This window comes from Semicossyphus pulcher, unplaced genomic scaffold, assembly GCF_022749685.1.
Source record: "Semicossyphus pulcher isolate SPU_LCO1_2020_fin unplaced genomic scaffold, fSemPul1.0.p SCAF_12, whole genome shotgun sequence".
Taxonomy (NCBI): Eukaryota; Metazoa; Chordata; class Actinopteri; order Labriformes; family Labridae; genus Semicossyphus; species Semicossyphus pulcher.
Genome location: NW_027211626.1, coordinates 24,453,396 through 24,567,362, shown reverse-complemented (window position 1 = coordinate 24,567,362; position 113,967 = coordinate 24,453,396). Strand labels below are relative to the sequence as shown.

The window sequence follows — 113,967 nt, the reverse complement described above, 5'->3', positions numbered from 1 at the left end:
GGTGGCATGAGGTTTCAAGTACTGATGGATCGCAGACTCCTGTCAGAGGGGAGTGTCTTAAACACTTTTGTCTTGGATGTGAGGGGCCACAATGTCTCCTGCAAGGATCAGGATCCTTGAGGGATTGCGGCCGATACCTTTCTTGGTGGAGCAAATTATACATCGCAGACAGCTCTTGTTCTTTGCAGTGGCACCAGTGAACCAAATAATACTGGAGAAGAACAGGATGGACTCATTGATGGCAGCGTGTGAGTGAAGCAACAGCGTCCTTGGTTGATTAAACTTCCTCAGCTCCTGTAGGAATTACATCATCTGTTATACCTATTTTGCAGTCTTGAGGCTGGAATCGCTCTGTAATCCGCAACCATCTCCACTGTCCTCAGAGCATTAAGCTCCAAGTTTTTCTAATGGCACCAGCTAACTAAATGGTCAATCTCCCACCTCCAGGTGGATTCCTCTCCACCAGAGATGAGCCCTATGATGTGTCGTCCCAAAACATCAGGAGCTTGAAATAGCTTTGATGACTGGAGGTGAAGTTGAAGGTATACACAAAGAGCAGCAGAGGGGAAAGGGGGCCGCCTGGGAGGAAATCTGATGCTACAAAGTTCACTCCTCCAGATTTTGTCCTGCACATCTGAGTTCTGAGGTTGTGCACCTTCTTCATTTAAACATGCAGGGGTTCAGTCTCTCCTTAAAAAACCTTTTTGAGCAAAGTGAAACATTCAAAGATTTTCAATCTGGTTTAGGGAGCACCATATCACAAACTTGATAATATGAAGAGTTCACAATGATTTGTAACTAGCAGCAGACAACAGGGTCTGTGCAATCTTAGATCTTTGCTTTGCATTTAAGACAGTCGATCATAAGCTGCAATCAATGCTACATCTCTATTTAAAATTAATACTATTAAACTACTAATAAATTACTCAAGCATTACGATTGTGCTTATAGAAACACACATAAAGAAAGTCACATTTTCACTTGAATAAACATTGTCAGCAGGGAGCTCATGAATCTTTTGCAGTGAGTCAAAGGACTCACACCTGAACAGGATCCCATATATACAGCTCTGGAAATAATTAAGAGACCATTCCAAATATTACTTAAATCAGCATGTCTCTCTCCATGTCATAACCAGCCCAATGCAGATGTGAACCACTGAAAACCTCCTGAATGTGATCAAGAGGACGATGGATGTTCACACAAGCCATCGGACAAGAGAAAAACATTTTTGCAGTGGTCTCTTATATTTTTGCGGACCTGTATATAAACTGTGTGTCGTCTCCGATCCAGCCAGAATCCTCCCAGTTCCTGCTCTTCATTAAACAGCTCCTCCCTGCAGCCCTGCTCTTCACAACAAGCCCCCTTCACTTAAGCAGTTCCTCAGGGCTCTCACACTAAAATGCCACATATCTCACCATAGTGTCTGTTTGACTATGTACAGAGGATTAAAGACGGGATGTCCAAGAACTTTTCAATGTGAGAACTGGGTCGATCATTTGACCTCCTTGACTGGACATTCTAAATTAAGCTAAATTTGTGACTGGCTAATAATTTAAAAGAATTTCATAATCAAGCATTAATTGTTTATTTAAAAATCTGTTTTCCACTGAAAGGCTACCCGGCATGAGAGGGACAGAATATGTCTCATCTGTGCATTTTTATATAAAGAATAAACATCCTCTACCAACCAGTTTGGGCTACTTCATTTGGACAGTTAATTGTGTTTATTGTTATTTGCATGTTTATTTAAGAAAAATAACAACTACAACACAAGAATGGTAAACAAAATCTTCCTAACAGCAGTATATACATACTTACAAGCAAGTCTAAGAACCATGACAAAGTCTGTGCTTTCAACTTCAGAATCAGCTTCATCAATACAACCAAGTTTTAACACAGCCATTTCACTGAGAGCGCTGCATCAACAATTCAAGCCTTGATAGGCTTGTGCTGATTTCCATGAAGACTTTCGTGGTCTGAGCATGCTCAGTCATTATTTTACTCCATGTCAGGGGAGTCCAGTTCATTGAGAAACCTCTGACACTTGGCCATGAGGACTTTGATGGCCTCTGTAACCAGGACCTCTGGAGACAGGATGCCGGTAGATTCCACAGTAACTGTTCAGAAAGAAGAAAGAAGTATTTCTTAAGTAATACAATCTGCTGTAGGGACATGCATTTAAAAAGTTCCTATTTCACCACAAGAAATTTTAAAATCGAACATTACTAAAAGTCGCGAGAAAATAATAAATATTGATTTATTCTCATCTTGTTTGAGCAAGTTAATTTAGCAAATGTAGAAAAAAAACAAGTCATTGTGCTTTTAGGAACATCCACTGTTCTTCTGCAAAGCTATTTAAAAAAAAACTTAGTTTGCACTGACAAATACATGAACAACAACATTAACATACAGATAAAATGGTCCCGGATTCTCCCAAGCTTCACCAAATTCTTCAGGTCGTCATGCCGGAGGACTTCCCTGCTGCATGTGTCCAGGCGGCTGTTCACTACTTTGGCAACCTTTTCTCCTGGAGGGAGACAACATAAGAAGACAAATTGCATTAACTGAATTGTGGGACTCACTTTGGAAATCTATGTCACATAAAATGGTGAACCCAGTGAGAATTTATGATTGTTTTGACCAAGTCATCAAACCCTTTCTTTATATACTGGGCACTCTGTGATATTAATTATTTCCCTAGAATATAAGAGATAGAAGTGGAAATGTGCTGCATGCTTGCAGAGTACTGTCCTCAGACTAACAGTGGATATATGTAGTTGTTTCATCATGCTCTGTACAGAGTTCAGATTCAGAAAACGTAAGATAACGTAACTCTCACCATTAACATCTTCCAGGTCTATAACTCCTCGTGAGAAGCAGCGCTTCAAGCGCTCTGCCTTTTCTCCCTCCACTTGCTCCAGCAGGGTGATCTCCGGGAGTAGGCGATAGCTGGCTGTGGCCACTGGAGAGAACTTTGCATGGTCCTTCCCTGAACAGAGAACACATTTCAGTAACATGCAGCAGAAAATACATATATAGAGTGTACTAGAAAATATTTGGCTGTCTGAACCTTTTTAAAGGCCAAGAACATTTTCATAGAAATTTGAAAAAGCATAAAAATCTCCCCAGTTAATTTCCAATATCTGCGTCCTCTGCACTGACCTGGTGGAGCTGTGGTCCAGACAATCAGAAGCTCTTACCTATTCCTTTGACACAGTGCATAATAACATCAAGCTCCTGTCCTGGTCGCAGCTGAGCTATCAGTATGTCATCATGTACTGGCCCGATGCTGGAGTCTGCAAACACATCTGCCTGGTTCCCAAGAGGAACCCACTTTATGTCCCTGGAATAAACTGAGAGAAGAAAGCATGGGACATGAAATTACTGTTGTATCTGATACATGGATATTGGTGCCTTGTAAATTTCCCTTCCCCTCTAATTGATTTCAACTAACCCATTGTATTTTGTATCCCGCAGTCACAGATGCTGTTTTAAGTCTGTATCAAACTTTACCACTTTACCTTTGTTCAAATGTCATCATCTGATCAATCAAATTATATTTGTATAGTGCCAAATCATAACCAAAGTTATCTCGAGACACTTTACAAAAAGAGCAGGTCTAGACCGTACTCTTTGATATTTAGAGAGAGGCCCAACATGAATGACCATGAGTAGCACTTAGCAACATTCGGCACATTGGCGAGGAAAACATACCCATGTGGTTCAGATACAGCTCTCGTGGGTCAGAGGAGTCTTTGCTGGCTCTGGGGTTCCTGCTGCATTTAATCTTCAGCTGCAGTTGAATTGTGTCTATTTCTGAACCTTCCTCCTCTGCAGTTTCTTCACCTGGAATAAACAACATTCAACAAACCTGTAAAACTCTAATGTGTTCACAGGTGGGTCCATCTTACTAATGCCCTTGCACTATGAAGCCAGAATTGAAACGAATGTTTTTAAGATATAATTGATTTAAACATACCCACAAATCTGTCATATATGGTGTGGAGCTTTAATTGTAAACATTACTGAGCTTCTTCCAGCTTCATATAAGAAAAAAAAAAAAGAGTACCCGCAACTTAATGACTTAATGACAGTAACTCAGCAGTAAATAAAAATATAAGATGGGGTGTCTATTAGAGTGTAATGACTGACTTTGCTTACCCTCTTTCCTATGAAAAAAAATAGGAAAAGCTTAATTATATTTTAAAACTATTTAAACCAATCAGGGTGTTTTCAAATTCAATAAATATAACTAAAATGCTTCTAAAATTGTCTACCAAAGCTGGAAATGACACATTGCAGCAGAGTAAAATGAGAGCCCTGTGGTCTCATGTTATCAGTGTGAGTGGTTAAATGTGGTTTACCAGTGTTTCTGTACTCAAACAGACGAGGGTCAGCTTTGATGGGGATGAGGCCTAATCTGTGGGCGAGGACTTCATCCTGGACGATGGATGTGTTGTTGTAGATAAACACCTTCTCTATTGCCATAGTAGGTACCTGCAAACAAAGATAGTGTAAAGCAACACAATAGGATTTTTAAGGAAAAAACTCTTTGCTCTTAAAAACTGCACAGATGCACAAAATTTTCAATTTCATCACATTAGCTGTCACATGTACATAAGTCAAGTGGATTGAAATAAGGCAAAAAAGTTGTATGGATATGAGGCACTAATGATGATAAAACATGGTTGTATGGACACCTCACCTCTGCTAGTAAGATCCTCCTGAAGGCGTTGGCGATGGCTGCATCGATCCCCACCATGTCAAACTCCATACTGCTCTGATCCAGTTGCACTACGTCAATTCTGAAGTTCTGCAAACAGAGATCTTCACTCAAGAGAAGCCTAATCATGATTCAGTTTGGGTGATCATTGGCTCGAAACTAAATTTGACTTTAAAAGTAAAAATAAAAGTAATAAATCAATGCATTTTCATATGACATGCTAAATAACGTTTCAGGTAAAACCATTTTCGTAACTCATAGATTTGTATAAATATTTTTTTTAAATATATTTTATGATATATAGCTATTTTTTACTATATACACAAATGTGTATGTTAAATTGCATCACCAAATCAAATTTAAACTGCCTAAACAGACACTTCAGGTCTAAAATGGAAATAAATACCTTTTGAAATTTCTGCATGTCCCAGGCGTCATCATAACCGGGGTAGTTCCCAGGATAATCTGATGTATGGACCTTAAAACAACACATTATCAATTAATAAAAAAGCAGTTACTTGTCTTAAAACATTCTGACTTTTTTAAGGTTTACTTTGATGTATTTACATACTTGTATTATATCTGACATACCGCAAAGTCTGTAGTGGTGTTTTTTTATTTTTATATGGTATAAAATTATACCATTCGCACTGATGTGACCCCTCACCACTGTGTTCAAGATGCACTTGTCAACTGAAACTTGTACTTAATGCAAGCAAAACAAAACTTTGGTTGTTGTTGTTGTTGTTGTTGTTTTTTTTACAGTTTTATTTTCTATTGACAGAATAAGAGAGTATACATGGCTTGTATATGGCTTGATGAATCAAACATTTGAAGACCAGCGTGAAAATGACATCAACACGAGATCATTGTATTTTTGTGCAGAAACCGTTCCAGCTTTCTGTTGAACGGTAGAATAAGTCAAGTTGAAGCAGTGATTCTATCAGTTCTACATAATATCGCTATTATGTACAGACATGCTGCTTCCTTTGGTAATTTATGGTGTTTTGGGGCAATATCACCAATCATAAGTTTCCGAGTGTATTAGAATGACACTAACAGGCCTAATGTTTCTATATTGATGTGATAGTTACTCCTTGATCATTAATTCTGTTAGGATAAGAGATGCCAAACACAGGTACAGCAGCAGCAACTGTTCAGCTCTCTACACGCGAGGTGACAGTCACATCTTGGTGAGTCTAGCAACCCAGAAAGTCGTAGCAAACGGATCGCGTGTCAAAAATAAACTGCTGTAAAAGGACTTACATTCTTTATACCAAACTCTCCAAGTATTACTCGATTTCGAATTTCTTCCACGTTCTTCATGGTCGCCGCCATTTTGGATTGTGGTCTGCTTTGCTTTGCCCAAACTTCCGCTCCAGTTTTCTTCTTCGTCTAATTTGGTTGGCGGTTGGCTAACCAGCTTTCACATGCATTGCCGCCACCAACCTGACTGGACAGTAATTGGCTGACAAAACAAAAATAAAAAAAATCTTTCTATAAACCCTTTTTGTATACTTTAAGTAGATAACACTGTGTTTCCATAACGCATCTCCAGAGGTTCCCTAGTCATATAATATCTTTATCTTATATCATATGGCCTCTACATCCCAGCAGCATACGCCAAACAGATTCAGTATGACCACAGGGAGCGTATCTACCAGTTCAGTGTTAACCTATTAACCTGTTACACTCTGTGATGTCCTCCTGCGTGTTTCCCAGTAGGCCTATCCATACCATACCTGTTGCATTTGTCTCTTTATGATTGTTTTATCCTCAGCTTTACTCAGAAGAGTTTGCATTTAAAATGTTTGGCCAGTATATCAACATCTTCCTCCTACATGGGCAAAGGACCCAAACAAAGCCAACTGCCAGACCCTTGTTTGTATTGTTTTTAATAGTTTGTATTATAACATAGGCTATGTTTTTTAGATCCTACTATCCTGGGACCACAGATGTAAATTAGTTAGCTATATCGCTAACTCTATCCCAACAGATATGTTGTGCATGGCTGTCAAATAAACTAATAAACTTAACTAAATTTACTGTGCAGAATGTAGGCTATAACAAATGGTGAAAAAACATCTTGTCTGCATGATTTCAGTGATCTGAGTGCTGCTCAACCCTCAATTCTGAGCATCTCCTCCTGCAGATTAAGCTAGTATGGCATTTTCACTCATTTTAACTTGCATGGCAGCTGCTGAAGATGTTTTATATGTTCCACTGCATATTTTTATTCTGCATGTACTTTCCCTTTAATACATAAATATGCCTCCTCTAGGTCAGCTTTTTATTAAATGACAATCTGAAAATGTAAATCACTCTGCCCTGTTCATGTTTTACGGCTATATAATTTTAAGGATATGACCTTTTACAAAAACATATCACTGGCCTTGTTGCTACAGGTATCTTAAAAACCCATTTATTTGCCTACTGGTCCAACATCTCAGGTGGAAGCTTGTATTTTATTTTGTAAATAACTTGATTGTATTTACTGGGTTTAGACTGTTCATGCAGCATAACTATAAGGTAATAATTGCTGTGTTTGCCACAGTTGAATACTCTTTAACTAGATGTACAGTATATTATGAGGCAGTTAACTTAGATGATAGGATTGTGAATGGCTTCCAATTCCAACTTTTGTCATCAACTCTTCATGTGAAATGATTTGAAGCTTTTGTACAATCTGAGCAACAGGCAAACACAGAGCCCAATGTGGGCACATTTGTCTTGAATACACACCATCTTAACAACAAAACAAGACTTTAAAACAAACCCTCAATTGACATTCAACATTTATTCCTGCCTGGAACCTGAAACATGATTATAGAGGGCCTATACTCAAACTAAATGATTACCTTGACATTCTCCAACATGTGGACACACGGTGTAACATAACAGAAGAACTCATGAAGTTATTAACCAAAGTATGATTTCCAACTAAATTAAAACACATTATATAACAGAATCTGTTTACCATAAAACTGTGATGTTAAGTGATCATTAGAGAATACATATTCACTGTCAGATAAGGATGTCAATACTAGTTTCCTTTATTAAAGTCCTGTAAACGGACATCTAATCTTCCTATTCTCTGTGTTAGTCATAGATGACTCTTATTGATCCCACAGCAGTTTTCTCTTTGTCTCTGATCAGGGTCTTTATTTCCTTTTGTGTAAATAAGTTGCAATATATCATTTTATATGAATTTTATATTCCAGGTTTGTATATGTTTGGCACTTTGAATAGCAGGTATACTGATGTGCCAATAAATTAGGTGGTTGATCTGTGTCTACATTAGAAATGTTTTATGTTTTCATTTAAGCATGCAATAACACTATTTTGGGGTGCACTCATATGTCCCTATAGCATAAATGACTCTTTAGTCTTTACAGTGCCCCCTAGAGGCTGCAAGTGTCACACCTCAAGGTAGCAGGTCTGATACTGTGGGTCATGATGTAGCCAGTCTTTGCCACAGGCCTTTAAGAATAGGGGTTATGTTTTTTGCTGAGGGTGGCAGTAGAGGGAAGACAATGAGGTCATTAAAGTAAAGCAGAGTTGAGCAAAGTGATGCTGTCATGATCTACCAATAGCAGCAACAGGTATCACTCAACACTGGTCCCACTTGCTAAACTTCCAGCAGGGTATAGTGTTCGTCACATCATTGACTCCCTTCAGGAACTGCTTGTCTCATGAGACAACCTACCAGTTTTACACTCTGCCTGTTAATAAAAAATGGCAGATTTCACTGGAACACAAATGCTCTTCTTACTTGGCACCCAGCAATAGTAAACCAAAGTCAGCAGTGATATATCAGTGAGCATCTAATTATTCAAACATTAGTGGCAAACAATCAGCTGCTTTTTTGGTGGGGTTCAAATAGAAACAGTGTGTCCATGGCAATGTCTGTATCAGTTAGAGTTTAAAGTGATGGCCTATACAGTTATAGTCACAACGTAAGTGGGCCACTAAAATCATCACAAAATATCCTGTTAATCAATGTATCCACAGCAAAGGTTATCATAACCTGCACAGTTCTAACAGATGCATCACACAACAGACCATCATCAGTTTGCATGTGAAAGAAAATCTTCATAAGACATTTTAATATTAACGTTACAGACTGAGAGAAAAGCTATCTCATACATTTGATAATCTCTTACTGTCTTAATCTTCTTCATTCCTGTTTAAACAAGTACAGCTTTTGCCACCTGGCCAACCTAATTAAAAAATATAGTTAAGTTAGGCAAGTCATTTTGCCAGTAGGGAAATCTGTTCTCTATATTTTACAGCAGTATCAGGAGCAATGTGTGGCCACTGTGCAGTGCCCTGTCTGCAGACTAACATACATGTTTTCTATGTATCTGTTCTCCCCATTTAATAAAGACGTCCTATGATTGAAGAGTAGATTATTCAAGTGTACCGTCAACTTTAAAATTGGATTCCCTGAGTGGAGGTGGAAAATAAAAATCAAAAATCAAAAAATCAATTTTCAATGTCTTTATGTAATGGACTGTAGGCAGAAGGAATGTATGGATCTTTAAAATCAATTAAAATAATGAATCTCGTGCATTATTTATATCTGTATAGTTTATCATCAGACTGTGCAAAGAGTCAAACTCACTTATAACAGCCACCTATGAGGTTTTAAAAAATGCTTATATATATATATATTATATAATATATTTTGGTGAACTGACCCTTTTTGCCTTTGCTGTGAAGAATACTGCTACACAGACACTGTGCACCCAATACAATCACTATCTTTAAAGACGGTGATCCTCAGAATGTTCAACCATATCTCTGTTGTACTGAATCTTTAAATGTCATTGGAAAGTTCAATGAAAAAATTACCTTTATAATTTTTATTATGCATGTTGCAAATATAACAGTGACAGGTGGAGAGAGAGAGACATGGAGTGGAAGGATGACACACAGCAAAGGGCCAGGATAAAGATTCGGCCTTTATGTTTAACCAGGTGCTACTGATGTACCACTGCTGAAGAACTCGAGCAAGTTTACATAAATCCCACCACAGCCAGTATAAACTGCCGAATCCCATAAATAACTGAAGGCTAGAAATAAACAAACAAAAAAAATCATGCAGCAAGAGATATTTTGGGGTGCATGATTAGGCTAGTGGAAGTTTGCCATATATGTAACACTTGGTTTCTTTTATCATACAAGGAGATCTGTTTATTCACAATCTATCTTTTTACAATTGATCTGAATAGTACTGTTGCCAATTTACTGTACATTTGTTTATGAACAACTAAATTAGTTTATTAGGATCCAGGCTTCATAGAGCGGTAAGAGTCATGAAATGTTCTAATGTTGTTTGTATTGGTTGAAAGAGAACAAATCCAGAAAACAAAATCAAGTTATTAGTGATAAATAAAACAACATACAAGATGAATAAACAGGGAGTACTTTAATTAATTTGTCCATCAATTTTTCAGTTAAAGATCATCTTGTTTTTATAGTCTGAACTTTCCAAACATACAATATGTACAGCTTTATTTTAAAGGACAGGATCAATCTCTCCCCGCTGTCTTTAAAAGCAGGTAACTTTAATCACTTTGTCCTGCTTATATTTTTCTTACATAGTTATTATGATGGATTGATTGATTATTGTAGAGAAGAGTTGAATTGCCTCTATGGAAAGTTTTCTGGGCTGTAGTCTGGGATTAAAAGGAATAAGCTGCTTTAACATGATAAGAGATGTACTCTTCACTCACTGAGAGGTATAGCGCAGAGCATGGCGACACCTACAGAGGCCATGCACAGCACCGGGATACAGCATACGATAGCGGGAGGGAGCAAATTTCCTTGTTTCTAGACAAAAACATCAGCTTCAACATTATTGTTGTTTTTTAGAGTTCAGGGAACACAGAGTTTAGTTTCTCTGCCATCCTGCCCTGCTTGCCTGTGACGCATCTGGTTACTGTATACACAGCTGTTATCTCATTGGTTGGCCTTGAACGGTCAATGGCAGTTGAGGTCAAAGTTAAAATAATTTAGCTTTGAGTGCAGCACTCACTAGCATTACTCCTCATAGTGAAACAACAGCAAGTCAGAGTGGTTTCACATCTGATCATGTATGAGCAGCCTCGGGGTTGGGTAACCCGGTTCACAGCGGTTCCCTCTGCAAGAGGTCCACTGACATTTGCCAGTGCATGTCACTCAAGACCCCAAACACCCAGATTAGCCACAGTCAGCCGAGAGGAGGGACAGAAAGACCACATGGTGCCGGGGGGAGGACGAGGAGAAGCAAGGGGGTGTTAAAATGAGATGGTTAGGGTTAAAGGCAGCCACTGGCCATGGTTTAGGGTTCACGTTAGGGGAGTAAGGGTTAGGTTGAGATTTCTCTTTATCTAATTACATTTTATTCCCCTCGCCACACATTCATTGGAAGCTTTACAACAGTAGCACTGCAGACTATTGTTGTATCAGATTGCTTTATACTGTACAGGTGCTGTTTATGAGAACACACATGTATGTAGTGGACCCCTGAAAACACTGGCAGTGCACTGCTGCAGAGAACATGTGTCCAATAGTAAAATATTCAACCATTGACGACATATGATGACATAATGGATTCACAATGAGTTCCCATTCCAGCACCTTTTCATCTGACTTTCTCTTGAATCATCATTCGATTCTGGTCTGCAGGTGAGGGTTAGGGTTTGCATTATTCTATCTTCTGTTGACATTCTGATAGGATGAGTGATATTTGAGGCTAAGAGCAGCCATTCTGGCTGCTTAACACAGTGTTCAGGTTCTGTCCATCAGTCAGCTGGTCAGCTAGTCGACAGCTGTAGTGGTGCGAACGCAACAGGCCGGGGTTCGAAAGGAGCCCATCATCCTGCTCCTCTTCCTCTGACATCTGTTGTTCCCGCTCTGCCGAGAGGTGTTGGTGTCCTGGCGTGACAGCTTGGCCGCATGATTAGCTGTCTCCTTGATCTGCAGCTCCAGGTGTTTCTGGATGGCCAGGCCCAGCTCCTCAGGGTCCACAGAGGCCCCATACACCTCCCACGTCATCCCTTCTGCATCCCACTTCACCTCCTTCACTGGGGACTTGGGGGCACCACCTGCTTTCTTGTCTCCATTGCTGTCAGGGTTCGGAGTTTGGCTGCAAGACGTCTCACTCCTGCTTTCTTCTGCCAGACAGATCTCGGGAAACACATGAGGTGTGACGGTTTGTCCTGTTTGCACCCCAACATCCCTCAGCTCTTTGTGGGCTGTCATAGTCCCCATGTCCCGGGTGGTGGTTCTGAAAAGGCCGATTGAACCACTGCAGCACTCCTCTAAACCAAAGGTTTTTAGGGATTGTGGTCCAGCCCCAGGAGGTAGAGTGCTCGCCCAAGAGCAGTTGAGGTTGCAGCACCGCAGTAGGTGTTTGGCATCCAGGCCCGTCTCACTGACAGAGGAGATGAGACGAGGCAGGTTGAGATGGTTTATGGCTGAAGGAGGTTCCACTGCATGCTGGATGTCACAGATTGGCTCTGCGTGCGTCAGGCGTGGCAGCAACTGGGAGGGGGCTGGGATGGGTTGGGGGTGGCAGTAGGCAGCAAATGTGTCCTCATAATTGGCATGATTAATATAAGAGCCGCAGCAGTGTGCCTTGTCACATTTAGTGGGAAGCTGGCCTTTTTCTTTAACACCCTCCAGTTTGGCTGCTGTTTGTGGGGATGAGATACAGAGGCACTTGCTCTGCGGGTGATGGACAGGTCCTTCTCCACTGGTAACCCCACGGGAAAAAGTGGTGATAATGTTGCACTGCTGCAGTTCCATGGGCTGCTTGCATGATAACATGCAGCGAACATCTGCCTCCTGGATGCTGTTACCTCTCGCGTGGTAAGCAAGTCCACAAGCCTCATTGTCTGGAGCTGAGGGGTGCACTCCCTGTGTAATAGGCAAAGTGTCAGAGTGACTCCTGTAGACAGGCAGGGAGGCTGGCTTTATATTCTGCACTGTCCTGCCAGCCTGAGGGGTGTCATTGATTGCATTCACGACTATGTTGTGGTGATGTGAGGCTGTATGGGTCTTAGCCACACTACAATGGCGACTTGAAGCCCCTGAGGGCACACAGTGTTCAGATGGGCTTTGGTCCTGCTCGCTGAGTTCTCTGCTGACCTTCAGACCGCTGCGTTTGGTTTCCCTGTGTGGAGGTCCTGCTGATTTTTCTTCACAGATCATACTGATGGCCTCTTTTGGCCCCTCCTGGCAGGTGTTACTTGGTTCTCCAGCTATTCTGGAGGGTGCCTGCAAAGAGCTCTTGGAGGGGTCAAAGAGTGGCTGAGGAGACAACGTAGAATCCAAAGAAACTTCTCCCCCGAGAGGGAGCAGCTCCAACACGGGTCGCCCGGCCTCTGCCATGGAAGACCTAGAAGTGGAAGTAAAACACAGAATGTGGATGTCTCACACGTGACCAGCTCGTACACTATAATGGCGAACCTGCCCTTTCACGTCTGTTGATATTATGTTGACATCAATAGAACATATTTTCATATACCCAGCATCACAGGTTTGGTCTGTTGTACTTCTGACCACACCTCAGATTGATGTAGCACAGGACTGTATAATAGTGCAGCAGCACATCACTGTTGAACCTGGTGTGGAAAAGGCTTTTTAACACCACTAGTTGGCAGGGCACGACAGATTATTAGACTGGGTGAAGGTAATCTTTAAATCATGTCACTAAACACAAAACTACCTGCAGGTTAAAGCAGGTACCCGGATTCTTTACCTTAATGACTGGTCCTTGGTGACTGAAGAGGACTTTAGCCAATGAGTAATTAACAGTTCAGTCCCCAGGTTTCACAAATTAAAATCAGGGTTGTCATCAATTGAAGTTAGTTGTATCTGCTTGTTAACTTAGTGATGCTTCCTCAATGTTTTTTTCAATCAGCTTTTAATGTGCCTATATTAGTTTGTGAGAGTTGTTAAGAGTCTGCTCTACACTGAGAGCATCCCCTGTGTTCTCTGGTCAACTGATAACGGCGCAGGGTAAGGATTATGAAGTCATTGTTTATAAAAAATAAAGAAAATGTGGGTTTTGAAATCCTATGCTATGGACTGGGCTTTCCAAAATATGTTTTAATTTGGGTGTTTTTTTTTATCAGTTATCTCCAACTCTGTGTATAAAGCAAATTTAAGTTATGGTGAGGATTCTCTGTCTTTTAGCAGAAGTGTAACATGCATGTATAAAACCTGCAGCCCTCATCAGGGTCACTTCTGTGACACATTACGGTATAAAAATAAACAGATTAAACTGATTCAACCAACTCAGATTCAGTTTTCACTAGTCGGTATATAAATCAATCTTAGCTTGATTGATGCTGATTTCTGTAACAATTTATATCCATCTTAAACCTTCCTTAACAGAAATGTTACAACAACAGTGTGGGGTTTTATGGGGCCTGCCATTGCTGCAACTATTTCTTGACAGAAAAGAACCGTAGAAGAACCTTAGAGCAGCATCAATGGCTTTGGTGTGGTTTGCTTGTTATAGATAGTGAGCAGGTTTTAGTCTCTGTGCAGGCACAATACAAAACATCCAACCTCTATGTGATGATACAGCTTCAGGAAGCTCTACCACCTGTTCATCAATAAATAGTTCCAGCTTGTATCAATTTTTATTTCTATTCAGTTCTATTTGAATACAGATCGCACTAAGGAATAGAAGGTGTTAATCCGTGAGCTTTAGAGAGTATGTATACTTCTGAACAGAGCAAGGCTAACTGTTTCCCCCTGCTTCCAGTCTTGATGCTAAGCTAGGCTAACCAGGCCCTGATTTCAGCTCTGCACTTCACACACAGCGTGAGATTGATATTGCTCTCCTCATCTCACCCTCTGAAGAAGACAAATAGGTGTACTTCAAAGAAATTCAATTGGTTATTTTAAAAATAGTTGCAGGGTGTTTGTGATTATGTGACTTGATCCACATAATGTCATTAAAATGTGTTCGGTTATAAAGTTTCATGAAGCGAGGTGCAGAATCCAGAAGGCAACAAGTCGGTGCCGGCTCACAGTGTCGAGTCTGAAGGTTTATGTTCCTGCATTTAGTGTCTCACATGTAAGAAGCTGACCCATCATAATATAGACATATATTTTGAAAATATGTGTATTTGTCAGATTGACTTTGGAACCTGATGAACATTTTTTGAAATACTAATTTTGATTAATCAATTTCTGGCACACGTCGATAACTGGCGTGGGAAATTTTCAGCTACTGACTCGTTCATGGAAAGAACGCGTGTCTACGGATGCTAAAATTACCAGAAGAGGTGGGTGATCCCTGTTCAACCAGAACCACAGACTTCCACATCACAGCCTTCTGCTCATCACTGTCCTCAGATTCACACCCATCAACACAAAACAGACACACGTACAGCATGCTTGCCAGTTGAGTGTATTACCCAGGAGAACATAAGTTTAAAACATCAGCTTACCTTTCACAGTGAAATACTTGATGCTGAGGGTTTCTCCCCCTCTGTTTCCTCTCCCTTTAAATGTGTCGGATGATGGGTGCAGTTCCTTATTTCATCCTCTCCGTCCTCCTCCTCCTCCTCACATCCACAGGTGACCTCTCTCTCTATCTTTAACTCCACTCCATCCAGCTGCTTGTTCTCCTCCACAGCCTCCTCTCGTCTCCCTCCTTTGTCTCAGCAGCCCTCCGCTGTGCACAAGATGGAGGAGACCTTGAGATAATCCTCTCCTACATCTGATTACAAATGTGAGGATGCAATCTTCAAATCCCGGCTCTATAAGAGAGAGTCGAGCCGGTTAGTGGTTGGCTTATCCAGCTGTAGAGTGAGACGGATGGAGGGGGTTGGGGAATGATAATGAGGCGAGATAGTCAGGCAGTCAGCGTCATTGTCCCTCCACCTGTGGAGAGGGGAGGAGGGCAGATGCATCAATGAACGTGTGGACAAGAGAGAAAATAAAGAAATCAGCCCGCTCTCTCTCTTTCTTTGTCTCCGTTCTCCACGCCTTCTTTTTATCTTCACTCACGCACACAGTCCTCTCTGCTCTGAACTCAGTTAATGCTTCAGCTTCTCCCTCTCTGCGGTGTCTCACTCAACCTTCCTGCAACCCTCCCACCAACACCAACCCACTCTCCATCACTATCCCTGTTGCTATGGAAACTGCAATACTCAATGGACCTGGGTTTTTTTTATTTTTAGGTGGCAATGAAAAAACAGACAGTCAAAACAAATCAGCTGGGAACCCTTCATGTTTGCGCTTGACTCAGCCGCCGCCAAATCGTTGCTTATCATTCCCGTATATGTCAGAAAAAATGGAGGACACATCGACCATGATGATGACGTGTGAACAGACGCCCGGCACAAAAGAAGTGACTGAACATGAGCGTAGTTTCTTTGATGTCACCGTGGGTGTGTGATAGGGCGTTATGAAGCCTGTAGTTTGGGTTTACCAGCAGCAGAAAAACAATTCTTTGGTCAAATGTGAGTTTTTACTTTGATTGGCTGGCACACCTGTCAAATGTGGAAATATGAACCAAAAATGTTTTTAAGCTCTGTGGCTCAGTCAGACTTTAATTCACTTCCCATTTGTTTCTATGTGCTGCAGGACCAAACACATTTGCCTTTAGTTGCATTGATCAATCGATAAATTGATTGATTGTTTTATGGGCTATTACTTGTCTGCTTTGAGAGCATGGACAGTGACAGAGGTTGATAACCATTAAATATTTGGTAAACTTTATCATATCAAAGTTATGAACTGCTGTTGTTAACATGCTAGCCATGCTAGCTTCCTGAGTCAATGATTGCATTCCTTCTCCAACTGTTTCATGTCCCTTCTGCTTTTGGGAGGAGGGGTAGAAAACAGACACAGACACAGGTACATTTCTGCAGTTTATAAAGTTATGAAGTTCCTCTCATCAGCCTCTTCCCCTTAGACACATTTGCAAAACAGTAGGATTGCAGGGGGGAAGTGGGTGGTTCATTTCCACCAGTAAATATTTAGATCCTTTTAGACAGGACACTCAGGTTTTATTTTTTTCCCACAATATCTTTACACAACTTTACACCTACTCACTAACATATATACTTATTAACATATTATACATGCACCTACACAAGCCTGTGTACAGTATATATCACACATTTATGTTCCAGAAAATATGAAACATAAAGAAAATCCAAATCTTTAGGACAACAACCGAATGTATTATGAAAACATCCATAATCTATACACGTGAGTTGACAGATTTAAATTCATTCATTGTAAAGGGCAGTTTATACATGTTTATATATACATGTGCTTCCATCATAGGTGATTGTACTTAATAGATAACTTATAAAGGCTTCCCAAATGCTATAAAAGAGAGACGGATTAGATCGACTTTTTTCTGAAGGCAGAGTCCTGTATGATTCAGAAATCTATCTAGGCCTACCAAAAATCTGCATTGTGACATTTTTCAGTTTCTTCTTTGCCTACCAAAAAGTAGCACAGGCAGCAGACCGTGGTAAGACTGGAAGTACAAAAGAAGGGTGTAGTTTCCTAATAAGGTCAAATTGAGACTGTTCACTCCTTATTTCCTTTCAGTTATTTTCTCGTTGTCAGTGCAGGTCTTTCAAAATGTATCAAGGAAACATTTTCCCTGCATCAAAATAAAGTCCTTTCAGGAGACTTACCTGCTGTCACTTTCTGTCTCCTAATTATTCTCTTTATAATCAGGGCTTCTGAGTAGAGTTCAGAGAGAGTTTCCTTTGAGACATCATTTCAGTAAGTAACAGCAGCTGTTGGCTCAGGCTCAACTTACATCAGGTATATTGTTTGAGCCTTGTTCAAGAGAAACACATTTTTTTTTTATGCTATTCCTGTAAACAAACAACAGAGTGCTTTGTGCAATGGTTTTGTACATTATGTGTTGTGTTTTCACAGTTTACCTTGCAAGTGTTGAGATGCAGACTTTATTACATTCATGCAAGTTCACATTTGAAACATTATTCTACCATGCAGGCACATATAATGACAATAAAAAGAGGCAGAAAACACAATTTTCTTTCTAAAATTTGGCAACCAAAAATACAAAACAAATACAGTTCCCAGAAAGCACACTGTAATAAACTCAACACTTGCTTCATGTTAGACGATAGAATAGAGGGGTCATTGGCCAAAATGGATCCAGAAAAACCTGATGGTTCAGCTCTGTTAACAAGGTTTTATATCTTCCAAACAGTGCAGGTGGGTACTTCACTTCTGTGCTGACTGACGTACCTCAACATTGTAGAGAATGATCTAAAACCTGCAGAATCTCTTCACATGCCACAGGATCCCAGCTTCAGTTTGGGCACTTTCAGGTTGTTTAGGTTGAATGAAGAGAAAGAGAGTAATAAGAGCATGATGTTCATTTTGAACTTACTGGTTGTTCTGTTCATGGTGCTTCTATTGGAGGAGACCAGTCTTCAGCTGAGGAAAAGCCTCTTTACAAGCTGGGTGACACTGGAGCTTGCTTTTTCAATTCTGACCTGCTGTTCAGTCGTCTCCCGTGATGTCAGACTGATGTGGTGATATCCCCCAAGTCAAGGCGAGCCAATCCCCATGATGTCCCATTTTAAAATGCCTAACTTCACAGCAGAATGTAAAAATGTTTACAGCCTGGTACAAAATACAGAATGTATATATAACTCACCCATTTAAATAACATTAAGGCTTTAAGTTTTGCATAATTAAGGGCAAGACTGCTTTAAGTGACGGATGGGTGCCTCTAGCTGTCTGCAAACTGTCACATCATCTATTCCAGTCACTGAACATGTCTGTGTTTGTGGTGTTGGTGCCTTGTGTAGAGTCTTTCATTGAAACATCACACTAATAATTTAGCTTCTGTGCAGTTTTTTGTACTCACAGGCCATCCAAGAAGTCTGTGCTCCAACCTTCGCTAAGTGGAAATCTAGAATCATGTTATTTACATGTTAGCAATAATTAGCAGGTACTAGCGTTTATTCAGTGTTTATCATACATTGCTGTATTAGTGGAGACCCATTTAAAGGATTGCTGTTGGCTTTTCAAGCACAGAAGACAGCGGGCTGCAGTGGTGAGAGGACCAGTTATTTTATATCACCTGACTCGTGTTGTGCTGCAGTCAGCTATCACCACAAAGAGAATCTATTTTATGTGGGAAACAGTGCAGTTAACTAGCTATTTTGCCAGGTAACAAATTAGCCTTTAGCACAGATTTTATATATATTTATATTTTATTATAAAATAGATTTATTTTAAAAGCTTTGCTAACTTTACGTTTGCCAATCTCTCGACCCTCTCCAGGACAACGGCAGTTGAAGTGCTGGGTGACATCACAGCGGCTGTGTCCACTTGTTAGCTTATTTTTCTTTGGCCATTACTTGCATGCTTACATGCTCATTACACAAAGCAGCAAAGTGATGATGTCATTGTTTCCAAAATGCCCCGTTGTTCCGACATGTGAACAGAAACTGATGTTTTAAATAATCTGCACCTCAGAGATCAAAAATCTTCAGTTCAGTTTTTAAAACTACAGGTCGATACAGTAAGGCCTTGAAAGTAGGCTGTGTTTTCTATCAGCTCCTCACACTTGGATTGTGAATCAACTTTTAAAAAAATATATTTTTGTCTTCATTGTAAAGTAACAGTTGAATACCGGTAGGAAAGGTGGGGAAGAGAGAAAGTGCTGCATGTTGCACAGGGCCCACGCTGGAATCCAACCAAGGCTGTCGGTTCTTTAGCTTTTTTTCCATCCTCTGTTTTCTAACTCTCAACAAAACAGGATATATATTAGTATACCATTACATTAAGCTTCCCCACATGCCAATGCACATATGCTTCCAAAAGAAGGTGGGGGGAGGTACTGTGCCAGTGGGAGTCCTAGGCCTTGTTTATTAGACCAAACCACAGCATCATGTTTGCTTCTTATCTCTGCTTTGGGATGTTCAAGAATAAATTAAAGCGTTTCATTTGTTTAATCTTGTTGTTTCCAGTGTAACTATACAGGCTTAATGCAGAAGATATGAAAAGAGCAAGGTGAGTGTTCCTATCTGTGAAGGAAAGTTTGAGGATTATCCAAGCTGGCCTGATTTCCAAATAGACAAATGAAGCTCTGTTCATAGTCCAAACAGTGTGTGGTTTCTATTACATGAATGTTTCACTAGAAACCTGCCAGCAAAGGACAGGGGTGACGCAGCACTAAACACATGCAGCCTCGCAGCAATATTGTGTCACCCAGTCAGTGAGCCAGTCCCGGGTGAGCAGAGCAACAGCATGTCAGCCCTCTGCAGGCCACCATAGTCCTGCTGCTGCTGCAAGGCTGCACCAGCAAAGCAGAACCCTCCATCCGTCCCTGTGTCCTGCTGCTGCTTCACCCTCCAGTCCAAATTCATTCTTACTAAACAGTTAACAGCTAACTTTGGGGAAAAAGGGGGTGATGTAATCCCAATAAAGCAAAATGATATCAGGGTTGGGAAAATTTGGGGAATGGAGGGTTGTTATCCTTACAACAAACATAAACCTGCCACCAATCGCAGGCCACAGATTTCAGACCTCTGAACAACCGGCCACATTTCAGATTTGTTCAGCTATTTAGATGAAAAAAAAATGGCAGTTCAGTTTGATTACCAGGCTACATGTTTCCCTACACAGATGTAGATTTACTACCTGGAAAAACAACAGGATTGTTGGCGACTGTTTTAAGACAGATTTTTGTATGGTGAATCGCCAGCATTTGTTTAGGACACATACTGTGTATACAATATAACTTTATCTCTTGGGATGCAACTTATACAGTATTTACAATGGTTTAGGCGGCCAAACATTAGGAAGACCAGAATTTCTATCATTAAATTGCTCATTAGAAAGATTAAATTTAGGATTATTGATGCATAGAATAATTCTATCTTGATCTTAAACTAATCTTAAACTTGTTGTCTAAGGTTTTTCACACACAACTGCTACAGGCCCTCCGGAAGACAGCACCCAATGAAGGAATACACACTTATTATAACGTTGTAGACTTTCCTTTGCAGAAAGTGCTCAAAATAAACGTAGAGGACTTCAATGGTTCGTCTGCACACATTCATGTTAAATGGTAAATGGACTGTAGCGCTTTTCTAGTCCACTCAAAGCTGCTTTTACACTACATGTCACGTTCACCCATTCTAAGAGCCAATCTCCAATCAGATCTCTGCCCATTCATACCGGGAGCAATTTGGGGTTCAGTGTCTTGCCCAAGGACACTTGGACATGTGTCACCTTCCGACCAGTGGAGATTTAGAGCTCTGTGGTACTGCAAGTAGATGTTTGTTTGTGTAGGGATATAAAGAATTCCTCTTATTGTATCTGTGAGAGTATGTTATTTGTGTGTGCGTGTGTGTGGGGTGGGGGAGGCCGACAGCTGTGCACAGATTAAGGCTAAGATTTTCCGGGAGCAGCTCTGTGTGTATTTATGTTCTGTGCTTGCAATTCCTGTGTCCAAAGTATCAAAACTGAGTTTTGTGTGTTTGTAGTTCATGTTTGTTGTTTTAATCCTGAAACTGTTTCTTTCTTGTGTCCAAATCTCCCTGTGATCCCTACTGCCTGTGTCCCTGATTCCAATGTCAGTATGGAGGCTATAACCTACAACAAGCTGATGCACCAACCACTCCACCCCAGAATATGTCAAGATAGGGACACCATCCACAGGAACATCGACTGGGAACAGAACAAATCACAACTGTTGATCGAATATTGGTTAGTTTATGTACAGTATCTGTATTCTGCTAAAAACAAAGATGGCTGCCACTGATGGGGAAGGTTCTGACTCTGCTATCACTTCAGTATTCACTGAAGGTATTTCACTTAAAGTCCAAATAGCATGAGTTTGTGTTTTTGTATTGAGTCAAATTAGAAGCCATAGATGGAAACAGCTTCTTATAACAACCGACCATCGTGTCACTTGATGTTGCTTTGATTGATTATAGGAAAAACATCCATTGCAATTGAGAAGAATTAATGGAAAAGGTAAATGAAGACGCAGAACTGTTAACCTTTGGAAAGCAGAGGCCACAAGATGGGGCAAACATTTGGTCAGTTAAACTGGTATCAACAGCCTGAGGTGTACAACTGTTTGAGGAGAATAAAAAGTTAAAGCCGACTGTTGAAGATTCAAAAAATATTATGCTTTTCGCATATCCAGCAAATCAAAGTGTGGTTTTAAGTTTTTTTTTTCAAAAAACATTCTTACAATCCTTCTCAAGAAGTTATAGTGATGCAAACACCCCCTTACCTCTACTTTATACCTGACTGGAGTACAGGTTTTGGTTACTTTCCACACCTCTGCTTAGCAAAGCAGTGTTTAACCTCACTCCAGCTGCCAACGATTCAAAACAAAGTTACTACAAACAAGATTTCCTGGAAGCAACAAACAAGTCAGGCTTGTACCATAACCTAGGCAAAGAATTACCTAAAAAAAAGTCAACGTAGTGGAGTTGATCTCCAGCAGCCAAGGTAAATAACACCACTGTGCTACAACAAAGACAAAGGCAAAAAGGCGCTCTTGAACCTTTGGACAAATATGATCACCTCTGGATCATTCAAGAAAACAATGGTGTGAGGATACACTCCTTGTCCTTCTTGTCTCTCCGGACTTCCACATGCGCTTGGTGGGGATGCTATCATAGAGGTGGTCAGGCAGGGGGTCAATTTTGAAAAAAGAAGAAGAAGACATACCGATTCCCGAGGGGAAAATCTTTTCACTCAGTTTTTTACAAACATGCTACACATAGAAAAGCCCAAAACACAGACATGCACCCTGAGCAATGGATTTCAGTGCCTTGCTCAAGGACAGATCAACGGAGCCCAGGTAAGGAACTGGCACCGCTCCAGCTACCAGCCCCAATTCCATGCTTGGTCCGCAGCAGGACTAGAACACACCACCCTCCGGTTTCCAAGCCATGTTCCTACAGACTAAGCTACCTAGTCTCTTTCCTCTGGGCTGGAGGGTGACAGGTAATTCTTTTGTGCATTACAGAGAGGAAGACCACACAATGCAATGCTAGTGGTGGCGCGTGTGTGTTTTGTGTCAAATGACACCTTTACAGCACCGGATGTTGTCATGAACAGGCAGATCTGTGGGAGGGAAAAAGGCACAGTAATGCAACGAGACACAATGACGATTATGTATACTGAGCTTACCCTTGGGCAGCAGATGGTCTAGATTTCACCATTTTGCATTGTATAAGTTGTTAAAGTTGGAGGCTACTTGGGATGGAGTTTGTTTGCTTGGCAGTTGAGTTCAAACATCCTTCGAGGCTGCTTCTCAAGTCTCTTTAATTGCATCCATGCATCCCACACTTGTGTCTTAGTCCCTCCCACCAGAGATGCATGAAGAGACGCGAGGTTCAATTTAATAGAAATTAATGTTTTTGCTACTTTGATTTTAAGACAATTAACTTTTTTTTACTTTGATGGTCACTCAGAAAACCGATCAAATCTGCAGTTACTCACTCACCTGTGTTTATTTTATGCCCAATATTTCGTTCAAAATACGATCACAGGTTGTAAGATACCGACTCCAAATACCGACATTGTTTATAGTCGGTTTCAAGGCACCGTGTGAAGTCTGTTTTAAGGTCCGCTTCTTCCTTTCTCCGGTATGAATCTCCATTGATGTTGTGAAGTTTCACATCAGTGCGATCAGCTGCAGCGTCCACTCAGTAACTGATATCTAATCAGGGGGCGTGTCAGCCAGTTAGACTTCCGTGGAGGCTGCTCTCATGTAACCTTGCTAATCATTCCTCTGAATTCCCTCCTCGCTCCTCCTTGCAGTGATAAGAGCTTTGAGTCCTCAGTATGGCGGGTCCTAAACTATTTCCCGTTCGAGCGAGGAAATATCAAATAAGAGACCTGAGATCCTGCCCAGTATCATGTCCCCAGCCTTTCAGATGCAGGTCATGTGCCTTGCTTTGCTTGACAAAGACCAGTTTGACAAAGTATCCTTAACTATTGATAACTATGTGATTTCTCAAGTTTGGGACTTCAAGGGCTTCTCATGACAAAGTTGTAAACAGACTCAGCCCTTAATGCTGGTCTGATCTCATCCTGTGCACTAAGCTCATTGATACAGAGCTGAGCTCCCCCTGAGGTCAGAAAGTAGTCAGACTGAAACGCCTTTTCCTATTGTGCCCACTCTTTCTGGAATAATATCAATGCAGACCTCCAGCAATCTGACTTTGTCAAAGATGTGTGCTTTTCTCTTTCTTCTCTTTTCACTCAGGCTTCACCATCCTGGCTGTCAGTTCCTCTTTAAGACAATGATCTTGATCCTGCAGGACATTCAGCCTCTCCTCTTTTTCCCCACTCTCCTGTAAATGCATGTTATTATGACATCTGTGGTATAGAAATATGGTGAAGTCAGGTAAGAAAAGATTCATCAGCCTTTATTTCCAACCTCTCTATGTGTTTATTAGAGATGATACAGTGTTGGCCTTTTGACATTTATACAAAACAAACAGAAAACAAGACAGCAGCTTCTGATCGCCTCCTCGACGTCCATTGACATATACGGGTTCCTGTCCTCGTAAGGAGACAAGAGTATGAGCATGTGTTGGGTGTAGTGACGGACAGGTGACTGGCTCTTTTCCTCCCTGTGGTGGTCATCCCCCTCTCACAGTCTAACACAACCCAGGTTAAGCTTTTAATAGATCTGGTCCAGGACTGTCCCATATGATAACATCAAATCAGGTTGACTCATTCATTCATCAATGTAATTGTGCAAACACTTTCAGATTGATGAAACTTATAAAAGCTAATATAATACGTTATAATACTACTGCCTGTTCTTGTCCCAGTACACATCCTAATCATGTTTAGTCCTGTTGCTGAGGAAACATCGATCGTTTCTTAAAGGGTTTTCAGGGTGTCAAGACTTTGTCAAGTCTGAGAAACGGTTTGATGATATCATCAGGGTTATCTTAGTTTGGAGACTGTAAACAGAAAGCAACCGTCATTAGCTTGAGACTGGAAAGATATGGTTACTTAACAGGCAGGAAGGGAATGTGAGGATATCTCCATTTTTCTTTTAGGGTTAAACTGAAGTCCTGATTCATTCAAATACAGCATTTGACATTTGTCTCAAGGCAAATCATTTGTAAATTAGCAGAGAGACATTTTTATTTATAAAAATGGTTCTCATCACCAAAAACACTCCAAGTCTCTTGGAAAATTCCACCACAGTATTTTGGTTACAGTGTTGTGTATGTTATCTCCTCTCCTGGTCTGCGTATTCACACTGCTGAGTGACTAAAAACCCAGTCCTTTGTTTAACAGTATGCCGTGTAGTTTACTCCATCAGAGAAGACATGGATGGTATAATTAAAACAAACTTTGTTATGTACTTTAAAAGCAAATATATAAGCAATGTAAAATATAAAGTTAAGTACAGTGAAATTCAGTCTGTCATCATTCAGAAACCATCTTTACCTCAGTGAAGCTGCTCGCTGACAGGACGTTAGTTCTGGGCCAGGCCTGGACCACACCTGGGCTTTAGTCATTTACCACATGGTATTTACATTGACCTGTCACCATATTAGCTAGATCCATTTTAGACTGTCTAACTCTGCAGCAAACGGACTGTAAATCTGTGAGGATAAAAGAGAAGCAGCTCCCAGACTGTTGGCTGGACCTTCAGCTGCAGGTGTGTGTAACAGAGGATTCTGGACTGTCTGTCTGCCCTGTCTGCTTCAGTCTGCTGGCCATTTTATTTCCCACCTGCCCCTCAAACCTAATATATACACCATTGTTTTTCAAAATGGACTCCTTTACAATCATTCTTGTAGAGAGGTGAGATGTGTGTATCTGTGTGTGTGCACGTTAGTCCTCCGCTTACACACTGCACATCGGCACAGTCTCATCCTGTGAGTTTCTCTCCTCGCGTTTATACCTCAGACCTGCTGGTCACCCAGTCCTCTGGATCCACAGCAAACTGATGTGAACGTCGTCAGCCCTCCTGTCCAACACACGACGCCTGTGGCTGAGGGCCTACCAGTGCATGGGGAGTATATGTCCTCCATCAGTTACCAACACATAAAGAAAGATGTCATGTCTTCATTGGCCATGAAACAGGAGCGAATGTTCCATCAGCGTGTGCTGCTGTTGATTCCAGATCAGGTAGTTCAGTATAATCCAGAGCCAAGTGTTGGCTCATCCACAGACTTCAGCCCCCACTTCTCTGTGGTATGTCAGTATATCTGTGTTCGTGTGTGTGTGTGTGTGCGTGTGTGAGTAGGTGGCCTCAGCTCCAGCTCGTGCTTTGGAGTTCTTGGCGGAGCCAGGACGGCAGCGGTTGGCCCAACCGATTCAGCAAACGCAGAAGCTCCATGTTGCTCTCACGGTAGTAATCTGCCAGAAAGGCACGGGACTGCATGCAGGTGCACACACACACACACACACACACACACACACACACACACACACACACACACACAAACAAAGGAAATGGACAAGGTCAGAACAGTTTACTCATTGGCTAACTGGCTTTTATAGAACAACTCAGTGTGATTCAATATTTTTCTTCTCCATAAAACTCCATAAAAACCATGAAAGTGTTAGTTCTATACAGTCTGTCAGGTATTATCGAGGTCCTGGTCTGTTAATCATAATGTCTAGAACCAGATACAATCTGACAGGACCTGTGACCAGCGCTGATTATTAGAGAAGAGCTTTAGCAGTGTGTGTGTAACCTGTGCGATCATTTTGCTGACTCATGCCGGCCTTACACCAAACATATCTAAGTTAACGGTGGAACATAATCATGACAGTTTTGCTGGAGTTTCCGTAATTGTTTGCCATAAGGAGGTCATAGAACTAAGTCAAGGCCCAACTGTAAAGTCCAAATGAAGTCTTTTAAAGGGATAGTGTGGTTTGTTTGAAGTGGGGTTGTAAGAGACACTAATCAATAGTATGTGTACTACATACAGTGGATTCCGGTCAGCACGGCCCTGTGTTTAGAACCTGGTTGTCCCCATAAAGCAGTACCAAATAAAGATGCTTTCTCACTGAAAAGTGAAACGCGGTGAATTATTCAAATATAGCGTACAATTGAAACCACTATTGATTTTTGGGTGGGACGTCGTTATAAGTGGATAAATTACTTGTGGAATTGACCCTATCTGCAGCGGCATATAGCCTAGCTTCATTAAGAAAGCCTCTTTATTTGGTACTACTTTGTGGGGACAGCCGGTTTGTAAACACGGGGCCGTGCTGACCGGCAACCACTGTCTGTAGTACACTTACAATTGATAAGTATCTCATACAACCCCACTTGAAACAAACTCAACTATCCCTCTGAAGTATTGATTTTCAAAGTCATATAGTGGATCAGATTACAAGAGCAATGATAAAGTGGGGAAAAAAAGAAAATGAATAATCTGTTCACACGTCCTGTCTGTCCCTCCGGTTAGTGTATTAGGTGTGACTGTGTGTTTCCATTTGACTTAATAAAGAAAGGCGGCAGCTAATATCACAACAACTAAACAAGTGGCGATAGAATAAGATCAAATAAAAATCTGATACATGTGATACATTACTCAACATTAAATACAGTAAGGTGGGATAGAATGGTTTTATCTGACAGGACGTTTTAGCAGAAGAACAGCATTTCTAGCTGCAATATTAATTATGGTTTTATCTGCTCTTTCTTATGGACCAGATTCGTCCCGGGTATCCTCTCAGACGTGCACTGGCTTGGGGAATATCCCTGGAAAAATCTGTCCAGGTATTTATACTTTAAATTTGTTCTGTGATCTGGATGGAACCAGTGATTTTAGAGCTCTGTTAGGGTTTGGGTCCATCATTTCGGTCCCATGAAGCTCTCTAGTGTGAAAAATGGTGATTAAAATGTGAGGTGCAGATTTACCTCGGAACTCATCTCGGGGTACTTTCTCCCTTTACTCTTCCCCAGACATTTGGCTCGCCCTCCTTCCACTCGCTGACACCAGAAACCTTTGCTGTCATCGTACCTGCAGAGACATAGTTTATTATTTTCACAATATAATAACAAACCTTTTTATTTGTGTTACATGGTTAATTGTTCTGTTAAAGCTAGAGTGGGAATCTGTGGAAAAGGCCCCTTTCCCACAGGTCAAAAAACCTGCTAACACCCGGCTTTTCTGCTTAGTGGGAAAGGTTACAATCGGCATTCAGACTCGGGTCACATGACTCTGCAGTAGACCCGGGTAATTATCGCCTCGGCTCCAATCGGCATTGATGGGAACCTTAAACCCGTGTTGACACGCTAATCTCCGCCCCCTTTCCGGTGCTATGCTATGCTCCGTCGGTAACTTCTGCGACTCCTCGTCATCTCAGCTACAAATTCCGCCCGTCTCCGTCCAAGCAGCGCTCGAACTTCATTCCAAATTTGTCAGCGCCGAGTTTGATAAATAGACTGAATGAGTAATAAATACAATAAAGACCGAACCACGGTAACATCTTCACTGTTTACTAAATCGGTCTCCAGTGCATGCGACGGTGATGCAGCAGAAAAGAGACTGAAATGAGTATACTCCACTGGCAATGGGAAAAGAGACATCAATAAGCAGGTCTTCCCGGGTCTTGAAAACCCGCATCAACGCTCTAATGTCAGTGAGAAAGGGGTATAAGCTCGTGTGAAAATGTCCAAATGAAATGACTGAACAGTTTTTTTCCGTCGTTTGACAGACACAGGCACTGGAATTTCCGATTTTTTTAACATTTCATGGATTGATTGCCGTCAGGATATGAGAATTGTTTTTTTTGTTTTTTTTTACAAGGGTTAATACAAAAAATGCATCTGCAAAAATGCAAAAAAAAAAGCAAAATAAAGTGTGTGTATGTGTATGTGTATGTGTGTGTGTATGTGTGTGTGTGTATGCGTGTGTGTGTGTATGTGTATGTGTATGTGTATGTGTATGTGTATGTGTATGTGTGTGTGTGTGTGTGTGTGTGTGTGTGTGTGTGTGTGTGTGTGTGTGTGTGCGCGTGTGTGTGCGTGTGTGTGCGTGTGTGTGTGTGTGTTACAAACATTAGAGCCTGGGTGTAGTTGAAGATGGGAGTGACCCCGAGAAATCTCTGGATTCCCTCCATCACCAGTGCTGGGTTGGACCGCAGCAGGGCCCCATCCACGATGTGCAACTACAACACACAGACAGAGTCAGGGTCATCCACTAATTCTATCTGGACAATATCTGATGATGTGTGTGAGCTGGAAGAAACTACCACTGCTTCCATGCAATTAGGCTTACATGGAGGCAGGATGATAGGTTTTAGAACTACACGCTATAACAGTTTGAACCAAACTAGTACAAACACCCCGGGAACATATGGGATGTATCCGGAACAGCTGACCAGTGGAATCGTATTCCTATTGAAACAACAGCCAAAGATGAAGATAAAGATGATGAAAGGACATAAATAATATTCAACTATGTTTCTAATGAGTTGAGACGGTGAGCCTGTTATAGACATTGAATTCTCTCTTAACTGGTATAAGACGCGTTACTATGCTAGATGGTTTATAAAGCACCAAAAGCCACCAGGCTCCTCAGCCAAGTAGTCTAACCCCAGTCTATACTAGCCTGTTATACCATTGGCTGTACAGTAGGGGGCAAAAGAGTCAAGTACATGTAAGACGTCAAAGCAACGGTATTATCCATCTGTATGTAACTTATGACTAGGGATTTGCTTTTCATCTAGTTACCTTGAGTAATTGTGAGCCTGCTTATTTTAGCTGCTTAAAAATGAAGACATAGTCAATGAGACCTTTGGGTTAATAATGCAACTGATTTAATTCAAGATTTTTAGTTTCTTCCGGGTCATCTGGCACCTCAGAGGGACAGTCACTTAGAACGTGTCAATGTTAAATGACTTGTTTTAATGAACATTAAATGTTGTGGCTTGTTCAAATCTCAGAAGTTGCTGCTGTTGTTGTTATAGTGTGATGTTCCCTTTAGTCCATGTTTAATGTTGTGATGATGTAGTACATTGTAGCTTTATAAACAGCTATTACTGTGAGGACAATCACAACTGTTACATCTTATAAAGAACACATCACAACAAATATCAGGACCAGGTCCTTCCCAGGAAGCTGGTTAGAGGAAAAGGTTCTAATTGGACCGTTGGACAGTCATGTAAAAAAAATACCTGGAGGGAGACCAGCCGTTAAATATGACAATGAAGTAAACTGGACCATACAGCGCTTTTCTAGTCTTTACAACCACTCGTATGTGGCATGTGTGTTTGCAGATGAGGTGTGTGTTACCTGGCTGGGCTGGTACTGTTGCAGCCAGTGCTCTAGGTGAGTGGCATAGGCCCCGGGATTAAGGCAGCGTCGCTGAAGTACCAGCAGGTCCCTGGGTGCTGAGGAGCCTGCTGTCACCACTGCATGGAAGGTGTTGTTAAGGGCTGCAGGGTCCTGGTGGGCCCTCTGGTGCTGTAGTCATGAACAACACACATCAACACATTACCAATCAAGATGAACAGATAAGAGTGATTCAACTGCTCCTAGAACCTGTACAGAGCAAGCCTGTATCCACACAACTACATTTCCTCCATTATGGATGACATGTGGAGCCCATATCTTGTTACCCTTTTCAGCTACAAGGTACAGCTGATCTTGTCGTCTATGGTAGCTTACGTTCTGCATATATAAACTGCTTGCTTGGATGGATAAAGTTCTCCTTAAAATATTAGTTTTATAATGAAAACTCAGTATCATGGACATTGCCTGACACAGCGCTGGATCTGTGTATTGTTGAAGCCTTTATGCGGATGATCCTTGCTCTCACCTGGTACCAGGAGTAAGCCCTGTCGGATGGGTTGATGAGCACTGCCAGGATTTTGGCTCTTGGAAGCAGGGCAGAAGCTCTTTTTGGAGCTACGTCTGTGTCAAAGTAATTGGCACTCTTTTCAAACATGAAATCTGTGCTGACATTAGAAGGGAATGGGAAGAAGTCCATGTACCTGAGGAGAACAGAAATTGAACAAAGTACTTATTAGCTAGTGGTACATTTATTTGTGTTTACTGCATTTCCATTGAATCACTGTAATGTGTAAAACAGATCTCCTGATGTAATGAAAACTAGGTATTAATATTAAACAAATATTGTTTGCAAAAGTATAAACAACCTGGAGTCTTATATCAGAGACTCCTTTGGCCCTAGTTTACAGCCCATTCTTCTTTCCTTTAACTGCTCAGAATCTGCGAGCAAACAGCAGTGTGAAAGATGTCTGGATAGGATTAAGCTCTCTTAACTGGTCAATCCAGGTCTTTAAGACGGTTGTTTGACGCTTTGGCTTCAAAACAACAGTATTAGCAGTGTTAGGGTTGCTGTTTTTTAAGTTAATCAATTATCCGTTTAGTCTTTAGTGGGTATATTTGTCCTGGCAGCCGTTGTAGGCTCAGTGTCCCAGAAACAAACCTGCATGTGACTACCAGGAGATATACTTCCACTTCAGCTCTGCATGGTCCGTTTTATTTGATGGATTTTGTCTTCTGACTTTTAAAACGAAGACGTGTTAGACAGTGCCGATATGGAGAGGAGCAATGATTAGAGATTTACAAATCTGAACCAATCCTTTAAGTCCCTGCAAGCACAGGTTCACTAAAATAAGACATCTATAGTAGAAGAAACAAAGTAAGTCCTGATGTGTTCAGGCTGTAACTCAGTATTGATGACTTTCTCAAAGCAGTGCACGGAATACGGTTTTCCTTTCATTACCAGTCAATCCCGTTGTCATAATTTGCTCCACTGAAGAACTGGATCTCCTCGAACGTGGTGGGGCTTGGGAAGGAGCTGGTGATTGCTGGGTGGAGGCTCAGGAATGAATGAAGAGCTGTAGTGCCTTTAAGAAAAGACAGGACGTTAATAACAACAAAGAGGGACATATATGGAAAAAGATTTTAATAAAGTCGAGACAGATGTGTGTTACCTGTTTTCTGTGGTCCAATGACGAGGAATTTGGGAAGTCGGTCACAAGTCTTTTCTTTTGACCAGATATCTTTGTGTCTCTTGTCGTGACAAGGGTTCTAAAGAAAAAGTTATATCAGATAATTAAGTGCTGCAATCTTAGCTTTTTACTACTCTTGCCTCCCGTTGCACAAGATTGCCTCACCTTTCAGTATTTACATTTTCCTAACTCAGATAGTTAGATGAAGGTATTTGATATGTTTTGTTTGTTCTCTTTTACCTGAACGCTTCATGTTTCCAATGATCATGACGACAATTCCACCTTTTGTGTGATCAAAAAATGTATTTGTCTGCAAACACAATTTGTTAATAATATATTGTCATTATTATTATTATAATCGGGAGACCAATCAGTCCAGGGCTGTGCGAAGCTCAACCCCGGCACACGCACATGGAGCCATTACGCATGATGGGGAGTATTACATTGAGGATCTGCTGTTGTATGCTCGTTTAAAAAATGAAGCTCTGTTATAGATAGTTAAACTAGTAAAGACCTGTCGAGTCCGGCCTTTACAATAAACTGTTAAAAGAGCTGCCCCCTCCTCTCCCTGCTCATCATTGATCTGCGCATGGAGCTGAGCTCCGTCAGTGTGCGCTCAGCTGAGAGCGCAGCACCGTGCAGCAGAGAGAGGAGCTGCAGACAGCTTCTCTCCACTTATCAGACACAAAACAAGAGCAAACTGCTGCTGATGATGATGATGATGCAAAATTTATGGAGCTATCAGCGGCCACTATTCATGCTTAATGAATTTCCCCCTAAACGTCCAACTGTTATCAGCAGGTCATCTCTGAACAAGTCTATATAAGAAGTCTAGAAGCTTAAATGGCTGAACGGTCAATGTGATTTCTGTATATATTGAGGGCCCCCAGTGGTGAGCAGATTTGAAATCCTGGATGTTAAATGCCATTTTCAGTCCTAGTGATATTCGTTCTAAAAGTGTACTGCAGTAGCATGTCACATGACACAGTTAAGCCCAGTTTCAGTAAAATACTTTAAATGCAGTTTCAAGAACAAAACTTTCTATTCAAACCTGAACATGCTTGACTTGAAAGATAACATATACAGATTTTTCTGATCTACTCTGTATTGAGTGTTAGTCAGAGTTATTATGTATCACATTTGGGGGTGCTTTAACTCCTACTGTAGCTCCTTCTCTGCTCTTACTGAACTTTTACATGTGTGACTATCCTCTCTGCCTCTTTAAGAGTTTTACGTTGTTTTGGTTTCATTATCTCAAGCCGAACATCAGGTATTGTGTCGTGCTATTCTACGCTGTTTTACCTGAAAGCTCCTGATTCTATGATTACAGGCCTGCCTTCTTAGCTGTTGTTACCAATCATTTCGTTTCTGATCCCAGCTTAACTTATACACAAGGTGAGAAAGAGGCTCTTTTTGCTGTGGTCTAACCAGAAATTATTTGTATGTTATTTAAAAAAGTAATCACTGTACTGACCTGCCAAAGTGGGTCTCTCTCCTCAGGAAAGATCTGGAAATATTTTTCAGCGAGCCGGACGGGGGGCAACGTCTGCAGCCTGAGGTTGGTCCAACACTGAACAAACTTCACCAAAGACTCAAAGGTGTACAGACCCAGCCGGTCGTTGCCGTAGTTCGACAGGTGGGTCATAAAGATGCTGATCTGGATTAAGAGGACACAAGTTAGCAGGTGAGTTTGAGAGCACCCGGGAGTTGCTGTCAGAGCAGAAACTTAGCAGAATAATGCTCACAATTAAATTCAATCAGTAAAAGGTTGATATTAGTACAAGACAAAACAAAATGCTTTACAATTACTTAATTGTGATTTTATGTGGGTCTGTGTGTGTTTGCTGGAGGTGTATTCGAGTCTTCCGAGTCCAGTCTGAAGTCTTTTTTGGACCGAAAATTCAAGTCAAAAAGCATTTTTTGCCTCTATTGAGAATAGTGTCAATAACAGTCGCATGCCAAATACTTACTAACAAAAACAGGGCATTTAACAACAGTTGCATGTAATAAACCACAGCATCTTTATGTACCATATAGTTCAATGAGAACACTTAAAACACATTTGAGTGTTTCTATACATCACTAATCCTGGTTTTCATATAGGGAATCAGATAGTGTAGTGAGTACGGGATCAGACATGAAGCAAGAGTTAAGTTAAAAATAAGCATTGCTAGAAGTGAAGCTAAACTGGCAGCTGATGTCAGTATAACTCTAAAGTTTTAAATCAAACTTTATTATAACAACTGAACCGATGACGCAAACGCATGGCTTAAAGTAAAGTACTTAAAGTCAGAAGGATTAATAAGACAGAAAGTAAAACCTGCCACTGATGTTGAGTCAGAGTTTTCACCATTTTATTGTGCACACCTTCAACTGAAAGTGTGCATTAGGTTGTGGGGATGTTGCAAGTCAAGTCACAGGTGCTCCGTTTTTTCAACTCGAGCCCAAGTCTCAAGTCTACAAGTGTGTGTATGTGCGATGGTTTTCATACAGGGTTTAGGAGTACAGTGAGGAAGAGTTCTCCTCCTCTGATGCTCTTGTCCAGCTCCTTTGATCCTCCTGGGTATTCATTGTAGAAGATTGTATGTGTGAACAGGCCACAAGTCTGCCTGGGCAACACCTAAAACACACAAGGAGAGCATTAGTTGTTTACGGTATATTGGTGATTATGTGACTGTTTTTGGTCTCTGATTTTGTGGAGATTTTAACTAATGTTTGACCATAAAAGTTTGTCCACACAACAACTTTTTCATCGACCTGTAAAGACATAAAGCTATATGAAGGCTGTTTGCTCTGGGTGCTGATCCCAAATGCCCCTTTGCCCTAATAATACACTGGAGCTGCACAGTGTTTGCTCTTCTGGATGTATTTTAGTGATATTTTGCAGGTGATGCAAGGGTTGATGTTCTGCTGAAGTTCACCTTTTGTCCCTTGGACACAAAGTAGGACAGTACACAGTCAACAAATTCTTTTCATTTTCTATGGAGAGCAGAAGATCAAGCTACGTGTTGATGACAGACTTTTTATTGTATCACCCAACCTCAACTTGATGCAAATGACATTTTCATGAGCAATGCACAAGACTTATGAAGTCTGATCAAAGTGTCATACTGCTGAAATGTGAATCAACATTCTGACTTTTCTGTAAATCACTGATCAAGGGCTCCGGTCTGACCTGGATCCCGTTGTGGATGAAGCCTCGACGATATCGAGCCGGCCTCAGATGTGGGTATTCCTCAGTGCTGGTCACCTTGATGTCCCACACAGATTTCCAGGCCTCATAGAGCTGGCTGTGAACTGGGTAAACGCCAGAGTGGTGTGGTGCCACTGCATAGCCCATATCTGTCGGAATGCCATGCTCCTGGAGGGAGGCAGGAGTGGGGACGTAGCAGGGAGGCCAGGCAAGAAGGTAAGACAAAGTTATGGTCAGGAGAGAGAAGAGCAGAGAGGCAAGAAAGCAGATACAACCCCCCTTGGCTGTTTACTGCTGGGACAGATTTCTAAGTACTTTCACTTCTACATTTTCTGTTATTATAAAAATACAGTTCTGTTACACAAGAAAAAAGGTAAACTCCTTCAGTTAACCATGTTGCCACTACATTCTCCTTTCACTATCCATGCAGCCATGCATAAGTCAAGTAGATACACAGTATAACAGGGATCGTGTCTGCAGTGTATTAGTGCTGCTTACCTGAGCAAATATCTTGTTAAGCCTCATCTGCTCAGCTAAAACACTGACGTTGTGAAAGAGGTGAGGCTGCATGTGGCTCCACATGTGAGGGAACCACCAGAAGTCCATCCTGTGTTGAAGCAGCATGTCATCTCCCCGATCCTCCTCATCAGTACCTGAAAACACGCACACGCACGCAGGCACAAAGCAGTTATTGCTGAGTATGACGATACTTTACACGGTCTTGGACATTGTACATTTAAGTTACACCAATTTCCTCTTTCATTGCACAACATCCACATTTGGCATGCAGAAACTAACAGGCAGAACTTTGGGGGCCATTTTGCTTAGCATTCTCTGGCCTCATGTTTCTTGAAAATGAAATGACGCCAAGAATCTCCACTTTGCTCATGATGAAGATTTATAATTGCTAAAAAGATGGTCCTGGACCTCAATATTCCTTGCCCTACTCCTTGCAGGATATGGGCTCTGTCTTAATCCTGGTGCAAAATGGCATTAGACCCAGGATTGTGCACAGTTAAGTTAGCAAAAGGGGGTCGTGCACGCCCTTAAGGCACTTGTGCCATGAACTATACATTAAAAGAACCCAGAGTATACAGATCCTGAACCTGAAGGACTTTTAAGACCTTAATGAAGCATGTAAGGCATTGAAGCCATTCAGCTGTTAACCACTGTGAATATTAAGCATTAAGCACTTATTATATATTATTACATTTATGATTAGTATGTTGGTTTGCAATCGTTTTTTTAATGAGATTGTTTGGTCTGGTAAATATTAGTATTTTACATTTAATTATAAGAAAATATATATAAAACTGCAACCCATCAAAATCAATGCTTTTAGAAAGCGGTGACCGAAAGACTATGGACGCGTGATTATGATTTAACATTCATGAGCTCATTTTTAAACGTTCAAATATATAGCACAGATCAACATCATTATTATGTTGTTTCAAACTGAAATAAGTCACAGTGAAGTCAGATGTGTCGTACCTGTGTGATAAAACTTTCCAGAAAATCCTAAGTTGAAGGTGAAATTAGGGACCAGCGCTCGCAGCTTGGTTTGGGTATTGAGCAGCGCCTGTGAAAGGATGAGAAAGAGACCGATGTCAGTCTTCAAAGACATTTTATGTCGTTGTTATTCAAAATGATTAAACATTGTTGGTAACCTTAATGATCCAACAAGACCAAAGTTAAATGTCATGTGCCACACATTTCATCGTGCTGAATGAAAATAAACCAACACACTGGCACTTTAAAGCAACAGTTTTGATGCTAGTACCTTTCTGTTTGTGTAATCTGTAGAGACATGATTTAATTTGGTCAAGCTTTCTGATGTATGCATCACATCTGTGGTGTCAGACCTACAGCAATTAACAAGAGGACTATATACCATGAGTCATGAGTCACATGAGCATACACATATACTTTAGCAGTGGTGTATACCAATGCGTATCAGTATCTTAGAATTAGAGCCCAACCAATATATAATTCGGACTGTATCATCAGGATGAAATGAGCCTATCACAGATACATCGGTGTCTGTCGGTCAACGTCTGTTTTCATTATGCGCTAATATGAAAACAAACTTACAGAACAAATGTAGGAAACAATGTCTGAGATGATGAACAGACCAATGTCCACACTAGCAGTGATTGACAATGTATAATATTGTGACATGTTCTTTAAGATTTTCATGTAAATAAATGTCTGTTAAGTCTCTACCTATCGCCGAATGAGCTAACACAATATTGATTAAGCCTATGGCCCACTGATGAAAGCCTTTGCATTTGCAGTATATAGTATTATTATGGGCTGGGTGTCTGTGGCGACATTTGTGGAAAAAAATCACAAGTGGCGCCCAGTTAGTGACGCGTTTCCCATCAGCCAGCAGTGGTTGTTCTGCCAGAGAGGGTAGGCGAAGCTAAGCGGCTGCTTTTCAGGTTTCTGTAAATGCTGCGAGTAAACAGTAATCTACTATGGCTGAACAAACAAAGAAAAGATGGATGACTACAGATACAACTTCAACAATAAGTGTAATTCCAAAGAAAGCAATACAGGTAAATATTTCCCCCCAAAAATGTGTATTAGTCTTGTGTTTTACGCACGGTAATTATCAACACAATGAGACAGGCAACTGAAGTAAAAGATGTCTGACATTCTGTGGTCTCACCAACCTCCACGTCTGACACCTTCATACGGGTTCCCTCCTTGCCAACAAAGATATCATCCACGTCCACAAGGATGTGGCGGTCCAAGGACAAACACAGTCTCTTCCCTGTCAGGTAGGCAATGGCGTCGACAAATACCAGCTTGTGAAGCCAATAGTTGAGATTGTTTCCAAAGAGAACTCTTTGAATGCCGTCGTGGAGTCCCAAGTCCTGGACCACTGTGGCATGCAGGGCCCGCAGCGAGCCGGGTCCAAAATGTGCCAGTGCCTCAGAGGACTTGGTGCTGGCCAAAAGCACTGGTTCATAGGTAGAGTGGTTGGACTGGAAAACGGTCCAGTCATCCCCTGGTAAAGAGCCCTGCTCCACCTGGTTGGGCTTTGTGATGTACAGTAGGGGAGCATTGGGGTTGATATGGTAATCCCTGAGTCCCAGGTGTGAGTGTAGAAAGAGGGGGAAACCTTTGAGCTGTGCGCTGAGGAGAGAGTTTTCATTAGCTTTAAAGAATCCGATGACACCTACTCCATACTCGGCACAGTACTTGTCCAGCAAGTCGCGGTTCCATGCATCCAGATTGACATATTTTAATACATTTTCATAGATGATCAGTGTGTAGCGTCCCCGGTTATGCTCTGTCAATGTTGGCATGTCACCTTTGCCAGGAGCAATCTCTGTCCGGTAGCGGAAGCGGCTAGATTCTAATATGGCTACAATCTCCTGGCCCAGCTGGGAGTAGATGCTCTCTACAAACACCAGAACTACGGGCTGTGTCCTGGAATTATCCATCGCCTTCACCTGTCGTAGTCGTCCCTGGCGTGGAGGAAGGAAAAGTGGAGCCCTCTGGACACCCGGCCCTCCTCCATCAGCCCCTGTACTCGCTCCCAGTGATATCCCCCCTCCTCCACCGCAGTCACTGAAGGGTAAAGGAGGGGCCTCCTTGATTTTGGGGCTATTGGAGACGTAGTAAGCTAGGAAGGCCATGGACAGCAAGCAGAAGATGATAAGAGCCAGGATGAGGCGGTGAAGCTCCAGCTGGCGGACACCTCTCATTAGCTTCCACACACCCAAGCCTGCACCTACCATGGTGTTGGGGAGGAGCGGCAGGACTGGGCAGGAAGCAGCAGCGGTGAACGGGAAAGGAAGGCAGAGAGGTGGAGAAGGGGTGACAGGAGGAGGGAGTGGAGGCGGAAGATTGAGCAGTAGATACTGGCACTGAGCTGTGCTGAGGAATAGCCATTTACACTAGGTCACCATGGCCAGCATCATCCATTACCTGCTCTCAACGTAAAGCTCTGCAGCGTGACACACACGCTCAGATGATGGAATGGAAGGAGGAAAAGAGGGAGGGATGGATATTTATAAACAAACTGTTAAATATCAAGTGATTGAAGAGGACAGAATGGAATAAAATCTAAAACCAGCACAGATTATCTCTACGTGAGGACCAGTAGGGTCCTGAAAATCAGGTCCAGAGTTCAGCCGGACGTGCTGCTTGGTTAGTTTTCTCCTTCAGGCTGCTCTGCAGGTGTCTCTACTTGTGGATGTGTCCATTATTTGATGGTTGTGTCGTCGGTCAACAGTGGAAGTGTCTGTTCTGGTGGCCTGTGCGTCGGGGCTGAACCCCCTCAGGCCACCTAGTCTTGACATCCCAGATAAAGACACCTAGAGGAAGACAGACAAATAGAAGGGGGAAAGAAAAACATAAAAAGTGTGTAGCTGTTCTGTACTTTTTTGAGTGTGAGAGGTACTGTCTGAATTGAACATATTAAAGTTATTTAACACCAAAAAGTCAAAGGAGAAAAAAAGGCTTCTCCTTCTGGGAAAACAACTTATAGTAGAATTGGAATTATTAAACTACATATTGCAGAAATCATAGTGGAAAATATGGATACAATTACTGAATTTGTAAAAAAAATAATGGGGAAAAAAAAGGAATCAACAGATTTCATAGAGCCCTACTTCTTCTGCTGTTGAAAAAGGTCCGTAAGTTTCATCTGGAATACCGTGCAGATGTGAAAACCTTCTGATCCAAATGTGGAAGACCCCTGCAGCAGAGTGACAGAGAGCACAAACAGGAGGGAGGAGGAGAAAGAGAGGAAAGAAACATGTTGGTAAAACTGTATAGAAATGAGGTAACACAGGTCCCCAGCCAGACTTCAACATATAACAAGGCAAGTCATGGTCTGAATCCTTAACCTGAGGCAACAAGACAGCGTTTCTGGGATAATAGTACTACAACATGTCTATTACCACAAGAACTGTTACCTTGTTACAATGTTACAATATCATTTGGCAGACATGTTTTTCAAACGCAACGTACGTCTGAGAGCTAATGCAACACAAGCAAGAATCTCGACAGGAGGGAACCAAGTGCCAACAACAGCTTCAAGTTTAACCTACAGTCATTGGTTCAAGCCTCAAGTTATTGGTTTCCTTTTTTCAACATACCTGATGCTAGTACAGCCAGACCTTTACCATAGTATGGCTGTCAGCTTCCATATCAAGAAATATAAAATTAAAAATCTGATTAAGACATATTAGTTGTATTATTTATATTTGCATAAAAACATTAAATTAAAAACATAGCCCAGAACACAGTTACAGCAATGTAGTCAATCAATCAATCAAATGTATTTGTATAGCGCCAAATCATAACCAGAGTTATCTCGAGACACTTTACAGAAAGAGCAGGTCTAGACCGACTCTTTGTTATGTTATTTAAAGAGAGGCCCAACATGAATCACCAGGAGTAGCACTTAGCAACATTCGGCACATTGGCAGAAAAACTTCCTTTTAACAGGCAGAAACCTCGAGCAGAACCAGACTCATGTTGAACAGCCATCTGCCTCGACTGGATGGGCCGAACATGGGATAGAAGGAGATGCAGGATAGAGACAGGCAAAGAGAGCAACAACAACATATGTCCTTGTTACAACAACAACTATAGATAAAACATACTTATGGTTATAATGCCAATAATAGTGGTAGCAATAGTAGTAGCAAATACAAATAATAAATGTCCTGTAATGTAATGGACAGGACATTTTACACTTGTGCTCTGTGGTTGGCAATCTTTGGATAAAAAAAAGGTTTCTTCATGGCAACAAACCTCAAACAAATAACCTTGACACTTTTGACTTATGGATGAATACGTTCACGTCATCGATACAACAGTAAGCTTTTATCAACCAATAATTTGGCTGGAGTCAGTAGAGACACTGATAGATAAAGATGAGGGAATTGCATTGTGGGATGTTATGCGAGGATGGTTTGTGAAGTGTGATAGGCAAAGGGGTGTGTGGGGTGTGTATAAGCAACATGTCAGCACCTGGTTCTTCACAACTGACCGTAGGGCTGTGACTGTCTAAAAACATATTTAAAGCTGAAGGGCTGCTTTGCTGTAACTCCATGCTGAGTTCACCCTGTGTCAATTGTCTTTCTCTGAATGCGGGAAACAATAATTATTCCCTTTTTTTCTGCAGTTTGTTTGATTTGAATTCTGTCATCAACTTTTGATGGCAAAAACCCAAAGAGCCACTGTTCAATACATTTATGAGAAACTACATGAGATTAACAAGTAGACCATTAGTTCCCTCAAAGACAGTTTACTGCCAGGCAGTAATAGACTGTTGTGTGATACGGTTCTCTCGCAACAGCATCTTAACACTACCAAGAGAGTACCAAGTACAAGTAGTACATTTTAATACACAGTCTGCCACTTCTGGTTTGAGTCTTACAAGCGCTGCATAATGAAATGCCAGACAGATGCAGACAGAAGGGTTGGATGTGTGGAAGACGAGGGAAGGAATAGATAATACATGGAGTCCAGGACGCTGGAGGAGCAGTGTGGAGAGAGCGGGGTCATAATGAACTTCTGCAGTTTAATGGACTGCTGAGTAGAGCTGAGCACTCCTAGGGGAATCAGAGAGAGCAGCTTGCAGGAGAACTATTAAAATCTAGTGTTTTACTGCAACCTGGCAAATTGTTTTGTGGGAACCATGAATCTCTGTGCTCAGGTGTCTTTCCCAGGTCAACACATCTCAGCCTGTTGTCAACAGACAAACAGAGGAGAAGGAGAACACCAGCACCTTTATTGCTTTTGTCTCAAGCCGCTTTCCCACGGGGTCAAAAAACCCACTAACACCTGCTAACACCCCGTGTTTTTTGCTTAGTGGGAAAGGCGACAATCGGCATTCAGACCCGGGTATTTATGGTCTCTGCTCCGATTGGCATTGATGAGAGCACAAAACCCGTGTGGACACGCTAATCTCCGCCCCCTTTCCGGCGCGATGCTATGCTCCGTCGGTAAGTTCTGCGCCTCCTCGTCATCTCAGCTTCAAATTCCACCCGTCTCTGTCCGAGCAGCGCTCGAACATCGTTCCACATCTGAATGAGTAATAGATACAATAAAGACCTAACAACTGTAACATCTTCACTGTTTGCTAACCCCGTCTCCGGCGTCAGACGGTGACGCAGCAGAAAAGAGACCAGCAGGGGTATACTCCACTGGCAATGGGAAAAGAGACAATCTGCATTTATAAGTGGGTCTTCTTGGGTCTGAAAAATCTGCATCAATGCACTAAATTTAGATGGGAAAGGGGTACTTTTGTAGTTGTGAACAACATAGTGTACAAGTAGGCAGGTATATAGGCTGATACTACCTGTGCTAAAGGCTTATGAGAATCAATTACATTCATTAGTCAAATTTACAAATGATATAATTTATAAAAATGAGTATAACCATATAAGCCTAAAAAAATCAGTACTTTTATGGAAAAGAAAAGAAGAAGGAAATTCCTGTCAACTGTCTTCATTTTTTTTTTACAACTAACTTTATATGCTTTGTTCGCTGTTTCTTAAAAATGTATGGTGAAGTAATTGTACCATATTTCAGCTGTAGTAAATGGTGCTCAAAGCGCTTTTACACAACATATCACATTCACCCTCACACACTGATTCACACACTGATTCACACACTGATGGCAAAGGCTGCTACGTAAAGTGCCAATCTCCAATCAGGATCTAATCATTCAGTTCAGAGTCTTGCCCAAGGACACATCGACATGTGGACTGTTACAGTCAGGGATCGACTGCCCAACCTTCCAATTGAGAGATGACACAGACTTTAAAATCCTATATTTGCAGTGGGGAGCCACTGCTGCACAAACTTTTGTTACGTGTAGAAGGGGAATGACTAATATATTTATATTGCTATAAATCAATTAATGTGTCAATCAAAAGCTGCTTCGTATAAAGGGGTTACGTAAGGTGAGTGTTATGTGATGTGTTATTGGAGTCTCAAGAGTGATGCTCCTTTTTAAGTGGTTTTATCTTCTGGACTCTTTCTGGAGATTTTACTGTCAGCTAAAATGGATGTATCTAAATATAGTCTGTGGGTGGATGCGTCGTCACAGCGAATACTCAGCCACCATGTGTGTAAAATCACTGCTGGATTTTCTTATCAGGGACATGTAAATGATTCAGGAAACAAAGTTTGCATTCAGTCTGGTGTTTAGACCTGCCACTGTAGCAGCAGGTTGTCTATGGTATGGTAGAAGAAGTGGATGAAGCAAAGGGGAAGCATAAAAAGGGAAGCATATGGGGTTTTATTGGCATGTCAGACACGGCTGAACTGTCAGTGCTGATGCTTTCAGTTCACTTTTTGTGACTTTAAGCATGTTTTAGATCTGTCAACAGTTAAGTCTATTCATTACGGGGGGTTGTAATTCCCCTTTCTTCCCGCTTTAACGGCAACAACTGAAATATGCAGTGATTGACCGGACAGCAGGTCAAGCTTGCGTGCTCTATGCAGGCCACGTTCTGTACACTGCATGGCTGATTGTGTCTTGGTGATTCCAGGGGTTACAACTTTCCAGTGAATCTGTAATACATTTCAGATCAATGATTTAAATCGCAACGGCAGAGGGATCCATGCCAATGACTGTGAGCCCTCAGCAATGGATGATGGCATTGTCAGTTAGCCAGAGTGCTTGTGGTGAGGGACACTGCACTGTATAAAAAACGAGTTGCCCATGCGTACCCTCTCTTCTGTTCCCCCATCCCTCTACTCAATTTGACGTCTCCATTTGAGCAAAGAGAATCAATTATGCAGTTCATCAGCCTGCAGAGAAACACATCCTCCCAGCTGCTCTCCTCCAGCTCAACACTGATTACCACTCATCTAAACACTGCATGCTTATCATTAGCAAACCACTTCACTTCAGCCTGAGTGACAGTGACGGCTACATGGGGCTTATAATAACTATTTGCTCCTCAGTCGCACTTTGAAGTTAAGGGATTCTTGATGAGCATTGGTCTGTGTAGTTCTAGTGCAAGTGCTCGTACGTAGCAGGTCCCTTATTTGTGGGGATGTGATGATGAAATTCTTACATCCCTGATTCCAATTGAGTCCACACTTCAATTACATTAAGTAGTCGAACTGGAAACAATCCAATGTATGCTTTACAATGCAATGCAGCTCTGCAATGCAATAAGAATTTATTTTCTCCATAGTATTTATCTGTCCTTTTAAAAGTATCCTGCAGTGTTTGTTTGAGGTACATGAATGATCAGCGATGTTAAGAGTTTATTTTCGCCGTCTCTACATCTTACATAAATAAATCAATCTTATATGCATGAGTGTTGTTGCTCTCAGTTCTACACCCCTGTCTCTCTCTCCACAGAAACACCATGTACAATAGATGACAGCAATTACAAGTGAGCCTTCACGGTGAGCTGAAATAACTGAGTGCAGATCAATTCTGATGAATAGCAAACAAACTCGTACAGCGTCTTTTTTTTTCTCCTCCGACAGAGCATTGTTCGGCCCCCTGCACTGTAGGAGAGGAGAGTTGACAACTTTATCCCATATATAGCCAGGTAGCCTATAGATGCTTAAGTTACTAGAATTAAACAAACACAGTACAAAGTTGAAGTTTCACAACACGGTGCCGAGTCCAAATTCAGAAACACAATCCCACAAAATCCCAAACTGAAAGCTCAGCCTCTTGTAAAAACAAATATGAATCACTTGTCATTTAAAGGTGGGAAATAATGTCTTTCAATTAGGTATAGTTCAAGTACTGCATTTCTGAATGTTGTATTATTTCCACGTAGAAAAAAAAAGGTTAGATGGTTAAACTTATCTTAGGACAAAAAAACCCGAAACAGTCAAAAAAAAAATGTATTCTTTAAAAAGAGACCTACACCATCACCTGACAGCTGAGGCTTCTCTGCAATGTGGGAATAGCCTGTCTGTCTGGCTTGGCTTAAGAGGACAGCGCTGTCTAACACTCATTTTATTTTCTCAAACTTTTACCTAGGCTAATTCAATGAATGATGATTTGACTAAGCAAAGCTGAAAAGGAAACCATCTTTATATGTGAAACATGGTCGCTAGCTAGCTTTTGCAGCTAGAAATGAATGCTCACTGTGCAGATGTGACGCTATGCGATCACACTGAATCAAGCCTCCCGGCTCAAACGAAACCTCTGATTAAGTTTTGTAAATGAATCATACAGATCATACAGATCATACTCGGGACGTCACAATGAGGAAAAGTTCCCCTGGGTAAACAAACCATAGTGACAACAACAGTGTTTCCCATAACACACAACATTTTAGAAGAACAAATATTGTCTGATAACGCTCAGAGCGCTTTCAATGATCGTCATTACCATTGTCTTGTTTAAATGACTCCTTACATGGTTCTATGTCAACTTCCTAAATCTCGTCACGTGCTAAGTGAAGATCAGACTCCTGCTAATCTGTGCTGCCATATAATTGTAGTTTCCGGGTCTGAAAAATATTGATAATATTTTTTATTTTTTTTAATCCAATGACATCAGTGCAGGTGGTGTGCAAGTAATGTGTGATTAGTGTGTGTGTAATCTGTGTTTGTGCTTACACTAGTCACACTCACTACCATGGAAAGCCGCGATCAAACTGAAGGCAACAGAAACATTAATGTTTATCTTACTTAACAAGTATTTACACTCCGTCAGTTTTGGAATGTTTGCAGTACAGTAGTCACACAAATAAAGAGGTCTCCTTTCAGAAAGGTCTCTCAGATGTTGCAGAGGAAAGTGTGTCACTATTTGTGACGTGGGACGTGATCAGCAACACTGAGAGAAATAAATCCCACAACCACCGACACTGTGGAGGTGTCCTTTTGGCTTTTACAGCCTGATCGGATTTTTAAACCAAGAGCAATCTAAAATAACAGCAGACAAATATTTAATACATCATCAGTTCATCATTTTTAAGTTAAATGCAGTTTTAGCTCTAAACACAAACCAGTATCAGTTCCATGATTTTTTAAACAATCATCATTAAAAGAAAGGACCCCTATAAACATAGGTATTTAAGTGTAACACCTTCCAAAAGCTAGTCCCTGTCCCTGAGCAGAGGGTGGAGTTAGCAGGGCCCGAAGCTTCCTGCACAAACTATTCATTACAGCCTACCTGTCGTGTCTTAACATGTTCTAACACCGCTTCCCACTTCAGCCTCTAGGTACTAACTTTCCACAGACACACCTGATGATGGCCTGAAACCACTGCGTTTCCAGAAACACACACAGCCTTAATGTTACTGCTGATGAACTACAGTGTTCACACTTTGTTATATTTAGCTGTCATAAAGTTGTGTCTTACGGGGCGTTGGCTTAGCTCAGTTGGTAGAGCAGGCGTCCCACATACAGAGGTTACAGTCCTCATCACACTGATCATTTGGTGCATGTCGTCCCCCACTCTCTCCTCACAACATTTCTTCATCTATCTTCAGCTGTCCTATCAATTAAAGGCAAAAAGCCCAAAAAATTATCTTTAAAAAAAAAGGAAATAAAGTTGTGTCTTACCACACCTACACTTAAAGCCATCATGTACTAATTGGACTACAGCAAAAGGAGCCCTGGCTGAATGGTGCACATTATTTCATATTAGCTCAGTGCTCTAGCATAGCTGCAAAGCTACGGCTATTTCTAGGCCATGTTTTCTTTTTTTATTAAGTCACTAAGAGTAAGATTGACAACTTGAAAAGTAAGTAACTAAAGATGTTTTTTTTCTTTTGAATATTAATAGCAACATGTGAACAAATAATTTGACAATCAATGAACACAAGAGACTATCTGTAGTTTCAGGGTCAAAACAAAAGTTATATGTTGTGCGCCAAAAATGAAAAATGTCTACATATGCAAACTTTGCAAAACCAAAGACAGGAAAAGATTTACAAATGATTAAACAACATTCAAAAGTAAGATCAAAAAATGCATCTGTTATAAGCTGATGAACTCCACTGCTGACAGGGCAGAAGCCTGGGATGTTCTCTCTCACTCAGCCACCACTGACCAACAAACCACAGCTGGGAAGACAGTTGTTCTTTCCTCAGGGGACAACTTCATTCCTGTATAAACTCGATCAGCAGAAAAACGCAACAAAATTCAGACCATGTGGATACCAGAGCTACCCCCCGATAATGGACAAAACTTTCGTCGATGAAAAGAGTCAGCCAAGCTTTCATTGGTGGTCGGGGAGTCGCAGAAAAAAATACAACAACCTCAAACTCCATCCAGGAGCTGCACCTTGTCTGTGTCTAGCATTATAGTGTTACCAACCAAGCCTCTCCTTCTAAGGAACATGGCCTTCTGCGCAATGTGTCCATGTGACTCTGTGTGGCATGCATTTGTTATGGGAAAAGTCTCTCCGGCTATGAGTTACAGAAAACTACGTCATATATCACAAACACATTTGCAACACGGTTTGGAGGACTGCTCCTTGCTGTTTTTTCGGACACATTCATAATCATTCATTTTAATGCTTTTTCAGTCCCGAAACTTGATAGTGATTTTCTGATCCCCCCAAAGATAAAAACATTAAGATTAAAAACATGACACACCTATTTGACTAATGGCTTGAAATGAGTTATTTAAAACCTCTCAGAGACAGATCACTTCTAACCAACATTTCTCCTTATAGTGTAACCAGGGCAGGTAGTGTTGACCGTGTTACAGACATGGTCATGTACATCCTCATTAGGCCTGTTGTGTTTGGTTACTTGTCCAGGTGCTCATGTTTGCACAGGCGTGCTCATGTGTGTCCAGTCCCTATTGCACTGTTATCATTCAAGACTAACGAATCAGCTATGACTGTTAGACAGCGCTGTCCTCTACAGCCATACAGCAAATGTACAGAACATAGCAATCTATAACTCCAACAGCTTATTTTGTATTAATAATGTGGCTCAGTTAAGGTGGTCTTTACTATATTTGCACTAGAGCTCAAGCCTTGTTGAACTTTATAAGTAAAATAACTTTTAAGTGTGCAATGCAGTGTTTTCACAGACCCACTCTCTATTGAATACGATCATGCCAGACAAGACAAAAGGGTAATAATCAGTGGATGGTTCGACTTCATTCTCTATGCTGTTTGATTTTTCATTGTTGTCTCTCTTTGTAGTCGAACAACGTCCATGTTTGTATAGCTGGCAGGTTTCAGCCCACTTATGCATGAGGCTGTTCAAATTCCACAAAATTAAATAGAGTTACCAGAGAAATCAAGCAGCGCCACTTACCACAGGGCAGCGTTTTAATAGCCTTCCCCCTCACACACAAACATCATCTTCCTGTGAAATCCACCCCAGGGCCTTCCTCTTAATTATCAAGTGTTATCTCAAACATCAGTGATATGCTTTCAGGACAGAAGTGGGCCTGGGCCTACAGCTCGGCACTAATTGGGTCTCCTCTCAAGAACTGAATAAAACAAGTCAATCATCAGAGGGGAATGTCACAAAGACAAATCAGCTTTTATAGCTACCGCTTTCTCAATGTGCCACTTCTGAGCTCGCTAATCATTCAGATTGCACAAGGAAACCAATTATGAGAAAGAAAAATGGTGTTTAATGACACATTATGCATGCACTGCACAAACACTTAAACTGACTTTACATTGTACCCAAAGACTGATGATGGTCTAAATGAGTGCTCATTGTTATGTTATGTAAGTTAGGCGTCATGATCCAGGATGTTTCCTAAACGTGGAATCACTGACCTCCTTCCTGATGGCAGAGTGTTCCTGCACCAACACTGTTGAATTTACATGCGTTTGTTTTTCCCTGCATGGCATGGAGCTCTGAGGTTTGCAGTGTTGACAGCGTGTTTATCAAGAGCATAATATCTCAAAAACGTTTGTTAGATAGTCATACAAGTTAGTTGTAGAGTCATTTCAGTGAATGATTTCCAATTATTTTTGAGAGCCTGCTAACCTTTTTTACTACTGACATCAGAGACCTGCCGACAAAGCGAGTTCAATAACAGATACCTTTTCATGATCAGGCTTAATTAAGAAGTCGCAGTCAATCCAAATCAAACCAAAGCCTGTTCACATTAAAAGATCAGCGCTTACAGCAAATGGCCTATGGTGTACATGGAGATGTCCATGGAAGCAAAGGGGTATAATTTACAAGAGGAAACAATAATATCAGACAAATGCAAGATGTTACACAGCGAGCAAAACATTACATTTGTAAATGCTTACTTAAAGGGTTATAATATCACTGTCCCATCATAAGGGCGTGGGTAGATCTGACCACATTCCATACCTCTGCGAAGCATGTTATATTTCCAGTTCTGTTTGTCTGTTTGTAAGCAGGATTAAGAAAAAAACTACTGGTTCAATGTTCATGAAACCTGGCGGAAGGGTGTAGCTTGGGCCAAGAAGGATCCCATTAAATTTTGGACCAGATCCATAGCAGACTCACGAACAAGCAATAAAAACTGATCTAATAACATACTGCCTATTTATAATGTCATTTTATTCTAAGGGTTGGATATTTGTATGTAAGTACATGATAAGTGTTTTCTGCTTGAAGTGTGTAAAATATTTCCAAATTAGAGCTACATAATTAAAAGTAAATACATACGTGCACAGTGCAGAACCACTATCTTAACCCTGAACGCCCCAGAGTTAACTGGAAGTTACCTCGCCAATAGGGTTGAGCTGTGATTTAAACAACCCCCACTCCGCCCTTGCCCATCCATTAATCCTGTATGTATTCAATTCTTCACCAATCTTAGCTTCTATGTCAGCTTACGTGAGTTTTATGTTTTCTTATGTTTTACAATAACATGACTCATGTTTTAATGCATTTCTTCCATTCGAAAACATTAGATTTCCACACAGTTACACAGTAAAGTCTGATGCGCGTCTCCTCTGCAAGGAAGCTGACAGCACTGTCAACCTCAGGGTCAATCACAGCAGGTTGATACGTAAAAGATAAAAGGTTATCAAACTGTTCCTAAAGCTAAAAAAATGAGCAACAGTACATTTAACATAAGTCTACTGAATGCCAGTGAGCCAATTCATCAGACAGCCGTCACAGGTTGGTGGCTGGTTGTCACTATTAATCTGCAATGTAGTTCTACACATAATGTTAAAACTAAACTATGCCCCATTATATCAAAATAATGTGACCTTTCACTACTTTTACCCTTATTTACATGTACGCACATATGCATACTCTCTCTCTGTCGCCTACTCGTGTGCTCTCCGTTCCTCTTTCCGGTCAGTTAAATTACTTTCACACCAATTGCTGTTCGTAAAATCTGACATTCACCACAAGAAAACAAAGGGATTTTTTGCATCAATTATATGACTGCAACTTATCTCCGAACACATTTTTCCCAGGCTTCTTTTAACAAGTAACTATTAATTTATTTCACAATAATTCATTATATGTTATCGGAAAAACAACAGCTAACTTGATTCAATGCATCATATTTTCACTTAGGAGACAGCAGCCTGACAATCAACTTCGAGGATATTTAAGTTGCAGCAGTTTCTCATAAGGATAACTTGGAAAAAGCGTTGTGTTGATAAGCACAGCGAGCGGTGTAACGTTACTACTGGTTGCCCTGAGTGAAGCAGGTAGCCAGTGGCCAAAAACATATAACCTGGAGCCTGTTAGCTCAGTGACACCGCTCCCATCCCGAGCAACGTCAGATACCAAAACACTATCTCACATCTACCATTACGCTGATGGAAATCTGGTGCTCCACAATAAATGAAACATAACGTTACTTATGCTTGATTAAAGCACATACATCTCGGTGTTATCATAACAAACTAAAATAGCTAGAAGGACAAAAAGAACGAAAAGGACAAGACAAATAAAATGATCTGAAAAGCAACATTAACGACATAGGGAAACTTTTATTTCTACAGCCAGCAGCTTGTCGTGGATTCCAGCTAGCACGCTAACAGCTAGCTCTCTAAAGCAACAGTCTCACTTGACTGTCGCTAATGCTAGCATCGCTGACGCCAGTTTCCAGTGGCTCAGGTAATATTCTAAGCAGAACCTATGAACAAAACTGAAATCGCAACAATGTCTTCTACATGTATCCCCCACTTTATGGTGCTGGCATGTCCATATTTCCCCAACCGATAAGAAAGATTCCAGGTACAAACCCCTAGTCCCTTTACCACTGGGATAACTGGGACCTGGAATAACGTTACAGTTAGCTGCCGTGGCTACGACAGCTGCTCCGCAGAGAAAGGGGTCTTCAACTTTGAGACACTATCACAAAATATGACATCTGTCAGTGATTTCGGACTCACCAGTTATCGTCCTGGACAAATAGCAATCCGAGAAGAGAGGATGAGGACAACAGGCTTCAGGGTTTAGAGTTAAAAGTGAACTTCAGCACGTCGCTGTTCTTTCCGCCATCTTGGATCTGCTGGAGCCCTGGACTCAACCAAAATCTGGAATACGGGGGAGGGTTGGAAGTGTAACCCCCCAAATTATTTAACGATTGTTTGTTTTCACAGACTAAAGTCCAAAAAAAGACAGAATACTAGCTACTATCCAGATAGCAGATTGAAGAAATGTCAGTGGTAATGTTTACACACTTCTTCTCTTACCTCATAGTACTGAAAGATAACCCCTGAATCAACAGTGGCCAGAGTGAAGTTTCTTTTAACCTGACGTGTTTTTTTGAGCCTTACAGATGTATAGTGCAAAAAACTTCTTACATCTTTAGATTACTTTTTGGACAGAAAATAATGACGGGACTTGTAAATACATTGGGGTTTGTCAAAGCAAAAAAAGTATTAGCCTTGTTTTTATTTGAGTTTATTATCATCAAACAGAAATGCTTATTTATTAAAAATATTCAGGTTAACAGGTTGTTTATGCAGATGGAATTGAGGAGAGTTAAACTGAATAAAAAATATCTTAAATGCAACACCATGTATATTTAAAGGATATTTAAATACATGTCTGTTCAGTCACTATGTATCGCTGAATGAGGTAACATAATGGTGATTGAGCCTATGGCCTTTGCATTTGCAGTATATCATTATGTACTGGGTGTCTGTGGCAACATTTGTGGAAAAAATCAGAAGTGTCGCCCCAGCAGTGGTTGTCTGCCAGAGAGGGTAGAGGGAGCTAACCGGCTGCTTTTCTAGTCTCTGCAAATATTGCTAGTAAACAATAACCTACTATGGCTGACAAAAGACCGATGACTAGGCTAGGCCTATATAGCCTACCTATAATTAGGCTGTTTAGCCAAGTAATTAGTAAGGACTACTTTGTTTTTCAAGCAGATGAGAGTCAGACTTAATAAAAAAAGATGTTAAAACGTTTTAAATTTTGTTCAATTAAAACCAAGTGTTCTTGTTTTTTTAAGATAAAAATGAGATGTAGGTAAAAGAGCATTTGAATAAATTAGTTGGATAAGATATAGGTCTGGTAGTATGTGCTGTTATTGTTTCAGTTGGAGACCTACTCAAACATAATGAAAGTAGTTTTTTGTCTTGTTTTGCCTGTTGGGCACTACTAATAATAATTATTGTAAGGTGATGCATTCAATGTAATTCAATATTTTAGAAGCTGTGAGCCCAGAAAATTGAATAAATGCTAACATTTCTCTGATAAACAGGGGATTTCCAAAAAACTGTGCTTTACCCGGGGGACTGCCTTACTTCCTGTGTGATTGTTGTGTGCCTGATGAACATTCTCCAACTCACATTGGGTCAACTTGTCCTTATTTGGTTAAGTTAGCAAAATCTATAAAATGTTGTTTATTAGCCTACTCTTAACCTTAAAGACAAGATAAAACCTGATGCTTAATTGTAACTTCAAACACAGATGATTTCTTTTTTGTGATCATTTATTTATTTATCCTTGTCATGTTACTGCTGGAACCACTACAACTGCAATGAAGCTTTCCTGCATATGTTGAAAAATTAAATGTAAGATGTCTATTCTGGAGTATATGTTTAACTTAATGGGGCTATAATATCTATTGGGATTTAGATTAATTAAATTATGTCTAACAATATGAAAAACTTACATAGCAACATCAGTAATAGTGGAGTTATTGACAAGACATGATTAACTCATAGAAATTAGTTTAAAGATGCTGCTTGGAGGGCACGCAAGGCTTTGGAAGGATTCTTCTAGCAAAGCTCAGAGCATGTATATATCAGGGTGGGAGGACAATCCTGCAAGATTGGTAAAGGAATTCCGTTCATACTGTTCAAAGCTATTTCCCATGTCAGGGACTCGCCATGATAAATGATTGTGAGGAAAATCACATGCTCCTTAAAACACTTCCTGCGCTGATGGAGGCCTATTGTTGTGGAAGAATCTGGAGACCATCCAATTTTATGTAACATTGTTTATAGTATGTGCCAGCCAGTTAATATGCAGGCGTCAGTCTGTGGAGGTGGGGGTGCTGGAATCTTTGTACTATATATTATGCTTTATGAAATAAATGTTTCATGCTGAAACATTACCTATCACCTGGGCTTCTTCTCTTTTACCTCTTTGGCCAGTCATACACATAATGTCAGAAGTAAAGACAGCACATTGAAGAGAACTCAATAGCCAGAGGTTTGAAGAAAGCAGAGCAACATAAGGAGCCAGATAATGGCAAACCAGGTGCTTCAGTTGACCACACAGCTGTGTGCAATCCTAACAAGTTGAAGAAATTGAGAAGCCTGGTAAAGTCTCTCGTTCGTTCTTAGGCATGCAGTGATCTGAAGATCTCTCAAGAAGGAAAAGGAGTCTATGTGCCGAGATAAGACATAGAGAAGTCTGAGAGTATTAGAGTAGCAGAGGTTTGAATGTAGGTGGAAGAGTTGAGAGATGAATATGAGAACAGACCTCATTCCAGAAGTCCTTCTCCAGCTCAAGGAAAGACACATGCTATCAGTGTAATAAGATATGTCAAAGTGTTTTGTGTCCTGGTCACAGACCCACTCAGCTAGTCCCTGTTCTGGAAGAGGAACACAGTATCAGTGTTGTCCAAACTGTTGCAGCAAGTTAATTAGTTGTTAGGTATGAAGGGCATTAAGACCACCCATATAACCCTGAGAAAAACAGGCTAATGGAGAGATTCAATGTGACTCTCAAAAACTAGCTGCAGTAGTTTGTTTCCCACAAGGGCTCTGATTAGGACTAATGGCTGCCGTACTTGCTTTTTGCATACCAGGAGGTACCAAAAGCTTCAACAGGAATCTTGCCCGAGCTTCTCAAAGAGAGCAGTGGGAAATCCATTGCAGATCAGGAGAACGTGGTTGGCCATGTAATACAAACGTGGGAGAGACTGCAACAACTGACTGCTCTGGCACAGGCGCATGAGGACTGCACAAGCTGTACATGCCTGACAAATTGAAACAACATTCTCTTTTCATGTTATGGAGTAGGAGTTCTAGATGCCATCAACCCCAATTTAGCAGCCTGTCCAGCAGAAGTTCCTCAATCATGCTTTCAACAGGGAAGAAGAGAGAGCACCAGCATCTCTGAGCCCAGTGCGATGAATGTGTCCAGTCTCCAGCCTTTCCAGCCGAGAGACATAAGAGTTCTACAGTATCTAGAGTTTTTAAAAACTTCCATTAAATCCTGTGCAGACCAGATGGAATACATTTCCAGTTATTGCACAGTGTATGAATACATAAATTAACAATTATTGCACACAAGAAGTATTAAACAGTGAGAAGCAGAAAAATCAATAGTGCACTTGTATACTTCTCTTGATCGGGAGGGGCGTTTGTTCAACAGTTTGTCCACAGCTCTGGGGACAAAGCTGTTCCTCATTCTGTTGGTGCGGGTGCAAACAGTTCTGAGCATACCTGAGGGAAGGGTGAACATAGAGTGTCCAGGATGTGATGGGTCCCTAATGATGGATGAGGCTCGTTTGTGAAGACGACTCAAGTGGACATCTTTGAGGGATGGGAGTGGGGAGCTGACAATCCACTGAGCTTTGTTGATAATCTGCTGAAGATCCTTGCTTTCAGCTCAAGTACCAGACTGCACAGCCGTACATCAGGATGCTGTCTAACGTGCAGCAGTAAAAGTTCTTCAGCAGATCATAGGGGAGTCGTTGCGCCCCAGAGTCCTCAGGAAAAAGAACCGTTGCTGGCGCTTTCTTGAATAGGTGTGACGTATTCAGGCTCCAGCTCAGGTCCTCTGATAGGTGCACCCAAGGGAATTTGAAGCTGATAACACACTCCACCTCTTTCTCCTTGATGGTCAGTCCAATGTGGTGTGTTTTTTTGTTTTTCCAGAACTCCTCTTTAGTATTTTTTTTTGTGTTGAGATGCAGGTCGTTGTTTTTGCACCATGCAGAGAATGTTGGACCTCCTAACTAGAAGCTGCTTCATTGTTGCTCGATATCAGACCAACAATGGCTGTGTCTTCTGCGGACTTGAAGAAGGTGTTGGAGCTGTGGGTGGGGATGCAGTCGTGGGTGTACAGAGAGTAACTGACCAGTAATCATTCAGGCTTGAGACTGCTGATGTTTTGGGCACAGGGGTTATGGTTACTGTTTTCAGACAGGTGGGGACCATGTTGTATAAGGCTGCCTCACCTCATAGGGCTGGAGAGTGAGCCAGTCGCTCTCTGAGGATGTGATGAGTGTGGCTGGTCTCTTGATGGAGGCGGGAAGAATTTGTTGAGCTGGTCTTAGAGGTAGGTTTCAATGGGGGAGGGGGTATTATGGCTCTGTTTGAAGTCGGTGATGGTTCTAATGCCTTGCCACGTGGAGCAAGGGTTGTATCTCCGTTGGTCTCAATCTGTTGCTTGTATTTTTGTTTAGCAGCTTTGATGCCTCTGTTCAGATCGGCTCTCGCTTGCCTGTATGCTTCCCTGTCTCCTGATCTCAGTGCTGCATCTCATCTCGTTGAATATAAGGTCCTCCTCAAGGAAGAGGGTGCTACCCACCTGAAATGAAACAGGTGTTAGAGCCCCGCCTCAATGAGTTGCTGGAGAGAGGGGGGAGGTCCATGTTCTTTATCACGCTTGACAACCTGAGCATGGGAAACCGGCAGCTGGCCATTACTTGAGACCAAGGAGCTGACAGATGTCAAAACACCCTATGGCATGTTTCAGTTCAAGATGATGCCTTTTGATCTTCAGGCGGCACCAGAAACTTTTAAATGGACAGTTTAAATCTGAAGTTTGCTGCACCTTACTTGAACGATGTAAACTTCCTGACCATGGAGGAACATGTTCCTCCATCTGATCAAGACAGCTTGGCTTAATGTTGAGCCACAAAGTGTGATCTTCACCGACACAGGCGGAGTACCTGGGAACAGATGTAAGGCAGGGGATGGTTAAGCCTCCAGGTACTTGCCATTCACTCATATCGTATTCCGACCACCAAGAATTTACCTAATAGGGCTGGAGAGTGAGTGGCCAGTCTCTCTCTGAGGATGTGATAAGTGTGGCTGGTCCCTTTATGAAGGCGACCTCGAAGGTCTGGGAGGTAGGTGTCAATGGGGGTGGGGTTATTATGGCTCTGTTTGAAGTCGGTGATGCTTCTGATGCCTTTCCACATGGAGTGAGGGTTTAAGTTCTTTCTAGGAAGGCCCATGTGGATGATCTTCCTTTTTTGTTTATGAAAAAAAGGGATAGAGATAGAGAGTCAGGTGAATGATTCTAACTCTTCTTTTTGGGTATTGTATTTAGTGCTGTAGTTTAATTTCAGTTCAGAGCTGGTTGGTTCTTACTACCTTGGCAGATTAAACCTATAGTGTGTTGAATGGCATGTTTTTTAATGATTGAAAGATAAGACAGAAAGCCTGGTTTAAAAGAGTTTAACTACATTAATGGCTAATGTTCTTTTAGGGATTCCAAATTCCACATGCTAGTTTACAAATACTAGGTAATAATTGTTATAATTTAGGAATATGTAAAAAAGCAATATATAAAACTCTGACAACAAATAATCAGCATATAAGATCCCTGATAATGGGCTTGCTGTAATTTATAAGATATACCATAGACAGACAAATTGACTGTTTAGAATTGTTCATATTTTCTGAAGAGATTATTGTAAACATTTTTGTTTTTTGTTGTTGTACTGGACAGAACTAATTTTTCAGTAACTACACTGTTTCCTGTTAAGGTTCGGTAAAGAAATGGCATAAGCGTCACCATTACTGTAATTTTTTTTCCTTCACTGTATCTTATGGTCAACTAATTCGATTATTTACAGTGTGGTTGAGATTCAGCCCTTAGGAGTTTTTCATCAGTAAAATCTCAAGCTCTTGTGGTAGAAACACACACAATGTTCTTAACACTATACAAATTGATCCAGATCCAGACATTAAAAGATGAAGGGGCGGCTGTGGCTCAGTGGTAGAGTCGGCCGTCCTTCAATTGGAAGGTCAGAGGTTCGATCCCAGCTCCCATCAGGCTACATGATGAAGTGTCCTTGGGCAAGACACTGAACCCCAAATTGCCCCCGGTGGCATAGCCAATGGGTATTAATGTGATAAGTGGTTGATAGTTGGGCACTTTCGGTAGCCCCTGCCTTCAGTGAATGTGATATGTAGTGTAAAAGCAGCTTTGAGTGGTTGCAAAGACTAAAAAAGCGCTATATAAGTTCAGGAGTTCAAGAACAAGTATTAACATCCAAGACGTTAATTTAGTTTTACAGGTGTTTTTTTTATGTAAAGCTGTTCAAAGGAGGGTTTCATGATCGAAGAGTGACCTTAATATATTATATTTAATACTCTGGAGCATGTTGAGCACATTATTTAGCCTAGCACTGTACGAAAATGCAGTGAGGAAGGCACTAAGATATAAAAACTTGTACCTAAAATGGAAGGAAAGGGAAGGACTAAAAGGATGAACGAGTAAATCTCCCCACTCCTACTAACAGAGTCAACAAGCACATTTTAGCTAATTTGCGATCCGCCAATAAACAAGACAGCAGTTGGTTATTATTTATTTAACCTTTATTTAACCAGGTAGTCCCATTGAGATTAAGAATCTCCTTTTCAAGGGAGACCTGGCCAAGACAGCAGCAAAAAACACAAAGTTGCAGACAGACGCACAAACAGGGACAAATTAAAAAATAAAGTCATACAAGCAGGCAATTTAAAGACATCGACATCTTATGGAATCTGCCTCTAAGGCTTTCATTTTAGATTAGAAAGCATTTAGCGAGAGTAGTTCCTTCAGTTTCAAGTCATTCTGCAACAAATTCCACGCTGAGGGTGCAGAATATCCAAAAGCCCTTTTCCAAATTCCTGTCCAGGCATTTGGGACAGAGAGTAATATGAAGTCCCGAGAACGCAGCAAATATTGTCCAGCACTTTTCTGCGTGATAAAAACACATAGGTAGTGTGGAAGCAGACCTTTACAGTTGGTAATGAACCTCAGGGATGCTTGGTAAGCTGTATCAACCATATGAAGACACTGAGCAGAGGCGTGCATATACAAAAGATCACCATAGTTCAACACAGGCAAAAAAGTAGCAGCAACAAGACGCTTTTTTACATTAAAAGAAAAACACAACTTGTTACGAAAATAGAAACCCAGTTTTAGCCTCAGCTTTCTCACCAGGTGCAGCACATGTGGTTTAAAATTAAGGGAGTCATCAATTAAAATACCCAGGTATTTGTACGAGTGAACAAGCTCTATCTGTTTTCCATCACGAGTGACAACAAAAAGCACACATTGTGACACATTCTTTGAGTTTGAAAACATCATACACTTGGTCTTATCTGCATTTAAAACAAGTTTCAGCTCAAACAGTGTATTTTTTTAACAATAATAAAAGCATTCTGCAATAATTCAATGGCCTGTGCAAGAGTTGCTGCACAGCAGTAAACAACAGTATCATCAGCAAAAAAATGGAAATTTGAATTCGATACATTTTGACCTAGAGTGTTAACATAAATTGTAAATAAGAGTGGACCTAATACAGAGCCCTGTGGCACACCTTTGTGGACAGTTACCATATCAGAGCACAGACCATCGTACCTAATGCATTGTGACCGATTTGTGAGATAATTTGCAAACCAAGCAACCGTTTCCTCTGACAGTCCTGAGTTCAAGAGTCTATGCTTTAGCACATCATGGTCAACTGTATCAAAAGCTTTGGACAAATCAATGAAAAGAGCTGCGCAATGTTGCTTCTTGTCAAGTGCAATGGAAATTTCATTTACCACCTTCAGTGTTGCTGTGATTGTGCTGTGCTTTTTCCTAGAACCGGATTGATAAGGTGATAAAATGTCATTGGTGTATAAAAAATCCTTTAGTCGCTCACTCACAAGAGATTCAAGAACTTTAGTCAGTACTGATAAATTAGATATTGGCCTATAATTATTTAAAATACTTGGGTTATCTGCTGCTCCATACTCCAGTCCAGTAGGTGACGTGATTTTGCTTACTGTCATTAAAACCCGAAAAAGAAGAAGACGGAAGTCGAATATAAACATGTCCAGTTTCAAAGCTCAGGGCTAACACTTTCATAAACTTCTTTGAGGTGAGAGACTCAACGAACCGCAGTTGTTGCATCAATCGCTCGATATGTTTATTCGCTGACTGCGGAAATATGTTGTTGTTTTCAAAAGTTCATAATTTATATGTACCGGATATTAATTCCGGATATATATTATTGTACTTAATTTGTACTTGTGTTAAACGGTGTTACATATTACGTTGAAAATCGTGCTCACCATCATTTGACAACACATTTTGGCTTTTTAAAAATGTTTCACCCTAACTGTTTGGATGAATTTGTACATCCTTCGTGTTGTCTGTAAATAAAACTGAAATTCACAGACTAGTGCCTCGAAATGGTCAAACATTCAATAAGTCATACTGTAATACTATGCGTTAGCCTGGAAATAATAAGTAATTGTCACAGAGATTTTAACAAATCGCCAATTTTTTCCAATGACGTGAATGTGATGTCCTGTTCTATACTGCCCTGTGGTGGTTGTTGTCAGGTCCAACATGACTGAGGTAAGCCATCAGCAGTGGGGAGAGGTGCCCGGCCTCCCCAGTGTGGACATGTGGGTCCTCCAGTCCTCCCAGCTGCGGGTGGAGGTTATCACCCTGGGTGCGATCATCAGGTCTGTGTGCTGCAGGGGGAAGGATGGTCAGATGGAAGATGTAGTCCTGGGCTTTGATGACCTGGAAGGTAGGAGGGAAAGTGCCTGTTTTGTTTTGTTTTTTGCCTCAAATAGCAATAGACTGAATTAATAGTCCCCAAAAATATGTTTTATAACAATTTTTAAATAAGTTATAGAACCATGTTTGCACTGTACAGTGACATAAATGTATGTAAACACATGAAAAACATCCAGTGTACCTATAAGTTATATATTCTCGGTGTTTAAGCAACATTATGCAGAATGTATATTTTTAATAATAACAGGTGAAGTTTGTCTTCAGGGCTTGCTGCCAGAAAGTCATGCTGGGAAGAGTTACACATTTCTCACAGGCCAACCAGAGTTACATAGTGAAAGAACAGGTGTTCAAGGAATGGAGCAGCAGAAAAAGAGTAGCCCTTCTCCCTGGTACAAGTATAGGCCTAGCATCGAAAGGATTCTAAAACTGTTAAGGTGAAACAAACACATAATCCTGCTTTAAGTAAATATATTAAATAATAATTTTAAAAAAACTATGCAAACTATCTGTCTGTCTTACTAGACTTACTGTCTATGATTCTGATCTGAGCAAAGCTGGACTTTCCCACACGAAAGATTTGAGGGAGAAATCTCTGCTCAAAGAACTACAGCGTAGAAGTTTTGGAAATGCGATATGAACTTGCATTTGTGTCAACATTGAGAGATGTGGGAGATGTGTCCAAATAAAGAGCGAGTGAGAGCATGTAAGGTGGATTTAAGCCCTGTATCACATTGTTGTAGATGGATGAGAATAACCTGTGCGTGGTTGTGGTGTGTGGTCAGGTTATGTGTCAGACAGGCGGTACCAGGGAGCTGTGGTGGGCCGGGTGGCCAACAGGATTGCACGCGGCCGCTTTGTAGTGGAGGGAAAAGAGTACCAACTAGATGTCAATAATGGACCTAATGCACTGCATGGAGGGCTGCGGGGCTTCAATAAGGTGAGACTGTGTGTGTGTGTGTGTGTGTGTGTGTGTGTGTGTGTTTCAATAACTGGAATGAGCTTTTCAAAAGTTTATTGTAATTTCTGTAAAACCTCGGTGGTGAAATACCATTTGTCTCCCTGACTCGATAGGTTTCCCCCCCGAGTTACAGGTGAATAATGTATCCTAATATTCCATTGGATAAGACTGAGGCATGGTAGTCTGTTTGTGCCTGTATTTTTCCATGATTAGCCTTTCATGCAGTTATTGAATCGAGCATCTGTCCATACAGCTTAATATGTCCTGCCAGGCTTTGCAAGCATTTGGAATGGCAAGACAACACTTCTCTCCATGATACCTGTAATCTATAAAAGATAGTAGTTAGACTGTTTGCTGTTCTGTGTTTGCTCTAACTGTGATACAGTTGCTTGCTGCTGTAAACCATGCTGTTCACATTAAGTCAGATTAAGTCTGAGTTATGTGAAAAAAATATCTTATTGCGATTATTTTGACTTAAATTGCAATTTCCATATGATTTGCGATATTAAAGGGAATGTTCATTTTTACATCATTATTCTCATTTTCATTGAAAAAACATATTTAAATGATTATGTTGTTATTTATGAACGATCTGTACCAAATGAAGATATTTGATACTCAAGTCTGTGTATGATGTGTAGGCCAGGACGTCTCTGCAGCACAATATTACAATTCAAATTTAACGAGTATTACTTTTTTATTATAAGCCACTATTGACACATGTTCAGGACAGGATCAGCACAGAGAAAAGATGTACTGCTTTGTCCACAGGGGTTGCCAAGATCGACAAAAAGTTCCTCACAGTAAATTTAACCAAACTTAAGTTAGTGGTGAAAGAGGACGAGTCAGGAGATTCCTCCCCTGTTGACCATGGAGGCCTGGACCAAACTGATAGTTGACATAAAAGTTAAAGTCTTTCAGTCTGGATCAAAGTGGTGGATCACTTATCAACATATGGACAAGAATGTCTAAGAGAAACATTATTATTGCCATTGCCATAATCACTTGACAAACGCCATAATGACATTCAGCAGATTTCCATTAACACACAGATTGTGGCTCAAACGAACTGCATCAATGAGGCTTTGTGTGTTGAGCAGCTGTCTGCTCATCTGGCCTGAGGGCTTAAATATACACTGGATTGGATAATTATTAAGGGTTGAGTTAGCTGCTTCAGCAACTACCACATATACATACGCACACACATATAGATGCTAGAACTAGTTTACTATTAGGCCTGTGTGTATGTGTGTGTCTTTTCCATGCATCTAGCACTGCATGTTATTTTGTGTGACAGATGTCCAGTGGCTTTTATGTATTGATCTAATTAAGATCAAGCTGCTTGAGAGTAAAACAAACACAAGTTTATAATTGCACTGCTTGAGGGGATTCAGCGCAGTCTCACAGGACAGGACAGGATGGTATTTTTTTATCTTACTCTGTGATTTTGATCAAACAGAACTCTGAAATCTTTCCAAAATTCCAGCAGCCTGTCCACAGCTGAGCAAGCGTGAAAATACTCCGGATCATGTTTACACTAAAATTCCTAACATCTATAGTCCCCATCAGACTTTATGTCCCTGCTGCTTCTGTCCTTCCCTGTTAATTAATGTGAAGAGCTAACCCTAACTTGATTAATGTTTTCTTAGAGGGCCCCCCAGGTTTGGTTTATTCTCAACTTGCTAGGATAGGTGGTTATACTTAATGGAATAGAATGTTATTGATCACTAACATGACAACTTTATAATATATATGTATAAACTTTATTATCCTGTATATTTATATGTGTTTGTCTTTTCAGGCTGTCTGGATTGCTACAGCAGTGGAAGGTGGTGTTCAGCTTGGTCTTACAAGTCCAGATGGAGACCAGGGTTATCCTGGAGAAGTTCAGGTCTCTGTCTCCTACACCCTACAGGTAAACACACTTTCTTCAAAATAATCATATATGATGAGCTCCAATCCATCGATTAAAAAGGTGATTGATGATTTGAAAGATGTTGAGTAATTACAGTATTTGTCCAAATTAAAAGTTCCTTTGTTCCTCTTACACATTGTGAAATGCCATTTTGAATTATTTGTCCCTTGTTTAATAGTTCTGCTGAAAAGAACCCAAACATACGACACCATATAATAGTTATGGGGAATAAAATACGACGCAGGGGGAGGCAGGGGGTTTATGATCATACATTTTGGTCAAAGAAACTTGGATACTCTTCGAGATTATATTTTTTTTCTGAAAAAAAATATGATTTAAATCTATAAATAATACCCTCTCCCTTGGCTTTTTGGCCCTAATAAACATCCATCTATCTTCTATACCACTTATCCTGTCACCAGTCAATCAGTCAGTGGGCTTACACATAGAGACAACCTTTCACACTTACATTCACACCTACGGGTAATTTAAAGTCACCAATTAACCTAACATACATTACCAGTTTGGACACATTTTCTCATATAAGTAGATGGGAAAGTGTGTCCAAACTTTTGACTGGTAGTGTACATGTCTTTGGACTGTGGGACATGCAAACTCCACTCAGAAAGGCCCCCTCAGCCAAACAGGTATTCAAACCAGTGTTGTGACAGTACTAGCCACTGAACCACTGTGCAGCCCCCCTAATAAACAGTTGACTATAAATGATTTTGCGTGTATTCTAATATTTTACAGATGTCAGTTCAGTAAGATTTGAGTTTTGTGTTTAGGGGGAAACACTAACTGCTGAATACCAAGCTCGGTCTACCAAAACCACCCCCATCAACCTCACCAACCACGCCTACTTTAACCTGGCTGGACAGGTAAGAGCACATGATTAGCTGTATGATCACCCACTATATCAGTGCTGCATTTTCAATACAGAATACTGGCGAGAATTTGGAAGTAAGATATCAGAAAAGTGGAGTACATGAGGGGCCGATCTTTTAATTCACGCTTGAATATGATCCCATTTAATGGAGGAGGGGAGATTTTTTTTGCCACAGAAAGGAGGAGAGAAAAAGGAGGTAACACAGGGGAAAAGATGAGGTTGTTTGAGTGAGTTAAAGTACAGTATTTAATAGAAAGTAAATTAATTAGTTAGTTAGTAAAGCTGTATTCATAAAAAGTTATTGCAATCAAGATATCTTTTGCAAGAGAGATCTGAAAACAAAATGCATCCTCAGAGAAGTGAGTGTCTGTACCTTCTAAGTGTGCTGTGGATCACACCTGTAACCTGTAGCAAGGGAGGTGAAAAACAGGTGAGTTAAGTGTGTGTGTGTGTGTGTGTGTGTGTGTGTGTGTGTGTGTGTGTGTGTGTGTGTGTGTGTTCAGGGGGCAGCGGATATCTACGACCATCAAGTATCCATAAATGCTCAGTCCTACCTGCCTGTGGATGACACAACTATTCCCACTGGTAAAATATATATATATATTTTTTGTACTATTTTCTCCATCAACACAATGCCTGCTTTGTTGTGGTAGTTGCTTGTCACTTAGTAGTTGATGCTCTTTTACAGATCTGATAACACTTAGAATATATTGTTTGGCTATTCTAAAATAACAAACTAATAACTTTTTGTAACAGTTTTTTATAAACTCGTGTTCAACCAGAAAGTCCCATTAGATTAAAATCCCTATTTAAAGGGAGACATGGCCTAGATAGAACTCTATTACAAAGTTAGAGAAAATGTAAACTAGAGCACGTGAAAAAACAGACAAATTCCAGCTTATGAGGAGCAAATGTACTCTTCAAGTTTTTTATCAGAACTTTGAACTCTCTCTGGGAGAAAAAAAATCATCAAGCTGTCACGTGTTTTGAAGGTAATTCCTTGACTAGTGTGCAGCATAAGAGCAAGCTACTCTACAATGTTCTTATCCATTTCTGGGTACTTGATAGAGCAGCCACACACTGCAGATACAATAATAAATAGCTCTTTAGGAGTGGAGGGAGATCTTTGTGTGTCTGCGCTGCAGCCTTCCTGGCTCTTTCTCTCCAATGCTGTAGAGAACTGCAAGTTTAGTCCTCATTTACTCTGTGGATACATTTTCACTGTCTATTATGGACAGTTTAAACATTACAGTATATGTTCACCATTTAAGTGTTGAACCATTACCACTTGTACTTTTGTGGAGGAGTATGTTGCTTCATGCTCTTTCAGACAAACATTCTCATTACTCTGCAAATAGCTTGGAGAAAGGAAGACTAATGTTCATTCATATCACAGACTCTGTGTTAGAATGGAAATCTATGGTAGGTGCTAAAATTATGGAATCAATTCTGTGCTATGCACAATCAAAAGTATACTGCTGTGCCTGAGTCATGGCAAGCTGGTCCTGCCTATTTCCCCAGGTCAGTGCTTCCTGCATGTGAAATCCAAAACAGGATGTTAGGTTGAGAGTGAGAGCTGAGAAAGCAATGTCCAACAGTATACACTCACTAGAAGGGGTATTAATGAAAATGCTGGCTTGGTGTTTTACAGGTAGAAAAAAAAAAGAACTTTTCCAAAACAATGACACAAGATGCCCACTGGGGGGCTGTGTGGCAGTGAAGTTCCATCCTTCACTTACCTCTAAATTTCTCTCTAGTCATTGATTTAAATGACAATACAGCTAAATACGCAGCAGAGCTGTTGTCATTATAAAATTATAGATTTTATTATCACAGTGCAGCAGCTCAGAAATGACTGCTGAATAACACAAAACAGTTCAGACAGTAGTAGGAGGAGACTGGTCAAACCAGATGTCTTAGCTGGAGCCTCATTGACCAAAGTGTGCATAGCACGTTTCAAATTGATGTAAAAGAACTATCTGCATGCACCACAACGTTTTTTCAAACTGTGTACAGTCTGTGACTCACACCTGTATCAAAGAGCAGTGATACGTGCAACAGATTCTAAGTCCATCTTTTGGTGCACAAACAGGGTTACAGTGGGTTCAGTACCACTTCTATGTCATTCATACTGTACATTATTAAAGAGTGGAACATATTGTTTCAATTATGGTTTGCTTTGAAATGTTTGTCAGGACGACACAAATGTGGAAAACTGTGACATGATTTGATTATCTCGTCACAATACAATGCAAGTGTTTTTTATGTTTATTTTTTAATGTCAGTCCCATACACTAGAAGCTATCCTTCAAGATTTTCCTCAACACGGATTACCATGTAATATTTTAAAAACCATATGGCCCTCAGAGGGGAAGAATCACCAATCAAGGACCTTATCTTTCCACAGGAGAGATCCGAGGAGTGGAAGGCACTCCCTTTGACCTCAGAAAGCCTGTTCTGATTGGCCCTCGCCTGAAGGAAGTTCCAGGTCCAGGGTTTGACCACAACTTTTGTTTGTCATCACCTGGAGATGCCTGGGCAGAGAGGCACGCTGCCAGGTTTGCTGCAGAAGTCTTTTTCTTAAAAACACAACACAACACAACACACATACCACTGGCTTTGTAAAGTGTGCTATGAAAACTTCTTCCTTCATCTCAGAGCGTGTCACCCAGCCAGTGGGCGTGTCCTGGAGGTTTCTACCAGCCAACCTGGAGTCCAGTTCTACACAGCCAACTATCTGGATGGCTCCATGACAGGAAAGGGCGGGTCTAAGTACGGGAAGCACAGCTCCTTCTGTCTTGAGTCACAGAATTGGCCTGATGCTGTCAATCAGGTATGATGATAATAGATTGAAACTCACTCATACAAAGCTGATGTATGGATTGTTCTGTTCTGTATATAAATATATATCAAAGACTGTGATTACAAACACAGAGTAATAATTATTCATTCATTTATTTTTTGGCTGACCGCCGGGTCCAGCCCTACACATGGGTCTCTTTGTGACTGACTGAGTAACTGCCTGACTGAGTGAGTGACGCAGTCGTAGAGAGAGAGAGAGAGATAGTTGCGACATCGCAATGGCGGATCATGGAGCATATTGGACCGCCACTGACGCAACTCTCTGTCTATACGGCTCTGGATACTTTGTTTGGGGAGTAGGCAGGGCTGCTCCTCTGCTGTCCGTGCGCACATTGACCTGATGCGGTCACATACTAGATTTTGACCTAGTCTTGTTACATTTACGAAAGGAGGATTAATCGCACAGTATTTGGAGATTGGAGGGTCTAAAGATTGAGAGTACGTTATGTCAACCAGATTGTAAAGGTCTCTGATTTTTGGGTATACAGTATGGTTTAAGCTGACCTGAAACGCCTCCTGTAGCCTTAAGGGGGCTGTTAAGTGCTTGTTTTATGCTGAAAGCCAAGTGTTACGCCCCAATTTAAAAGGCAACCCAGACATAACATGTTGTATGACACCCCACGCCAGCTGAAGAATACTGAGAAACACTTTATTTAAACTTCCGAGTTGAGCATGCCTAACAGAATAACAATCCTTCCCCAACCAAGAAAGAAAAATATTTTAACCTAAACTCATTGACAAAGAAAAGAAAAAGGGTTGCGAACAAAAAGTGCTGTTAACTCCTACCAAACTGTGACAAGGTGCCCCACAAACATTTCATCTCCAGGTCAAAATAATCATGCGACTCCCAGAATTCTGTGATAAAAACAAACAAGGACAGCAGCTGTTTTATTTAATGCTTTTTAGATTAGGTTTGCATAACAAATCATTTTGATTATTTTTTTCCATTATTTTTATCTATGTCTCCAGCCCTGTCTATATTGCAGGCAACGCCATATAAGGTTGACGATTTAGAAATTATTACTGAACCTAATAAAGTTGTGTCTAAAGATGTGAAAACAGAATGAATGAAATCAGAATAAAACATTTCCTTACAGTCCCTCTGTCTCTGTCTGTCTGTCTGTCTGTTTGTCTTTAGGCTTCGTTTCCTGATTGTCTTCTGCATCCTGGTGAGGTCTACCGACATGTCACCCGTTACACCTTCACCACCATCTGATCTGAACTTAACCAACAGTGGGACAGCAGAGAAGAAATCTGGGTGCTTTTGAGTGGAAAATGAGGACGTTTTTATCTCAGTGTATGAGTATGAGTATGCTATAATCATGTACAAATCAGTGCAGGAGTTCCTTTTTCAGTTCTTGACTGTTTCACTGTGTAATTTCATGAAGATTTATTTTCATGTAAAGAAGTTAATCCCCTACTGTTATAACAGGCTTTGCAGGCAGAATAATTACAGCTCGTACATGTAAGGTGTCAGGCAATGAAATGATGCTCATAATATGAACATAGACATTGCTTTTAGTTTGATCCTGTGCAATAATCCCACATGATACTATGTGTAATTGAACAGAAAAGTTATTAAAAGTTAATTACTTAACTTAGCTATTGTTATTTGTTCCAATCTGTTCTTTGTAGCATCAGATGGGTCCCTGTTCGTTGATTTTTTTGTGGTCCATCTGTCCTAATCATGTAATAAAAGAAATCATATCAGTCAGACTGTACACATTGTTTACTTTATGCAACATAATTCACATAATGTGTGTTCAACATCTTTACACAAGCTGAACTATTCCTAGAATATTAGGTGAGGAGGCAAGTTTGGGTGAGAGGGCATCCTACTCCTTTGCCAAGAGACGTGTTGTGTTGCCATGGCAACCTCTTATCTGCACTCAGAGAGGCTTTCAAAATCTGAGATTTCATGAAACGTGACAGAAGTTGTGTGCCTTACAGTCCCAGAGCTGGAGAAAGGAACAGAAAACAGGGCTCAGTAAAACACTGGCTGGCTGTGTAGCTTCCTGACGTTCCTGTTCGAGTGTGAGACGGCCTTCAAAGTGAGCAGTGTGAAACTGCAGCTGAATTTCATGCAAGCAGGCTTGTGGGCTCTGATTCACACAGTTAACAATGCCACAGACACAGAGAGAGGAACACTTACATCACCGACTTCTCGGGTTGTTCACTTCAGCTGTTTATTTCCCACCATTAACTGGTTCCTTTTTTGGATTTTCTGTTTCTTGCTTATTTGTTTGCTTTACAGTATAATGTGTATGACATTAATGCAGCCTTGTTTTTTAACTTCTAATCACTAAAATCAATCCCACCACAATTAACTAAAATAAAATATAAATGACTATAAGTGGCTAAATCTGCTGTATTGATTGTAGTTTCAAAAAATACAGTTTGTGTGTGTGTGTGTGTGTGTGTGTGTGTGTGTGTGTGTGTGTGTGTGTGTGTGTGTGTGTGTTACCATCCTGACGCTGATCAGGATAACTATCCCCACTATCTGCCCCTTTTAGTCATACATTAAATAATACATGATTATTGATTTACAGGTCTGTGACTCTCACTGAAGGATTTCATGTGATCATCCACACAAATCAGACAAATGTGTATGTGTAAATCAACCCAAAGAACAACACACGCCTTAATGCACAATGTAGAAAAGAAGCACTGATGTTTGGGAGAGAGAGCGTGCGGCAGGGAACAGAAAGTGATAAGGTGGTGAGTGGGAGGGAGAACCTGGCTCTTAGCTCCGCTCTGTAACAGTATGAGAAAGAGACTGGAACTGTGCATGTGAAACTGCACAGGGAACAAACTGTATGAAAGTGAGATTTTATTACATTACAAATCATGCAATGAACTAAGGTCACACTGGACTGAATTTAACCCAACCAGCTGGCTAATGGTTGAAAGTTTATTATAGCTTTAGCTGGGAAACCTTTTTAAATGTTTTTAAAGTCTAATGTAGGTAATCCACTCACAATTAGAAGTATACTCCTTCACAAAATCCAAACTACCCCTTTGAGGACAAGAGCTTGTTAACCAATCTGATAATGAAGCATGGTCACTCCTCTGAAATACGGTGGTTTGTGTGTATGCTAACGTAGCTTCATACTGCTCCGTAGCTGTACTTAGTCTTATGCAGATAATCATGCAGATACTATAGGCTGCCCACCCACATTACCTCTCCAGCAACAGCAGACTGATGATAATGTCAAGCAGATTGTGAATGTAAAGTAGCATCTAGCAGAAATCTGGCTGTGGTGAATTGAATGCTATTTTCTTCTTATAGATTTTTCAGTATATAAGAGGTTGTAGCCACTGTAATGTAACCAATTGGTTTGTGGACTGCCATTTAGTAGCCTTGAGTTAAGCATTATGGTGATCGTCATAACACAGTTACCAGCTAATAAGTGCTAACATGTAAATACTAGAATCTCACACACCAAAAAGCAGGAGCACAGACTTTAAGGATGGTCTGTCTGTCATGCAATTAACTGCACAGCAAGCCATTAATGTGATATTTGTCTGATTTCATTTCAAAGGCAACAACACTATGAGTCACGTTCAGCGCCTCGACTTGTCTGAGGCGACACCATGCAGGCAGCTAGCAGCATGCACCTTCTTGTCACTCAAAGCTGCCACACCCATAATTATGCATGATTTTATGCCTTAATATAGTTTAAACAGATGAGCTAAATGAAATTCACCCTCCTGATGTAATGAATGTGGTAATTATCAAAAGGTAACATTTTCTGCACAAGGGCGTAACCATGTTTATTTCTGCTGTTATAGCTGGACACTTTAAAACAGAGATTGTGGGTATTCTGCTTCCTGCTGAGCCAGCCTCGTGTGTTTCTGAGGTTGGAGTACAGAGATTATTTAAATCAATTCTACAAAATGATTTTCTGACATTGATAAGCAGAACATTTCGATATGGCAAAAGTATGCTAAATTAAATATCACAATGAAGTTCAATGCACTGAGCTGCTTTAATGTTCTGCATTAATACGAAAAAACAACTTGTTTTTTTGGTGAGAAGGTGAGAAACTCTTTTCTAGATGTCGATGGACAGTTATTCATAACCACTCTTCCCTGTATGCATCCATTTATTTATCTTTTTTTTTTAAAGATTATTTTTTTGGCCTTTGGCTTTATTTATAGGACAGCTGAAGATAGACAGGAAATGTTGGGAGTAGAGAGTGGGGGGTGACATGCACCAAATGATCGGCAGACTGGGAGTTGAGCCTGCAATCAGTGCGACGAGGACTGTGGCCTCTGTACATGGGGCGCCTGCTCTACCGACTGAGCTAAACAGCGCCCCCTGTTTATTCATCTTTAAACTGACACCAACACCAATCTCGGCTGACCTTGGTGACTTGAGAACAGTGTAATTGGCAACGCAGTGGAATAGTGAAGTGACAGCCACAAAACAGTCCACACCATGGACTTTTCAATGAATAATTTTGCTAGCACCACCACAGCCCTAGCTGTGTGCTACACTCGAGGTGAAGGCCATTATTCACCAGTTCGTGCTCAAGGTGCCAGCTCACCTCCAGCTATCCTGAGGTGAACTTGAGCAAGGCCAAATGCCTCTAAGTGCTAAAGGCCCCTGACTATAAGGCCGCCTGTGCTTTAAAATCTCTCCATACTTTGATGTCAAACTGGACCTATACACATGCCACATTAACGGTGGCAGTGATTTAAAATATTAGGTTACTAGATGCTGCCAAGGAAGGAAAAATTACAAACAAAAATAAATGTTCTCAGTTTTGTATGTATGTAAGCTGATATTATTATTGACACTTTTACCCTGTCCACTTTCAAACCATTATAAATGTGCGTGTGTGTGTGTGTGTGTGTGTGTGTGTGTGTGTGTGTGTGTGTGCGTGTGTGTGTGAATCACACCCTTTTTTAAGGAATTAAGTCAGTGGATCATTTCAATAGTCTCCTCTTTCAGGTGCAGTCTTGTCCAACAGGCAAAGCTGCCTAAAAGTTGATCTGAATCACAGCCGTCCTTGTGAAAACATGCAGCGTGGGAAAGACGAGATACAGGGGAAGATTAAATGTGTCTAAGGGGTTAGATGGGGAGGAACAGGAAATAACTCTCTTATATTGCATTACTCCGTTAGTGACCACACTCCCAGGCTGCACAACATATGAACCCATTAATGTAAAACCCCATGTATGCATTTCGCAAGAGAACAGGCTGCAACCTTGTGACACTGTGTTGACTCACTAACACTTCCTGAAGCATGCAAGATTTCTGCAAGGACCTTTTTTAAAGCACTCTACACCATGATTAGCACAACTCAACTTGCTTTTTATTAAAAACAAGATCTTTATTTCGCATGTTAGTTTGTGGTTTCAGAGGTATCGGCTGGCAGTACACAAGAAAGACCCCAACCATGCTTATTGGATCCTACTGAAGCCATTAAAACACTATATATAGTTTTAGTATTTTTTAAAACAGTATTTTCCTAAAATTACACGCCAGTTTGGCACAAACTTTACTCAACAGGAGGAGATATTCTATTGACTTTAAATAACCATTGTGCGTGTGTGTGTGTTTGTGTTCATGGTGATGATAGAACGGGCGACTCAGTAGTACTCACTAGTTTTTGGACAATACTGGTGCTCTATGACACTTTTTTATAGAATCGCAGATTGTATTTTTTTCTAAATCATCATCATCAACAACATCAACAAGAGTCTGCACATGGTATTAGTTGAGAATAAGAATAATATAGAATACCACCTTAACTTGACTTTTAAACGCTTTGAATACTATATCAACTTCCAAAGCAGCATAAGAAAAGTAAACCTGACTTTTAAGCGTCATTTTTATAGTGAGCTAATACTGCTTTAACTTGAGTGAATCATTGTATTACTTCCTCCCCACCACTATGATCGGGTGTGCTCATCATGGTCACCATCTTAGCTCAGACTGTTTGTGGTAACAGGTGCTAAGCAGCCCTTACCCCTTAGTACAGCTAAGGCTGATAGTGATGACTTTCATTCTGCAGGTATTTGGTCATATACAAAAGTATTGGACAAATTCATTTTTATCCGATGAATGACCAAGTTGCACCTGATTCATGTTTGATGGTACACATAGTGTCCTGATGTCATGTGCTGTGAGCGAATATGTTGATTCCTTTTTTACTAACTGCAAAAGCAGGATAAGAAAATAAAAAATGTTCCATGATAATGGCCTGTTCTCTCAAGGAAGATATTTGACCCTTCACACAGGGTAATTATGGCTCTTTTGTATTAGGTTTTCTAGGTAATTCAACCATGTTGAGCCATCATGCACCTAACTGGAATGAAACCATTATTAATCCTAAAAATTCTACCTGAATTATTTAGGGATGCACAATATGACTTTTCTGCCTCTATCTTTAACACTGATATTTTCCATCTAATGTTTGCCGATGACACTGCAGAGATATCCACATATTTACCCCCTCCCTTATTGCAGGGACCATCAAGGTTTCCCCTAGGTGGAAATTAGCTCCAGCCACCTGCCAAATGCTGGTAGATGTAAAAGTGGATTGTAGAATTCAGACAAAAAAAATTATTGATTTACTATTTAGTGATTGGTAAGCTGGATTGCACATCTGTCCGTTCAAGAACTTAATTCCACACCCTGATCTTTCCTGTAACACATTGTAATACCTATTCTTCTTGTGATGGCCTTAGGGCAGATACAGAGATGCAATATAGTGCTTTTGAAATACAGAAGTTTGCGTGGCTTAAATAAGAAAAGTATTCAAACTTTGGTTAAAATATGCCATATTTATGTTACATAATAGACGGTTTCTGTCTATTAGAGTGTAACGAATGCATGAGATCATCTGAAAAGTTAAGTCGCATTAAGTGAGCAACATTTAAGCCTGCTTATCAAGGCTCTTATTTTATTGTTGCCCGTTTTGGGCCCATGCAGATATTGTTTAAAAAGTAATTATCAGCCAATAACATTACATGCCAATGCATCCGTAGTATTATTCTTGCTGTGACATTTAGTCTTTGAAAGGGTACACACATTAAAGAATCACAATCTAAAGTTTTAAACTCTGTGACTCCGTTCCCATTACAGGAAATAAGCTTCTAACCACACTGATGAGTCAGATGCTGTTAACAATATGGCAGATTTAATCAGACTTCTGCAAAATTCTGTTTTCACATGTCACTTTAAGCTGAAAACTATACTAGTATGATGTTCAGCTTGGTTTCATAATTGCTCGATAGCTGATGGATTTTTGTTCCAAATGTATAAATGTCTAAGCATTGGTGCTTTTACATGCAGGCTAGACAAACTTGTAATCCCCACCCCACGCCACCACAGGGTACACCCAACCCCCAGGTGCTAGGGCTCCCCCTCCTTACTCATCCCAGTTTTACCTGTTGTAGGGATTATGGCACAGACTCAAACACTAAAACAAGACACAAAGACATAGTGAAATAAAAGTTCTTGTCGATTTCAGTGCTAAAACAGACAGTTTATATATTCATATGATTGGCCAAATCCCCCAAATTTTAGAAGGTGGTGTGTGAAAACTTAGCTTCATTTGTCTCTAATAAACTTGTCTTGGCCTTTTTTCGGGACGTTAAAGCCAAAGAAAAATATTCTGAGCTTTCAGGTAGGCTACTGTCAATGCTTTATACAGTTGGCATACTGATTTATTGTGAAAATTAGTAAAACAATGGACATAGGCTAGAGAATAACAAGTATACTCTAAATGATGCAGCATCTAACCGTTCAAGCTGACAGTGTCTCTTTCTCTGTTTCCTATGGTCTAAATCTGTCTCCTTCGGTTTTTGCTAGCCCACCATTCCCCTCCATGCCCCCTCTCTGCGCACTCCTCTGCAGCGTGTGGAGAACTGTCTGTTGACGCACTGACAACGTCCAATCATGTGCCGTTTCTCCAAGCTGCAGGACCACATTGACCAATGAGAGAACGGTACGGGGCGGGATATGTCCAGTTCACTCACATTTCCACAAAAAAATCACTGGTATTGAAGAACGATAAAGAGCAAGGTAACAGACTGTGACAAGGACAGGCGAACAAGAAGACACAGGTACAAGGCGGCTGCTTAACGAGGAGACACCACAGGATAATTTATGGACATGGACGTGTCTGTTTGACCGGCTCCAGACAACCACTGTCGCGTTCTCCAACAGGTTCACCGGAGCCGCGAGCATGTCGACGGTAGAAGGAGCCAGGCAGCGCGAGGAAGGGGACTACGGAAGGGCGGCAAAGCGGCTAAAAACAGAGGAGAGGGAGACGGAGGAGAGAGAGGAGGGGGAGGAGGAGCTGGAGGAGGGGGAGGATTCGGACACTGGCTCGCTGACCGGTAACGGAGAGTCAGCTGTGGACAACCGGGCCCGGTGGAGTGCCAACCAATACGGAGCAGGACGGAGGGTAAGGAGCGCAAAAATATTATCTAACGTTACCCTGCAGCACAGCATCACTGACGACCGCGTGCGTGTGCGCGCATCCGTGTCATTGTGTCAGTGAGCAAGCATCTCCTATCTGTCACACGCTACAGGTCCCTTAATGTCAGCACTGGTCTTCACAAACAGGATGTGGATTGCAAGATAAAAGCTTTTTTTCCCCAAACAGCAATGGATCATTAATGCATTATAACTAAGATAACCTAGGATACCTGATATTAAACCATATATTCACTTGTATTACAAACAAAATACATTTAGAAATAGAGACAGGAATTTAGTAATATTTATTTTGTCCAACTTTTTATGGTTAATTACCTACAATATTTAAGTATGAGAAATATTAGTTAATTGTGATATTAATCTAGTTGCACTGTAGGTATTGAGGGTTAAAGTAACTAACTTAATTTTAGAAAGACTGTTTAAAGTCTCCCTAAATCCTGACAGAACTCAGTAAATCAAATGCTCAGTGGCTATTGCAGGCCTTGAACAAGTCTATCCAATCATTTCATTCAAATAATTGGACGACACATACTGTATATCTGTACTACCTATGCACCTGCCTAGCTGCAAAGCACAAATTGCACATGCATGCAGTCTTCCACAGTTTAAAGCTAACAAGTTGGTTGCATAAGAATGGCAAAGAAAAGTTGTCGGACACAGTCGGTGCTGACAGCGTTGGCCGTGTGCTCCTCTCCCAAGCGCTCGCTCGTGTATCAATAGTGTTTCTATGGTTGGAAACTTTCAAAATCTAGCTTATTCTGTCTTTATTTTCTGTTTATGACCCTAGCTTTCAATTGATACACTGCAGTTGCAAGCGGGGTTTCAAAAATCCTTACAATCAATGGAACGGTTACAGTACCAGCCCACTGACATATACTTGGGGTCCCAAGGGTTCTATACCACAACTTTCCAGTCTGATGCCAACATCACATTTCACAACAAAGACAAAGTTATCTCATGTAACACATCGCAGCTTTAATGTTCAGATTTGTTTGCAACAGTTCCAACTGATTTTTGTTGACACCTGTGGTTGCCGGTGGTAATGGTCAATGTTGGCAACAGCGCTTGTATTAACACACTTCCTGTAAAAAAAAAAGTCCAACAGAAGAAAAGCAAGTTGTTTGTTATTATACCTCCTCAGCTTCAGAATGTGTCCCTGAACACCACTGGAGAATTGGAAGGGAAGAAATGATATCTTACCTGCCACAGCCAACATTTACCCTGTATTTGGGAGGTGCTTATTTAATACCCTGCTCTCAGCTGTCCTTTTGTGATGCCCTTTGCTTCACCAGGTCACATGACTTTAGTGGCAGGTCTTATTTCAAATCAAAATTTCATAATTCCTAGAGTACTCCATGAATAACAACACTGCTTTACATAGCTGCTCCTTTTCTGGGTCATTGTTAATCTCCGATCTGAGCTCAGGGATTGAAAGAGCCCCGTGTAGATGGGGCAGCCTTTGTGTCTGAGTTCATATTTGGGGTCAGACCAGGGAAAGGCTAAATGGAATCATTAAAATGCACATGTATTTTGGAGTGATTTGACAAATCCAGTGATGATTTGATTCAATCACAACTTTCTCTCAGTCTGTTTCTATCATTTTAAGAATAACAGGTAACATTTACCCCATTTACCATTAAAATTGGTTGCAACAGTAAGAACTAAGATGTCAGGTGACTTCATACTACAAATGTGATGCACTTCTTATGGGGGTAGATCGCCAAGATAGCTCGGCTGAACTTCTAACCTGCTCCAGAGCAAGTTATGTTTGAGATAAGAGATCAACCTGTACTAAACACTACGTACTGACCAATCATGTCCAAGAGCTCAGTGAGCAGATCGCGAGGGAGGAGAGAGAAATATATTCATGAAAGATGTTCATCATGCCTTACTGATACACATACATCTACAACTGAGACTGATAAAAGCACAGTCAATATGTATGGTATATATAATGATGGAGCAGTGATATTATTGATTAATTTCGCAATTTTAATTTCTGACGGTTGTCCTATCTGCATTTGAGTAGATTTTAGTCTGGATTACATGTAACTTCTTCATATTTTTCTTCACTTTGAGTTTGTAAAATCAGCTGACGGCAGAAGTCATACACTGCAAAGAACCCCCCTTTTATGTGAACACGCTTATGGAAACCCTGGCCCTGACTTATGGAGTTGATAACCAGCGTTGTGTGACTGCTTAGCGCGATCTCCTTTGTTAGGGTTCCTGAAGCCAGATAACCAAAAGATACCCGTGATGTGTTGAACTTGTTTATTAGTAGTGCTGGGCGCTATGACCAAAAATCTGCATATCTTTTATATTCTGGCGGTTTCATGGCATATGACGTTTTTGTTTTTTTTCCTGTCTCAGGTCTTTTATATAGGTTTATAGTAGGGGTGGGTGATATGACCTAAAACCTATATCACGGTATTTCTTTCCCTTTTGGCGATATCAGTATTATATTGCTGTATTACGAAATGAAAACTCAAAACATGATTCCAACTCTTTTTTCTCTATTGTTAATGTAAGGGAACACATCAATGTGTTTTCGTGTACATATAAACAATAAAAAATTATACTTAATATTATTTGGGACTTTAAAGTCTATTCTCTATTTTACAAAACAACAATCCCTCCTACTTTTCCCACACTTGGTTCAGCGACTACAAGTAGACTTGTGGGCTGCAACTGTGTTACTCGTCATCTACCGTTTCTAACGGTGTTCAAATGTATGTTTAATCAGCGTGACCAGCCCGGTGATGGTAACTTTCAGAAACGAAACTCATGGATCCTACTTCCTGTCACCAAACGCACAACCTCATGCCGTGTGTGTGTGACGCATGTGAAGCCACCTCGCAACACCTTGCTCTGTGATCTTTCATGTGGCCACAGTGTTAAACAGCAGCGGGGAATGGAACACATTTACTGAAAAGCCGACTCGCCTAACTGTGCGTCTGACTCAGTCTTCCCACCGACATCCTATATGAGGGCTGCAGCTTCTGCAGAGGAGATGGTAAATGGACTGTAATTATATAGCGCTTTTCTAGTCTTTGCGACCACTCAAAGCTGCTTTTACACTACATATCACATTCACACATTCATACACTGATGGCAGAGGCTGCTACGTAAAGTGCCCAACTGTCAATCAGTTATCACATTCATACCCGTTGGCTATGCCACCAGGAGCAATGTGGGGTTCAGTGTCTTGACCAAGGACACTTTGACATGTAACCTGAGGGAGCTGGGGATCGAACCTCCGACCTTCCAATTGAAATACGACCGACTCTACCACTGAGCCACAGACGCCCCAGATGCGCTGTGTGATCTCAGGCGGACCTTTCCTGTTAAGTTATGTGAAACGTACAAAAACATTTGTGTTTATCACGGTTTTGTTGTTGTTTGCAAAATCCCTATCATGGCAGAACGTGACACCGGTGACTGTGTGAAACCGGTATACTGCGCACCCCTACTTCGTAGTACAGGATGCAGGTTGATTGATTGAAAGATGAGAGAGAGAGGTTTGATTTGTCAAATAGCAGCTGCAGTGTCTATCACTTCTGTTTTTCAGTGCAAGCAGAGCTTTAATATTCTGTTCAAGTAGGGAAAAAATCTAATTAAAAATCACATTAACATTTGTAATAAAGCAGATTATTAAAAATGTTGCCCATTAACATAACCTTACTCCACAACAGTAACCTGTAGCTCCGGGGACGAAGCAGGTCGTCTACTACTCAAGATCCCGAGCTGCTCAGAAGCATGTGGAAGCGTCCTTGGGCAACACTTGCCCAAGAACACAGAGTTCAAACTCGATTAGGTGATGAGCAGGCAACTTCCATCAATTTGTGTGGTGGTGAAGAGTCTTACATGTTTACTGACATCTCAGCTGCTTTTGTTTCTTACTGCTTCAAATGAGAGTTCAAGTGCTCTGAGAAATATCCAGCATTATCCGGACTGCAGCTCAGTGCAGTGTTTCACATTCTGCTGACATATCAACCACTGCACTTCAACTGATTCAGTACTGTAACTTACATATTAACTCCAAAAATGCTTCAACATCTAGTTAAGACATTTCAATGTATTCACTTCTTAACATGAGGATCAGATAAATTGTTTCAAATGTACACGCTTGAGGAATTTCAAACAGCAAGTTGTAGTTGTGCAAATTAAAATACCATGGTCTGCAATAATTATTTGTAATTTCTAATTAAGGACATTTAAGTTGAGGAACACTCACTGAGTGAGTCACTGAGTGCACTGCTACACAGCAGTGAGACAGGACTCAGAGCCATATGGCTGTGGCTATGTCCTGCAGGTAGTACATACAAGTGCAGCCATGGTGTCAGACTTGAAAGAGATCGGAGCAAAAGATTTGATCTTCCGCAAACACACCGCAGTTAGATTTTTTTTTTTTGCAGCTCCTTCAGGCCAGATTTTTATCAACAGAGTGTAGGGATGTTTATTTAGGAGAATGTAACAGGAAGAAATGTGTATTGTAAATGCAGCTATGTGCATGAGTACACAAAGAAGTGAGTTTTTAGGTTCCAGTAGAAGGATGTAATCTAAACATGTGACAGTCATTGACCACACTGTGTCAGCCACTGTGTTTCCCTTCTCACTGACAGGATGTTCTAGATTGCCACATTCACACATTTACACACACGCATGGACACATTTGTCTTTCTATTCATGTGAGGACTCCATGATGACCCGATGCACTTCTTTAACGTTGGCCCAATTCTTTAAGCGTGGATTACCAAATTACCTAGATTAGACTGTTGACAATTTGACATGAGTCTGGACTTTTTGTTTTGAAGCTGGCTTTAAATGTATCTGATATTGTTCTTATAGTAGTAAAAAGCCATTAAACCCAAACCAGACTTAGTGACCATTAGCTAGATCATGAGCAAGATGTTTCTCAGTGAAGCCAGTTTTTTCAACAAAGTGACTGCGGCTGGAAGACTAATCATCCTGCACCCCCCAAAGACACATAGCTTATCATGAAGTATGTTGGTTGTGCCCAAGGCCCTACTTTCCCCAGAGTCTTCAAATAAGTTGTTCTTGCAATGTGGTTATGGAACCACAGCAACGTCCCTACCATCCTAAACAGCATCTAGGATGTCCCCTGCTATGAAGCAGATATCGTGTAGCACAACATGGGATATTTACTCATTTGCTCAGTGTGCACCAGTCTGCAGACTGTTGGCTTAGTAACAGGAAAGGCCCAGGACATCACACTGTATGATAAGTCATGTGACAACCAGTAGCCAGTTGTTAATATATGCATCTTATGTGACCAGCCTTGTGTGCACTTTGATTGCAGAATCTTAATTAATGCCTCCTTGGACTGTTGCACCAGCATGTAGGTATCCATGAGGCCCTGACCATCAAAGTAAACACAAGGTACTGCCACATTTAGGTTTGCATATAGCTGTACCATGTCACTCTACAACATAAAGAAACGTTCCACGCTTCTTTCCCTCAGGGAATAACAACATTAGTTTGAACTGCCGAGATATGAAGAAATGTTTTGGACTCAGACAGCTCAATCTGAGGAAAAGATGTATGCCTTCTACCTGACGGCGATATTCCAGTTTTTATGTCTTGGCTTGTAATGGCATGCAATGTAGCTCATGTGTGAGTTAGAAATCCTACAGGTATCAATATGATTGCTGTTTTTGTGATGTGTTAGTTAAAACCTACTAAAGAATTAGTTTTGTGTGATGATTACCAGAAGTAAGCACAGGGTGTGTTGAGTGTTGGGACCAAGTCATCTTTGCTCAAGTCTCAAGCAAGTCTCCAGTCATTCTTTCTTGGGCTAGTCAAGTCAAGTTGAGTCCTTAGTTAAGGAAACTCAAGTCCCGAGTCAAGTTACTTTGTTCCACCCAAGATAAAGTTCTCTTACCTGAAGTATCCGGTATTTATAAAAAGAAAAGACAAGGTATCAGCAGCCTGTCTAATTAGGATATTATTGGCCAATTTATATAACCTGTTCAAAAAGTATGACTATGAATTGTATCTGTATTATCTTGGCACAGACGCAGCCATGATGATGGTCTGCTCTGAGACCGTGTTGAGTAGTAACGAGTACGACTGATGAGGCTTCTCTTTGGGGAAAAACATCAAGCAGCGGGGGATTTTAATGTTGCGTGTTGCCATAGTGACAGCCAGTCCTCCAATCATGACAATCACATACGGGGCAGCTTTTTGAGTCGTCCGATCATGTTTCCCAGTTTGCGCTGCGTACATACTTGATAGAAACATGACAACATTGAATTATATCATTTTATATTTAACAGCTAACTTTCAAACTTATGAACACACGCAAGTCATCCGAGTCATCATTCCTCAAGTCAAGTCTCAAGTAATTAACTTGCAAAACAGTGACTCGAGTCCGAGCCACCGAGTCTCAAGTCCACATCTCTGGTTCTTACTCCAGCAGGTTGCACGTTGCTGCGGTTGTGTTCCCCCCTGTCTTGACTGCTCCTGTTGTTGTTGTTGTTGAAACATGTCTCTTGTGGCAAGGGCATTTACTGTTGCCATAGAAATCTTGCTTGAAGAGAATACATATGTGGCCAAGCATTATCTGACCCTTTTACAGGCCTGGTACATGACGTTCTTCAATTACTAATCCGGACTCAGCTTGTATGAACACAGGCAACTGGATTCAGATTTAGCAGCTAAGTTTTTGAATGAATCTGCTCAGCACAAGGGGCGAAGAAATGCAAGGCTAAAGACTTCCTTTCATGGCCATTGACTGACAAATGACTTCATAACAATGTCAATATAAGCTTAAACAAAAATAAATCACTATTGTTACTAATTTTCTAGTGCTGATAACTTTGATGATGAAGTTTATTTGTCTAAATTCAGTAATGAAAGACTTTGCTTCACATAAACACTTTTCCTAAACATTCTCTCTCCTTGCATAGTTTCCTTACATCTATTCATGTGTGTTCAGTGGGAGGGACTACAACCAAAGGAAAGGAAAAACGACCCCTCTACTGACACTGAGTCGCCTCAGTCTTGACTGAAGGTGGTATCACCTTGCTGTGTGATCAGCATTACATGCATGTAGTCTAGTTTCCAACCACACTCAGGTATTCATGCCAGGACACAGTTACACACAACACGCGGCATCTGATCATTAGAGGGTGATTAAGAAGATGGATGGGCTACTTAGGAATGGTAATTGCTTCAACCATTATTTACAGTTAGGTATGTACTGTACATTGAGGTGGGGCAGTCATGTTTTACAAGTGTCGACATTAAACTCAAAAGCACTGAAAGGAAAAGAAGAAATATCAATAATTTAAACAAGCCTTGTAATAGTAGTACAGCTACATCAAAGACCCACATTTAAATTCAGATCTGTTTTAAGTTGTTTGTAAAATCCATCAAAGGTTTTCCTCAGTTAACCAGTAAAGGTTGTGGTTACTTAAAAGGGATATTTAGTTACAGCTAGTGTGTTTACATGCACAACTTATTTACTGTTAGATTTCTGCAGTAATCTTATTTCTTAAGTGTCATGTTAACCAGGGTAGAAAACTAGAGAAAGGGCTGGCCCAAGTTAGACCTCTGCTTGAGAAGCTCATTTCTCTGCTGGAGAAGGCTGATGCTCTTAAACGCACACACCACAACACTTACTATTATAGCTTGTATCTCCTAAACACACTGAGAAAAAGTCAGCTGCAACTCCAAACTAAGCTTGAGGTTAAGATTAAACACTGAACACGAGCTACTGTTTTGTTCTTTGAACTGAGTTGTTTGATTAAGTTAATCTTGGATTAAGTAATTTTAAATAGCACTGCACTCTTATTGTGAAATTACAGCATGATGAGCTGGGGATGAACAAGGACCAACTCGTATTTGATCCATTAAGTGTACTTGGTAATTTGCTGGCATAACACGATTACTACACAATCAAGGTATTATTGTATACTGGAGTATAAGATAAGATAAGATAGTACTTTATTGATCCCCAGAGGGGACATCAGGTTGTTGCAACAGCACAAAGACAAGTAGCAAGAAGGCAAGTACAAATAGAATACAATAGATAAAAATAAAAGAGGTATATGCACCTGGTACAAAAGTGACATAAGTCACAATGTAAAGTCACATGTTATGAGATTAAGTGACATATATGGGTAATAGCAGCAACATTAAGCAATATGAAATGGTGCAGTATAAAGTATGAAATAATGAGAAATAATTAGGTGCAATATAAAAGGTGTCAAATAAATACAGTATATTATATTACAGTATGTATACGTATATAATGTAATATGATATGGGATTATTAAGTCAATAACCGTGAATTTTACAGCAGCAAAAACAGCATATCAGATGTAGAATAACATAATATAGTGCAGTATAATATGGAGCTACGTAGTAGTATGAGGATGTAACAGTATTTGACAGACCAGTAGAGACACTGAGGAGTGAAGGTGGTGAGAGTCACTCTCTGTTGGGGGGTTGTTCAGCACGATGACAGTCTGTAGCTTTCACCGCTGTTGTACAGTCTGATGGCAGTGGGCACAAAGGAGCACTCAGCTCTGCACCTTGGTGGGATGATGCGCTGGCTGAATGTGCTGCCCATCTGCCACAGCTCATCATGGAGAGGCTGAGAGGGGTTGTCCAAGATGGCTTTAATTTTGTCCTTCATTCTCCTCTCAGCCACAGACTCCAGAGTGTCCAGTTCAAGCCCAACCACAGACTGGGCCTTCCTCACCAGCTTGTTGAGTCTGTTAGCATCACCAGCCTTGATGCCACCTCACAGCAAAGAACAGTGCGCTGGCCACTACAGACTGGTAGAAGGCCTTCAGGAGCCTGCTGCACACACTGAAGGATCTGAGTCTCCTCAGGAAGATCAGCTCTGTCCCTTCCTGAAGAGGGCGTCAGTGTTGTGAGACAGGTCCAGTTTGTTGTTGATTTGGACTCCAAGGTACTTGTGTGAGTCCACCCTCTCCACTTCCTCTCCCTGGATGATGACGGGGGCATGGGACCGTCTGTTCCTCCGGTAGTCCACCACCAGCTCCTTGGTCTTGCTGATGTTGAGCTTCAGGTGGTTGCTGTTGCCCCATGCGATGAAGCTCTCTATCAGTCCTCTGCACGCCTCCTTGTCATCATCGGTGATGCATCCAGCAATGGAGGAGTCGGCGGAAAACATAAATGTGCATGTTGTAAGTCAGCAGAGGTCATTCTGTACTGAGGAGCTGAGCTAAGATAGATGCCTTCTAGAAGTGTTGGGGAATTGCCATAGGTGTAGTGCTTTTCAGCCAACATAGGACAAGTGGAATTATAACCTTAAGAATAAACTACAACTGCACTATGCATATGCATGCATGAGGGCATCATAGGTTTTGAAAGCTAACAAATAGATTTGACTATAAATGACTATCCTCAACTACAAACTTTATTGGCCATATGACATTAATCAACTGCAAGTCCTTTTTAATCTTTACTTTATTGTCCTCAAGCTTTAAATCCAGCAAGACTTTTACGTGTAGCCCAATTGCATATGAGACACACATCACTATAGGCTAGAAAATGCCATTACATCCATACTGATTATACATGCTACCATGATTATCACGTATTATAAACACCAATGAAATGTTAGGAAGGTATGAAGAAAAGAAAAATTGAAACAGGCAAAGCCAAGAAGACCATTCCAGAAAATCAAGTGTTTAACCTTGTAAACATCTCCATGTGGTGTTTTTCATGTGCTACAAGACATATCAGGGACAACATAAGCAGTCACATCCATGGCTGGGTCTGTCTGCTTTTAAACTGCAGTGTACCAAGGACAGGCTGAACAACACGTTTTCAGATTGGCAGGTTTGAGATGTCACAAACCTAAGGAGCCAATCCCGTTAATGGACGGGGTGATGCTATGCATATCATTATGTGCAACCTATGGCATCCATGATGCATGAGCCAGCTTTGACAGTACTCCTAATTACTATATTTCAAGCTAACGTAAGTTGCAACAAGTTTCCGCTAAACGATGGCAGAGACGTGTTTTGTTTTCGGCTGTAATTTTACAAAAGGAGAAACATAGTACATAGTGGGCGGGGACTATGCAGATTGGGGATTTTTTAATGAGGAGAAGGAGGAGGTAATTAAACGTATTTTGCAGAAAAAAACATATCAGGCACAATTAGGGATGGATATCGTTACGATTTTAACGGTATTACTACTCTTATCGATACTGCTTAACGATCCAGTACTTTAACGGTATTCTTATCGGTTCTTTTTGTAATTTTTTAAGTGAAAAAATGAAAGAAATTCAGAACTGAATTAAGATTGCTTTATTTTCTGAAATGTAAAATAAACAGTTATTAACAGCAAAAGAAACAGCAGTGTTTAGAACAGATCACTATTATAGACTCCAATGTTGTGATGATGGAAATATGAAACAAGTTTGGCTGGGTGGTGGTGGGTGGGGCTTATTAATTTATCCGGTGCGTCACGTGTACTAAGTTTGCTGGGTATGTGTGCTGTAGCCTGTGTCAGAGAGAACTATGCGCCCCCGCCCCTCGCACACAGGCTCTGGGAGGGAGATCTCTCTTCTGGATTGGGAATATGCCTAGACGAATGTCTTAATCTTACTGCAAATTAGAAACGGATGTTGAGATTAAATTAGCAAGATAATGTTTTTGTAGCAAATGGCAAATGGTAATTTATTATTTCAAGCAGAGCATTTTATGTCTTAAAACATGACTGGAGCTGGTCTTTAAAGCTCCTGTGAAGAACTTTCTGTTTGTGTTGATTTTGGCGCCCCCTGTGGACAAAGCCGTACCTCTTATATCTTTGCTGATTTTGTCCTGTACATGCTGAAGTGGTGGTTTTTAACAAAAAATCTCATCCCGCTTTCTTTAACAGTCATTTCTATCAGTCAGTTCTATCACTCACTAAATTTTTGCCCTGAGAAATGTAAACAAAGGCAGCGTGCACTTAATCGCTTCGTCTGACACCTACCCTCCGCCAGCGGTTTCAGACATTAAAAGTAACTATACAGAAATAATCAATCTTGTCGCTGATGGTCTGATTTGTAGCTCATAGAGAGTAATCAGAATTAATTTCAGTCTGTGTCATAACTAACGAAAAACTCCTCACAGGAGCTTTAAAGCTAGAAATAATTTAGAATCAAGTGAACTCATTCAGAAGAGGAACCAGGGATCTAAAAAGATATTCCTTGAAGTAGTTGACCTTGAATCAGCACTTGAGGGGTAAGATTGTTTTTCTAGTTTCCTGACCAGGCAAAATTCTTAACAACACTAAATATTCCACCTCTAATCAGCCACTTGGTTTAATAATGAGAAACCCTGCTTTCAAGTCCAATGATCTCTCCTAATTCTCTTCAAAATCCAACCCAGGATCACTTCCTGTTGCTAGGGGAATTAAAGTGGAAGCTTTTTGTGTGAATGTGAGAGCTGATGACTAAGAGCAAGAATTCAAGTTAGGGTGACAGCAGTGAGAAGATGGCGCCTGTCCAGTCAATTTTCCTGCAGGCTGCTGCAGAGAGAGAGAGAGAGAGAGAGAGAGAGAGAGAGAGAGAGAGAGAGAGAGAGAGAGAATGTATTTCCAGTCTGCTGACTTAGAACATGAGGACCTCGAAGGATTTTAGAAAAAAAAACATTCCACATTCAATTCTACAAATGAAAGATAAGTGTAAAAAACACTGACAAGATCCCTGTAGTTGAAACAATATTTAAGGACTCAGAGCTGAAACTTATAGAGTACACCCTTCTGTAATCTTTGCATTGTCTTGTTAAATAATTGTGTAGTAGGGATTAGGGATGCACAATATTGGATTTTCTGCCGATATCCGATATGCCGATATTTTATAACTCATTTAGCCGATTACCGATATTTTTTTCCCCGCACACCTAATAGCAGAGATCATCAACTCTCTTCTGTATTGGAATCAGCGTACAGTATAATGGTGATACTCTCATCACATTTGTTACAACGGTCGGGGTGACGGGTCTTGAGATGGTTAATCAAGTTTGTAGTGTTGAAAGACTTTGCCTTGGCTCCTCCTCACATCACCGAAGCTGAGCAGTCATTGCAAATAGCAGTTTTGCTATCTAGTTCGGAAACTTGAAAAAACCACACCATGGACATTTTGGCTTCTAACTCTCTCATGCTGCAGGTAGACACACGTGTCGTCATCACGCTGCGCCGCGCAGGTCTTCTTCGCGCCGGGGACATTGCGCCGAGGTCGGGCATTTAATCAAGTATGCAGCAGCTCATTATTTTATCGGTTAATTATATTGGCGGATATTGGCATGTTGGCCGATAACTGATAACGTGCCGATAATATCGTGCATCCCTAGTAGGGATGTGCATTTTCTTTGACCGGTTAACCGACACTCTTAACGGTTAATAACTGGTTAACCAACAAGATTAAGTTAACAGAGCCATTTGTAATCCACCACCCTAGTTCTAGCATGTTGCAGTTATGCTGTGGGCATCTTAGATGGTTACCAGCACCTAGACTAGATTTGAACATTTTTACTTGACAAAGATTAAAATGGGAGCGGGGGTCAGTTTTAATACATTTGTTGTTTGGAGTCAGTGTTAGGAACTTGTGTATGAGTGACCATTATGGGAGGGCAGCATCATGGCCCATTCAAGGACCACACTCACTCACACAAAGGTCCTCTGATGATTAAATAAGTCTCACCTAAGAGTGCTGAGGTTGGGAAGTAAGGAATCAGGATGGACAGAAGAGGGCTCATATAAAGGTTTATTATGCAACAAAATTAAAGATTTATCATTGAAAATGATAGATATTATGATCAACTCTGAAATTAAAGCAGTGTATTGTTGTATTAACTACATCAGAATTATAGAAATGTGTCTATGTATATTGTTATCAACACTCAGTTTACAGAGGGTAACGATGGAAATAACACATTTATAATAAAATATTAATGTTAGGTGTTCCACTAAAAACCTGCATCGTAGACGTGCAGTGTGTACAGGAATGATGCTCACATATATATAACAGAGAAACACCATCCTGATCCAAGCAAGTGTTAAGCCTTTTTTCCTCTCCTAATGCTCAGATGAGCCATGTGTCTCCATAAATAGAATCAAGGGAATGTCAATGTGAAAGGGAAGGACACAAAGAGGGGAGAGGGGGAAGAGATAATAGTTGGAGAAAAGATTGAAGTTTCAAAGAGACAGAGTGGGATAAACAAGATGTGAGGAGATCAGAGAGAAGTGTTTGGATGTGACAAGAATTCGTTCTCACAAGTACTCTCTCTCCCAGTCTCTGTTTCTCACTCGCTCGCTCGCTCCCTCACTCACTCACTCTTCTTTATTCAACCCGTGTCCTGATTCTGATTCCAGACGGCTCCACATTCATAACTCCAAAAGAGCCTTCTTGTGTTGCAACTTGGCTTTTGCCAGCACTGCTGCTCTTTAGTGACAAGTGATTTCCTGCTTGCCATCAAATTCTTTTTAAAAGTTGAAACTTTTGTAACTAATTCAAGTTTCCACTGATTCATATTGTTTAAGACAGAAGCCAATTGTTTCTCTGAGTAATTCTAAACTGACTGGCGGGATGTGAAGCAGCTGACTGGTTAACACTGGTCGAGGAGGTTTTTCACTTAAAGAACTCTCGATCAAAAGTTTGGCACCTGGTGGTCCACTGTCGTGCTGGCTGTGCACAAATAATGCCAGCAACAAGAATGAAACAAGTATTTTATGTGTGTACACTGATGATTTAAAGTTTGACATGTGCAAAGTAATCCACCAGCAATGTGCACTGTGATGTATTTCATTTCTGTATGACATCACATTTTGTTGAATTGAGCCAGGTTCAACTTTTCTGCTGCATGACCTCTGTCCTGTGACCTTCTGCTGAGAGCCATGTGATGAGACTGCAGTTGCATTAAACTGCAGCTCAGCTTAATGTGAACACAGCCGTTGTGTAATTGTGGTGGACTGTGTGGGTTTCAGGACAATGGCGAGGACTCCCATCGCATCTCTCCGAGCCCTGTGGTCCATGTCAGAGGTCTGTGTGAGGCCGTAGTGGAAGCAGACCTGATAGATGCCCTGGAGAAGTTTGGAGCCATATGGTAAGACAGCAACTGAGTGGTTGTGTGTGTGTGTGTGTGTGTGTGTGTGTTTGAGGGAGAGAGAGGGGAAGAGAGAGAGCAAGTGAGTCATGTATCTCCTGTCTACCCATCCATTCTCTAACTTGTTCTTGGTTTTTCGGTACATAACCATATATCTTAGCGTGCATAAAGTGTACAAAATAGGCACTTCACCAGTCAATCAAATGGCTGTCACATCTGATCAGAAAATATTAAACACATACCAATATAGGTATTTTAGATGTTTTAGAAGCAAGCTGGAAAGAGGTCCAGGCAGTGGTGGAGCCAGGAGGATTAGCCAGGGCTGAGTGGAGTACCATACACAGCATGTACAAATGCTATCCAAGATTCCTCCAGCAACTTGAATAAAGGCTGAAAGTGATCTGGTGGAGAGGCAGAGGCGCCAACTAGTGGAGATGTGCCGAAGGTAACTGGATCCATAAGAAGAACTCAAAAGCTCGCTGTTCACTACCAAAGGCCAGATATTTGTCAATATGTCGTCTTGGCAGTGGATGGAGTCTTTCCTAAAGAACGACTACAATGATACAGTTCAGAAAGGTGGGATTTCTGGAAAACCTCTGGGCTTGGAGAATACAGGTGTAGTCACACAGCTTCTAAGGCTGGACCTCGCCAGTGCCTATGGATCCATGCCGCATAAGCTGCTCGAGGGGCCACCATGTGCCCAGAGACATCAATAACCTCACTCTGGATTACTATTACAATATACAGATGAGATTTAATTCTGGATCTACATAATAAGAGTGACATAAAGCTTGAGAAAGGAATACCAATAGTGTGAATGTGAGACTGCATTCCCACTAATTATAACTGGCAAAATTGACAGCCAGTTAAGAGCCTGGGGAAACTCTTTGACTCCAGCCTGAAAGACGCAGACCTTCCAAAAAGCCTGCAGAGACCTTGAGAGCTGGCTTACCAAGGTTAACAAATCAGAGTTTGTTTGTTTGTTGAGAATTGTTTTAAGGCATATATGATAACATGCCATTCAGTTAAAAATGTTATGGCCACTTGTACTTTGTCGACATTGGAATAAGAAAACCAGCAGCTATGTGCAAAATTGGATTGGCTTGCAAAGATGCTAAACAGTACTAGCCTGTACAGAGCCAGCAATGCCTACAATCACCTTCAGTGGCCACACTGAAAGTATTTGTGGTGACCCATTCAAGAGGAGTCATGCAGTACAGAGATTCCAGGGACCCTCTCTGGCAGGAAGCAACATCTCCTCATCAGCTGCCCCAAAGCCCTGGATGATGGATGCTGCCACTGGTGCCGTGACCAGGTGGTGAAAGAAGTTGCATGAGTGTATATAAGTGGATATATCCTCACCGGGAGCTCACATAGCTTGTTAAATTTCACCACCTCGTCCTTTCTGTAATGAATTCAAACGGTCCATTTGTGATGCAATCTCATCACTTTTCATGACACAGCGTTTCATGTGAATTTGAAAAAAATAATCTAATACACCTTTAGAGTTGCCAGTTCATCTTACCTGGGGTTTTATGTCACTGGACCAGTGATCTGTTATAACCAATCTATTATACCTGACAGAGCAAACATACAGCCATACTTGCAAATATTCATCAATAAAATATATATCAATGAAATTCTATGGCTGCATGGTGGTACAGTGGTTAGCTCTGTAGCCACACAGCTAGAAGGCTCATGATTCCAATGTCGGTTCTGACTTAGGGGGTCTTTCTGTGTGGAGTTTGCATGTTCTGCGTGCATGCGTGGGTACCCTCCGGTTACTCCGGCTTCCTCCCACAGTCCAAAGACATGCTCGTTAGGTTAATTGGTGACTCTAAATTGCCCATAGGTGTGAATGTGAGCGTGAAAGGCTGTCTGTCTCATGGTTGTAAACTCACTGAATAAATTATAATCAGTTACAAAAAATCAAATGGACAATCGTTTTGTAGTATATTCCTTCTACATTTTATCCCAGTAAGTTCCCTGTGTCATGTAGGCCTATAATCGTTATTTAAAAAGCTACCTAATTGTTGCTCTCTGTGTTTTAAAGATAATCTCCATGGCAACGTTGCAAATTCAGAGATTATAGAAACTGCACACAGCCTGCTGTAGCTAAGGAGTCCTGTGAAGACTAAAGCTTAAAGCTACTGGTGAAACCATGACTGACAGCAGCAAAGAAAAGCTTTGCTTGGCAATACTGGCCAACATGCTCCAGCTGGCCATCAATGATGGTTTCATGGCTGTCACTAACCTTGAGCGCATCGTGGGAGCAGCTATTTTCACCACAGCTCCCTATCGATGCAGGCTCTCCACCTGAAGCAGGATCAGATGTCCCTCCCAAAGCACAGCCTTATCCAGTGTTGTAAAACCTGCTGGAACTCCGTTTATGAAATGTTTGTACGCCTTGTTGATCGTTGCTGTCCTCTCTGACCACTCTTTCACCAGCCATAGCAACACTGAAGCTCCGGGATGAACACTGAAGCTCCGGGGTGAATGCTGGAGGGATATGGAGGAAATCACAAGTCCCTGCAGGTGGCAACAAGTGCCATATGTGGCGAGCAGACAGTCTCCCTTTCCATTGCTGATTAAGTCACGCACCACTGGGTAAGCAATGGAAAGGGAAACTGTCTCCGCATTGATTCCATTGTGCAACTTTTGTAGACTAGAAAAACACACAAAGGGATTACCTGAGTAATCGTTTAAGCAATTGAACAAGTAATCGGTTAGAGAAAATGTTGCATTTCTGCATCCCTACTGTCTCTATGTGTCAGCCCTGTGATTGACTGGCGATCAGTCCAGAATGTGTACCCCGCCTACCCTCACCAAATGACAGGTGGGATAGGCTTCAGCCCCCCTGTGACCCGGAACAGGATAAGCGATATAGGTATATGTATTTTCCCACATACATTTTACTATATATTTGTGGAGGACACATGAAGTGAAAAATGAAACCACATCAAGTTACAAATACCTTTTGATTTAGTGGAATACAGTGAGCTACATCAGCTTTGTGCAGATTCTGAATAATTCAAGTAAACATTTTGTGATACTGCAGTTTCCACTCAAGGACTCCTCCTCCATTACATTCCCTACATTGCTTAGAGTTCTTTAACCTCTCACCACCACTGAAACCAAAGAGTGAAGTATGGCTGGAAGACTTCTTGTGTCCACTGAAACCCCTGCAGGGGTCAAGAACATTTGAATGAACAACATGTGTGATGTTTGTTTATTTCCAGTTATGTGATGATGATGCCATTCAAGCGTCAGGCTTTGGTGGAGTTCTCGGCAGTGGAGAGCGCTGACCGCTGCGTGTCCTGTGGAGCCAAGGAACCTGTATACATTGCAGGTGGATTCCTACATTAAACACAGCAAAGATTCGCTGATGACATTGATTGGTTTCACATGCTTGCACGTAGTTCTATATCCTGAATGTGTTAATGTTTCTGTTCATCAGGCCAACAGGCATACTTTAATTACTCAACGTCCAAAAGAATCACCAGGCCCACCAACGCTGATAACCCCAACAGTGGCAACAAGGTCCTCCTGCTGTCCATACAGAACCCCCTCTACCCTATAACCACGGTAAACACACACACACACACACACACACAATGGTTTGCAATATGGACTTATTTCTATCTTCTATCTCTGGTGGACTTTTTCTAAATCTCATTGAAATACAGGTAGAATGCACCTTTAACTACAGAAGTGCACTCAGTTAGGTGCAGAAATCTGACGGGTGTTTTTGGGGGCATGACAGTTGAAGGTTCAGAAGATTTTGTTGGAACAGACCACACACAAAAAAAACACCTACCTCCCTCTACTCTCACAAAATAATTAGATTTAAATCCCACTCAATTGGCTTTTCCATAACCATAACCTAAACCTAAACCCATTTCCCTTACAGTCAAGATGGCATAGAATATTACAGAAACAGGGATTTATTCATCACATGTGGTGTTTTACTATAGTGTCGTAGAGTGTATGGAAATAATTATATTTAAAACTACACCTAACTTTTCTACGATTGTCAGTTATTGAGTCATTGAGCCAAAATGTGGCCTGCATCAAGAAATGCACAGCTTTTTTACTGCCTAGCTGATAGTAAAGTATCACCATAAGCGACTAGTTAATGTACAAAGGCACTACAGCGGCTAGCTGACATTATTAAATGTTTTATATAGAACTACTATAAATGGTAGTAACATATGCTTAATCGGTGTTACGATTATGAGGGTGTCCTTGGAAAATGTCCTCCTCTGTAACGGGTCCCTGACCCCAAAACGTTTTAGAACCCCTGTTTTAAACAACCACTGCAGTAATATTTGATCAAAAGAAAACAACATGCGAATGTCTGACCTTGGGAAGCAAACTGTGGTTAAAATGCTAACCAAAGAATTTACCAACACTTACTTGACTGACACATCTGTGTTCCTGGATACAAAAATGGTTCATGGCCAAAACTGGATTAAAAACTTTTCAAAATCAGTTTTCAAAGTGTAAACAATAAACACAAAAGGTTGTTGAGCACAAAGTGAGAATTATAATGAAATTCTAACAATAAACAACAATAAACACTAAAGGATAATGTTGCATGGAGTTTATCTAGAGCTGGAGATGTCTAATGATAAGCATCATTTTTAAAGAATTAAAAAGCTTGCCATTTTCACAACTCACAACAGTTTATTGTGAGTCATATTTGCACTATGCTTGATACATGTTGGGAATCAGGAAAACTACCTAACACATCTGAGAGAGACTGCATCAGTGGTTTAGGAGGGCTCGACAAAAATGTTCTTCAGAATCAAAATTGAGACAAAATTAAACTTCTATTAGAAAACGAAAACAATTTTTGAACACAACTCAAGAGAGAGTTGTGTTTAAAAGGGGCACGTGTTTATTTATTGACTGAGAGAACTAGCTATATGAGCTTTGAGTCCTGGAGAAGAACATAGAGTTCTATTTCTCTCTTACTAACTACACTACTTGTAAGGTATTCATGACATGCACTCTAGCCTGGGGTCTAAGCTATATGCAGGTTAAAACACTTTGCAGCTTTAGAAACTTTTAGATTAAATTAAAGATAAATTTCTTTCTTTTTTGCTCCAGGATGTTCTGTACACAGTGTGTAACCCCATCGGCAGTGTGCTGAGGATTGTCATCTTTAAACGAAATGGAATCCAGGCCATGGTGGAGTATCCTTACTGAGTGTGTGTCTTTGCATGCTGCGTTTGTGTGTGTGTGTGCGTGTGTGTGTGTGTGTGTGTGTGTGTGTGCGTGTGTGTGCGTGTGTGTGTGTGTGTGTGTGTGTGTGTGTGTGTGTGTGTGTGTGTGTGTGTGTATGTGTTGGAATGTGCCGTGTCCTGTCCTTGACCTCGCTTGTCCAGATTTGAGTCCATTCAGTGTGCTCAGAAGGCCAAAGCTGCTCTAAACGGAGCCGACATCTATGCTGGTTGCTGTACACTCAAGATTGAATATGCAAGGGTAAGAGACACAAAGCACATCAGCACTTACAAGCCTGGAAGCATGCTGTATCCCTGCTAGCACTGATGAAATGGAGGATTCTTCCTGGAAATTGCTGGAATAGATTAAATGTGAAGGTGATGACTCTCATACTGATTGCTTCACACTGCTGCAAACTGCCCCAGTGCCCTAGTTTGGACTCAAACCTTGAAGATCTGTTAAGGCTGCCCCCTACAAAATGTTTAAATACAGTCTTCCCTGTGATATTACAGTAAAACCTTGAGAGACAACTCTCTAGATTTTCTCTGATGTACTTGTACTCATTTGCCTCTGGGTGCTGAGTGGTAGGCAGCTGCTTCCAGCAGATCTGTCAATACTCCACCTTGCTTTGGTAATTTTCCTTCACTCTGTAAGCTTGTTTGCACCACTCCAACGGTTACATTGTTACTAGTTATTTGAATTATATATGCAGAAGTTACCAGGACATAATGGTTGCTTTCATCAGCAAAGAACGACTTTACAAGTGACTTTGAGATACATCTTCTTTAGCACATAAACCAGATGATACAAAGCAATGCTGTAGGAGAACCGATGTCAAAGTCAGAGAGAGGATAGAGAGGAACAAGAAAGTGAAACTTTTTCTTCCAACGATCACTATATGAATTATGTGATCACTCCCCAACAAGACAGATGAACTAACCAGCATGGTAAACAGCCAGTATGCCTGCAGGAAGTGCATTTTGTTCCGCTTCATGTCGGCGATGTCTGAATATACCAGAGCGCCTACTTGAATTAGCCAGTAGGGATGGGCACTCTCAGTACTGTCTGAGCGCGTATTCTCTGCAGTCAACAGACTGCACACCAGACCTACCCAAACTTAACATTTACACACGAGTCACAACAGTAACTCATTCATTATTATATCTCCAGACACGCCGTCAGTCTCGGACAGGATCTTATGTTTATTAAGTTCTGTGTGCTGACCATCCAAGAAAGGTATGCTGTAGATGTTTATTTACTTACTGTTGCTGCTGGATCACGTGTATGCTCACATGCGTGTGTAAAATGGACACTGGACAGTGTATTAATATCTGTGGTCACGATTGTCGGTGCCAGTTGTGTCTAAGGATAATAATACATTTACCTCTTTGTTGAGCATGTGTGAGTGTGTGTGTGTGAGTGTGTTTCTGTGAGTATCAGCGAGAGCGTGCATCAGAATGAGCGTGCATGATGGAGAGCTCGTTGTCAGTCTCCAGCTGTTCCAAAAAGTACATTTTAATCTTGTTTGTTAACCGGTTATTAACCGTTAAGAGTGTTGGTTAACCGGTCAAAAAAAGAACTCCAAATGCACATCCCTATTAGCCAGCATCATGCTAGTAGAGTTGGACAGGGGAAAACAGCATAAGAGAGGAGGAGGTCTCACCGTACTTGCCGAGTTTAAGTGGTGTAATCCTGGAGATGTTACTGTGAAGAAGCACATTTGCACTCCTAATATTGAACTGATGACAGTTGGATTTGTCTGACATGGTCTGTTCTGCCACGGGAGCTCTTGTACGTTACAGTGGTGGTTTATAGCATCTGCTACAGAAGCAAGCTTGAGTGACTCATGATCATGATAATCAGTGTGGATTTTAATCACATCTCCCTCTCAGCGTCACTATATTTTATTACGATCAGTATATGAGCTGTTAAACAAGAGAGACGAGAATCCTGGATCTCACGTATGTCAACAATGGCTGAGACATACAGCTCTTCTTACCTTGCCGTCTTGGCCAATTACACCACAACCTTATACAGAGTGGTGGGAACCATAAACCACTGGTGAAACACGCACAAGCACTGTAAAGGCCTAGTGTAAGGATGAAGAGGAGACCCTCCAGGAGTGTTTCAATGTTACAGACTCTGAACTATTCCCGGAGGACTATGGGGAGATGCATTTCTGTTAACTGATCATGAGACCCTCCACTATCTCTTCTGTGCATTGATTCGGGCAAGCCCACATAATATTGTCTGATGGTAAATTATTGAAACTTGGGTAAAAGATCTGGACACTGAAATCACTGATGATTCACAAAGGGCAATTCTAATTCAGATAGTAATGATTTAAAACAAGTTGGTTTGAGAGAGAGGGAGGGAAAGGAAAAGTGTCAGGTCATGTCATTCAGGTTTTTTCTGTGGTTTATCAGCTTCTGAACACTTATGGACAAACACTTTTGAAAGTGAAAACCAGTTACAGAATTGTGCTGCTGTCTGAACAAGTCCAAAGTGGGTTGGTATAACTGCAGTATGCACGTCCCGTGTGTGAAAGCACACATGGGCTGAGCAAGCTTGACTCATTTTACCTCTTGCTAGAAAACCCTTGTTTGGTTGTCTGTTGTTGCCTTTAGAAACATGCTGCTTTAAATGTGATGGATTGACTGCTGTTATCAATGAGCTTTCCCCTTTGACCTAACAGTTTCACAAACTAAACTAAAAAACTACATCAGGAAATAAAAGCTGTTGTTTGAGGCTTCATTATTACACATGGACAACAACAACGCAGATTCATCATGTTGTTTCAACCGATGTATCAAACGAATGTCAAGGACAAGAATGAACTGAAATGAAGAGAAGTGATCTGATGGAAACAGATACTTTACAGATAACTTAAGAATGCAAAATATCAGTCTCACTCCTCTTGGATGAATATGTGATTCATCATGGCTCTTTTGCCCGTTGCCCATGGAGACTATCTGCCAGCCTTTTTTTTATATCCAACCTTTTGTTTTCAGTTGGATGCAGGAAGCCCTCTGCTCCTTCCAATGCAAAGTTGTTTGTTTTAAATCCTTACTTGAACCTTCAGTTTAACTGCATGCAGAGTTTGGAGCCAGATATATAACATGTCTCCCCAGTTGTTTCTTGATCTTGGATTTCTCATGACTCTCTTTATTGCCAGTTAGTTGCCTGATTCAGTGTAAATCCTTTTGCAATTGCGGAGTTTTCATGCTCCACTTTTTGACAAATCTAACAACAAGTGATCTTAGAGGAGCATTCTTATAAGCTAGTCTCTGGTGGAGGGACCTTTGTGCTTATGTCTGTAGGCTTGAAGTGTATAAGCAGCTTTTCCACATCTGCATTCAAAGACATGTGATCAAACAACACCACAACATAATTGTACAGTACATAAATTAGGGCTGAGGATGAAGTTCCTGATAACTGTTAACAGGATCCTGAACAATCCTTTTATCTTTGTATCAACAGCCAACACGTCTGAACGTGATTAAGAACGACAACGAGAGCTGGGACTACACTAAACCTTACCTGGTCCGTCGAGGTAAGACATGAATCTTCTCTGTCTTTTTTGTATTTACACTCACGTCAGCACATGCACCATTACGGGTTACACAAGAGATAATGTGACTTCAAAAGTAGAACTGGTTTTGGACAATACTCGTCCACTGCGGCCATCTTTGATTCATTTGACATCAATAGATGAAATAGGTTTTATTTCCAAGTCCTTCTTTGAAACTGTGTACAGCTCTTCAGCCGTTAGAGGCCAGTCTCTGACTGTGGATTAAGAGTGTAGTCATATACAGTTTGGACCGTAGACCTCCATGACACCGAGAATCCTCTGCCTCCCGTCTCTTCATCTCCAATCCAAACACTCATACCAGCAAATCACCGGTCTCTCACAAACCTGCACCTCCGCAAAACCATGAGGAGAGAGAGAGAAGCGTTGAGGGACAGAAAGAGGGACGGACGTCAGGCTGACCATGCACAGCAGCTTTCTTCCATCTTCACCTCCAGCAACCCAGCAAAAAGAGAGGGAGAAAAAGAGATGGATCTCAATCCTGCTGACCACCATGCAGCTGCTGCTTCAACATGCCCAGGAGGCCTCAGCCCCCATCCTCTGCCTGCAAGACTCCACTAGCCCTTCACTCGTTCTAGCTACTCCACTGTGTGTTATCAATCTCCTCTTCTCTCTGGAGACGTAGTCTTGCATGGCCTGATGTCTGGTCCACACAGTGTGTTCAACATTTCAGGGCCTCTAGATTACAGATGTAACTCAGTGGTTCTATTATGATGATCATTAAGGTTCCAACAGACTCATTTACAATTTACTTTAAACTTCAATGATTTGTTTTTACTGCAAATGAAAAGATCTTTCTGATTTAGAGTTCATTATTGTGGACCAGACATAACATGCTGATAGTCAAAATTTGGCCATGTGAGTCTACAGTATATGAGTCTTGCCTAATCTGCTTTGTCACTTACTCTGAATTAGGGCTGTCACGATCTGACATTTTCATTACCTCTTTTTTTTTGATACAAGACATCCTCTTAATAACAACATCTCTCTAATAGAAATAATGTGATAATATTAACAACTACCATGAAATGTTATTGAAAATTAGTAAATAACAATTTAAGAAGTAATTTACTATAAACAAAGTGTGGACAAATACAAAGGCTGTGTAAGTGAACCTGCCTGGGAGACAGCTGGTGTGGAGGCAGTGTCGACCAAAACAAAGAACAAACACACCACAATATTACATTTTGACCTGCCTATAAAGGTCCCTCGTTTTTTCTTACAGTTCTGCTGCACTAATGAAACTCAAACTGGATGGATGCACAAAATCAGATTACAGCTGTAGAGAATAGTTTCAATGTGAGGTGATGTGTCCTTCAAATTAATAACCAGCTATGAATTGACAAGTAGAGCATTTTATCTCACACGATGAACTACTCGTGATGGACTGAATTATATAAGCAAAATCTGTCGTCTGAATACGATCAGAACTATTACTTAACGTTGAGCGGAGCTTTTCTCCCTTTCACAGTGTTATTTATCAGTTTGCAACAGCCCAGCTACGCCCCTGCTCAGGACCTCTGTGAGAGTGGGCGAGTGAACTGTGTTTAAAGAATCAATATTTGACAAAAATAAAGTAACACCAATCCACTGTATTGTTTGGCTAAATCCCACATTGTTCTTTATACTTTTGTTCATACTGTGAAACAGAAATCGTGACAGCCCTAATCTAACCCCCTGAAAACCCTAGCTGTACATTCAGACATGTGCATGGATGTGCCTTCACACAGTGTAGCTCTTACAATGTTGATATACATATTTATTGGAATGTATCTTTGCCAGTCTGGCATCATTTTTACTGCAAGAGAGTCAATGGCGCTTTTTGTTATCTATGCACAGTACTGGTGTGTACAGTCAGTTACTATAAATGCTCCATTGTTTGTACTGTATGTGGTGTGTAGATGAGGTTTCTTCCTGAAAGTTTAAACTGTGCTTTGTGATTAATGTTGGGGCCAGTTCATTCTTAATGCGAGTGATATTTGCTATGAATAAGCATGACCAACAGAGTATGATTTACGGTATCACTCTGACCCAAATTGTTCTAATGTACACAATATCTGCCACTATTTAATGAACAGATTGCTATGACCTTTGTGGTTTAAATTGTATAAAGCTCAATTCTTTCAATACCCAATGACCTTTTTTCTACTGTTACCTTAGCAACAAACATGTAACACAAGGGGCCCTGTGGAGTTTTCCCATAAACAAAAGAGATGTTTAAACTCAGAACAAATAGTGTCCTTAAAGGCTAAAACATGTCACGTGCATATCTGTCCTCACAAAACATTTGCAAGGCTAAATTTTAAGTATTAACTATGAGTACTAAGTAGTATAGATGCAGCTTTTTTTACATCCATGTTTACTAGATCGCATTCTTCGTCTTCACTGCCTTTGTTAACGCAATGCTGCTGTTAGTCACTGAAGCAGTGTGGCACCATTGGTATGACTGTGTATTGCATCACCTACACAGGGATGCACTCGTATAAAACAGTTTCATAGCTCGACTAAAGGTCTAAAACTCCACAGGGTACCTTTAAGGATGGGCTGCTGTGGGTTTCGTTGTTGACATTGGAACCTGAAGGCCCCACTAATGCAACCTCAGACTTCCTATCTTATTTATAAAATAATGCATCAGATGATGAGCATTGTGAACTGGTCCCAGCTCTGTTATCAGGAGAATATTCACTGAACAAATGTGTATCTGCAGTGTTCTATGTTTTCAAAGGAGGCACATTGAAATGACACAGACATGGACAATTGATCGCCAAATATTGTGACTCCCTGGTCAGAAATAGTTAAGTAAGACTGCTTCTTCTTTCAAGGTTAATTAATGGATGATTGTGCAACACAGGATTTTTACAATGAAACCAAAGCTGTAGTCCCTTAATGCCAGACACAAACCAAAAAATAATCTTCTGGTGGAGTGTGGATGTGTTGGGGAGTCTCACAGCTTGCAGAAGGAAGCAGCAGGGTGAACAGGCTGTTACTGAGGTGGTTAGTGTCTTCCAGTATCCTGCAGTGTGCACAGGCGTCTCCCCGAACAGGTATCACTGATGCATGGTAGATTCTCTGTGCGTTTTTAATCTCCTGATGCAGAGCCCACCTGTTCAGTGCCATGCAAACCCCATGCCAGTTTGTAATGCTTCCAGTCAAAAGTCAACAACAACTTGGCACAGGAATTTCTTTTTAGCAGCCTTCATACCACATGTGACTCCCCCCCCCCTCTGGTTGCCTTCTCATGCTGCTCTGACTGCTCTACTTTCACCCTCTTCATTTTTTGCACTTTCATCCTGTTTCTAATCCTCTCACTCTCCTCTCCCTGTCATCTTCCTTCCTTTTGCTCCACCTCTCCCTCCTACTCCTCAGCAATCTCTTTATCCCCTTTCCTACATCCACATCCTCTCTCCTATTTAATATTTTCTCTTCCTCTTATTCCTTCTTTCTCTTCTCCTTTGGTATATTTGCTTTTAATTGCCTTCACAGTTTTCTTTCAAAAAAATCCACTCCTTGTGGACTGTTCTCTCCTTTTCTTTCCCTCCCGTCTTTCTTTCTCTTCCTTCATCGTCACCTTTTTTGTCGCTGTTTTTTCCCACATGCAAATTCACAAAATGTTCTTCATAATAGCTTAATTGCATAATGGCTTCAGAATTTGAAAAACCTGCAAAAACCCTGCAGTGTCTACTGTTGTGTGTGTGTGTGTGTGTGTGTGTGTGTGTATGTGTGTGTGTGTGTGTGTGTGTGTGTGTGTGTAGTTGTGTTGAAGTATTGCATGGCGTTTGTTGCTTCAGATCAGCTTGCCTCAGATCAGTTGCGCAAGATGCACAGCCAGGATGTAGACGAAGCCAAACAACTTGACACGGTGATATAAAACGTTACTGCCGTATTTCTGTTGTACAGTCAGATAAAAGTCCACAGGTACAGCAGGTCCCTCGGGTTCTAATAGAGTTGCTAAAGGTTGCTTTAATTTGGTTCTTTTCTGATGTGCTCTTTAAAGCAGGTGCTAACTCCAGCTGGTACTTAATCAAAGCTCCAGGGGACTTGGTGCTAAAAATGCTTTGATTTGACTTTGTAGGAGGTCATGTGATCCCCAGGATATACAAAACTAAACAGAAAAAATGTAAAAAAAAAAAATGTTTCCTTCCACAAAGTTTCTTTCCTTTTGTATCTTTAAGTTTTAATTAATTAAATAATTAAATGTTATAACTTTTTAATTTATAGAGTTGACTTTAAATAGCAGCAACGACTGTGTGTGTGTGTGTGTGTGTGTGTGTGTGTGTGTGTGTGTGTGTTGGTGTGTGTGGCTAATCTGTGGTGTGAAGGTCAGTGTGCATACCCTGCTGTTTGGATTATCCTCAGGCCTTCTCACTTTTCACTGCTGTAGCATCTCTCCTCTAAATGGGTGTGTGTGTTTTGATATCCGTGTGCGTATGTGTGTGCGCGCGTGCATGTGCGTGTGCACGTGCGTCAGTCTTCAGAACACAAGACAGCAATGCATCAGCAATGTGCCACTTAAGTGCTGACGTGCTGATGAGCTCGTGGGGGGTGGGGGGAGGGATACACTTTCGTCCAATCAGCTGACTCGGGCTCTTAGAAAAAAGAAGTCAGTGTCATTTCAAAGTGCTTCCAATGTAGTGTATAGAGTGTATGTAGTATACTGCAGTATGTTGTGCTAGTGTTCTGTGGATGAGAAACAGTGATGATGGTGATGTTTTTATTATTATGATGACAATATAATGCAGGTTGATGTTCTTTCGTGCTGAGGGAGAAAAAAGAGAAAGCTTGATGCCTCACAGGTACTGTCTCTTTCATATCTCTGGTCACATGTCTCTCTCTGTATCTCTATACCTGAATAAAACCACCTTAAAGCTGTTTATTTCTTATTACTCATCTCCATCATTACCATAAAGTGTATGGTGTTTTGTTTTTCTAGGGTGTAAAATCATTACTCATTAATGAAAATTAAATCACTTTTTTTCCACACACAAAATGATCTGTGGTTTATAGAGCGACTATAAAGTGGTTGTAAAAAAAGAAGAAGCAGCATTTCTACTGACTACAAATCCCTTTTACTCACTCTTTTGTTACATGACCTTCTGCACATTTTAAATTGGTTTTGCAACTCCAGCCTCTGAATGAATGACTGAAGAGGGCTTACAGGCACAGCTATTGTTTACATTACATGAGCAATACAAATAAGATCATCTCTGTATTTCAGAGTATTTAAGTATTTCAGGTGTGTTTGTGTGTATGTCTGTGTATACACCAAAATACATGTTTGTATAACTAGATGCTTCTGTTGATTTCAACAGTGGCTGGAAACTGTTAGACGCTCCACCACAGTAAATACAGGCTGCTTCTTGTGTGCTTAAATTATTTTTTTGAAACATCGTGGCAGAGATTTGTGCGTTTTTGTGTTTCAGATCTCAGCAATTAAAATTTGTCTGGGCAGCGGGGGTTGAAGATTGTTCATTATGGTGGATAACCTGCATCTCTGCTTGAGGGAAATTGATATTGACCTCTAAGTCCGCCGTTCTGGTGGTTGTGAGGGCCCGTTGGCCAGTTTGTTGCTCCTTGTTTCTTTCATTTAATTCATTCATTCATTCATTTGGAAAGACTGGGAACACTTGGGCCTAATGCTTCCAATCGCTACATACTTGCCAGCTTCTTCTGGAGAAGCTCTGCACTTTGTTTCCAACCACCTTCCATACCTCATACCATACCAACTCTTGACAATGTCATTTTTCTCTAATGCTTGAAATGATGCATTTGGTTTGGGCACAGGGCGGGTCCAGGGTCAAGAGTGCAGGAGGAGGGTAATGATACCTTTTTATCAGAAAAGCAGAAATGTGTTAATCAGATACACTCACTCCTTTCATGTCAAAGTCATGTCCAGTTGGACTGATTTGGACATTTGCATCCTCACATGCAGTCCCTCTGGGTAATATCAGGACCTGTTTAGGAGTACAGTGCATGTGTGAAAGGGCTTCATGTTCCCCAAACAGTCCCCTGCTTTATTTAATGTTTTATCATTTTTTTCTGATTGTTTGCCATAGCCGTTCATGCAGGTGGTGAAACTGTTTCTGATTCTCAGATGCTGCTGAGCAAGTTTAGCTCACAGTAAGGAGTGAGACGGAACATGAGATCAAAGGTGGATTAATACACAGCATTGTTAGCATTGCTCTAGACAACTGTTTTGAAAGAAAAGCTGAGACTGAAAGCTGCTGTATAAAGTTACCAGTCAGTATACATGCCAACCGTGTGGTCATGAACTTTTGGTAGTTACCAAATGAATGACGTTGTGATTACAAGTGGAGTACATTTCTTAGCTTATGGAGCCGAAGCTGAACCTTGGAGACGAGAAGCTCAGACGTCTGGAAGTAATTTAAAGTGCTGCTTGTTCGCTTTTCATGTAGCCAGCCAAAGTGTTTTGGGCATCTGATTAGGAATCTTCCCTCCAGAGGTTCTGCCCATCAGGAAGCTGAGTCCAGGACTGACACAGAACATGCTGCCCTCAGTCTGTCTGGGGAATGGCTTAGGAACCCCAGGAAGAGCTTGAGTACATGGCTAGGGAGTAGAAGATATGGACTACCTGTTGTCCTGCTGTCAAGGCAACGTTTAAAAAATGGATGGCTGGATGAACAGAAATGATAACAGATCCATTAAAATACAAAGATGTGTCTTACTGTAATTTCACCTTAAGATTCTGTATTTTGAATGTTGCGCAACGGCATTGTTCCTCTGGCCAGAGGTGCCAGTTCTGTGAAAGTCTCCACAATAATCACACACTTTCACATCAAGCTAAAACAACACAAGTTGCCTTCAAGACTAAACCTCAAACATGATCTTGTAGCATTATGCTACTGTGATCTACTATCTATTGAGAAATATACCTAAGGATATCTTTTGTAACTAAGTTCTTATGCATGTTGTTCTTTGTAAAATCTCTTAATTTCCTTTCCTTCAAAATGAGCATTTTATTTGTCGAGTTAATTGCTGAGATCTGGGAACACATCAACATAAATATAGATGGGTCTAATGGGTCAAGAAACACAATGAGTCTGGCACTCACAAACCCAGAGGTTATTGGTGAAGAGATAAAACTCTCCTTCATTATTATTCAACCCAAAGAGTTAATTTAAACTCTGTCTGGGACTAACAGAGACTGTTTCATAAATTAGGCATTGATGTGGCCTGAATGAAAAACCTTTTACAATTAAACTATGGAGTGTCCAGAAATAGTGAATGCAAAGGCTCCGTCTGTGAAAGAAGCCTTTTGTTAGTAAGTAAGTTAATTTGGGCCGTGCGCACAATCTAATAACGTGTGTGTATGTTTTTGTGTGTGTGTGTTTCAGACCGTGGAAAGGGAAGGCAGAGACAAGCCATTTTAGGAGAACACCCATCATCCTACAGCGATAATGGCTATGGTAAGACTTTGACACACACAACGAACACCTACACAAATAACAAACACACACACACACACACACACACACACACACACACAAGACTTGGTAGCTGAATCTGCTGCGTTACACAAGGATTCTGCTTCATCTACAGTCCTCATTCACCTCCTCAGAGTGGAAACTTGACACTCTCCCACGGGCGCACTCTCTCACACACACACACACACACACGCACACACACACACACACACACACACACACACACACACACACACACACACACACACACACACACACACACACAGCAGCGTATCTTCGCCTGCATTTGGAAACTGATCCCTGCAAATTACACTCTTGTCTTTAATTTAAGCTGCCTCACAACACATACACACACACACACACACACACACACTAAAGGAGAGGGAGAAGAGTCATTAAACTACTGGTGTGTGTGTGATACTTGAAATATCCCCCACAGCTTGCAGGCACCTACAGCTGCCTTTTGGATGCGCTGCAGGAAACATAGAGGAGGTCCTAGAAACACACTGAGTGAGGTCCTGAGTTAGTGATGAAGTTGAACCATTGGTCAGCCAAGTGTCTGAATTTCTCAGTTGGCCAAACATTAGTTACTGTAACGATCACTGAACACCTACTTCCTACCTTGTTTATGAGTTTAGCTGAGATAAGCTCAGTTAAAGGATGCAGTGGGACCCATAGCTTAGAAGGGGGCATCTATGTGTCACTTACATTAGCCACATGCCCACCTCGTGAACAATTCCCTATTCTGTCATTGCACTACAGGGCAGTGTCGTACCACTATATACGCCATTACATCTGGCACAACTGTTAATTTGGACTCAACTTTTTGCCTTGACTGTAAGAATTCAAATGCTAGTGACATTTTTGTTTTTTACACAAAAGGTCAGCGGCTGTGGCTCAGTGGTAGAGTCGGTCTTCTCTAAATCGGAAGGTTAGGGGTTCGATCCCTGACTGCTACAGTCACATGTCAAAGTGTCCTTGGGTAAGACACAGAACCCCAAATTGCTCCCAGTGGCATAGCTATCGATGTGTGAATGGGGATGATTGGAGATTGGCACTTAGGCCTTTGCCATCAGTGTGTGAATGTGTGTGTGAATGGGTAAATGTGACATGTAGTGTAAAAGCAGCTTTGAGTGGTAGGAAGACTAGAAAAGCGCTATGTTAGTACAGTCCATTTACCATTTACCACCGTAACTTGGATAGTGAATACCAGCCAGTCATCAGGATAAGGAACTCATATCCGCACTTTTAAACTGTGCTGACTGCTACCTGTCTGGTCAAGGTTTTAAAAGGTTAACATCAGAGTAAATATTGAGGAAAGGGGAACGTTGATAAACACCAGCTACAGTCCCAACCACACAGACAAGCAAAGCTGGACCACTTGATGCCCACATCAGATTTCCTAGGATATCAATAACTGTCATATCCTTAATCCAGGAATACCAGATAGCATTTTTAAACCAGTTAATAGTTTTTCTGTGTGCAGATATGACAGAACAGAGGACTCTGAGGAGGCGTGTGCTTCTGTTCTTGCTCACACTCATGTTGCTCATGTCAATCAAACGCAGGTTGCACACTCTACCAAGAAAAAAACATTGGCTATGTCACAGCAGTCTGTCACCACAGGCAAATATAGCAGATGTGCTCTAAGACGTGATATGCCTAAAGACCGGTACTTCTGATAATATACTTATTGTTACTGGATCAGGCTAAACTTTGGACGACTATGCCAGTATTTCACAACCAAACACGACCCGCTTTCGGTAAAATCATGCTCCTATCTTGTAAAGATAAAAGTATGTAAACAAATTTGATGAATGTCCTCAGTAACACAAGAGGTCAGCAAATGGTCAAGCCAATCAGAGGCCTCCATATATTCTGCACTTCATGACGCAGTCTGAAGAAAGTTCTGTGGTAACTGATTACATTGACGGAATAATTGAGTCATTGATGGATTTATTTGGTACCCAAAACTACAGTGAAATCATTCCAGAACCAGAAAAAGAAATTAAATACACACTGCAGCCTTTAACTTGTGACTTCAGTCTGGTGAGACATTGGAAGAAAAGCAGTGATAGCAGCAAAAAACACAGGGCAAGGCCTTAGAACTACGTCAGATTACAAGGCCAACCCCTCTAACTGATCACTAGAAGACACCATAGCACACATCTGCCACACCACCCTATCTCACCTGGACAAGAAAGGTACATCTCAGTTTGATTTTATGTGACAATCAATCTCAGAACCCATCGGCAATAGTCTGACAACGATATAGCCCCTGGGGACACCTGTGAACAGCAGACTTCCTTTTCCGCGTGCTGCATTGTTTACAGAAAAAGAACCCATTTTTCTTGTGATTTGCTTTAACGGGTGTTTCCAAAATGTCAACATAATTATGCAGATTTGTAAAAAGTGAAAATGAAGCTTTGTCAGGTCTGTTTTCAAGAGGAGAGGAAAACTATTTTTAAAATGCTCGTTTGTTGAACGGAGGTCGGATCGATAATTTCTGATGCATTCGAGGAAGTCAGGAAATTGGCAGGAAAATGACACCACGTCAGGGAATTTAATTTTAGATCTAGAACGTATTGTTAGCTGTTAGCATGCAGATGTCTGTGTAAAGAGACTGATAAGAAACTAAATCATCGTCAGATAGCTGCTGATGGGAGCCGGGATGCCATTACGGTGCATTACGTTCTGCCTGCTTTTGCTCTCCACACAGACTATTTTTCCTGCATATGCTGCAGCCTGCTGATATGTGATTGGTCAATACTACTCAGACTATAGGTATATTGGGTCATATGTGCAATAAAAATCTGTCAATGTGCAATAATCTCTCAACCACAGTGCAATAACCTAATTTAGTTTAATCGAACTAAATACCAGGTCAATTACCCACTGTTTACTTGTATATTTTCTAAGAGTGTATATTTTATATATTTTGTTATCTAATTTTGTACTTTTTATATATATATATATATATATATATCGATAGATTTATATATTTTGATCTTTATTTTTTACCCTCTGTGTGCTGATTCTTTCCTATTGTATTGTACTGTATAAGCTGCTGGAGACTGAATTTCCCAGAGGGAGTCATCCCAAAGGGATCAATAAAGTTGAGTCTAAGTCTAAGTCTAAGTCTATACTACAAACGGAAACCAGAACATTTGCTGTCCTGGAAAATCCACGTTCTGCCTACAGATTCTACATTTCTATGTGATCACATAACAAAGGTTACACTTAGTTCTGGTCACAGGGAACCCTCACCTGTAAATAATATGGGAAACCCTCCTAAAGAGAGTGCGGCCACATCTAACAATAGTAATTAACATAGGCGACAGAAATGTCAAACTGAAGTGAATTGAGAACCTCAGCTCTTTCTGTCTCTGCCTCCTCAGGTCCACCCTGCCCCCTGCTGCCTCTGCCCGGCAATAGCAGGTACAAGCTCACGTCAGTGGATGTTCCAGACATGGTGTCCTACCCTCTGCCCCAGTCATCCTCCTCATACTCTGGCCATGCCCCAAGTTCTGTTGCCATGGTGAGCGGCCTGCATCCGTCCAAGATGAACTGCACCCGCATCTTCAACCTCTTCTGCCTCTACGGCAACATTGAGAAGGTAGGTGTGTGTATTCCAAAAATTGGACTTTGTCTAGTTTTGCTGTTTCATGTACATTATAGAACCAAAGGAAACTGTTTAGGTTGGTAGACTGAGGAAAAAAAACAACTGTTCAATGGAATAATGAACTGCCCTGCTTTTTGTTTTGTGATGCATGGTAATTTAGGTAAGAGGTTTTACACTGGTCACTGCTGTTTGGATCATCAGGGTGCAGGAATTACACACAAATGTCTCTTGCCCTTCTGATAATAATTATCACAGTCTAGACCTCCACAAATTGATGCCTGAAGAATTAATACAACTATCTGCTGTCATTTCTCTGAAAGAAGTACTCAAAGCTTTAAAAACTATACCACAACCTATGTAACTTTCTGGCTTATCCCTGTTCTAGTGTGGTTAGACACACTGAACCGCACCATAGAACACTATCATTTCATAAAACTTCATACTGCTCTGATTACAGTTATACCAAAATCCTATAAGGCCCCTGTAGAATATTCAACTGAATTCCGAATTTCATTGATAAAAACAAATCACAAAAAATTATTATCATATACACTTTAGATCAACCTTGAAACTTGTTGTTACACAAAATGAGGACAACTATTTTGTCCTCATCACTCAGGAATCTCTTAATGGCATTTAAAGGAATTACAGCACAAAGAACCTATTTCTAAGTTCATATGGACTTAGTAGTGTTTGAAGACAGACAATCATTGAAACAATGAGTACATCGCAGTCATAATGTGTGCTGCTTTCATAAGGCAGCTTTTAACTGTGATTGTTTGTTTGTAGGTAAAGTTTATGAAGAGTGTTCCTGGTACTGCGTTGGTCGAGATGGGAGATGAGTATGCTGTTGATAGAGCCATCACACACCTCAACAGTATAAAGGTGTTTGGCAAGAGACTCAACGTTTGGTGAGCAATACATACTCGTACATTAGTTTAAATTCAGTATCATGTATTTCACCATAATGCCAAGTTGTCATGACCACCTTCAAATCTGATGACATGACATGTTGTGGATGCATGTATATTATTTGTGCTCTCTCATTTAAAGCTGACTTTACATGTATGGATTTGTTTAGATAGATAACACAGGTGTTGTGTTGTGTGCAGTGTGTCTAAGCAGCATGCAGTGATCCCCAGCCAGGTGTTTGAGTTGGAGGATGGCAGCAGCAGCTATAAGGACTTTGCCATGACCAGGAACAACCGCTTCAGCAGTGCTGGACAGGCCTCCAAAAACATCATCCAGCCTCCATCTGCAGTGCTACACTACTACAATGTTCCTCCATGTATATCACAGGACCACTTACTGAGGGTATGATACCTTTGTGCCCTTTCACTGTTTCTTTCTTACCAAAACATATTAAATACATATTTACATCAGCGAACACTGGTATTTTCATTCATGTCCATTTCATTCTAACAGATATACACATACATTAAAAAAAGCTAATATTTGTTGATTTATTAGTGCTAACATAAATCCACCGAGATGACTTGCAGAATCAACCTCAGGCCCTTGTTATTATTATATATTATATATTATATCATTATGAGTTGCCAGTGCCTATCACTGATCCATTGTGCTGACAAGTGTTTCAGAATTATGTACTTTTCCTTGCTTATGAGTTTATATTGCATAGTTAAATAAAAATGTATTCGAAATGCAAGCCTGTCTAATATAATATTAAGTCTTGTCTAATGCGGCTTCACTCACACATCAGTTGCTGTGTTTGTTTTTATGTAGCTGTGTACGGAGTATGACGTGCCTGGCTTTGTCAAATTCAAGATGTTTGATGCCAAACGTAAGTATCTCTTCGTTTCATGACTTTTTATTCATGTCTTGTGTACATTTACAAAGGTTATGTTCTCATTTTGTATTCTGTCTTTAAATACATTCTGCTACTTCTTTGTGGTAGCATTTTATTAATTACATATTCCTCCCTCCTCCTGCTCCTCTCTTCTAATCTCTTCTGTATGTCCCTCATAGCCTCATCTAAGACCATATCTGGCTTGTTGGAGTTTGACAGTAAGACGGAGGCTGTGGAAGTTCTTACTGTTCTTAACCATTACCAGATAAGGATACCCAGTAAGTGTGTCTGAAAGACTCTACCTGTACTGAAGAATTCCTCTTCAACATAGTCCAATCGGTCAAGTTCTCATACAGCTTGATTATGTACAAATGAGAGAGCCAGTGAGTCACTGGGGAGACATAGTCCGGTCCTGGATCTTTTGTTCTCTAGCCCGTAAAACTATAAAAATAACCACAACTCAGAACACCAGAGTAGAAGTACACCAGAGTAACAATGTGAAAAATATCACTGAATGTAAGATAAAAACAAACATGAAAAATAGATAACATTTTGGGAAAATCAGAGCAGCAAGCTATACTTGACTATGATCATCAGATTCCATTACTAAGTATGTGCTTGTGTGTGTGTGATTTCAGATGGGTCAAACCCATACACCCTGAAACTGTGTTTCTCCACCTCGTCTCACCTTTAAAAGTGGCAGAGCCCTGGAAGAATCTGCTGAGCCTGATGATGGCAGACCTCTGACCTGTGAGAGGGCGAGGGACCATGAGAGACGGACACAAAGACAAGAGGAGGAGAGATAAAGAAGAAGAAATCTGAAAGAGGAGAATGAAAGAGAAGCAGCCTTTAGAAGACAAAAGGAAGATGGAAAAAAAACACACACCTGACATCCCACCTTGCAAAGACAACTCAACAAGCTGAAAGACTAGAAACTGAATTACACAAATCCTATAATGTGTTTGTCATGTGGGAGTACACTACTAGTGCCATGTTAACCTTGCAGTGACCTTTCAGAAGTATCATCTGCCTGGTAAACTGGCCCTGAGTCTGTAGACCCACTCTGAGTGGGTGCTGTTCACACTTCAGTTTCAGGCCGACATGAAATTAAATCATCATTTGTGCAGACGGCACACGGGGACTGAAAAGATACTTTTGTGTTTAAAAATAGACATTACAGTGTGTTGTTTTGAATTGTCATTGAACATATACAGTAAATGTGCATAGTATTCATTTAGGCCTCATTGGTGGTGCATGAAGTGTTTGGCCTGGCAGCAGCTGGGCCTATGGACAAAGGTGTCAATCTGCTCTTTTGTTAAGCACTTTGGCCAACAGTGAGACATCTCAACTACTGAGCAGTTTTTACGTTTGCTTTGGATAATCATGTTCCTTAGAAGAAGACTCATAACCATGGTGCAACCCTCTGACCTAACTTTTTTCCCCTTACCAGCGTAATATTTTTGGCCAACACATTGATCTGCGACATGGTATCTAGAAAACTAATGTCTGCCTCTTTTTAAAAGCCCAACCTTTATCTTTCCTATCAACACCAACTGCTCGAACCTAGGCACAATAGGTATCAAACTCTTATGGGCAGATTCTCATGTCATTTTCGGAATACATTCATTGTTCTCTGAGCATAACCTCTCATTTTTTTCAAGATCTTTAGTGCCAACATCAGGCCAAAATATCAGCGTTACATACAAGATATCTGGTGACAAAGCTGGCAGATTTCAGTGACACTTTCATTCATGTTCCTTAAGAGATAAATCTTTTTGATTTTAATGCTTCTATAACCTTTTCACTGGCACCACCTCAAAACTCTCTTTCTTTGAAATTGTGGCTTGTAATGTTGTAGGTTGTAGGCTCTGAGACTTGTAGCTTGAGATGTTACATGTTACTGGCAGCACAAAAAGAGTAGTGACACTTATGCTCTAAGAGGTGAAGCTAATACAACACATTGAGCACTGAGGGTAATCCATGCATGAACATTTCACTCAACGTTATGCTATTTTGGAAAGGTAGAGCTTCACAGTTTTATCAGCATCTAGACAAAATGTATAATAACCTGATTATTTTGTTATTACATCTTCCATTGATGAACTGCTATATCATACACTAAGCTGTCTAATAGTGTAATGTATCTGGTAGGGTTTCCTGATTTAACTGTGATGTTAACTTATTTTTAGAACTGTCACTATGATATTTTCAATTTTCATGGTCAAAAAACTCATGGTGGTTTTCTGACATTCAGTATTGTATGTCTACAAATCTATCGTTTTTTAATGCGTGCTGCAAATGGTTCAAGATGTAGTTCTCACATGGTATTAGTATAATTTTACAGGGACTGGTTTGTTTTTTGCCTCTGTGCATTATGTTCATAGACTTTTGCAGTTGTCTCAGTTAAAAAGTGGTCAGCAGAATATTAATAACACAACCACATCAGATGGACGGCACCAAACAAAGTTATGACACTTTGATTTCTTCCTGAGAGAACAAGGAGCAGCTCAGTTATCTCGTTTTTGATGAAACAAAATTACATGATTTGGTAGACTGAGGAAGAATTTCCAATGTTTTTAAAATAACAACTGTTAAACTGAACATTAAGCTGCCCTGCTCTTTGTGTTGTACTACATGCTAATTGTTGGTTTCACTAGATATAACAGTTTAATGTTGGCTAGGTTTTAGTTCACAGGGCCTCAGTCAGCTTCATCCTGTCTGCATGTCACTTTCTGAAGTCTGTGGTCCTTATGGAGCATCATTTTTTATTATAATTGAAAGTTAAAATTGAAGCTCAGCTTGTTTGACCACCATGCCTGCATGATAACACAATCAGTGTGACAGGTTCTTTGGCTAGAGATATGGACATAATGCATCAACTTGTCCATAAACTAGTTCTATTGTATAAGTACAACTTTTCATCACTATTTGTGTAAAGTCATGTATTTTCTCTTGCAACAGTTTGAGGAGAACATGGAGACTGATCAGTTAATCAGTGCAGAGCAATAGGCAACATTTTACAGGATGAGCAGAGAGGCAGGTGAACTGTTAAGATGGGTTGTTGGTTGGACTTGATACACCCGCTGATGCAGCATGAGGGCACCACGAAAGATACGCTGCTTTCAACCATATGAC

At 40.9% G+C, this 113,967-nt stretch overlaps 5 protein-coding genes across 6 annotated transcripts; 2 read left to right on the top strand and 3 right to left on the bottom strand.

Annotated features, from left to right (window-relative positions):
- Positions 1–1,687: 1,687 nt before the first annotated feature.
- Positions 1,688–6,070, bottom strand: polr1c (RNA polymerase I and III subunit C). The gene is made up of 9 exons (XM_069658949.1): positions 5,993–6,070; positions 5,133–5,204; positions 4,709–4,816; positions 4,368–4,500; positions 3,718–3,849; positions 3,204–3,356; positions 2,843–2,992; positions 2,414–2,530; positions 1,688–2,120 (listed from the first exon to the last, which is right to left on the bottom strand). The coding sequence occupies exons 1-9, from the start codon at positions 6,062–6,064 to the stop codon at positions 2,002–2,004; spliced, it is 1,056 nt and encodes a 351-aa protein (XP_069515050.1). The 5' UTR covers positions 6,065–6,070; the 3' UTR covers positions 1,688–2,001.
- Positions 6,071–9,725: 3,655 nt separating this feature from the next.
- LOC138588692 (G protein-regulated inducer of neurite outgrowth 2) lies at positions 9,726–15,749 on the bottom strand. The gene is made up of 2 exons (XM_069658928.1): positions 15,181–15,749; positions 9,726–13,112 (listed from the first exon to the last, which is right to left on the bottom strand). The coding sequence occupies exon 2, from the start codon at positions 13,103–13,105 to the stop codon at positions 11,531–11,533; it is 1,575 nt and encodes a 524-aa protein (XP_069515029.1). The 5' UTR covers positions 13,106–13,112; positions 15,181–15,749; the 3' UTR covers positions 9,726–11,530.
- Positions 15,750–24,150: 8,401 nt separating this feature from the next.
- LOC138588501 (bifunctional heparan sulfate N-deacetylase/N-sulfotransferase 2-like) lies at positions 24,151–51,250 on the bottom strand. The gene is made up of 15 exons (XM_069658651.1): positions 51,154–51,250; positions 39,506–39,591; positions 37,556–39,208; positions 36,372–36,459; positions 35,379–35,533; positions 34,863–35,048; positions 34,179–34,307; positions 33,162–33,344; positions 31,670–31,766; positions 31,459–31,582; positions 30,526–30,700; positions 30,000–30,170; positions 28,764–28,873; positions 27,621–27,723; positions 24,151–26,123 (listed from the first exon to the last, which is right to left on the bottom strand). Exons 3-15 carry the CDS (start codon positions 38,627–38,629, stop codon positions 25,998–26,000), a joined length of 2,721 nt encoding a protein of 906 aa, XP_069514752.1. The 5' UTR covers positions 38,630–39,208; positions 39,506–39,591; positions 51,154–51,250; the 3' UTR covers positions 24,151–25,997.
- Positions 51,251–59,788: 8,538 nt separating this feature from the next.
- Positions 59,789–68,297, top strand: galm (galactose mutarotase). Its single transcript, XM_069659067.1, has 8 exons — positions 59,789–59,978; positions 60,751–60,905; positions 62,728–62,841; positions 63,630–63,722; positions 64,234–64,315; positions 66,138–66,288; positions 66,389–66,563; positions 67,731–68,297. Exons 1-8 carry the CDS (start codon positions 59,792–59,794, stop codon positions 67,806–67,808), a joined length of 1,035 nt encoding a protein of 344 aa, XP_069515168.1. The 5' UTR covers positions 59,789–59,791; the 3' UTR covers positions 67,809–68,297.
- A 6,269-nt stretch (positions 68,298–74,566) lies between these two features.
- LOC138588333 (heterogeneous nuclear ribonucleoprotein L-like) lies at positions 74,567–113,042 on the top strand. Of its 2 annotated transcripts, XM_069658392.1 has the most exons (15): positions 74,567–74,671; positions 74,775–75,015; positions 89,025–89,143; positions 92,383–92,492; positions 92,601–92,728; positions 94,256–94,341; positions 94,534–94,630; positions 97,850–97,922; positions 105,311–105,382; positions 108,799–109,016; positions 109,812–109,933; positions 110,135–110,336; positions 110,769–110,826; positions 111,012–111,110; positions 111,471–113,042. In XM_069658392.1, the coding sequence occupies exons 2-15, from the start codon at positions 74,794–74,796 to the stop codon at positions 111,524–111,526; spliced, it is 1,662 nt and encodes a 553-aa protein (XP_069514493.1). In that variant the 5' UTR covers positions 74,567–74,671; positions 74,775–74,793; the 3' UTR covers positions 111,527–113,042. The 2 variants fall into 2 exon arrangements, with proteins under 2 accessions (XP_069514493.1, XP_069514492.1); XM_069658391.1 differs by having other exon boundaries at positions 74,567–75,015.
- Positions 113,043–113,967: the final 925 nt, after the last annotated feature.

Excerpts from the sequence above, each read along its gene's own strand:
- polr1c (XM_069658949.1), bottom strand. The coding sequence starts at position 6,064 with ATGGCGGCGACCATGAAGAACGTGGAAGAAATTCGAAATCGAGTAATA. Across the intron at positions 3,357-3,717 it reads GCTGTATCTGAACCACATGG|TTTATTCCAGGGACATAAAG; the intron begins GTATGTTTTCCT and ends TTCTTCTCTCAG. Across the intron at positions 2,121-2,413 it reads AATCCGGGACCATTTTATCT|TTACTGTGGAATCTACCGGC; the intron begins GTATGTTAATGT and ends CTTTCTGAACAG.
- LOC138588692 (XM_069658928.1), bottom strand. The coding sequence starts at position 13,105 with ATGGCAGAGGCCGGGCGACCCGTGTTGGAGCTGCTCCCTCTCGGGGGA.
- LOC138588501 (XM_069658651.1), bottom strand. The coding sequence starts at position 38,629 with ATGGTAGGTGCAGGCTTGGGTGTGTGGAAGCTAATGAGAGGTGTCCGC. Across the intron at positions 36,460-37,555 it reads TGAAGGTGTCAGACGTGGAG|GCGCTGCTCAATACCCAAAC; the intron begins GTTGGTGAGACC and ends ATCCTTTCACAG. Across the intron at positions 31,583-31,669 it reads CATTGGACCACAGAAAACAG|GCACTACAGCTCTTCATTCA; the intron begins GTAACACACATC and ends CTTTTCTTAAAG.
- galm (XM_069659067.1), top strand. The coding sequence starts at position 59,792 with ATGACTGAGGTAAGCCATCAGCAGTGGGGAGAGGTGCCCGGCCTCCCC. Across the intron at positions 60,906-62,727 it reads GGCTGCGGGGCTTCAATAAG|GCTGTCTGGATTGCTACAGC; the intron begins GTGAGACTGTGT and ends TTGTCTTTTCAG. Across the intron at positions 64,316-66,137 it reads TGACACAACTATTCCCACTG|GAGAGATCCGAGGAGTGGAA; the intron begins GTAAAATATATA and ends ATCTTTCCACAG.
- LOC138588333 (XM_069658392.1), top strand. The coding sequence starts at position 74,794 with ATGTCGACGGTAGAAGGAGCCAGGCAGCGCGAGGAAGGGGACTACGGA. Across the intron at positions 109,017-109,811 it reads TCTACGGCAACATTGAGAAG|GTAAAGTTTATGAAGAGTGT; the intron begins GTAGGTGTGTGT and ends GTTTGTTTGTAG. Across the intron at positions 111,111-111,470 it reads TTACCAGATAAGGATACCCA|ATGGGTCAAACCCATACACC; the intron begins GTAAGTGTGTCT and ends GTGTGATTTCAG.